Below are 140,617 nucleotides of genomic sequence, written 5' to 3'. Positions count from 1 at the left end.
TTTTGTATTTCAAAACTGAATCGCATTAAGTTCCTTTTGCCCCCCACTCCGAACTGTTTGGACCGTTGTCTCTTTCTCATGCCGGGACAGCTGCCATCTTTGTTTCTGTATCAAAACTGGCTCCTCTTAAGGATGACCAGCGGCGCCCTCTGCTGGACGGCGGCCGAACTACAACACTAAAAGAAGGTCTAGCATTGAGTTAATCGATTCGAACTAATCTAAATGTAATAAACCATTAATCAGTGACTAATTAATCAAAGATTAATGGTTTATTAACGATTTACATTTACTAGCTTGTTTGTATGTAAACAGTTACTTTCAAAGCATGTATCTATTGAATAAAGGTGCAGCTGGAGATGCTGCAGATGGACCTGGAGGACAACGAGTTGGCCATGACCTCTGTGGGCAGTCAGGCGGAGGAGCTGAAGGGAACCATAGCGTCACTGGAGGCCATGCTGGAGGAAAGCAAAGCCCAGGTTGGTTTACGTTTTGTTTTTATTACTCTTAAGCAGTTTTCTCGAGGTTAATAGTCCAGGTTCTGGAAGGACTGACTTCAGCTGCAGTCGACACCGTATGAAACGCCCTCAAACTCTTTTTTTCTTTGTTGTTTGATGCTTTTCTACCAGCTTCTTTAGCAATACCCTTTTTATAGACTATCATTGTCGATGACTGTCAAGTCAGCAGTCTGTGATTTGTGTCCCTTTAGGTTGTTTAATTTTTGAATTTTATGTTAAATTATATTTTGAGATTAACAACTGCAAGGCATAGAAGTTTAATAATCAGAAAACATGCTTAAATATATTCCTCTGAGTGTAAAGGATGCATATTGAAGATTATTTTAGAATTACTGAAGTAAATTAACTTTTCCATAATCATATGAATTATTTAGGGTTGAAATAATTAATCAAATTAATCATAATCAATTTGGACTTGATTAGTCATTAAGTGTCATGGACAAACTCCAATAGGGTCATTTTTTTTAAATATCCACATAGTCAGAGCAGAAATTAAGAAAAACTTTATGCATTTTGCATTTAAGGATAAATAAAAAAAGGTTTGGTAAATATGTTTCACCCAGAACTCCTGAAGAGGCAGTTTTAGCCTCACCTGGTTCAATTTATCATATTTATCTATCAAATTCATATTTGGTTAATCCAAAAAAAAAATCAGTCAATCAAATGTTGATGTTTGAAGTATTTTTAAGCTGCAGATGCATCTTTTCCTACAAATGGTCAACCGTACGCTAAAGAAATGCTCTGTTGTTGCATTTTAGGCAATAAAATGTTCGCTTTCTTATTCAAAAAAGAAATTTAATTGTGTATTTGTATCTTTTAATGTATTTCTAATATTGTATAAAAAAGGCTTAAAGGAAAAATCTGCACGATGTTGCTAATTTTTATCCAATTAACAGTCAGTCCTGATTTATTGAGATGTAACAGTATATTTAACTAATGCTTTCCCATGTTTACTCTCAGGTTTCTGTTTTGGAGACCCGTTTGGATGAGGTCCAGTACCAAAACTCTCTGCTGGAGACAAAATACGTGACGGCGAAGGACGAGCTGCTGGAGCGGAGCTGCGAGATAACCCGTCTGGAGGAGGACGCCGTCAGACGGCAGCAGCTGGAGGAGAACGTCTCTGCCTTGGAGGCCAAACTGAGTCAGATTACTGAGGAAAACTCAAAGGCAGAGACGGAGCTGAGGCAGATCATTCAGGAGAAAGAGAGCCATTTGGAGCAAGTAAACGAGGAGAAAAACAGCCTCCAGGCTACCTTAACGCAGTCAGTGGATGAGCAGAAACGAGCTGAATCTGAAATCACTCAGGTAAAAGCGGTGAAGGCGGAGCTGGAAGAGAGAATGAGCAACCTGTCGAAGGAGATTCAGCAACTCCGTGCTGATGTTAGAGAGTTATCTGAACAGAAACAGGAAGCGGAGGCAACGATTGACCAGATGGCTGCAGAAACACAACAGACAGAGTCCACTCTCCGTCGGATCTCAGAGGAGAAAGCCCAGCTGGACGTTGCTCTGAGTTCAGTCAGCGAGGAAAAAGTTGAGCTGCAGGAGAGGATTTCTACTTTAACCTCTGAGAACGGGGAGCTGGTCTGCAAAGTGAAGCAGGTGGAGGAGGAGAAACTCCAGCTGGAGTCTAAGTTTAGTCAAATCTCTGAGGAAAACGTCAAGCAGCAGTCGGACATGAACCGTCTGACTGCAGAGAAGCAGCAGCTGCAGAGCAGCGCAGAGAGGCTGCAGGAGGAGATGGCGTCTCTGCGGGAGGAGAGCGAGCGTGTCCAGAGCTCGCTGCTGTCCGCTGAGGAGGAGCGACAGACGCTGCAGGAGCAGCTCAACACGAGGGACGAGACCAACCACACGGAGAGCAGAGCGCGGTACGTCTGTTTCGTGTTTCTATGACTCAGAGACTGATCAGGTCTGACTACGGCTGGGCGATGCATCGATTTTATCGATAGATCAAACTTTTCAGTTTTGAAGATTTAATTGAATGAAAAACTGGGTTTTTGTCTTTCGGCATTGTGATCCTTTGCTCAAGTAATATCACTTTGCCCTTGGCTGCCATCTTGTTTGACAAGCGTGTTTTACAGCTTCTACTTGTTTGAAGTTTGAATTCAGGTCAACTCAGAGAAGAGATGATTGAAATAAAAGCTCGTTTTTGAAAATACAACTCTGGAAAAAATTAAGATTGAGAGCACTGCATTGAAAATCTCCTGGTTTTTCCACCAAATATTGATTTCTGAACTCTTCCTGAGTTAAAACTTTAGTATTGTTGCTTCTAAATGAAAATAAACTTGTTTTCTTTGCATTATTTGAGGTCTGAAAGCTCTGCATTTTGACAATTTCTCATTTTCTGCAAATAAATACTAAATTTTTTACTTGAATTTCATAGACATGTTGTCAGTTGTTTATAGAATAAAAACACAATGTTAATTTTACTCAAACATTTATCTATAAAGAGTAAAATCAGAGAAACTGATCATTTTAAGAGGTCTCTTAATTTTTTTCCAAAGCTGCATGTTCTGACATTTGTAAGTAAAATACTGAAAAAAATGGATTAAAATCAGAGATTGGGTTTGGTATATTGACCCGCCAATACCTATTTTTAGAAGTTGTTTAGTTATTTTTGTTTTACTTAAAAGACTCAGGCCATATGTACAGTATATATGCCTCTTTCCTTGTTTTTCATAGAGATTATAGTTTTGATTCCAACAGGAACTTATGAATATATAACCTGTTTATCAATGAGGAAATTGTTTGTGTGACAGGAACCAGCAGTTTGAGGCGGAGCAGACTGCACTTCATCAGCAGCTGTCCGTCCTCCAGACGGAGCTGGCTGTGCTGCAGCAGCAGTACGATCTGCTTCTGCAGCAAGTGGACCAGCAGCAACGCCTCATTCAGCAGCTCACAGAATCACAGAAATACCAGAATCCGACTGGAAACATCCCGCGCCTCGAACCCAAAGACGCTGAGGATGGCGGTGAGTGTGGACTGGTTGATTTAAATGTGAAATGTTGAAGTATTTATTCCTAACTACCTGCTGTGATTCGTCCAGCAGAGGCAGCTGAACAGACCAAACCAAACCCAGAACTTGGTGCGAACGTCGGTACCAGTGCAGAGTCAGATCCACTGAATGAACAGGAAGAGGCGTCTGAAAAGAGCCCTGATCAGGCTGTGAGGTACAGAGTTTCTAGCAAACATCACTGTGTAATGTTTTCTTTCCCTGTATTTACAAGAGAAAACGTCTCTTTTCTCCGACAGTGAGGCAGAGCTGATCGTTCGGGAGGACGCCTCTGATCAGGAGATGATCAATGAGGAGGAGGCTCATGAACATGATGCTCAGGAAATCCAACTTCACCAGCAGGTAGAAAACCAAATGCATAATAAATATTGCTTAACCTTTTTATAGCTGTGAGTCTTCAGGTTTTAATTCTATGTTTTTTTAAAGGTCTCTGATGAGAACTGCAGCAGTAGTGGAGATCTTGAAAATGAGAAGTATGATGCATCTTCCTCCCAACATGAGATAAGAGGCATGAAATTCTCTGGTGAGTGATTAGAGGTCATAACATTGTGTTTTCTAAATGTTCACCAGAATAGAATAGAAATGTCCTTTATTGTCCCAAAAATGTCTGTGCAACAGCAGCAAACGGACTCACACAAAGATAGATGCAAAAGATAAAAAGTGTAGAGGAAGGGCAAAGTAGTTATAAAAATACTCCAGATTAGAGGAATGTGCATGTCTCTTTGAGTACTATTTGGAAAAAAACCCCTAAAAATCTGAATACAAATATAGATGTTCTATAAAAGCTTCAGAGGTTTGGAGAAGATTAGTGAACAAAGAGCAGCATGAAGACGCAGAGTTTCACTCAGGAAACTTGCTCTGTCCAGTGGCGCCAGTAGAGACTAGATAATTATAATTAATATAATAATAATTATATTATTGGAAGGCATTGTTGACAATATTTAGACACAAATATGGTCTTAGAAAAGCAAACACACACAAGAAATAGTTAAAAATTCAGTTAAATCCTAATTAAGGAACCATCCAGTGGATCTTAACTCACAGTGTACTGTTGGTCATAGTCAGAGTTGGCCCAAAGCATAAGCAAACTAAGCAGCTACATGTATTGCTAACATTTTAACCCGACCATAGGTCTAAAAACATTTATTTACTGAGAATGACACTGTTTTAAAATCTGATTTAATGGTTTCAGCATAAATAAATTACAAGCCTTAAATTGTTTTACATTTAATTTTAAGATTTAAGAAGTTTATTTGGTAAAAGTGCAAAGAATAAATCTTTGTTTATTTGTGTTACCATAGCTACACTGCAAAAACACAAAATCTTACCATTTATTTTCAGTCCAGTTTTCACTACAAATATCTTAGTACACTTGAAATAAGACAAAACTAACTTACAAGTAACTTTTCAGAAAGAAATATGAGTTTAAGTCAATAATTCCTCAATACTGACAAAAAAATTACTTATTCCACTGGCAGATTATTTCACTGATTTCAAGACATTTTTCCCATGTTATGAGTGAAATAATCTGCCAAAGGAAGAAGTTCTTTTTCACGAATATTTAATTCAGATTATACTGAATCTGAATTAAAACGCTGATGTTCTTAACAGGAAGAAGAGGGCCCCTAAATCAAATTCTGCTTTTAAGGCCCCATAAAGTGTTGGTCACATATAAAAGTAAAATAAATTAAAAACAAAATTCTCTGACATGGACAATGATAACTGGGTTAGATTGGCCTAGTCAAAGACTTGAAAACCAATGTTAAACTGTCTGATTTCAGTCCAAATGAACTTTAGCTCTTAAAAACATCCACGTGTGTCCATCAGGAGACGAGTCTTGGCCGGTGAAAGACGTCGATACAGAAATGATCTCAGAGCAGCAGAGTGAACTGAAGACGCTGCGGTCAGAGTTTGACCTGCTGACCTCTGAGCTGCAGCTGAGAGCAGAGCTGACCTCAGAGCTGGAAGTCCAAGTTCAGAAGTTGGAGGAGAAAGTTCAGGCTGCAGAGGAGCAGCTGAGCACCGCTTTGGAGCAGAAGAAGAGTCTTTCTGATCAGGTAGGAGGAAGAAATGATCTAATTTAAACTGGATTGTGACTTTAGGGATGGAGGTAAAGATCATGTCTGGTCTGCTGTTCAGGTGACCCAGCTGCTGGAGGAGAGGGAGTCACTTAGTCTGCAGCTGGAAACGTCTAAATGTCAACTCACTGACTTCATGGAGATGTTGGAAGGACTTGAGATGGCCAAAGGTTTTTGTTTTGTCTTTCTAGCAATCTTTAAAAAATATTAAAAGGGAACCTATTATGCAAAATTCACATTTTTTTCACACCCGGCTGGTTTTTTTCAGCAGTAAGTTAATGGTTGTTGGTGTCTGGGAAATTAGCCATTTCAAAAGCCTCGTAATAAGTCACATTAGACAGGCACTGCGCTGTTACCTAGCAACCCCAACCAAGCCCAGTCCCGTTACCTAGCAACCCAAGCTGAGCTCCAGCACGTTTGGTCAGCTGGTTTTACCGCTGTATGTTCTGTACAATGGCTGCTGGGAAAGACAAGAGTTTCGTTGTCGACTTTACCATCCTGAAACCATTTGCTGAATTCCTGATGGCTGAGCAGAAGGCTCCACTTCTGCTTTTCAAAGATGTATGGTTGTATAATCATGTGTCTGTTTGCAGCCATTTTCATGGAGGAGTGTAAAACGTTGAGGTGGGGGCGTGGCCAGCAGTAACTTATTTGGATTTAAAGGGACAGAAGCCCTGAAACGGCTCATTCTGAAAATAATTGACCAGACTATAATTTCATTATCTAAGAATGATTATATGCAAAAAATGTAATGAAAATGTTTTGTAGGCCTGTCCTAACCTGTTCAAGGAAGCAGGTTAGACGATGCGTTCATGGCATTGAGGAGACGTTTGTTCTGGTTCTGCAGGCGGATTGGATGAGAAGTTCCTTCAGCAGGAGAGTGAGTTGAAGAGGGTCCGCTCTGAAAAAGCTAACCTGGAGCAGCACATCCTGGGAATGGAGTCTGAACTGGAGAGCATGCAAGCAGAAACCTCCAGGCTTACGGAGGAGCTGGAGATCCAGAGGAAGACTTGTTCAGGACGGGAACAACAGATAGAAACTCTCCTTACGGAGGTCAGCACCCTGATTTAAATAAATGCACCAGTCTGCATCAACAGATGTTTCAGTGGTCTGGTGTTTAGGTCCTTCCAGGACTGGACAACAACAGAGAAAAAATGTAATGAAAAATGTTTTTATCTCCAGATTTCTTTCTAATTTTATCATCCATTAGTCCATCGTTCATATTTTCTCTTTGTCCAACGTCTTCTCATTATCCATCCACTTTTCATTTCTCTGATCATCTTTTTTTTTCCATAATTTTTCTAGTTGTCCATTTATTCGCCATCCATTTTCTCCATGCTCTCATCCATCTATTTATAATTTTCATTTTAATCCATTTGTCAGCTGGAAACACCCATCGATCCCAGGAACATCACTGATGATGGAGCTTTGTGTTGCTAATTATTAGCAGTGCAGGTTGGCTGGTATCAATTTAGAGCTGCAAATAACAATTATTTTAGTAATTATTTATTCTGCCAAGCCATTAGCAGGACAAAAATGTGCAGATTCTTCAAAATTTTAATGTCTTTTTATATACAATATTAAAAGATACAAATAAGCAAATAATTAAATCCTTTTTTAAATAAGAAAAGAAACTTTTTACTGCTTGAAATGCAACAACATAGCATTCTTTTAGTGTATATTAATAATTTGTAGCAAATGAAGCATCTGCAGCTTGACTTAACAGATGCCTAACTTGGCTTACCATCAATACAGGGTGGGGGTAACCTGAAGGTTATTATTTTGATTAAGGGATTAATTAATGGAAAGCAAAATGTGTTTAATATGAGAGTTTGTTTTTACAGAATATAAACCAGGTGAAGCTATAAATGCCACTTGAGTTCTGGATAAATCACATTTACAAAAGAAGAGGTTTTTTTTCTTCAAAGTCTGTAATCCAGTTAACGATTAATCGATTATTAAATTAGTTGACTATTATTTCACCAATCGATTAATCACGTTTAGTCCAATTAATCGTTTCAGCCCTTCTTGAGTTGTGAGTGTCCTGGTCAGGTTTCCTGCGGTTAATCGTTCCCAGTGTTTGTTTTTCTCCAGACGACCCAGCTGAGAGCTGAACTCGTGTCGTGCTCTGAAGACCGAGATGAGTTGAGTCAGTCTTTAGGTCAGTGGAGAGACAAAGTTCACGGTTTGGAGAAGACAAACCTGGAAACCAGAAATTTAATCTCCATCCTGGAGGAAGACATCCGGGTCGGAAGGAAGGAGTACGAAGGTCTGCAAAGCGTCATGGAGAGAGTGAAGGCGGAGAGGGAGCAGGTAATGAACACATTTTAGGATCCAATTTCTCTAAAAATGCATGTTAAAATCGCGATTAAATAGAGATGTTTATTTAATTTTAAAAATGTAATGAACTGTTTGTATTTTTAGTTATTATATCTGATTTCTGTCTCTTTTTTGCCAAGTTTTTGCAGCAGGTTGTGGTTCTGGAAGAGGCCATTTCTAAACATAACAGGGAGAAGGAGGGGCTGCTCAACCACCTCCATGAGATGGAAGAAGATCACACGTCTACCAACCAAAACACCGAGTCCATGGCCGGCAAAATCCAGGTGAGGAGTTCAAAGCAAACCTTTCCGTCAGTGGGGAGAAAATCTGACATTCATGCTTTGCAGGTGTTTTCAAGGTGCGGAAAGTGTTTGATTTCTGTATAAAATCGTTGAAATGCTTGATATTCAAAATGCACATTATATTGAATAAAGTTCAATGCAAGTTCAAGTTTTAATGTTTGATTAAAATCTTAAACATGGAAAACGTTATTTACATTTGAAACCAGATATTTTCACATATCTAACAAAAAGACTATTTTTTTTCTCACTGTCTGGAGTTAAATCAGACTAACTTACCTTATTGTAGGTCAATTAGAATTACCAAAATTATTTCTATTTGACAAATGCAAAAAAAACCAAACAGTTTTTCTTGTAACTTTGCTTAATGCGTTTAAGCATTTTATTTGAGCATCAGATAATTTGTTGGAATGTTTCAATGTGATGAATATTTATTATTGCTTATGACTTATTGATCTGTGTAAATTAAAATAAATGTTAGCTTATATTTTATATGTTAACCATCATTAATGAAATTTGGGATTTTTTTGTGAGTTAGTGTTTTGTTCAGTCCGGTGTATAAGGCGTGTGAGAGAGACATTTCAAAACATAAAATTGTATATTTTAATTTACCTTATCCCTTCTGTTGAATCTATTAAGACATTAATAACAGTAATTAATAATATCACATAATAATCAATTGAAAATGTATTTTTGACATTTATTTGAGTAGTTTTTATCTCTAAAATGTGCTGGAAAATTTAAAAAACTTACCTTAAAAATGCTTGCTTGAACTTTACTGTGGGGAAAGTGTCCAAACTTACTGATTTGTTTGTTGTTTAGGCTTTAGAGGGAGAAGTGTGTCGCCTCTCCCAGTCTCTGGAGTCGTCGCTGCTGGAGAAAGGAGAAATCGCGTCTCGGCTGAACTCCACTCAGGATGAAGTCCGGCAGATGAGGACGGGCATCGAGAAGCTGCAGGTCCGCATCGAGTCAGACGAGAGGAAGAAGAAGAAGATGGGAGAGCTGCTCAAAGGTACCAATTAGTGTGTTTGCAAAAAAAAAAAAAGACCAGCTGCTGTTTTTATGTGCGAGTTTTTGGTCTAAATGTGTCTTTGTGTGTCTGCAGCTGCTCAGAGGAAGTCTGACTCGCTGCAGGATCGCATCGATGCGCTGGAGCGAGAGAAAGACGAATTTGAGCAAAATCTAGAGGAGGCCGTGTTGCAGGTGCATATGACGGCGAATATGTAGTGCCTTGAAAGCTATTTATGTTGAATATTTATTCATTTGTTTATGTTTTGTCATAAAAAAACACAAACTTCAATGTGTTTTATCTGGAATTTATCAGAGCTAAAAGAAAAGGATGAATAGTTTTAACTTTTTTTTTCTTTTTCATGTTCATTAGATTTAGTCAATATTTAAGTATCAACATGCATCTGATAAACTAATCACTAATCCACACTTTTCAGATTTTTATTTAACGTTACATTATTTTCCTTCCATGTGTTTATTTTTCACCCTTTTTGTGTTGGTTTGTCGCATCAAGTCATAATGAAGTCCATCTCAGTTTGAGGTTGAAACGTGACAGAATGTGGACGTTGTTAAAAAGCTGAACTTTATCGTCTCTCACAGGCTGAAGTAGCAAAAGCTGAGCTGGAAGAGGAGAGGACTAAGGTAACAAACACTCCAACGCGTTTGTTTTTTCCCTCTAATGTTGAATCACAGCTGCTGTTGTTTTTACCGTTTGCTGTTTGTTTACACAGAAACAGAAACGGTACATTTCATTATCTTAAAGGAGAAATCCATGGCACCAAGTTAGATTAAAAAAAAAGAAGCTAATTTTCACCTGGACAGGTTGATGTAATAAAGTTTGATTTAGGAAATTGTTAAATGAAGAAAGGCCAGGATAAGAATTAATTACATCCAAGTGTGATGATTTATTACTCAGATCTCATTAAAACCATTCAAACCAGCAGGCAGTTCATAAAACCATTTCTTAGACTTCATCATTACTGAGTACAAATAAACTTATTTTACAGCCTATTTTAACTGGAACATGTTATAATCTCATTTGTACTGCAAAAATACAAAATCAAAAGTGTTTTTTTTCCAGTTTCTAGTGCAAATATCTTAGCAAACTTGAAATAAGACAAAACTAAATTAAAAGTAACTTTTCATCGAGCTATAGACGCTTGTTTTAAGTAATTTCTTAGTTTTGATGAAAAAGTCCTTGTTCTATTGGTAGATAAATTATCTTTAAATTGACTGGGAAAATATCTTGTTATAAGTTAAATAATCTGCCAGTGGAACATGCACTTTTTCATCAATATTAAAAATTATTTACTTAAAGCAATTCTCCAGAGCTTACTAAGAAGTTACTTGCAAGTTAGTTTTGTCTTATTTCAGGTTTGCTAAGATATTTGTACTAAAAACTAAAATAATTTAGTAAGAGTTTGTATTTTTTCTGTGTAGTAAAATGTTCCAATGATTTGTTGTGACAAAGGAGAAGGCAGTTTTATTAAAACCAGTCCAACATTTTGGGACGCTTCACTCGCTTCTGGAGGTTCTGATCACAGAGACGAAACGTAAAGCTGCAGTACGCAACTTTTATGAAAATAAATGTTTGGTTTTTTTTACATATTTGTTAAAACTTTCACCACGTTGTAACAGTTTATGAGACAGATGATCTGTGAAAAAATCTATTGACCAGAAACAACCAATCAGAACCTGTCTTCTGGTCTTAGTGCTGTCAATCATCTCATGTATTTGGTGCTAAATTTGCTAATGGTGGAGAAACAACTGAAAGCTGTTTTAGAAATCGCCAACTACAATAACTCTTTGAAGAATTTGGATTATATGAGCTACATTTAATTTCCCTTTAGGATCAATAAAGTATTTTATGAATTAAACGCCATCATCGGTGACCATGCTAACTAGCATGAGCTTTCATGAAAAAGTACTTGTTCTATTGGCAGATAAATCAACTTGACAGGCTGTGGTAGCAGCGCCACATGGAGGGTGATTAACAGCGCTAAGACCCTCCTCCTGGCTCTGGTTGCTTTCAGATTTCACTGGGAGAAGACAGTGGAGCTCTTAATTTTTTTTTTTTCTCCACGGGTTATCTGTCTCATTCCATACTGTCATGACATGGTGACAGTTTCAACAAATATGTAAAAAAAGAAACTAAACAAATGTTTGCATAAAATATCTAATTTTCAAAGTTTAAAGAATTATATGACGGTGATGATACAGTCTGGATTTCTTGTAAAGAATATTTAAGACACGTTTATACAATGTGAACGTTTCTCCTGGTTGTTTTTCCACTCTGTTTATTATTTTAGGTGGAAGAAGAGAAGAAAGAGCTGAATGAGAAACTGACTGAGCTGTCCGCCGCTCTGGACACTCTGACATCTGAGAAAGCTCATTTAGAGAGAGAGCTGGACATGAAAAATATAGAGATAGAGGAGCTGAAGGCAGCTAAGGACAAACTGGAACAGGGTTTGGAGAAAGCAGAGGTGGACAGAAGAGAAGAAGAAAACGGACAGAGACGAAGACTAGAGGAGCTGGAGAAATGGACGAGAGAGGAAGCAGAGAGACAAAGTGTGCGAGTCGGAGACCTTCAGGGCCAGCTGACGGAGTCGGAAAGGGAAAACAACGACCTTAGGGCAACGTTTGAGTCTTTAGGAGAAGAAATAAAGGATCTTAAAACACTTGCTCAAGCTAAAGAGGAAGAAATCCTCGCTTTGGAGAAGGACAAAGAGAATAAGGCAGAATCCATCTCATTAATCGTAGCAGAGAAGAAACGATTAGAGGAAAGAAATGAACAGCTGGAAAAGGAGAGAGACGACCTTCAGTCTGCTCTGGTGTCTGTGAACCAAGAGAAAGCAAAGGCAGATCAGGAGAAAACAGAGTTAGATGAAGGGAGAGTAAAGCTTCAGTCCAAGATCTCGTTGGTAGAAACGGAGAAACAGAACCTCCAACAAACCGTCTCCTTGTTGGAGCAGGAAAAGCTGAGGTCAGAGGCTGAAACTGAGGAGTTGCAGTCTTCACTGTTGATGATGGAAGAGGAGAAGAACAACCTGTCTTCAGCTCTTTCTCTGCTGGAAGAAGAGAAGCAGCAGGCAACAGAGGAGAAAGAGAGGCTCACACAGGAACATGAGGTTCTCCAGAAAACAGTCGCCTCCATGGAAGAAGAACTGGAGACACACAAACGATCCATGACCCAGCTCAGTGAGCAGGTATGCTGGAACATCAGGCCGAAACAAGTGGCCTGTATTTATACATCTTTAAAGTCCTAAACTTGTCTAAAATGAATGCCTCAAAATATCTTACATTAATTTTTTTAAATTAAGTTGCCTTCGATACGTTAATCATAGGTCTTTTTGTTTTGACAGTTCTATTTAATCTCATATATTCTATGTATGTTTTTGTCTTGAGAAACTTTTCCATAAGGCAACATTTTGAGTTGCACTCGCACGAAGTTCTTTCATAGGTCTTAAATTCTGTTTATAAAGACTTTAAAAAGTCTTACATGCGAGTAGGTGAAACCTACAGAAACTCTGTTATAACATGCTAATAAAAACCTTGACATGGTGCTTCATAAGCAATATTCTCTTCTCTGTATCCCTCCATCCAGGTTTCTGAATTAACATCCAGTTTAGCTCGTCTGACAAAAGAGAGAGACTCTGCTCTGAGCAAAATGAACCTTTGGATGAAGACCTGCAAACAGCTGGAGCAGGAGAAGCAGAACATCCTAAACAACTCAGGTATGATCCACTGGCAGATTATTACAAATTGTAACTAGAATTTATTAAAGAATTATTGACTTAAAACAAATTCATATTTCTTACTTAAAAGTTTATTGCAAGTTAGTTTTGTCTTCTTTCAAGATATTTGTGCTAGAAACTGGACAAAAAAATACTTGGTAAGATTTAGTATTTTTCCAGTGAATCTAAAACTGAATGTTGTGTTTTAATTAGCTGTAACATCAAAATGAACTGAAATACACATTAAGCATCTCAATCTATACAAGTTTAACTTTTTGCATTAAATGAAACTTATTAAATGAAACCCTAATTTAATGAAAAGCAGCTAAAAATGAAGTTAATGTAAACTTGTCTCATGCATTGTGTGTAAATGTTGCCGTCTCTTGTTTCGGAGAAGGAAGAAGCAGTGAGGAGTTTCAGGCTGAAGCGGCCCAGCTCAGGGCGCAGGCAGAGGTCAGGAAGAAAGAAGTGCAAGAACTGAAAACCGCCCTGGAGAAAAAAACGACAGAGGCTGAGGAAAGACGAAAAGAATTGAAGCAAAAGGAGGAAGAGGTGAAGGAGCGAGCGGCTGCTCTGGAGGGAGTGAGAGCGGAGAAGGAAAGGGAGCTGGAGGAGATCAGGAAGGAACTGGATGAGGTTAACGTGCTTCTGGAGGAGAAAAGCACCGAGGCCGATGAGAGCATAGAGAAATACTGCAGCCTGCTGGTCAAAGTCCACAAGCTGGAGGAGAGCAATGACGCGCTGAAGACCCGACTGGAGCATCTCACTGCCAGCCAGCCTGTGAATGAAGCCAAGGTCCCTCCTGAAACCCGCCGGCGTTCAGCAAGGAAGTCTTCCTCCAAACACCAGGAAGAAAAAATGAGTGAAAACACAGAGAATCTGGTTCCCACGACAACACCGAGCTCTCCACAGGGAGGGTCTCCGGGGAAACGGGGTCATAAAGAAATCAGTGACAGAGACAGCGCCCAGGAGGCTCTGCACAACCTGACGAAGAAACTAAAAGCCAACACCGCGACGCCCAGAGGAAGAGGAGAACAGGATGACGAAGAGTTCAGACCAGAGGGCCTGCCTGACCTGGTGCAGAAAGGTCAGTGAGGGGGTCTGGTGGATTACTGGGAGAAAACCAGTAGATCATTACACAGGATGCAGCAAAGGTCCATCTTTTTATATTTTATTTCATTGTTTTAAACTTTTTCTCTCAGGGTTCGCTGATATCCCACTGGGGGAGGCCAGTCCGTACATCATCCGGAGGACCACCGGGAGGCGCTGCAGTCCTCGCCTGGCTGCAAGGCAGACTAAGCCTGACGTCAAGGTGAGCAGCTCCTCTTCCTCACCCACACAGCGCTGTTTTCCTCTCAGAGCCAATCAGATCGCAGTGTTTTAATCCGGTGAGAACTGATTCTCATAAATAATGTTTCTTCTTCAATAAAAAAGCAACTATTTTATTTATTTAGAAAACTTCTTTGTTTTTCATCCAACAAAGTAAAATGTAAACATAGTTTTATACTTTTCATGTTTATGACAAAATATATAAAAATCTAACTTTTGTTATTTTATGTATTAACAAACAAAAAATATCACGATGTCAGACATGAGGAAACTGAATTAAAAATTTTAAAAAAGGTCTTCGCTCAAAGAAAGAAAATCTTATTACACATGTTTTGTAAAATAGACAGTTTTGTAAATAAAGCATTCATTAATGTTTAACAACTCATTTAGATGTTAAATTTATCTACAAAATTAAATGTAATTAAAACAGGATGAAGTAACATTAGTTTGTGCTTTTGCATGTCAACCCTAGCTGTTAATCAAATATGAGAGGAAAACTTCGAAACTTTACACACAACTTGTCAAACCTCAGAGAAAATTCAACAGTTAAACTAAGTATTTCTTTTCTGACTCGTTTGTGGCCCGTAGGTCGGACTCTGCTGCTTTCAGTGCATGGCACCATACTGTTTGTGATTTGTAATAAAACCTGCAGAGTGTCTAAAACTGTTTTTTTATGGCCCAACTTGAAGTACATCCTTACTAGAGACAACTCTGAAAAAAACATTTAAAAACGTCTGTATTCCTCACAGTCACTGTACTTTAGCCAGTATGCAATAAAGAGGTTAAACTCCCTAAATCAGTGGTTCTCAAATGGGGGTACGTGTTCCCCTGGGGGTACGTGGAGGTACTGCAGGGGATACGTGAAGCTTTTCAAAATATCTTTAAAAAATCAGTGGCTCCTCATAATAAGTCTTGGGAAAAATTATTTTGTAAAAAGTTCGATAAAATATAAATGTGTGTTCATGCACTGAATTTTATATTCAGTATTTAGTTTCAATATCCTTTAAAATAAAACGGTTTGACTGGTTTTATACCTTCCTGGTGGTCACCGTCTTCTGTTTTTCTTTTTTGTTTAACCATGCAGTGTTTGCAATATGGATGTATTTGTCAGGTTCACTGATATAAGTTGTTTGGCTTTAATAAATCAGACAGTGATTTTACAGCACTGTACCTCTTTTTAATTCCAAAAATGTTTTGCCCGTGTCAGGGGGTACTTGACTAAAAATATATTTTTAAGGGGGTACATCACTGAAAAAAGTTTGAGAACCACTGCCCTAAATTATCATCAAAAGTAATGATTTTGCTCTAAAAGTGGACAGAAGAAAAAAAAATCTAATGTTCTTTTTCATTTTCTACATAACTGACCTTTGACCTTTCTGCCCCCCAGGTTTTGGGGCCCGTCCATCTGCAGAGTCCCTCTGGTTCATCATCGGACGGCTCCGACAGGACGCGCCAGCCTCTGAGTGGCGAACAGGAACCTTCGCTGAATGTCCATCAGGAAGCAGAGCAGAGACAGAAACAGGTTTTAGTGGAGCAAACAAAACAAGGAGAAAACTGTCATGTTCAGTAGATCATTTCACACACAGAGAAACTCACCAAGGCACAAATATTCGCTTGATCACGAGGTGGTTTAAAATTTCACCTAATGGTATATAGGGCCTAAAATGTTCACTTTTTTATTTGAGGAGAAAACACTTCTATATTTTTTTTCCCCTGGATTTAAACAGAAGCATTACCTGTTCTGTTTATTCTGTATATAGCTCAGCGTCATCAGAATGAAATAAATATATGTTTTTTTTTCTTCCTAGCATTGCTATTTGTTCAGTTGTTTAATTTTTTTACTATATTTTTTTTACTACATTTTTTAAAACACTTTTATGCGTCTTTAAATTAGCCAGACGAATTGCTGTAGTTTGTCATTTTTCTGCCTTTATTTTACTATCGCTCTCTTGCTGTAAGAAATACGTTTTAGCTCATTTTGTTTTCTGTAAATGACGGCAGCTGACTTTTCTTACATTTCCGTCTTTTTCTGCTTTATATTGATGTCTAGCGTTTTTTAATAAACCCATTTTAACAACTTGTATACTTGTTTAATTAAATATGCAATTTACCAGGTTTTGTCAGCTCTTTTTTTTGACAATTTGAGTAGCTACTTAAGTTGTGCTAAATTTAACTGACTTCAAAGGCAGATTAGAGACATTCAGGAGTTTCAATTACCGTACTAAAAGAAATTATGGATAATTTTCATCTGCATGAAAATGAATTCTGCATTTGGTAAATTATGATTAAAGATAATTTATGTATAGAGATTGAAGAGCAGTGATCCAAACATGGAGCTATGAGGAACTCCTTTTAGAGGAGCTTAGTAAATCACATTATGGAAAATTATGAACTTTGAGACGATAAATATTTAAAATGCTGACATTATTTGATCAGGGTAACCAATCTATCACCAACACAGCTTGCGGGGCCACTAGGTGTGGATGAAGAAGTGAATCTACCTCGGCCATCTTGGTGGTGGCAGCCATGTTGGCACTGGTTGGAAGGCCTTAGTTGTGGACGTTACATTGACACAAGAAATTCTCTACGTGTCAAATCTGTCAACAAACGCTTTAATTCAAAGGGATAATTGTTAATTCAAATTTTTATTCCTCAAAAAATAAGTCATAAAGTAATTATATATTGTGCTTAGGTCTTGATGTTTGATTGTTTTAGGTCTCAACAAAAGGCTAAAGAGTTAAGCAGTAGATAATAGTCTCTCCTATGGAGATCTAGAGAACTGCAGGGCTATTTGAGTTAATCAAATTTAATAAAAGAAACTGAAGGGTGTCAAATGACTTTTTACTCTTTACAGTTGCATACTTGTGTTTGAAATGCACTTTTAATTTCACTCTAGCTTGTATGAATCAGTGGACTAATCTTCCCTTTTACTGAAACGTGAAACTTCACGGCACAGCAAAAACTATAAAACACAAAAATGGCTTCATCTTTGGAAAAGAATAATACCAAAGAAGAAGAAATGGGAGTTTCTTAACTTAAAGCAAATGAAAACATAGTCTAAAAATAATACATAATTTTATACATTTTGAATTTTCTTATTACAATTATTTTATCATTCTTATTTTAATATCAGTATTTTAATCATAAAGCAACCAGACAGTTTTATTGATTTACGTATATTTTGGGCGTGTAGAGGACCCAAAACTTGTTCTCAAGTCATAGTAGCACCAATTCAACATATTCATAATATTTTTACTCGCATTAAAGTAAAAAGTACCCATCCAAGAAATTACTAAGTAAAAAAGTTTTTCTTAAAAAGTACTGAGTAACTGATCAAATTGTCAGTCATTTAATATTTAAAAGTTACATAATCAGACAGGACAAAATATAAAGTTAAGTGAAAATGTTGGTGTTTTAAGGACAAAAATGACAATAATTCATATAAGTAAGAAAAAATAAAATCAGGCAAAAGAAAATCTTTCCAAATTAGTTTATTTCCATTTTTGAAAAACGAAACTTTAACAAAAGCTGCAGGTGTGTGTCCGGTGAATTTTTGGTTAAAACATGTTTGTTTTGAATTCAGTGGGTAGAAAATCCAGAAATGTTACTAAAGTAAGAATAGAAATACTTCAGAATAATTATTAAATAATATTAAATATTTATTATGATGTGATACATGAGTCCAAGCTGTTCTATGGGAGTCTGTTCGGTTTTATTTAAATATCTGCCTTCTTCTGATCCACCTGATTTCGACAGGAAGAGTAAGAATCTTTGCATTTCTTGTTGAATATTAGCGTCTCTGAGGAGGCTGCTTTAAAAACTCACCTGTTGTAATTTTCTCCTGTGTGTGGGACAGTGGGGCACGGTGAGGTTATGGGAACAGACCAGGGGTGGACACAGTCCCACACACCTCTGGACGGACACAGTCATGCTCTGATGTCTCTGGCCGGAGCTGCTAGCGGAAGCTGCAGTGCCAGAACCAACTCTGGCCTGCGACACGGGAAATAAAGAGATGGGACTGCTGAGCTGTGTTTTCACTAGCACTCTGGCTCAAGAGTGTGTGTTTGTCTATCCATGTGTGTGTCCGTCCTTCTGTAGACCTGACAGACCGACTGACTGTCGATCCCCCTGCAGTATGCATGATTTATCCCATTCTTTACCCAGCAACACTGTGTAAGCAGCAGCTCACACAGTCACCAGGCAGGAAGTGCCCACTGATGGCCACGAAGAGGACCGAGGGAAAGAAAGATGGTGGAAACATTTAGTTAGCCTACTTTCTATCCACTTGATTCAAATCTCACGTACAGCACAGTCTGGGATTTCTCCCATCCACATGGATTCTATCAGTACATTTTCTACCAATCAGCGAACAGCAGGAGAAGCCGTGAAGGAGGATGTCGATTTTCTAGCCAATTTTTACAATTTACTTGTCTGTATTTTAGCAATGGCAGCGGAAGAAGTGAATGAAGCTGCTAAGTATCATTAACAGCCATCTTATTGAAATCTGCACTTCTCTCTTTGCAGTGGATGGTTTTATTTACAGCACAGGCAATTTCCCTTAAGCTTAAGCTTGTCTAATTGGCGCATAACATATGTCATGTCCAAACGTTGGCGATAGGGTAAGGTTTCAAACTTCAACAGAGTCCAGGCTTCCAGGAAGCAATTGTTTCTCAATAGACACTCTGTAGGAAGCTAAGCGTAGCGAAGGGGCTGGTTTTTAATCAGGCTAGTTAAGGTGAGGATTAGAGTAGTTTTTAAATATATATATAGCTTGTCATGTTTCAGGAGTGGTTTTTTAAGTTAACAGTTTTTTATGTGAAATTTAATTTTTCACTTTTTATGCTTCCATTTGGGTCTCAGCTGCTTCTAAACACAACCAAAGTGCTTATAAGAAACACAAAGAACTTTTTTGGTGTCTGGAAAATGAGCAGTTTCAAAAACTTCCTGATTGTTGAGTCACACTGCTTGTTACCTAGCAACCCTTCTCCCAATCCTAAAACCAAGAAGGCCTGGTAGGAGAGTTTCAACCTTTCCTACTGAATAAATTAACCACTATTTATTTTTAGCTGATTAGTGGAACATCATGACTTTAAAATATTTAACTTTTTCTCAATATTAGAATTGTCTGATTATGCTTTATTTTGGCTTTTCATTATCTCTAAGCCATCAAAATGACAACAAATAAAGGTTGCCTTGACAACCAGTGGTGTCTCTGAATTGAAGTTAATAGGGATGGAAAACCTTTTGATCTGTTTTTGAAGTAGAATGTCTTTTTAAAAGACTTAAATTCTTCAACTTTTCTTCTTGTCTGTGATGTCCAGAGATTTCTTTTCTGACTTTAGTTTGTGACATTTTAACATCGCTTCGTTAAAGTAATAATTTTTATTGATATTTTTTTAATTTCATTTATTAAATGGAAATGTACACAGTCCTACTGAGAGGTGGGGGAGTAGGGAGTTAAAAACCAGTGTGCATGCTTAAATTTACTCATTAAACTTTGGGAAAAGTTTAATTGGATTAACACACTCGGGTCTCTTGACCTTGCGTGGCCGCTTCAGTTCAGAAATATGTTCGTAATCCATCATACTGTATCTGCGTAGCTGTGTTTATTCTGTTCTGTACTTTCTGCTTTTATAACTTTTTGTCACGCATCATAAGACCTTTAGCTACAGTCCTGTCCCACCCATGGGACTGGTCCATCACCCAGGAAGTTTGAACATTAATGGTTTCTCAGTGGAACAGCGGCTGTGAACTCTGTGACACAGAAAGGTCAGACGCACCTCCATAAATTAGAATATCATTGAGAACTTATTTTATTTTAATAATTCAGTTCATTCAAGCTCTGCACACTTCCTCTAGGTTTCTCTGGGACCTTGATTTCAAAATGAAACTAAAGCTTTACCTTTTGTAAAGGGACCTCAGTTAGTTTAACAAAAGTTTTTGGTTCACTTTTAGGTCAGAATTCAGTTAATTCAATGCTTAATACAAAATTAAGCATATCAGAAACTGTCAATCAATAAATTAAGTTAATTTTAATAGCACATTACTGCAACAAGACAGTTCAAAGTGCTTTATATCATCAAAACAAAAATAAAAAGTCATAAAAACAACATATAGTCACCAATAAAGAAGCCAGTAACAAACATTACATTTTGTCAAGTGCCATCATCAAAATCATCAAAACACGTCCAATATCAATGTTTCATTTATCATTGATCAACAGCAACTCTGAACAGCTGAGTTTTTAGCCTAGATTTAAAGGAAGTCAGTGTTTCAGCTGTTTTGAGGTTTTCAGGAAGTTTGTTCCAGATTTATGGTGCATAGAAGCTGAAAGCTGCTTCTCCATGTTTGGTTCTGGTTCTGGGGATGCAGAGCAGACCAGAACCAGAAGACCTGAGAGGTCTGGAAGGTTGCTATGACAACAGCAGATCTTTAATGTATTGTGGTGCTAAGCAGTTCAGTGATTTATAAACTAACAACAGTATTTTAAAGTCTATTCTTTGAGCTACAGGGAGCCAGAGTAGGGACTTTAAAACTGGTGTTATGTGCTCTATCTTCCTGGTTTTAGTGAGAACGCGAGCAGCAGCATTCTGGATCAGCTGCAGCTGTTTGATTGATTTGTTGGACAGACCTGTGAAGACGCTGCTGCAATAATCAATGCGACTAAAGATAAACACATGGATGAGTTTCTCTAGATCTGGCTGAGACATTAGTCTTTTAATCCTGGAAATGTTCTTCAGGTGATAGAAGGCCGACTTTGTGACTGTCTTTATGTGGCTCTGAATGTTCAGGTCAGAGTCCATCACTATTATCATTTCTAGTCATTTCAGTTAACAAAAATGTTTTCTGAGTTCCAGTTTTTATTTCATTAGTTATAATTAACTTCAATTACCTTGATTCAGAGGTCTTAAAGGGGCAATATTATGTATTTTCTAGGTACATAGTGCTACTTTATAGCACAATCAAGTAACTATGTTTACTTCAATTGTAATAAAAATGTTATATATATATATCAAATATTACTTAAAATAAATTTTACTTTCTAATTTAACGCCTTGAAATTGGGTATCTGTCTCTTTAAAAACTCCTGCTCTGAAACTCTGCCTTCAGGAAGTCATTATAACATCACTCCTCTATTAACCCTTTAACAATATTTTTACTAGTGTTGAACTGAGAAGTAGTTTATATAATGAGCTCAGTGGATGCCCAGTTTCACCAGATGTTTGCTATTTGCTGCTGGCTAGTCTGAAGCAGCTGAGTGGGGGAATCACAGGGGTGGACAGCTCTGTGAAGAGAAAACCTTGGAAGCGGCGCCAAGTACACTTGGGCGTTTCTCACAGCTGAATGGTTGCCATGGGAGATTCAAGTATTTCTCAAACATGCATGAAAGAATCAAGGCCTGTCCACTGATGAGTGGAGGACGTTTGACACAACTGACAACATGGCAAGTTCAGCCTGTAAGATGCTAAACAAAAAGTGTCCAAAAACTCTTAAATGTTATCATGGGATCTACAGCAGGGTTTTGCTACTGCCGATGTAAAAACCTACACTTCTACAGGCAGAAAAAACAATATACAAATTTAACTTTCATGGTAGAAAACCTGTGCTAAAATAAAACAGAAAAGACTAAAGTTCGCCAGAGTGAATGTAGATCTGTAGATCTGTAATATCGTGTTTTAGACACGAGTCTAATACGGAAATATCTGGACAGCAGAACACCAAAGACAGCTTTCCAGGGGAAATAAACTCATACTAACTGTAAAGCAGCACAAAGGGAGAAGCATCATGGTTGGCTGAAACGTTGCCTCAGAATACACAACTTTAGTTCATCTCTATTGTCAGTGTCTGACCAGCTGCTGATTTGACAGACTTGCAGTCGGTAAAGTGTTTGTTGCTCTACGTCATGATAAAGTAACGGTGAGGATACAGATCAAACAATGACAACATACCATTCAGTCAATAAAAACAGTCAAATAAGAAAACAGATTTTAATTATCACAAAGGTTTTTTGTGGTAATAACAAACTATAACAACTCCAATGCAATATGCAGAAGAGAACATGTGCAGAATCAGAGCTGGCCATTAAAATGAGACATTTATAGGAGCTACTGTGTTATACATGCATATTGAATTATTAAAACATTTTGGTAAAAAAATTAAGATCAAGCAGTTCAGTTTTATATTTGATGTTGTGCAGGCCTGAAGTTGTAAGTCTTTTGCTTAAAACTGCAAATAGTATCAGGATCTCAATTCAAAGTTGTAAAACTGTGTATTTAACATAATTAATTGTTAGAATACTTGACAAAGATAGATTGTGTGTTGAGATATGAGCTTGTTTTGACTAAATCTACAGTCCTAAGAGTCATTTGAGGCGACGTGCAAAAAGCTAGTTCTTCAAGTTAAAGCTCACATGACGTTTTTGTTTTCTAAAAATACAAAGTAACGTGTTTCAGTCACAGAAAGGCACTGTGTGACAAATTCAAGTATTTCCAAATGTTAAACATTGACTGTAGGCCTCAACAGTGGATAATGGCTATCAGGTGAGGTTTGAAAAGTTACACGGTAAAGTAAACAGTAGTATTTGATTTATTTTGCCTGTCAGAGAAAAAAATAGATGATCATTTGTCCAAGTCAATATGTTATTCATACATTTATAAATGTCACAGTTCCAAACTAAATATTTAATTAATGAGCTTACAAACTAAAGATTTAGCTTTTGAATAAAAATTTAGCCAGGAAGCTAAATATTTGGTTTGGAAGCTAAGTATTTACTTTTGTAAACATTTAATTTCAAAACTAAATATTTAACTAAATAATTAACTTAGAGTCAACTCTAAATATTTAGTTAAACTATTAAAACTATCAAAATTTGAGATAAATGTTTAATTTGCAAGCTAAATACCAGCTTGTAATACTTAGCTTTAATTAGCAAGCTATTTAACTAACTTGCTGATTAAATATTTAATTTGGAACTATGGTATTTAAAAATGTATGAATCACATGGTGAAAATATTACTTTAATAAATAAACACCCATTTTTCTCTTTAATAGGCTAGATAAACCAAATATTGATATATCAATATTCATTATTATAAAATATGATACAACATAACATTTATAAATATGCCATATTTTTTAATATAAATAAATTTAATATTTGTATTATAAATATTATACATTTTATTTTTATTTTTTTCTTAGTAACTTTACAAACGGCACCTCATAAATGACTGAACCCAAATCAGCAGCTACCTTTTTTTTAACAGGAGAAAATAGAGATTTGTCTGAAGTGAAATGTTTACTACGAGCTCATCTTCTGTTTGTTCTCTCAGCTCTTTCTTTGACCAAGTTGCCAAAACTCTTAACCCTGGAAGAATCCTCTTCTACTTGAGGTGTTCGATAATCGAGACGTCTCCTCTCTCCAGGTCCAGCCCGTTCACCAGAGAGCCGTTTCTAGTCAGCGGCGTGGTCAGACCCTTTAGCCCGGCCTCCTTGTCGTTCCTCTCCCGTTCGTCGTTGAAATTGATTGACGTGGCCCGACGTGGAAGAGTGAGTTCAGGCGCCGAGCTGAATCCCAGCTCCGTGGACAGTTTGCGTTTGATGGATGCGGCTCGCTGGAACTTGTCGTAGATCTCGACGCTCACGCGGCGACGGGTTTCTTTGAACTCCGCAGAGACGTTGGCGGTCCACTCTGCAGCATGCGCTCGGATCTCTCCAACCTGCGTGGAGACGGACCGAGACAGGACAGTGAGATTCACAGGTTTCAACTCAACGAGATCTGTTTTTCAGGGGGGTTGTTGTTTTGTAAATATTTTTATTGATTTTATAGATTTCCAATATGAAAATATGTCCTCCCATTTACAACCTTTCTGTACTGTCTTATGAAAAAGGTCTTCTGTTTATCCATGCATTCACTCACTGCTGCCACATCATTTGCACAAATAAAAACCCCGTACACAACTCTGTGTTCACTCTGACTAAAGCAGGAGAGCAAACGCACATTTAGAAGCTACAGGAAATATGTTTCTCACAGCAGGACTTCAGCATGGAAGATCATTAGGAGCAGGAGTCAAGTATATTCATAAACAGGTTAGGATATACAAAATATATTCATTACTTTATTTGGACAAAATTATTCTTAGATAATGAGCTTTTATTCTGGTCAGTTCTGGCTATTGTGAGCTCCTTTCAGAATGAGTTGTGTTAAGAGTCATTCTGTCACTTTAAAACCAAATGAGCTGCTGCTGGCCTCGCCTCCCAACTCAATGTTTGGCTGCACACAGATCCACAATTATAGAACTGTACATCTTTGAAAAGCGCAAGTGGAGCCTCCTGCTCAACCAACAAGAATGCAGCCAGTGGTTTCTGGATGGTAAGTGCACTACAAAACACTTGTCTCTTCCAGCAGCCATTATACAGCGCATGCTGGAGCTCTGCTTGGGTTCCTAGGTGACAAGCTGTGCTTAGCTTGGGTTGCTAGGTTGACACCGCAGTGCCTGTGGATTGTGACTTAACAATTGGGAGGGTCTTTGAAACGGCTCATTCTCCAGACACCAAACGACATCAACTTATCGCCAAAAAAACGTCTGGGTCTTTTTGCAGCGCTTGGACTGATTTTAGAAGCAGTAGAGACCCAAATGGAAATATAAAAACATCCAAAATGTGAATTTTACTTAATGGGTCCCCTGTAGCTAACAGGAACGGTGGGTCGAGTCGCTGTGCTCGTCTGCCTTGACTCTTCAGAAGATGTTTGTCTGGTGAGGAGCAGGTGAAAGGCTTCCCTCAATCTTCATTTATGCTCAGGAGTGAAATCTAATTATTAAATGGGAACAGCTCCATGTTTCTCAAGAGGGACCTCAGGGTTTTGCTAATGAAGAGCTAAAACCTTCCAGATGTTTCTTCACGCATAAGTCAAATTGATTTCCATAAGATTTGCTATATTTAGCATTGAAGCAGTTCTATAATAGTTTCTTAAACAGGAACATTGCTAAATTACACCCAAATTGTGCATCTGTCCCTGTGGAGAGGATCTTTGTGTTCATGCATTTGGCTGGCAGACAGCAGATTAGATTTGAAAAGAGTCGCATCATTTAAACCAAATTAAGCAGAGGGCAAAAGTTGATGTGGGGATGTGGCACTGTAACACAGACACTTTTATAGTTCATCTGTCACTGCAGAGCAGGAGGTAAACAGACACAGTTACCCAAAAATTTATTAATACTCCCGAAACTTATTCATATTTTATCATGTTGCAACCTCACTGTAAGGTAAAACATTTGAGCCATTTTTAAGTGTGTCTACTGTCTTCTGCTCTTTAAGTCAAATAAATTTAGCAAGTTTCAGATTTTGAACCAAATGTGTGAGTTTGTGAAAGATAAACTTACAGCAGTAAGTTGTGTTAACTCTTACATTAAGAGTTGAATAAACTAGAGTTTTTAGGTTAGCACTTCAATAAACTGAAAGAAGAAAAAGACAGGAGTGGGAACTATTTCCCAGAATGCTTAGCGGCTTGTTTTTGTATCCTGAGATGGAAGTGCGTTACATTAAGACAGCTGTTTACTTTAAAGCTTGAGGATAATGTTGTGTTCACACTAAATGCTTTTGAGCAGAATTCATTGTGATGTTTAATAAAATTAATTATCAGATCTGAAATTTTGTTCATGCAAATCGAGACAAGAATTTCAGTTATTTTAAAGTAAAATAACTAGTTATTTTAACTTCATATTGTGAGTAAAATAATATAGAAATGTGGCTCTTTAACCAGGTGAGGACAGTTTTTTTCTCGCATATGGTTTAAATTGCACTTTAAATTGCATTAAATTCAAACTCACAATTCTATAGTAATGAACTTAAAAAACAATGTTTAGACAACTTGTTTGAGTCAAAACCAAAACAATTTTCTTGTTGACTTAAGTTACACTTTCAAGGCAGCAGGTGGACTTTCATTTCCAAGTTAAACCACCTTCAAATGTTTCAGAGTGCTCAGACACAGGCACACTGTTTACTAATCATGTAGCCTCCAAAGACCATCATTCGTATTGAATTTTGTTCAGTAAAATTAGAGAAAAGGAGGATATTTACATGTGCAGGCCACTTTTTAATTTGTAAAATATATTTTAAAAATATGCATCATTATGGTTCCACTGTGATGCCCTCCTTTGTGTTAGTCTGTCACCTAAAATAGTAATCAAATCCACTGAATATTGTGTCTGTAATGTCACAAAATGAGGAAATTAAGGTTTATGGGGTTTGAATGCTTTTGCAAGGGTATTTACATAAGAGTTGAATACCTCTTCTTTTGTCCTCCTGGAGATGGCTCGGAGCCAGTCTCCTATCATGCTGAGGATAGCAGCGAAGTAGGCGAGTCCCACCAGAATCCAGAACCAAACCAGCGGTTTGTAATAGTCCAGGTACTCTATGTCTGACCCACCTGGACACAAAGAGACACCGATCAAACCTGCTGTCATGACCCAGAGAAAAAAACAAACAAGTTTACAGAGAGTTTGTCTCATTCACCTGCCACAAAGTCTCCAAACCCGATGGTGGTCAAGGTGATGACCACAAAGTAGAGGGACTCCAGTGCAGACCAGCCCTCGATGTGTTTAAAGATGGCCGCCGGCAGCGCCACAAGCAGCAGGCAGCCGAACAGTACAAACAGCAGCGTGGATATGACTCGGATCTTGGTCTGGCTGATGGCCCAGTGCTGCAGGGAAAATGAACCACAGAGGCTTATTTAGCTTCTCATTATTTACAGGCTGAGATCTGTCACATCACCAGTCATAAGGAGGGAAGTTGTTAAAAAATACATCCTTGTTTGTTCGGTAAGGATATTTAGTTCTGCCCTTGTTTTGTCTCTGTGTTTGATTTTCCTTTGATGGTTAGTCAACCAAACTCGATCATTTTTGTTGGGTGTTTTCATACCCGATAATCTAGTCCGGTAGACTCGTTTTGATTAAGAACCAAAGTTGCAACATTTCTTATATTTTCAGCTAGTGCGGTTCGTTTTCACTCCATACTGTGTCAAATGATACAAACCTTTTGAAAAATCTGTTCACCTAGGAAGACATGAGTGCAACTTCCTTCTTTATCAAATGTAAACAAAATGGAGTAGCGTCAGATTTTAGCAGTTCCGCGTAGCGGATAGTGTGACCCATGTTTTTAGGCCTTGAGTCCTCGACGCGGCCGGTTCGACTCCTGGACCCGACGATATCTTCCCCCCCTTTCCTGTCAGCCTACTTTCAAATAAGGGACACTAGAGCCCACAAAAGACCCCCTGGAGGGGTAAAAAAAAAATTCACTTACAAGTAACTTTTTAGTTAGCTATAAGTACTTGTTTTAAGTCAATAATTCCTTCATATTGATTTAAAAAAAAGGACTAGTTCCACTGGTAAATTATCTCACTTATAAAATGGGTGGTGGTACTAGACCACAGACAGATTTCTTTTTTTACTCAATATTAAAACAATCTCATATCTTGCTAAAAAGTTACTTCAGAGTTAGTTTTATCTTATTTCAAGTGTTATAAGATATTTCTGAAATACTTGGTAAGATTTTGTGTTTTTGCAGTGTGATAACCTCTGGAGATTCAGGATCGGTTCTTTCAGTAAATCAAACTGAGCAACAGAATTTCTGTCTCTTCTTAGAAACAATTTTTACCCAGCAATTAACTCACAAATCAAATTAACAGCATCTGTAGTTAATGACCGTAGAGATACAAGATTAAAACGTACATTTCTTCACATTCAACCTAGATGCTAAATTTACTGCTGTCTCTTTAGAGAATTATAAACTATGTCGTGATCTACAACGAGGCTCAGTCTGCAGGGATTTCTGTCCTTTTAAACAATCATTAACTTCTAAGCCATCGATGCTTTTCCCATCAGTTATCCAGAGGCAGTGATAAAACCTTATTCATAGATTTATAGCACATTGTTTGAGTCAAATAAATAAATACAGTTTTGAACTTTTAACAATATGTTTTGGAAATATGATTTAAGATCTGTCCCCATCTGTTTGCAGACTCACCACAAACATTTTCTCCACCCTGGCGATTCCCTTCCCGAAGATGGTGCCAAGCTGATCACCCACACCTGCCAAGAGGAAACCAAACAACGGTATTCCCAGCAGAGCGTAGATGATACAGAATATTCTCCCTCCTTCGGTGTGGGGAGAGATGTTCCCAAATCCTGCAGAGAGCACAATCAGAAACTGTCCCAGTCTGGCATCACAGGTTCATTTTCAAACATCTTATATGCATAACCTGTGACTTAAATGCAAGATTCGACTGCATTGGGGCTTTTTATATGAAACTTTAGTCACTGGTGTCATAATCCTGCAGCTCCTTTAGAGTTTTAGCTTTTTAAAAAAAAAAAATCACACTTTTCTACAACATGAATCCTGATCTGTCTGCTGCGTTCCTTTGTCTTAATTGTTGTGTTTGTTCACGTATGGCCGACAACAAATCTCTAAGTTTGCTACATATCAGATGTGAAATAACGACACAGGTGGACTCCATTTGTTTTTATATGTCAGAATTTAGAGATTGAATGCAAATACACGCCACACTTTTCAGATTTCTGAATGTGTCATTAAATGCACTTTTACATTGGTAACTCACATAAACACACAATAAGATACTTTATTTGTGACTATGACCAATCTAGAAAATGTGGAAAAGTTAGGATCTATAAACTTCAAGGCGTCGTCGATGATCAATAAGTTTAATTTCCTACCGATGGTGGTGATGACAGTTCCAGCAAAGAAGAAAGCGGAGCTCAGGTCCCACAGGCTGTTGTGGTTGGTGTAAGTTCCTGCAGGATTCACCCCGGATCGGACAGCAGACACAACTTGCTGGGGAGGAAAGAGGCTTCATCAGACTCCAAAAATAAACTTTGCAACTTTTATTCTGGTGTAAATAATTAGATGTTCGTGTACAGAAGCTGTGGTTGTGTCTGTCTGTTCATAATCATAAAATATGGAAACACTGAGAATAAAGTTTGAGATGAGACAGAAACTGGGAGTGATCGTGAAAACAAATGGTTTGGGATCCACAGCCGAGGTAGAGATGATAACAGAGACGTTTTCTTTGACTCAGTTTTTGTTTCTCCATGTCTGAGTCTGGAGCTGTCCCTGGTCCTGAAAGCGCTTTAATTCTGCATGTCAAATCTTCAAAATATATGGATCAGTTCAACTAAAGTCTGCTTTTATACCCTGATTTAATGACCAACTTATGTTTAATCTAGAACAACATGTCACATTCTGATCATTTTTCATATTTCAGCTTAGTAATCTACTAAAATCTGCCCCTAAATTCATGAACACAGAAAATCACAACATGGTGAGTCCCAACATTAGGACCATTGTGATTATGATATACCATATATACCATAATTGTGTAGTGAGAGGAAAAAGGCATTTTCAAAAAGGCTCACAGCTGAAAATCTGAAAAGTGTGGCATGCATCTGGTTTATTCCCTAAATAATCAAAGCTTCTGGAGACTCCAAACAACTTGTTGCAGTATTTGTAGGAAAAAGTGTTTCTGCATGCATTTCTTTGATGAAAAGTTAGAATAATCTAGAGCTGGGTGATTCATTTATTTAACTGATTAATCACATTTTCTCTTTAGAGATTTAATTTTTGGTAAATCTGGATTTTCTTTTTCTACCAAAGCACTTCTTGGGTTTCCAGAGTGATGCTAACCCACCAAATAGCTGCCATCTTTATTTTAAATCAGTAAAGTATTTTTTAATTTGAATTTAATTGAATTGACACCCAGGTTTTATTCTTCTATTTATTTTGATTTTGAATTCAGGTCAACTCAGAATAAATTATGGAAGTAAAAGGCAACTTTTAAAAACATTTTCTGCCATTTGCAATTTTTTGAAGAAAAAAAATCTATTAAATTCAGAAGTCAAATTTAGCACTGAAAAATAAGTATTTTTTGCTCAGCCCATACAGAAGAATCATACTTATTTTTTGGTTTAACTTCATGCTTAGTCACTATTTTGCCTTGATCTAAAGCAAAAATCCTAATTTCTCCTTTTAAAAAATGAGGGGAAAGTTAACAGTTTGTGAATATTATTGCAAATCATATCACGTCCTTTAAATCAATTGTTCCTGTGGAAACATAATGTTGAGTTTTGGGTGCATCAGATTAAAAATATAAAAGTGTGAACAAATGCATTGGATTTATTAATACAATTTCTTCTAAAAGTGTCTCAGGAAGCCAGAGGAGTTTTATTTTTCATTCAGCTAAAAGCAGCTGAAGGTTTGACACTTGGTGGTGGATTGATAACAGCATCGGTTCATTCGATTATGTTGCTAGTCTGCCATGTGTGTGTCACTAATGTAATAAAATTGCTCGTTGAAGCAGGAGGATTATTATTCATGTCATAACTCCAGATGAGTCCGTCAGTGAAATCGATCCAAATCAAGGGAACACAATCAAACAGAGACTCCAGCCCAACTGAACACAAAATATCAACATTTGAGTCTGATTGTTGCGTGAATGAATGGATTCAGGAAGGAAAGTTGTAGATTGTAAACAGACAGGCTGGAGATCTAGAAAAGTCAGTAAATTCACTATTGAAGAAGTTAGAAAAACACAGAAATTAGCCGCAGTTGGAGGAAATGTTCCTACTTCATGGTAGTTAACTTTTTTGGATCTTCATGTGTCTTTTTTAAAGGCGACTTTTCATGCAAATTTCACATTTTTGTACTTCCATTTGGGTCTCTACTGCTTTTATAAACAGCCAAAGTGCTTAAGAAAAAAAAAACACCCAGCTGATTTAATGTGTTTCGGTGTCTGGAAAATTAGCCATTTCAAAACGTCACAAATCAGCAGGAACTGACCGTTACCTAGTAACCATGGAAGCCCAGCCCGTTACCTGGCAACCCACGCTAGCTTAAGCACATTTTTCCAGCTGGTTTTCAAGGATTCAAAGATTTCTGTCATACCGCCTTCTCTTGTTTGTCGGACAAAATTTGGACTCAGATTAAGAAATTTAATACACAAATTAAATAAATAAAATAATTTATATGCTATAGATATGTACTGTATATCAAAAAAAAAATCTGTGTGTGTAAATAATTTATGAGATGAAGCTGAATTAGGTGCTCTATTCGCTGTACAATGGCCGCTGAAAAAGACAAGTGTTTTGTGGTTGACTTACTATTCAGAAATCACTTGCTGCATTCTTGTTGGTTCTGCAGGAGGCTCAACTTCTGCTTTTCTAAGATAAACGGTTGTGTAATTTCACATCTGTTTGCAGCCATTTTCATATGTGAGTGAAAACGTTGAGTTGGGGGTGTGGCCAGCAGCAGCTTATATGGATTTAAAGTGACAGAGACCCTAAAACAGCTCAAAACAGGCAAAACTGATCAGACTAAAAATCTTATCTATGATTGATTTTGTGCAAAACATGTGATGAACATGTTTGTTTAACCTCTCCTAACCTGCTCAAAGAAGCATATCACCTTTAAACCAAATGAGTTTTTCTAATTCCAACAAAATAGCTCAGTGACCTTATAAAATGGTAAAATCAATTAAAAATCTGGAAAACATAAACAATTAAATTCTTTAATATCTTGGTATGAGGTCATAGTTATCATGAATCACTAAATCACGGTGTCATGACAGGATTTCAGGTGTGTGTTTGTGTGTTTTGGCTCAGTGACGACTCACCTGGACCAGCTCCTCCAGCTGGCTCTGGTTGACGCAGGAGTGCTGGGACAGGAAGTCCAGTTTCTGGGACAGGATGGCCAAACGCTGGGCACTGAAAGAGGGAGAGACGGAGTTTGTTCTTCCTGTTTTGGAAAGAAGACCCTGTTCTGTTGGAAAATTAATGAATAACTAAGTCTTTTCTAGATGGACCAAAGCCAGATTTAGCTCAAGAGAGAATCACAATTACAATGCAACACCTTGACGACTTTTAAAACATCATAAAACCATAAAGTTCAAACCATTTCATAGCCATGTGATGTGATTGAAGGACAAAAAGTAGTGAAGTGGAAACAAAATGACACAGGATTTAAATACTGCTATTATTTTATTATTATTATTATTACAAATCTGTAGATTTTCTTATCTTGAAATAATTTTGCTTATATAATTTATTTGTATGTTCTTTAGCACAGAATACTGAACATGCATGTGAATACCATAAAATTGCTTTAATTACAAATTTCTGAAAGTTATTGAGTTAATATGTAGTATATTTAATTAAATTGAGATAAGGTGCTGAATTAAATAAGTATTCACAGAACAGTAGTTGTAAATTATGTTGTTCTTGTTTATGTATCCATGTGTTTTATCTTATTCTACTGTTTTCTTGTTTTCTATTTGAAATAAATAACTAAATTTAAAAAAATGAAATGAAATATTTCACAATTAAAAATCTGAAAAGTGTGTCACACATTTGCCTTCATCTCCCGTCCCTCTGATACCACTAAATAAGAATAAATAAATAAATAAAAACAAGTCACTTTATGGCTAAGTAAAGTCCACCTGTGTGTTTTTTATTCTTATTGAAGCCAATTATCTGAGAAACAGCCAATCGGCATTTGGTCACTTTGGAGTTCAGGGAAACATGGTGCTGGCAGCATTATGCTGTGGGAATGCTTTCCTTCCATATAAAATGGAGGAAGCTAATAACCTGTTAGACGCTTCAAAATATTTGAGGTTGTGAAGAATTCCCTCCCTAGACTCCCAAAGCTAGTAGAACAAAACTAAATCATAGAAGTGGTGAGGGTTCTTGATTTGAAGCGGTCCTGAGTTTTTCAGGCTCAGAGATAAAATAATGAAGTAGTAGTGAAATGAAAACAGACGCCCACCTCTCATGGGGCTGCTCCAGCCATCTGAAGACGGCGGCTCCTATCACCAGGTACAGAACCACCAAAAGAAAGATGGCGGTCACCGTCTTCCACTTCATCACTGTGGCCACGACCTGCAACACTTCGGCTGGTCAGTCAGACCTCAGCAACTCGTTAAAATGACTTCAATCTGGATTGTTTTTGCTTTCTTTCGGTTGATTTCTCACCTCACTTTCCTCCCGAGGAGTCAGTGTGATTGGCTTGGTGGAGAAGGAGAGGCGGGGCTTCGTGTTGTGAGTGGCTGATTTTGGGTCCAATAAGTCTGGAGCTGCCACTGCGGAAAAAACTGGATTATTATTTAAATTCTTTACATGTTCCCCCTCATTTTGCACCATCCATTTCCTCTCTTACTCACAAATATTGGTTTATTTGCCTTGATAAAATTCATTTATAGATATCGACCATATTGAGTTGACATTGTCTAGTTGTTATGTGAATAAATGCGTCCAGGAAGGAAAGTTGTTGATTAAAAATATAAAGATTGGAGTTCAGGAAAAGTCAGTAGTTTCACTACACTGTAAAACAGTGTAGTTTCAAGTTAAACTGAATGTTTTAACTTGAAACTGAAAGTCCACCTTCTGCCATGACAATGTAACTAAAGTCAGCAAGAAAATTGTTTTGGTTTTAACTCAGAAATTAAAGTTCATGAAGTTGATTTAAAAGCAAGAGACAAGTTGTCTAAACATTGTTTTTTAAGTTCATTAATATTGAATTGTGAGTTTTAACTTAATGCTGCAATTTAAACCAAATTATTTCACAATATGCAAGAAAAAAACTGCCTTCACCTGGTTAGAGAGCCACATTTCTCTGTTATTTTACTCAATAAAATAACTACTTATTTTACTTTAGAATAATTTAAATTCTTGTTTCAAATTGCATGAACAAAATTTCTGATCTGATAATTAATTTTATTAAACACCAGAATGAATTCTGTTCAGAAACATTTAGTGTGAACAAGAACTTTAAAATAAACATTTATCTTAATAAAACACAAGAGTCAGATTTCAGGATACAAAAACAGCCGCTAAGCATTCTGGGAAATAGTTCCCACTCCTGTCTTTTTCTTCTCTCAGTTTTTTGAAGTGTTAACCTAAAAACTCTAATTTATTCAACTCTTAATATAAAGTTAACACAACTTACTGTTTATCTTTCACAAATTCACACATTCAGGTTCAAAATCTCAACAGTTTAAAAACACCCAGCTGTTTTTGTGGCAGTAAGTTAATGCTAAAAAATGTCCTGTTAACGTCCGCCAACATGAAGAGAGAGGATGCGATTTAGGAAAATCCAAAGTTGCTTATTTGAAGAAAAAAAAAAGACTGAAGCAAAACACTTTCATTTAAACATTATGCCTTTTATGTTATTACTCCCAGAGGTCAGTAGTAACTAGTTACATTTACTTGAGTAACTTTTTGGTAAAAATTTCATTTTAGGAGTATTTTTACTATGTTATGCTTGTTACTTTTGCTTCAGTAACTTTATCAAGAAGTATTTTTACTCTTACTTGAATAAAATCTCTGGATTTTCTGCCCACTGAATGAAGAACGTTTTGTTTTAACCAGAAACTCACCAGACACAGTCACACACTAGCAGGCTTTCTTAAAGTTTTATATGTTTCAGATTGAAAGAAATTAATTTGGAAAAATGTTTATTTTGCCTGCTTTTGTCATATTGCAGTCAAGTTATTTATAAGAATTATTTTCGTTTTGGTCTTTAAAATACCAAAATTTCCACACAACTTTACATTTTATCCGTCTGATGTTGTCATTTTAAATATTAAATAATTGATGTTTTAATCAGTTACTCAGAACTTGAATCACCTTTTTAATTTTTTGTACTCTTATTTGAGTAATTTATTTCTACTTTTACTTGAGTAAAAATAAATTGTAGTAGTGCGACTCTTACTGGAGTACAATTATTAGATACTCTACACACCTCTGATTACTTATGTACACATTTACCACCAGGTAATCTTTCTTGGTTATCACTAATAGAGAAATTAATAACAAAACTATCAAGTTTCTTGGCTATTTGACTTGTAGCCGATCACATGAAGCGTTTCCTGTTTTAGCCAAGCTAACAGAAGCTTCCTATTGGATAATTACTAAATGGGCGACAATCTTTCAGCTGCTAACAAGATATTTAACTGATGCAATGAGTCTCATTTCTAAAACAACCTTGCCGACAGTCTCGTCCTGTGGTCCTGGAAAAGATGTCAATCTGTTTAAGAAAGGTCAAAGGTGAAATCACTGGCATGTCACAGCAAATGCAAGCTGTAATCAAAGCTAAAGGCAGAGTATTACTTTCTACTTTGGGATTCTACAGGGATCCATGCTAGGACTACTTACTGTTCATTGGTAAATTTACAAACACTTTCCTGCGAGAGCACACCAACATGGTTGAGAAATATATATTCATTAAAAAATAATTTCTTTATGCTCTTAGGTCTGTCATGTTAGTACTATTTGTAGCAATGCTCCTATGATTGCATTGATTTAGAGTGTGTGAACTTGCACAGCTTATCATGGTTTAAACTGAACATATTTTTACTAAATATGAAAAAAATCCAGTTTTATTATCTTCAGTAGGAAAGGTTACACTCCAGAGATTTATCTTAGCATTTCACTGATTTAGGTGGAACTTCAGGAGTTTTTATTGTTAATGAGAATCTGAGCTGGAGAAAATAAATTTTTATTAGCAATAAATTTATATATATATATTTTACTATTATAAGTTGAGTATCATTCTCTTGTTACTAAAAACCTTCTTGTCTTAACTTTGTTTTATGAATTAGTTTAGTTTATCCTTGTTCACATTGTGATTTGGTTTGGACTTGCACTTTTCTTTCAGCTCTTCATAAACTTTTAGTTCTTCAGAAACACTTTCTGCATCTATTTCAAAGGTCAAGGTCGTTTCAAAATGAACTTATATGAGCAAAAGAAAGAAATAGTTCTTATACAACTCATAGTCTTTTAAAGCAGTTTCTCACAAGTAGAGAATAATTTTATGCTGTAGGTTGCAGGTTAAGAATTATTCATTTGAGGAATTTTACCAAACGATTATCTCTGAGCTGAAACTGCTTTTCAATAATTTTGGGGGGTTATTGATATATAAAACAATGTTTTCTAAACTTGGTGTAACATTGAGATACATTTCAGAACTTTGTCTTTATAACTGCCAGTTATTACGATGTATTTACTGTTTGAGCTGTCTACTTCATCACTTTAACCTATCAGCCATTTTTTGTCCTGTCGTGCATTTTAATATGCTAAAAAAACCTAAATGCACTGGATTAATCGTAACATTTAGTATGAACATGGTATAAAATATAACAGGTATTTGAGCTTCTTTAGAATAAAATTTAAAGACTCTTTTATATTCTGGGAAAACCCTTTAAAGTTTTTGCATTTGTGTTCACGTTAAAAATACATATATAACAAACTGATACCTTCCACATTAGATTGGTTAAAAAAAGATAAAATATTGTATTTGCTCCTCTTCTGCTCTTATCTGTGAGAAATGTATTGACTTTTTTATGCTAATAAACAAATCACATTTAAAAACTTACCTGACTTAGGAAATAAATGACTCAAATATATTTTTTCTATACTTAAATTGTTAAAGAAACCCGCAGCACTAAGTTATCCTCTAAAAATGTTTATGTAAAGTTTCAGGTGAGCGTTTTGAGGTGAAACAACGTTTCTAACTGAACGCACCACTTCACGTCAATATAAAATGTTTCCTGGAGCTCAAACCCTCAGTCAGGATAAAATAAAATCTCCCCTCACTTGTCGTGGTTGGCTATCCGATGCCCTCCGCTCTCCTCTTCTCCTCACCAGAAGCTTTCAATGCGTTGCGGGGAATCTTTCCTCCGCTGCGTGTCTCCTCTGCGCGGTGCTGAGGAGGGCGGACGGACCGGCGCTCCGTCTTCCCTCTGCTTCCCTTCGTGGCTGTCAGCGCTGATAGGACACTGGTCGGTGCTGGTTGGGGTATTTTTCAGTAGACAGTTTCTCGGGTCTCTCTGTCTCTTGTGGTTTCTGCCAGCTCTCCAGTTGGAGACGCGCTCCGTGTGCGCTCAGGGTTTTGAGCGCACCGGTGACTTGTTACCGAGAGGAGGAGGAAGAGGAGAGGAGGTCCGCGGTATGGAGAGGTGGTCCCCAAACGTGGACAGGCCCTCAACACCCATTAGTTTCCGACCGTGGAGCAAAAAGTGTGTATGAACTATAGGGGCGCCGCCTTAGAGGGGGCGCCAAAATAATTTCTGTTTGTGCCAGAGGGCTAGGACTAGGGTTGTAGTCAGAGGTGGGTAGAGTAACCAAATATTGTACTCAAGAGTAGCACTACTTCAACACATTTTTACTCAAGTAGCCATCCAAGAAATTACTCAAGTAAAAAAAGTACTTTATCTACACAAGTACTCAGTAACTGATCAAATTATCAATCATTTAATATTTATAAAATACATAATCAGACAGACCAAAATATAAAATTAAGTGGAAATGTCGGAATTTTAAGGATAAAAATTACAATAAGTTATATAAGTAACAAAAAATAAAATCAGCCAAAATAATTGTTTTCCAAATCAATTTCTTTCAATATAAAACTTTACCAAAAACTGCAGGTGTGTGTCTGAGTCTGGTAAAGTTTAGTTTATTTTAAACATCAGATATAATTTGTCAACATCAAAACAAGAGTGTATTTAATGTACATAGGGACAGCAGAGGTTAGAGTCTCTAATGTTTAACCAGAGCAGGTGCAGTAAACCAGCTGCTGGTGGAAGCACAGCTACGTTATTATCACACTCAACCTGACACATCCTATTTGCTTCAGGATATTTACTCATATCACTATGGTCACACAGTCAGTCCTGACTTTCTTTACAGACTTCTCATGAATGATGGGAGAAGAGAAACGAAAGAAATTCTTCAAGAGTTTACAGCACACTTTTGATTAATTGTCAATTAATTGCTTATTAAATCAAACTTAATTCCAGTAGATTAACATTCAACATCCGCTTAGATCTGCTTTCAGTGTTGTAGTTTGGCCGCCAACCAGCAGAGGGCGCCGCTGGTCATCCTGAAGCGGAGCCGTCCGGGGAAAACTATTTATTTATTTTTGATTTATTTTGGGAGATGTCGTGAGTTAAAGTGCTTCATAGAGCACATTTTTAATTAAACTCCTTCAAGAGCACAAACAGTACTACTGTACATCACCCCTCTGATCAAGTGTTTCACATATTTTATTCTTTCCATCTTTTATTTTTCTGTTCACCTAAGAGGTTCCTGTTGTATTTTACATGTCTTAAGTTTACCAATGTGAGAAAACCACACTTTTCTGTGTATTCAGTCAGTATTCAATACAGCTGGCACAAAATTTGTTAAAATTTAAATATATTTACTATATTCTGAAAAATGTAGCCCTTCACGTTATAGAAAAACAGTCCGTTTTCTTGGTACAAGATTCATGTCTTTAAGAAAATCGCAGCATCTGTCGATTGATAAGATCAGTCAACTTTAAATTAACTGTTTAATTGATAACTTGCATCCCTAACATGAGGAATGTGAGTGAAAAACTGTAAGGAATATGTTGATTGATCGTATTTTAATGGAAAACCTTCCTTGCTGCTCTGCATAAGTCTGCAGTCAAATCTGAAACGTTTCTTAGGTTGATTGCACAGGTTAGGCTTTACTTCACAAGCTAATTGAGACTGAAAAGGGCTGAAAACTGTGGATTAAATGTGCTGTTACTTAAAGTATTAAGTATTTTCTGGTGCTGTTTGTGGTTCATCCTTAAAACATCCATGTTCAAAATGTTCCTCAGCCTCCAAAGACTTAAACATTCATGCCTCTGGCTCCATTTGTTTTTCCATCTTTCTTCTTCTCTCACTCCTCCTCCTTCTTCTCCCAGATCCAAATGAGAAATTAATAGCTGCTTAATTGTTGGTGTTTCCACCTCAGAACCCTGACAATTAAAGGTTAATTATGTGCCCACTCCTTTTGCTAAACATAGAAGCTGCCTGTGTGACTTTAAATGTGTGGATTCCTGGCTCGCTCGCTCGCTGTAACATCCATTCTGACTTACAGATCTGAATGCAAGCTGTAAATAAACATGCAGTTTGTGGAATGAGCCTAATTCATGTTTCAGCTCAAATGTTAATTTGATCAATTTGTTGAATGTACATTAGCAAACACCAATTTGCAGTGGTAGTTTTTCCATTTAATATATATATACAGTATATAGAATCAAACTATCAAAGTTTGGGATGATGATTTAAAACCCAAACAAACTTTGAACTTAACTTTCCCCCTAAAGTGCCCATTTCTAGGTATTCATGAGATTTGTTCACTGAGGCCTTCAGAGGATCTGATCTATACCTAAATTAAATTACACTCTTTTTAGGTTCCTTCTAAAGTTAATTAATTCAAATCTCAAAAATACTTTATTGATCCCAAAGGAAAATTAAAGGTTGTAGCTCATTAATTCAAATTTTTCAGAGTTATTGAAGATGGTGATGGCTGTTGGCAGGAAAGATCTCCTGTAGCAGTCTGTATTACAGTGAATCTGAAGAAGCCTCTGACTGAAGACGCTCTGTTTTGGGTGAGTGTTTGTGTGAGTGTTTACATGTATGAATGCATTCATCCAGGTGTATATTTGTTCGACACAATGATTGAGACATTTCTCGAATGAATCAATAAAATGAATCAAATTATCAGGTTGAGTCTTTTTGGGTTCCTGGTTCTGGTTCTGATGCTGCTGCCCAACAGATAAGAGGAGAAGAGACGACACTCTCAACAACAGACTTATACTTATAAGTTCTTATATTTAACTGCATCATCTTACTGCAAACCTTGAAGGATCTTAGCTTACCCAGTCTGCTCCGTTCCTGCTTATAGACACAACCATTAAGAAACCGTTCCAGTTTTTGTGCTGTCTAAAAATTGGTGCGATGTGAAATGCAGTTTATGTGGATCATAATGGATGGAACATAAATGCCCACCACACTTTTCAGACGGTGTGAAAGCCTTTTATCATTTACTTTTGCTCACTACTTTTTCTTAGTCTATCACAGGAAGTCATCATAAAATACAGAGCGTAACATGACAGTTTTAAAAAACTGTATTTCTTAAAATGTCTCAAAACTTATAAATTCATAACAGAAAGTCCAGATTGATCTTACATAATCATTAGTTTGTGTTTCTGCCTCATAAATTCTCTGTCTGTGATGCGTTTCTGCCCCTGATCTCTCAGTCTGCTGAGCTTTGTTTAGTTCATTTATTAGCCTCCATGTTTACACAGGAAACACTCGTCACCCCCACCGTGCTTCTGCTGATCCATTTATTCCTTTATGGTTTTATTTATGATGTCCATTTCTTACCCTCCGTTTCTTTCTCTCTTTGTTTTGCTCTTCCATTGATTCAGCTCCACATCATTCGCACTTAATCTCTAACCAATCACATTTAAATTATTTCTTGGATTCATTAAAAACAATTTTGCGAGCTCTTTAACAAATGCACCATGGAAATGTTTCCAGTGTTTCTTTTTCTGAGAACTGTTGACCAGTCTGAAGAAATGTTATTGCAGTTGGGATTAACATGCCTGTGTGTCTGCATATCTGTGAGCTGCAGCACATCCTTTACAAACGGGCTGCTTAATGACCGCAGTTTGTCTGCAGAGCAATAATCAGTGATGCTGATTCTTAGTTATGGTCAATTTATGCTGCAGGTACTAAAGATAGAACTCTCATTTAACTTGTTTTTCTGCAATTTGTTATCAGTGATAGGTAGTCTGTCTGAAGGGTAAAAAAAATACACGGAGCAAATATTTTCCTGCTATTCAATGAAGTGCCTCCACTATAGAAGTGCTTCTGAATGTCTCCACTATATGGGGCGTTTGTTAGCTTAGCAATTTGTAAGTCACAGAATCTGAGCTAATAAAGGAACTTTTAATTATAATGTTAATAGAAAAACCAAAAGCAAACAATTTTTAATCATGTGCAGCTTTATTTATGTTCATTCATCAAACATTTTTGTCAAGTTTGTACCAAATTGAAGCTCTTTTTCCAGCTATTCTAAAATTAAACTGAAGCCAAATGTTCTACCAAATTAGCTTCCAGTAAGAGTTTTTTTTGGCATTGCTCTGGAAAATATTAATAGACCACTTAAGATTATCAGTTTCTCTGGTTTTAGTGTTTATATGTATATATTTGAATAAAATGAACATTATTCTTTTATTCTATGAAAAATTGACGACGTGTCTCTGAAATTAGAAGCAAAAATTTAGCATTTATTTGCAGAAATGAGAAATGGTCAGAATAACAAAATGATGCAGAGCTTTCAGACCTCAAATAGTGCAAATAAAACAAGTTGATATTCATTTAGAAACAATAATATTAATGTTTTAACTCAGGAAGAGAACAGAAATCAATATTTGGTGGAATAACCAGGAGATTCAGCGCAGTGGACTCTTCATTTTTTCCAAAGCTGTAAATGGATTTAAATATTTTCAGACTTTTAATGGTGAGTACAGAACATTTTGTTCTGCATTTTGTTTGCTGGTTTTATCACCCAAACTTCTCGCTTTATGCCTCCCCACAACATGTATGCTGGATTAAGGTCAAGACTTTGACTATTCCTTTCCAAAAGGTTAAGTTGATTCTTCTTTACTCATTTTGCGTTAGGATGCTTTGTGTTATCAGCTTGTTGTCTTGCTGCTTGACCCACTTTGTTTTGTGGTTCAGTTCACAGACAGATGTGCTGAGATTCTTCTTTAGTTCTCTGGAATAATTTACAGATCATTGTTCTGTCAGAGATGAACAACAATAAAAAAATATCCTTGTGTTCAGGAACAAACTGTGAGAATTTTAAAAAATCAATAATAAAAAATACATTACTGTGTTTTTTAGTATTTTTGGAATTATGAAAAAGTGAACAGAAATAAATATGCAGTAAGAGATTAAGAACATCACACATTTTGCATTTAATGTAAAATATGAAGAATATATGGGGTGCTAAATGTGCCAAAAATATGTGCACGTGTGCATACATGCATTCTATATACAAGTTAACATTTTTGGATGTAATTATCAATGACGATAAAAGTACCTTTGACTACTACACTCCCTACGAAAATTACTAACTTCATTAAATATTTACTATTTTCAGTTATATTTTCAAAGGTGCCAGATTCTTGCTGCTTCATCCTAATGTGCAGTTTGAAAACATGAAAATTGATGCAGAAACAGATGCACAGTTATACAACCACACATCTTTGAAAAGCAGAAGTAGAACCTCCTGCCCAACCAGCTAGAATAGTTTCTGGATGGAAAGTCAACATGACATTTGTCTCTTCCAGCAGCCATTGTACAGCGGAAACAGCAGTAAAACCAGCTGACCAAATGTGCTGGAGTTTTGCTGTGGTTGCCAAGTAACGGCCCAGTACCCGTTGATCGTGACTTTACTTTCTGGAGGTTTTTGAAACAGCTCATTTTCCAGATACCAAAAAAAAATTATTTATTGGCAAAAAACATCTGAGTAGTTTTTTAAAAAAATGTTTGGTTTGTTTTTAGAAGCAGTTCAGACCCAAATAGATAAATAAAAAGGTCCCCTTCAAGAACATAAAGACTTTCCTTTTAGAAATGCTCAAAGGTTTGGGAAAATTAACATTTTCTTTACAAGGCTAATTTTAGGCTCTTTTTGAATGTCATAGCACATACATTAAATGTGCCAAAATTATTTGCAAATGTCTAGACATGCACTATACATGGAAGCTGAGTCGTATTTCTTTGAAACTGTCAGAGTTTTACATTTAGGAGTCAAAATAAACTCATGGGGATCCAGACATACATTCGGGTTACATTCCTGCCAAAAAGCAGCTGTTATTTCCTAAAACAAATGGGATTTCCAAAACAAAAGATCATATGTGTTTTTTAAACTTTATCAATTCCAGGTAGGAAGAAATCTCTGACCTTTGTATATATATTTAATAACATGCATGAAAACCTTTTGACACTTTTGTAGCCCCATATAAGCTTGTAAGCCGCTAAATTACTTCCAGACTGTCTGAAGCATATTTTACAAGTGTTTCCATCTGACCATGTCGGTATTTTTGTGCAAATCTTTCTAGTTGACCTTTCCATACGTTTATGTATGGGAATGTGACTATGTTGCAGTTTACAGCTGCCCACTGACTTCATGGAAACAGAACTTTTTATCCAGTTCAAAACATTTAGTCCACAAGTCACTTACGCACATACAAGTCATGTTCATGTGTGGCTGCAATTAAGAAATCTTCCAGTTAATTTGCCCTGACTGAACCCTGCATGTCCTGAGAACATTTTCTGACACAAGTCTCCAATTAGGCGCTCATGACGTAAAACTGTCCTCTGTCTGTGTTTAGACCTGAGTGTGTTTAGACTATATGTACAGAAAAATATCCTCCTTGTGTGAATCTCACCAAGAATTGAGTACAATTTCTACATGTGACACGTAGGAAAGATTTCCTACAAAAGTAAAACACACCTTCGCGTTTTATAACAGGATTTTCACATAAGAAAACGTTTCACATGTGGAATGTTTTACACATTTTGCAAATTACTACACAACACAATAGTCAGCTATAAAATGCATGTTCATATTTTAAAGACAAAATAAAATATGCAAATGTCATCACATCATATTTTTCAAACTCATCATTTAATTTAATCTTCTTGCTGTTTCTGCACTGAAAAAATACAAAAATATTTTGGTCTAGTTTCTAGTGCAAATAACTTAGTACACTTGAAATCAGACAAAACTAACTCAGAAGTGACTTTGCAGCAAGATATAACAGCTTGTAAATTAAGTAAATAATTCCTTAATATGGATGAAAAAATACTAGATTATTGGTAGATTAATTTACCTTCCAATAGAGCAAGTACTTTTTCATCAAAATTAAGGAATTATTGACTAAAACAAGCTCCTGTATGTTGCTGAAAAGTTACTTCTAAGTTAGTTTTGTCTAATTTCAAATGTACTAAGTTATTTTCACTAGAAAATAGACAGAAATGCTTGGTGAGATTTTGCATTTTTGCAGTGCAGAAGCATCAAGGAAATTAAATTATTAACAATTTAACTGATGAGTTTGACAAATATGATATTAAATAGTGATGTTTGGATATTTTATTAGAAACTCAACCAATTTTGCATTTTTGCAGTTTGCATTTTGCCAACTGATCACCAAACCTGATCCTAAACCCATTTCACATAAATCTAAACTATTAAATTTTGTAAGAGGAATAATCACGAAGACCGTTTTCAGACAGCCAGAGCTTTGAGTTGCGTCCGTTCGAAGAGTTTGAGGCCCACACACTGAATGCAGATTGGGACGGCATGTACCAATTACTGCAGTGAGCATACACTGAAATGACACCGAGGTCGAGAGGTCAAAAATAGACTCACACAGTTTTCACTGTTAGGGGCCACCAAACAGAGGAGCCTAATCCCTGTTATGTAATGGAGGGATGTCCTCAGTTTGGGACATGTGTGAGCGTCACGGCTGTGTGAGCACGCTTAAGAAAACAAAGACGTGCAGTTGTGTGACACTGTGCAGAAAGGTCAGTGTCACTAAACAGTCCTTTGGGGAAAATTATTGTTTTTCTTTTCTTTTGTGTACTTTTGGTGATTGTTTAACTTCATATACTGTACAAGTCGTCAAACATATAAAACGCCTTTCAACCCCATTAAATCTCTTCGTTTCTTTATATAATCAACACAGAGTGAATTAATATAAGGCAGAAGACAAGCAAGAAATGATTTTCAAACATTTTTACAAATAAAAATCTGAAATGTGAAGCTGTATTTGTCACTTTGAGGCAATACTTTGACGAAACACCTTTTGTTTCATCAATCAAAAGTATGATGTACTTTTGGTGGATTACCAAAGTACATCATACTTTTACACCAAAACACATCACTTATGAAAAGTATGCATCATATTCACAATTTTGCAATGTGTTGTGTTGGTCAATCCCAATAAAATGCATTTAAAACTTGTCGTTGTAATATGATAATATGGAGGAAAATTTAAGGGACGTGAATACCTTTGCAAAGCTATCCAATTTGTGCAACTGTTCTGAAAATAGTAAATCTGATGTGCAGTAAAATATGAACAGCTAAAGAACAAATTTGTGAAATTTGAGTAATTAATTGTTCTGTTTTTTGTAATTTTCCCTCTCTATGCTGTGGATACAACTCCAGGCATAAAACATGGAGTTAATACTGTTGGAGGACGTAAAAGAATACAGATATCTTACTCTCGTACCCATACTTGACAGTAAATCATGTGAATAATTGCAGAGTAATCTCGTTTCCTGTTGGCGGCCGTCGGTGGGATGCTTGCGCACCGACCAGCTGTGAAATAACGAGTCAACATGGCGCTGCAGTCACGAACGCTTGACCTCCTGTGTAACGCTTTTCTTTTCATCCTACAACTGGAAGGTCTCACACATTCTTCCTTGACTTTTAATAATGTGTGTACAGCCACATTTAATATGAGGTAATATGATAATTACTGAAAACTTGGTCTCTCATTGTTAATTTCCTTAAAATGTGCATCCTTACATCATATAATGATTTTCTTTTATTACATCTGAAGTCAAAAACTCTGGAAATCTTATGCCAACCTGCACGGAAAAATACTTTTTGTGTATTAATTGCTGTACTATTGCGTGGGAGAAGAAGATTCTTCTGTAAATTTAAAGTAAAGATAGTTAGCCATCTGTCAGAAAACAAACTTTCTGAATCAACACAAGGTGGGCTCTAGTTATTTTTGGAAAGCTCTATTATATATTTTATGTAAGGTCAAGCAAGGAGGCCACACTTTAAATAGGTAAATTCTTCCTTCAGCTCAAATGTGTTCTGTCATGTTTAATTTGTCTTTTATTGAAACCTTAAGGACTCATTCGTTTGGATGTGGGAAGTGAGCTTGTGTTTGTTTTTGTTTGAGTAGTTTCATCTGTAATTATCTGGATGAGTAAAAAAACAAACATCCTCGTGTTTCTTTGGCGTAAGAACTCGCGTTGCTTTAAGTAAATAACTCTTTGTTGTTGCCTTTATACTCTGTACTGCGGCTGATAAGATGGCTGATTAAACTAGGCTGGCATTGAAGTCCGTCTCTGCTCCTTAACTTCATTATTAATAAGTTGGTAAAACAAAGTTCTTACTCAAGGTTGAGAAAACCAAATGGAAGTTATTTTTAGGTGGAAATCTTTTATAAACTTGTCACTGAATCTCATTGTACTTCCTAAGATGTGGCATTTAATGAAAATATGTTAAACATGTAAAGATTTGCATGTGGCCAATTCAACATTTCCCACAAAACTATATAAGCTAAATAAAATGCTACAGTGACATCTTGTGGTCAGATTGTAGAATTGCAGCTCTGCCCTTGAGTCATTTCGTAGTTACTTATTACTTTTACTTAAGTAAACGTGTGTTGAAGTAGTGCTACCCTTCAGTACAATTGTGGGTACTCTACCCACCTCTGTAGCAATTTGTTAATTTATTACATTTTGGCACTTTTGGTCCTCCATACAGGAGTGGCCGCTGCGCTTTCCTTTAAAGCTACAGTTGCTGGATTTAAGCTGCACGTAAATCACAACCCTAAATTTGCTGCAAAAACAAAACGCTGACAGCGTTTCACCCACACGAATGAGCTGCTGCTCCGCCCATGTAAACGAAGTGACCCAGGATTACATAAATAAATACCAGGTTTGTGTGTCCGCACCCTTAGAGGAATGTGACTGAGTGCGTGGACGTGGCGTGGCAGGAAAATCCCGGACAAAGACAGAGCGGGCTCATCCACGTGGAGCCTGCCACGGAGCAAAACCCGCAGCGGGGACCGGAGAGGGGGAGGACGCAGTGCTGCAGAGCCGGCGGGGCGGGGCGGGGCGGTGCGGGGCGGTGCGGGACGGGACAGAGGTGTTCTCCAGAAATGAACCTTTAACCTGCGGAAATCAACGCGTCTCTCCTGTCAACACTCCAGCTATGCATTCAGGTAGGCTCGGTGTGTAGATTGCACAGCTGCTGCACTGATTTCACCGACTATAAGGTTGTTTAAATATTTAGTTTTCAGGTTATTAAGGATCCTGGGATCTAACAAGACCTTAAATATTTATCCGAGATGGAGGTTTGATGTTAAAAACATCATTCAGGAACCAGTTTGTCTCGTCGGTGCATGCGGTGACAGACAATGCTGCAGTGAAAGGGAGCAAATTGCATCGACTGTATGAGGAAGCTGCAGGGATTTAATATGAAGTCTGATTTAAAAGGAAAACATTTTATACGGGAAACAAAAACAGATTATTTTTAAACTCGTCTGCACTAATTGAAGGTTCTCAGCCTTTAAAGTTCACGTCTGCTGATTTTAGCATTAGGTTTTTTTTTCTCTTTAAATTACCAACCTACAAAAATCAAATATTCTGCCTTGACTTTTAAAATTATGGTTAAAAAGGTCAACTTTCAGAAAAACAACAGCAGAAAAAGCGAATGTTCTGCATCCCATTGTCGTGATAATTATTAGGTTTTATCTGGTAAGTAAAACATGATCAAGTCATCAATACAAGATTCATTTATAAACTCTGTTCTCATTACAGAGGTGGAAATGGCTTCCATAAAAATAAAAATAATTGTCTTCACTGGAAAAAAAAATACAAATAATATTTCCAAAGTTATCATACAGAGCGGTTTCTACAAATTATAAATGTTATCTCAACATTTTTATTTTGGTTTTTGCATTACATTTAAACCTAAAAAGACTGTTTAAGTTAGAACCATTCAGATTTAACAAATACATTATTCTGATTTCTTATTTATAGTCACATCAAAGAGAAGCTATTAGCAGAAGAAAATGAGCTAATTTGCTGTGATGCATGAAAAAAACCTGCAGTTTTTATTCTCAGTTGAAGGGTAAGTGGGTCAAAATGAAAACTGCCCCTTTAAGATTAACTATTGTTATACTTTGTTCTTAGAAATTCAATGTTTTATGGTCTTTGCCATCCAAATTTTCTCTTTATTATTAAGCTTTATTATTTACTTTTCCAAACTAGGATCAACAACTAAAACACACATTTTGTGTCCTTTACTAAGGTTAGAGGGTTTATCAGTGTATTGTTCATATATTTTTATTGTTTAAATCTTGAAGTGTAGCAGTATCCAGTGTGGGGAAACTACACCGAATGTTTGATCCCATCATTGTGTATTTTCAGGTCTGCTCATGGGGTACCAGCTGGTCCGGCTGGTCCCACCTGCTCTGTCCCTGTGGTTCCTCATAAACCTGAGCCTGGCAGCACCAGGTCTGCCTGGGACTCAAAGGTGACCCAATTACTCCACTAGTGAGCCTCACTCATCACATTTATAATATTTGAAGCTAAACTTTAAGCTAAAACATGTACAGGTGACGGTAGATGTTTAGATTCATGTTGTCACTGTTTGACACTAAATCAAACTAAACTATCCCGGTTTTAGGTAAAAATAATTTATTTTTGGTAAATATTGGGTGATGTTCATGTTGCACACCTAAAAACATCCGTCTCTGAAATAAGGAACCCAGTTGTGTTTATACTAGCATGTAATCGTTCAGACAGTTGAACGCATTTCGTTCAGAGATCTGGAAACTGACCAAGGACTTTATGATATCTAGAATTCTATTTCTGATCTTGTAATTAAAAAATATATCTAATCAGTTTAGTGTTTAGTACATACAACTAATATTGATAATCCTATGGGAACATAAAACAAGAAAGAAAAATGTCTGATTTGACGTCAGACATTGAGAGAAAAAGTGTATCAACTGAATTTCTATTGTTTACTTTTGATCAATAGTTATTATAAAGGGGCAATGGCATTAAAATTTTCTGTGTTTTTTAATACTTCCATTCCAGTTACTACTGCTTCTAAAAACACCCAAAGCGCTTAAAAAAACACCAATGTTTTTTGCTGTAAAGAAATTAATATTATTAAGTCACATTCTACAGGCACTATGCCGTCACCTAGCAACCCCAACTGAGCCCAACCCGTCACCTAGCAACCCCAGTGGAGTTCCAGAATGTTTGGTCAGCTGGTTTTTGTTGTTGAATTGCCATCCAGAAACCACTTGCTGCATTCTTGTTGGTTAAGCAGGAGGCTCCACTTGTGCTTTTCAAAGATGTACGGTTGTATAATTGTGCATCTGTTTGCATCCATTTTCATGTACAAGTGTAAATGTTGAGTTGGGGGGGCGTGGCTAGCAGCAGCTTATTTGGATTTAAAGTGACAAGACGCCCCAAAGCATCTCATTCTGAAGAAGCTTAAAATAAGCAGAACTGAGCAAAATAAAATCTCATTATCGAAAAATGATTTTCTCCAAAAACGTTATGCACATGTTATAGTCTATACACTAATTCTAACCTATTCAAAGAAGCTTAATAGATCCCCTTTAAAATAAGAAAAAAAGCTCAAACAAAATTCTGATACAAAAATAAAAGAATACTGATATGCTGCCTCTTTAGTTGGATTTAAAATAAATAAATAACATTCAACACGTCAATAGATCTACTTTAGTGTGTTGTTTTTGTTATGTTGTTATTTGTTCGTCCTTTAGGGAAGAATCGGATCTCCGTCCCCCTCCAGGACTGATCAATCCCTTCGGCTCTGGAGAAGAGGAACGCAGGTGAGAGGCCTTCGAACGAGACCCAGCTGATGAACTGCGACCTCACTCCGAGTCAGAAATGGAGTGAGGTCGCTTCACTTTCTTAGAAATGGACTTGAAAGTCCATTTCAAGGTTATGCCCACATCACCACTCGTTTCCTCCAGCCACACTATTAAGGTTTTACATCATTGCTAGCAATCAAAACCTTGCATAAAATAAAATCGTCAGCCATTGTTTTCGTCAGATGGCTTTCTAATGTTGACACAACATAAAACTGAGACTTGAACGATTAATCAGATTAATCATCATGAATCAATTAATCGTCAACTAATTTAGTAATTGTTAACTGTAGTATACAGATTCCAAAAAAAAAGAGCTCAACATTTTCAATAATTTTTACTAAAAATTAATTACTAAAACTTTTCAATAACTGAAATAATTATTTGTTGCAGCCATATATAAACCCCACAGGCTCCGTGTTTAATTTTTTACAGTGGACTGAGCAGGTTCTGTCTCGTCACTCTGGACTTCGGCTTCTGCTGTGCTGCTGATGCGGCCAGAGCCAAACTCTGATAAAACTGCAGGAGGAGAAACACCAGACTTTGTTTTTATTGTTATTACAATGGTGGCGCCCTTTATGGCTGCAGCTGCTTCGGCTCCCGGTAATACCACCAATTTATTGCTTAAATCAGTATTTTCTGCTACAATAACTCAGAGAAAAAGCGTAAGACCAGTCTATGACCATCAGACTATGGTATTGAGCAAATTTAGTCATCTGGACTCCATAAATTTAGAGACACGGACCCTCTGCAAAGCCTTGGACTGCTACGTCAGTTGGATCAGTTGAATCAAGCTAAAGCCACAGCAGCTGAATTTTCCAACAGCTCAGGCCCATGGAGACACCGGAGAAGACGTGAGAAAAAACAAAAGCGAGGGTGTCACGGTGGACTTACAGCTAAGCTAAAAGCTCACCCTTTCTGTTTGCCACTTCCCTCCATCTTGCTTGCTAATGTACGATCCCTTGAAAGCAAATTGAACTACCTGAAGCTGGATTTAACCACCAAAACGGAAACAAGAAACTGCTGCATTCTCATTTTCTGTGAGACATGGCTGAACTCCTCTGTCCATCAGCCTGGAGGGGCTAACAACATTTAGAGCTGACAGAAGCCATGTTCTTACTGGTAAATCCAGGGGAGGTGATGTTTGTATTTACATTAACAGCAGTCGGTGTAACAATGCCACCCTGGCCTCCAGTCATTGCTCTGTGGACATTGAGTTCATGATTGTGAGATCAGTCCTTTCTACCTACCCCTGGAATTCACCACCATTATCATTTCTGCTGTCTACATCCCGCCCACTGCCAACACCAAGCAAGCACTGAGTACCTTTCACCATTCCATCAGTGACAATCCATATACCCGGAGGGTGTTTTTATTGTTGCTGGAGATTTTAACCAGGCTAACATGAAGACTGTTCTTCCTAATTTCCATCAATATGTGGATTTTCCGACCAGAGAGGAAAACATGCTGGATTTGGTCTACACCAATATCAAGAAAGCTTTCAGAGCAATTCCCTGGCCATCTCGGCTCTTCAGCTCATCTTTCGGTTATGCTCACCCCAGCATACCAACCCCTGCTCACCAGACACTCACGACTGTCGTCCCAGGTTTAACACAAACCACATCATGAAATATGCAGATGACACAACAATTGTGGGATTAATTCAGGACAACAATGAAGTGAACTACAGAAAAGAGGTACAACATCTTGTGGACTGGTGCATAATAAACAACCTGCTCCTGAACGTCGGCAAGACAAAAGAAATCATTGTCGACTTCAGAAGGAGCCACACACCACTCCTCATTAACGACAAACCAGTGGAGATCGTTAACAGCACGAAGTTTCTTAGATCAGTGGTTCTCAAATGGGGGTACGTGTTCCCCTGGGGGTACGTGGAGGTACTGCAGGGGGTACGTGAAGCTTTTCAAAATATATTTAAAAAAATCAGTAGGCTCCTCATAATAAGTCTTGGGAAAAATTATTTTGTAAAAAGTTCGATAAAATATAAATGTGTGTTCATGCACTGAATTTTATATTCAGTATTTAGTTTCAATATCCTTTAAAATAAAACGGTTTGACTGGTTTTATACCTTCCTGGTGGTCACCGTCTTCTGTTTTTCTTTTTGGTTTAACCATGCAGTGTTTGCAATATGGATGTATTTGTCAGGTTCACTGATATAAGTTGTTTGGCTTTAATAAATCAGACAGTGATTTTACAGCACTGTACCTCTTTTTAATTCCAAAAATGTTTTGCCCGTGTCAGGGAGTACTTGACTAAAAATATATTTTTAAGGGGGTACATCACTGAAAAAAGTTTGAGAACCACTGCATTAGAGCATTGACATTTCATTGCCAATTTTACTTATGTTTCTTTGAGCAATGACAATAAAATAAGTCTAATTATTTGAATATTCACAGTTCACATATTTATTTTAATAATGATTTCACCAGTTAATTTTTTCTATTTTTATCTTTTACTTTCTGTTATTTCCACCTGATGTTTTGTAAAACTGTGTAATCGCAGGTTGTTGCAGAGCTACATTCAGCAAAGTCTACGCAACAGTCAGGGAAGTCCTGACATCACTTCCTGGGAGCAAGGTAGACGACACCTACTGCAAACAACACGTAATATCCAAGATTCATACGCATACGAATCAGTAAATCACTGAATTATTGAAAGGGTAACATATTTTAATGATTTAACTTAAGAAGTAAAAGCAACATATCAAATTGCTCGGATCATGGACTTGATTGTTCCCCATTTTATCACTGATTGGACCTGAAGCAACTTGAACTTTTTTTTGCTTCTCCATCCTATGATGTCGTATTTGGGCCATAACAGACAGGACAAAAAGAGTAACTTTCTACAAAAAAAAAAAAAAAAAAACTCATAAATTTTGAGATTTATCTCAGAAATTTTCCAGAAAAAAAAGGAAATTTCTGAGTTTCAAAAGTCAAATCAAACCATCACCCTCCTGCCACCTCCTGTTGTCTTCTTTGCTGTTTTCAACAGTAGTAACGTCCAGCTGTTGATCACGTCTCGCATGATACGAAAAAGTGTTTCCACTGTAGTTTTGCAAAAGAAATTTAAATCAATACGGCCAAAAACCACCTCATCCTAGCTCAGGAACTTGTTAAACACGAGTTTTTTCTAGATACGTTTTCAAAGTGAAATTTAAATGAACTTTAGTTTATAACTCGTCTTCTCTGTTTTGCTTCAGAGGTGTTCTTCCTGTTTCGTCTCTACGATTATGATCGCAGCGGATTCTTGGATGGCTTGGAGATCATGAAGCTGCTCTCTGACTACATCTCCCATCATGCACTAGGACCAGAAGCCAGTGAGCAAGTAAGCTGAAGTGACTGAATCAGTGTGTTGTTGTTTTTTAATTTGTGTGTTGTTAAGGAAAAATGATTAATTTTAGTGTTTAATACAGCTAATCTACGACATGTGTAACAGTTATATTCAATACTCTTATTTGGAACAAGTTTCGTCTGAGATGCGGTAAGGAGCTGAATAAGCAGGCCTAAGCAGGGCCCTTTTCCTCCCCCGCTGACAGACACAGCAATAAAATTAGCATTCCAATGGCAGAAGAGACTTCAGAGGTGTCTGCGAAATCTCATCTTAGGACTTTTGGCGCCAGGGATCTGCCCGTATCAGACAGAGATGAGCACGAAGTGGTCCGCCCTTTTACTTAGACAAAAACCAGACACCTTTGCCATAATGAGGGGAGTTTCCAAGTTTTTCTGAGTCCCTACGGAGTTTCTAATAGGTCAAAGAACGGAACGCCTTGGCTGCATAAATTAAATAGGGAAACACCTATTTGGTATAAGATTACGTACACTTTAGCACGCAAAAAGAGAGAGAGAGAGAGAGCGGCCGCTATTTTTTGCCTTTTTTGTCTTTGTTTTATGTTTGTCTGTCTTCCCCTTGTGTGTCTTTATTTTTATGAGAAAAATGCATATCTCTGTTCCTCTGCAGCTTTGTTGTCGATTGCTTTGTATGAGATTAAACTCTGTGATCTGTGACGTCAACACGCTTTGTTGTTGTTTCGTTTTAGCAGCACGCCGCCGCTCGCCGAGGACTCGGAAGATTAAAAGAGGAAAAGAGCCAAACGTTTTGTCTAAAGCTAGCATTAAATTACCTCTTTTTTTTAACAGTGTATTTGTAAATGCCACCTTCAGGATTCTTTGGCTGCTTTTTTAAATGTGTCTTTTCTTTTCGTGCCTGCTGGGTTCAGGTGGTGTCCATGGTGGATTTCTTACTACAGACTCAGGATCTAAACCAGGATGGCCTGCTGGACCCTTCAGAGCTGCTGTCGCCTTCATTTATTAACACACAGGTACACCGACAACATAAACTGTGACTGTTGGCAAAAATTTACGTAACATGCACACATTGTTTCATCTGCAATATTGTTTTATTTAAAAATCTGAAAGTTGTTATATGAGATAATTGAGATATCTCCAATTGTCTTGAGAAGCTGCATTATTAGCTGAGTTGGGTAGTAATTAGTTACATGTATTCAGTTACATTTACTTGAGTAACTCTGTGGAAAAAAATTTACTTTTGACAAGGCTGTACGTTTTTACTTGAGTAATTTTAGAGTGAAGTATCACTACTCTTAATTGAGTAAAGTTTCTGGATAATCTGTCCAATGTGAGAAACTTCACTGAATGAAGAATAAACATATTTTAACCAAAAATTCACAAGACACAAACCTGCAGGTTTTATTAATTTCATATGTTTTATATATTGAAAGCAGTTGATTTGGAAAATGTTTCTTTTGCCTACCGTAATTTTGTTATTTTGTAATTATATTGTTCATGTGAATTATTTTCATTTTGGTCTTTAAAATGTCCAAATGTCCACATATATTTCATTCTGTCCGATTATGTAATTTTTTAATATTTAACTTTTAAATATTAAACATTTAAAAATATTGAATATTTGTGAATACTACAGTAAATACTATAATTATTATATAAGCTTTCAACATTGAATTCAACTTTAAAAGGAGGTTTAGCAGATATAAAAATTACAAATATTTCCATAATGATATGAATACAATACCAGTTTTTTAAATTGTACCTTTTACCATAGGTACTCAAGTACCTTTGTAAAGTACGGTGGCCCTGAGGTGCAAAGCACAACAACATTAATGCAGCACAATTACAAATTCAAAAACACAACGACATTAACGAAAACACAATGACATTAACGAAAACACAACGACATTAACGAAAACACAATGACATTAACGAAAACACAACGACATTAACGAAAACACAACGACATTAATGAAAACACAACGACATTAACGAAAACACAACGACATTAACGAAAACACAACGACATTAACGAAAACACAACGACATTAACGAAAACACAATGACATTAACGAAAACACAACGACATTAACGAAAACACAACGACATTAACGAAAACACAACGACATTAACGTAAACACAACGACATTAACGAAAACACAACGACATTAACGAAAACACAATGACATTAACGAAAACACAACGACATTAACGAAAACACAACGACATTAACGAAAACACAACGACATTAACGTAAACACAACGACATTAACGAAAACACAACGACATTAACGAAAACACAACGACATTAACGAAAACACAACGACATTAACGAAAACACAACGACATTAATGAAAACACAACGACATTAACGAAAACACAACGACATTAACGAAAACACAACGACATTAACGAAAACACAACGACATTAACGAAAACACAACGACATTAACGAAAACACAACGGAAAAGGTATGTCCCAGTGGGAGACCTAAGAAATCGCTGATTGGACTACAGCTCGTTTTACTTTTGAACCGGAAGTTACTCTGGTGTGCTTCGTTTTAATGAGAAGCGGGCATACGGTCACGTCGCAATGTTTTGCCCAAACTGCGGGAAAGAGCTGGTTGAGCCGTCACCAAACTTCTGCAGCAATTGTGGCAAGAGGCTTCAACTTCAGGAAATATTTATGGAAGATACTCCACAATGTTCAAGTAAGTTAATAAGCATAAAGAAATATTTATGTTTCTTATGGATGTAGCAACTTGCTAACGTTAGTGGTCTCCAGACCGTGTTCACTGTTATTTAGTTGTTCATTGTAAATGCAGTTAAAACTACACAAACTCGATATAATACAGCAGCATGGTATTAGCCATATATAGAAAAAGCCCATCTAGGGACAAGTGCTGCGAATTAGCTGTTGCTATTGCACTATGATGTAAACATGAGACTGCTGTTTTGTTCAGTTTGTCCATGTCGCTGTATGTCTGTCCCTACCAAATAAACCAATTAAATTAAATTAAAAATAGTAAGGTCCGTTACAGCCTTAAGTAATTTGTGTCGTTTGTAATACATATCGTCTGTTTGCATGAATGTGATGTGCAACATTTTTTCTTTACTTTACTTCTAGCACAACAGCCTGTTCCATCCTGCCCTGCACCAGCCCTCAGTACCTTCCTTGAGTACAGAAAAAAGAAAAATGAGGAGCGACAAAAGTATTCTCTTGGGAAAAAGGGGTTAAAGCAAAAGGAAAAAAAGAAAGTTAGGGTAGGTCCGGTTTTGTTCCGACCAAAAACAAGCAGCTTTTAAGTACCATAATAGACTTGCTTAAAGAAAGTTCCAGGTAGCAAAACTATACAGAATAATTGTTTAACAGTAACAGCAAACTGTCAATTAATGATAAGTCAAAACAGTAAATCATCTACTGATTAATTATTGCATAATAATTTTCCAATCATTGTTCTGTTTGCATCAGTTCAAAAGTAAAAGCTTGAAAATGACTGATAATAGTTAATGGATCTATTTGGATGTTTTTGTAACATAATACAGGAGGAATTAAAAACAAAAAGAAAACAACAGAGTATTCTCTAAAACAAAACATTGCTCGGTCTTCCGCATAATTTTTTTTTTGTTTTCAGATAAATATTGGCTTGATGACCATTCACAAGAATGGTCTAAAGCCACAGCGTGGAAAAACCATTTTGCTTGCAACAGATCCAGATGTCTCTGCCACACCTCTGCTCAGTCTTGCTGCTAAAAAAATGAAGGACTTCAACAAAGATATAACAGATGGACCTTTCCTCCTTCTGTACCCAGATGGGACAGAGGTTATTAATATCCCTGGGACACAAACACCGTTTACTCTTGCAGCTTATAAGGCTGAAATTGGCAAGTCATACCAAAGGATCTCTCTTTTCCTCTGCTTGAAAAGGGACTTTGAAGAAGGTAAGCTCAGCTGTTTGTGTGTATTGTTTGGCACATTGCACTAACTTCAATAAATGTACATTTTAAAACTGTGCAATTAAGCATTGGTGGCATGAACCAATCAAGTAAAAAGTATACATAGATTGGCTCCTAAATGTAAACTTACTTCCTGGAAACTTGATAGCTAGACACTCAGTTATTAGTTTTTACCAGTGCTGTGTTTATGATTCCAGATACAATGTAATATAGTTGACCGAACACGGTACTATCACTTAGTAGAAGTTAAATTGGCTTGTTTTGTCTTTTTTTCCTTGTTTATCAGTTGGAAAATTGTCAGACTCGTCCGATTCCGACCCAGAGATTGTTATTAGAAAAAACTCAGAGTTTGATCTTGCTGATACGCTGGTAAGTACAACTTAAAATGTATTTGGTCTTTTGTTTTTATTTGGTTGAGTGACCACAACAAGAGCATTTTACCTAAGCTTCATAGGACTATGCCGATGTTTTTATGTGAAATTGTGTTTCATTTTCTTCAGCCATGGGAACCTATGGATGAAAGCAGTCCTTTGCAAAAGGTGGCAGAAACAGAGTAAGTTATATTTTAGGTACATGCCATAGCATGGTGTGTGTATGTGTATCAAAAGTATTATAGCCTTCAGTGAATTTTCATACAGTATGTACTGGTGACATGTTGAATGTGGATATTTTTAAATTATGTGGTTATGGGAACATGTCCTGGGAAGTATTTGTATTTTTTTTCAAGATGTTTGTTTTTAAATGTTGAATATACTGGCGTGGAAATAATTATTACACTACCTTTGCTTTCTTCAATGTCTTATACATTTTACAAGTATACAGTTGTTAAGGTAAATATAACAAAAAGGTTCACAAGAGTTTCAGTAAATAACTTTTGTCAAATAGTTTTGCATGTTTTTTGCGATAATGAGTAAAATCACTTTGCTTCTATAAAGATGGCATTGTACTGCCAAAACTGCTTTTAGGCATTCCATGTTTTAAGTTATGTCTGTTTTAGTCAGATGACGGACAGAGGAGTTACAGTGCAATAAAATGATTGAGATATTGAAGAAAACTGGGTGATCCCATAATTTATACTTTGACAGCATATGCCCAAAATACCCATTAATATGTTTTTTTCATTGTCCTCTAAGGAATGGTGTTGGGGATCTCGTACTTGCAAATGAAGTACAACAGGTACAAACTTTTTATTATCTCACACAACAATCCACAGATTTTTATCTCAAACCTTTAAGTAAAAATATTTAAATATTAAAATAACTGCAGGTTAGTCAATCATTAAGTTTTACTCTGGTCTTTTCTCTGTTTTCAGGTTATGGACTTGGATAACAATGGCAACAATCCAGGCACCAGTCAATGTCTCACTGTCCAGAGCTCCTGTTACAGGTGTGTAGGGGCTTCTGTCATAAAAAAGAAGTGTGTTTGTAGTGTCATCATGACAAAGTAATACTGATACATCTATTGTAAATGTATGTACTTTGGATGTTGTATATGTAATTTTTGACATAAATTGAATGTTTTGTGAAGGAAAGTTGGAAGTACACCTTTATGCTTTTTTTTTTTTTTTACCTCATCTATATTGTGCATGTTTTTTCTCCACAGAGACTACACCACTCTCTTTGAGCCCATTGTTATTGATGATGATGATGAGATTGAATATTTTACAGAAGACAAAAAGCAGGACCTGCCCCCAGAAGAACAGAAGTTAGTAATTTTAATATTTTGTATTAAATTAATCTGCATCCTGGTCCTGAACGTAATTACATAATGCTAAGTGTGATCAATCAACTGTTTTAAAATAAGTTTATTTTTTTCTAGACAAACAAACGTGCAGCCACATGATATTATTGCAGAACTGGCCAAGAATATTGACCACAAGAAAGTCAGCCGGTTCAACATATGTCGTACTGATGTGTGGGATGGAGCTGTTCGGGGCTTTCAGAGGAGCACATACTCCGACAAGAACGACATGTTCATCAAATTTAACGATGATGCTGGCTGTTTGGAGGAAGGGTTGGACACAGGTGGCCCGAGGCGTGAGTTTCTCACGCTTCTTATGGCCATTCTGAGAAATCGTCCTATCTTTGATGGACCCCCAGAAGCTCGTTACGTTGGGTGCAATTCGAGAGGTGAGTCATTTTTGGGTTAGTGAACCTAACTAACCTTAGTTAGTGAAGTGGTAGTATAAAAATGTGCAGAAACATGTGCTTATGTGTCTGTCATAAGCAGATCTAAGATTTAATTACCCACAGTAATAATTTGCTCTGTACAACAGCTGCCAGGGAAGATGAGTATTTTTTAGCAGGAAAGATGATTGCTGTATCGATTGTACATGGGGGACCGGCACCACATTTCCTCTCAAAGAACCTGGTCAACTACATGATAGGGAATCCAAGTTTCAGCGCCACTGTTGAAGATGTTCAAGATGAGGAGATAGGGAAAGTTCTAAAGCAGGTAGGAAATGACCTAGGTTTAGGAAATAGATTTATTGTATGCCAACTGGAGATTATTTTCACGTTCAGATTAAGATTAGGAAATTATTATAACAAAATAGTAATTTCGTTTTCTCAAAGCTTGACAAATCTTTTTGTTTTGAAAGGCCTGATTTCAGCCTATCTCAAGAAATGTGAAATCACAAATGCACAAAATGTTTATGCTATTTTTGTATTCATAACGAAGAAGTTGTCAAATTGATAGTTCTGTACTTCTTCTTATAATAAACTGCTTGTTTTATAGGTCCTGGAAGCTGAATCAGATGAATCTCTGCTAAATATAATTTTTCAAAACAGCGGGATGTTCCAAACTGCTGGTTGCTTCAGAAGTGTGAAGATTTCTGAGAAGAAAACTTTTGTAGAGGAGTATCTCAGATGGTACATCCTTGACAGAAACCACAGTGCCATTCAACGGTAATTACTAAACAGTGAGCTATTAATATTATATTATGTTATAAAGATTTTAAAATTCGATGCTCAATACTCAAGATCAATGACATATTTCCAGTTGTTCACACCTGCCACTGATATCATGACGTTGTAATTTACTATGAAAAACTAATTGGGTATAAAAAATTGTGATCAAATTATAGATATGAAATTACTTGATCAGATATCAAATTTAACAAGCTTCTTTCCTTAATTGATTTTGTTTTTTATCTTTGGTTGGTAACATCTTTGTGTGTCCTTCTGAAAAATTATGTGAAATGTTGTAATATATTGAGTAATACTTTCCAAATTCTGAGTTTCACCACTTTTATCATCCATTCAGAATTTTATGTACAATAGGTATAATCTTCTTTTGTCATCATAAATATATATATATATATATTTTTAATCATTGTCAGATTAATCATAGGTATGGCACATGAATAATTTTTCAATGTGATTTCTAAAAATATACTGTTGCATGACACAATTTTGTTTTTTTTGCACAGTGAAAACATTTTTTTTCAAAGTTTGAAATGATAAATTTTTACTTTTAATGATGATTTTTGAGCACTGTGAAAGGTTAGCTTTACTTTGTATATTTAATTTTCTTTTCTTTTTAGACATATTGTACTACAATGTGGTTCACATTTACACAGGACTTAGAATACCTCATATCTATGCTATGAATAAAGTTCAGTGTGTATGTTTTTATCCTTAACAGATTCAAAGATGGACTGGCAAGTCTGGGGTTTTTCGCTGCACTGCAACAGCATTTCAGTGTCCTGTCCCCAGTCCTATGTTTCTCTGCCAAGGCCCTGACTGCTTCAGACTTGGAGACCATGTTCAAACCAGATCTCAGCCCAGTAGGAACCAATAGGCGGCAAAAGGAGGGCAAAACTATCGTCTTCTGGGCAGATTATTTGCTTGATTGCGAAGGTTAGTAAGGACGGATTGTGTTTTATTCTAAAATTGTTTTTTTTTCCTTTGTTTTATTAGGAGGAAAGCATACATAAAAATAAATCATTTGTGCAATGCATTATCTATTAACTACATTGTTTTTAATTTTTCAGAGAAAAACACTGCTGTATGTCTAGAGGAAGTCCTGATGTTTGCTACAGGTCTGACAGCGATTCCACCAGCAGGCATGATGCCATCCCCACATCTTGAGTTTTTGAGTGATTCACCCTTTCCTGTTGCAAACACCTGTGCAAATACACTGAAACTGCCACTTTTGGAATCTTACGCTGCTTTTAGGGCTAACATGGACTTTGGAATACAAAATGCTCCGGGATTCGGATGCTACTGAAACTGAAAGAAGAGATTTCTTGGCAGTCTTGTTCTAATGCTGTTGGCATTCAGCTAATTTTGTGATGGTTGCTCCATGGGTCCATGTTGTTCTCCATTTCTGGGTGGCAAAGCCTTGCCATAATTTCTGAAAAGATTAGATAATATGATGTCCTTTTCAAAGTGATAGCTTTGAAAGGGACATCAGCTTATGAAGTCAACAATCCGTTAGGGCAAATTCTGTATTTTTTTTTAGAGTGGTGTATGTCTGGTTTAGGCTCATGGTCCGGGCATTTCTAATATGTCCATAATATAGTTTTTTGTATCATCTTAAAAGGGGATACACTCGGCTTTCATTTAAGCCAAGTTTTGAATCTGACCAACTCAGGTCACCAGAGCTTGTTAAAACAAAATAACATGAATCCTTTTCGCCTAACCAAGAAACTTTGTTTGTAATCCAATGGTATCCAGGGACACAAGAGTTGACAACTGAAATACTCAGACTAAGAAATCCTGAAATGTACCAAATCTATACTACCATGCAGTCATGTTTTTATGTGGTTATTATGGATTACATAATGGTGGACTAATCTAAAAAACAGTATATGGTATACATTTCCAGATTTCTTAGTCTGAGTATTTCAGTTGTCAACTCTTGTGTCCCTGATGTCCCTGGATACCACTGGACTAAAAACAATGTTTCTTGGTAAGGCAAAAAGAGTTTGTGTTATTTCTGTTTAACAAGCTGTGGTGACCTCCGAGTTGGTCAGATTCGAAGCTTGGCTTAAATGAAAGCCGAGTGTATTCCCTTTTAAAATGATACAAAATTTTATATTGTAGAGCTTTGACAAATGCCCGTATCGTGAGCCTAAACCAGACATACACCAGTCTCAAATAACAGAATTTGCCCAAAGGGATTGTTGACTTCATGAGCTGATAACTATGAATAAACTGCCACTTTAGAAGGGCTATCCTTCTAAAGTGGCAGTTTATTCAGTTATCAGCATGATTTCATATGATTTTGCTATCATATGAAAATATCTAAAAATAGATAATATTTTATGTTATATGTTCTTACCATAACAATGAGTTTTCATTTGAGTAAAATGAACAGGACACAAAATATATTAAAAAAAAATTTATTCAGGTTGTTTGTGTCTACAGCCTTGCTATGTGTTTGAGGAATAAATACAGTTCCATAGTTGACTCCCAGTTTTGTGACTGCTGTTGTCCATGTTGTTGCATGACTTGCTGTAGGTATTCCTCGATGTCTTTATCACCACACAACTCTGTCACCTGACTTGCTTCTGGGAAAACATCCAGATCACTGTCCTCAACAGGAAATCCACAATCTCTTGAACCATATCTGCAAAGTCAGAATATAATTAGTAATAGAATTGTGACAAATATTTTATATATTTAGTACAAGTACTTGTAATTGTCTGTTTTTTGGGGGGAGGTTGCTGGCTATATGACACAGTATAAGTGAGCACTATCAGTGACAGCTTATACAGTGTATCACAAAGTGAGTACACCCCTCACATTTCTGCAGATATTTAAGTATATATTTTCATGGGATAACACTGACAAAATGACACTTTGACACAATGAAAAGTAGTCTGAGTGCAGCTTATATAAGAATGTAAATTTATTCTTCCCGCAAACTAACTATATACAGCCATTAATGTCTAAACTAATGGCAACTAATGTGAGTACACCCCTTAGTGAAGATTTCTATAGTGTCAATATTTTGTGTGGCCACCATTATTTACCAAAACTGCCTTAACTCTCCTGGGCTTGGAGGACATGTCAAAGATGTTCTATTGGGTTTAGGTCTGGAGACATGCTTGGCAAATCCATCACCTTCAACCTCAGCCTCTTCAGTAAAGCAGTGGTCGTCTTAGAGGTGTGTTTGGGGGCTTTATCATGCTGGAACGCTGCTCTGTGACCCAGTTTCCAGAGGGAAGGGATCATGCTCTGCTTCAGTATTTCACAGTGTTAAAAGTCCGTCGGTTAGTTTAGTTTACTACATTACCCAAGATGCATCTGTTCATTTTGTGATTCCGTTTCACGTAGTTGAGTGGCTTGTTTTTCTGTGCTACTGTGTGGCTCGGTGGCATGAAAGTGGCATCCGCTGACATCCACCATCAACCTATCTTGGGTCCTTTGTGTACGAAACCTGTGTGCGTTTTTATGATATAACCACACACACACACACACACACATACACACACTCTCATATACGAAACATCAATAAACTTTTGAGCTGCACCGTTGGAGTCGCCCTAGTCCTTCTGACCGAGGAAGAGTCGATTGACGAGAGATCTGGATTTAGCGCCTGTTTAGACGCAAACAGTCTTCTATACACAGTACATATTCGGGTTCATGAAATGTAACTCCCCAACACCTGCTACACTGCTGCAGCCTAAGACCATGGCATTCCCACCACCATGCTTGACTGTAGGCATCACACACTTCTCTTTGTACTCCTCACCTGACAGCTGCCACACATGCTGGAGACCATCTGAACCAAACAAATTAATTTTGGTCTCATCAGACCGTAAGACCTGGTTCCAATAATCCATGTCCTTTGTTGATATGTCTTCAGCAAACTGTTTGCGGGCTTTCTTGTGTACAGACTTAAGAAGAGGCTTCCTTCTGGGGTGACAGCCATGCAGACTAATTTGATGTAGTGTGCGGCGTTTGGTGAGTACTCTTAGGGACCTCTTAGGGGTGTACTCACTTTTGTTGCTGGTGGTTTAGACATCAATGCCTTTACATAGAGTTATTTTGTGGGAAGAATAAATTTACACTGTTATATAAGCTGTAATCAGATTACTTTTCATTGTGTCAAAGTGTCATATTGTTGGTGTCATCCCATATACTTGAATACCTGCAGAAATGTGAGGGGTGTACTTACTTTTGTGATACACTATACATTAACAGCTATAGGTTACTTGTACATAGATAATAGATATCCTAACTTGTGCTAACAGCACTTCTGCATTATTATGTAATGTCAAGCATTATTTCTATTTGTGAAGATGTCAATTACCTGTGAGGCAAGAGGTAGAGTTCGTTTGGAATCCCCCCAGGACATGATGCAAGTCTGTTTGGCCGGATCCTGTGGTTATTCCAGAGATTTTTGCATTCATCCAAGTCTTTCTGCAGAACTCTGGTGAAGCAGAATCTGAGCAAGCACTGGTGCTCAACGCTTCCGTTGAAGTTTCCGGAGTCTCTTAAATCTCCAAACAAGTCCATCCAAAACTGAGACCTGAGGATACATTGAATTAGAAACGGTTCTGTTCTTTTTCATATTAAAATGATTAAAAGATTGTCTGTCTTTCTCCATGTCCATAACATTGAAAGCATGCTCTAAATCTATGTCAAACGGAATATTGCATCCTAATTTTCCAAGTACAAACTAAAAATGTGTATAGCATCTGTAACCAAACAATGAAAAATTCTAATTTGGAAACAAAATATTTGCTAAAGCCTTATGAAAATAAATGTTTGAAACTAATTCAATATGGCATGTTAACTGGCAAAACGACAGCTATGTGACTGCCAACTCCATAGGCACTTCCTATGGAGTTGCCATGACAACAATAAACAAACCACAAGCTTAGAAGTAGCTTTCACCTCATCCTTTATTTATAAACAGTAAAAGTATGTAACGTCTATTACTCCATAACGATTTTTGAGTACTCTACCCACCTGTGTGTAATACTAAAATTAATATCACAAATATGTATTGTAGTACTTTCTGCAGAACCTGCAAAATTTGCTTAACTAACATAGAGCTTACGTGTACTGTATGTTACTAAAGTCACCAGAACCTTGTTTTTCACACGAAGAGTTTGGACCTACTTTACAAATCCTTTTTAAACTCAGACTGTATGCTTCCGCGGATTTCAGACCGTGATCAGCTTTCGCTGTACTTGACATCTGAAAAACACAGATATGTACCCACCTTCCTCTTCTGAAAAAAGACCACCATGACTCGATGCGTTGATTCCCTGTGGATGATCCGTAACTGTGGCTTGATGACCCAGCATAATAATCCGTATGCGCATGGCGGAGGGTACACTGTATTGCTGCCACAGTCCCGTTCTCTGTGCCGAGGTCTGTTCGTAGTCTCATTGGTATCACTCCAAGACTCTTGACACAGTTTATATAATGCTGGGCAATGACAGAAGGATTGTTGTTTGTTGCCCCACAAACAAGCCACATCATTCTTCTCGAAAATCCATCAATGCATCCTGAGATGGCCAAGCCGAATGGCTTCAGTTTGTCGTAGCCGTCTACATGCCATATGTAATTGGGCCCCATAGAGTGATAGGTGCGCCTTGTAAATCTCCTGCGAGTCCTCAGAGCGATGCCTTGAGGGTTCAGCTGCCTCAGCAGTCTCATTACAACATCACGTTTGACACACAGGTTGTGTTTTTGTTTGAGAACTTGCCACATGGTCCGATAGCCAAATAATTGCCCTGGTCCTCTCAGCTCGGCCGTAATGGCACGCCTCACTTCCCGAAGTGGAGAGTAGTTGCCTCTTCTATGTAGCCCCGCTTCTTTTAAATAAGTCTTTAGTGAACGCATACTAACTGACACTTTGTGGTTGGTCCGAAGCATGTCCAGTATCACCTCATATGTATGTCCTGAGTCAAAAGACTCTCGAATAGCAGTAGTAAGGTTTGGATCACCGAGAACATTCATGTTATTAAAAAACACGTTGTAGCCAGAATAACTTCCGGTTCAAAAGTAAAACGAGCTGTAGTCCAATCAGCGATTTCTTAGGTCTCCCACTGGGACATACCTTTTCCGTTGTGTTTTCGTTAATGTTGTGTTTTCGTTAATGTGTTTTCGTTAATGTCGTTGTGTTTTTGTTAATGTTGTGTTTTTGTTAATGTCATTGTGTTTTCGTTAATGTCATTGTGTTTTCGTTAATGTCGTTGTGTTTTCGTTAATGTCGTTGTGTTTTCGTTAATGTTGTTGTGTTTTTGAATTTGTAATTGTGCTTCGTTAATGTTGTTGTGCTTTGCACCTCAGGGCCACCGTAGTAAAGATACTTGAGTATGATAGTTGGTAAAGTAAGTAAAAATGTAAAACGGTACTTGAGTATCCTTTTTACCAAATTCTTTGTACTCTTACTTGAAATAAGATTTTTATGTTTTGAAGTGTGACCAGTAAAGACTACTAGCATGTTTAGCTTTAGTATTAGCACTATGTAGCTAAGCTAGCTAGAGCTAGTTACCATAACAAATGAAAATCAATCATTCAGCGTTACCTTTAACAACTAATATAAATGATAAAAATACTAATAATTGTAACAGCTGTTAATGTCCTCGAGATTTCCTCCAATGATTTACTGTTAGATCCTGATTGTTTTTTTTTACTTTTATTTTTTTTAAGTGACGTTGACGTTGTTTACCTACATCTATTTTAAAGGGCTCAAGCAACAACAAAGCACCTCATCAAGAGCAGGAGTTGACGGAAGAGAACAAGCAATCAAACACAATTACTGCGGAGTCGAATGCAGGAGCGGTGGAGCAGAAAGACGAGCAGCGACTGGACGTAATGATGCTTCAGGACGAATCCATAAAGCAAACAGAGGAGCACCAGGCTCAAGAACGTCCTAATCCGTTAGCAGAAACCCACCATGACCCTGTGCATCAAGGACAACCAGAAATATAAATATTAACCACTTTACCATTTAGCCTGCTTTAGAAAAAAACTTTTAAAGATAAAAGAAGAATTAGAAATTTCTCACTGTAAATTGTGTTTTTTTTATATATATGAATCTCTAAGCGTATTTTAACAAACGGCTGTTAAAATGCTGGGCCTCTTCAACGGCTTTCTGTCACATTCTTTCTACGAATAAAGTGATTTCCACAGCTTTTACAAAGGTAGGGGTTTTAAATTAAACTTATAATGCTTTCCATAAATTAAAATGTTATGATTGGCAGAAATATTTCACCAAAGTAGTCTGTTCTGACATGCTAGAATACTATATATATAGAGAGAGATATATTGTGTATATTCTTTCACATCCTAAAATGTTGACAAATATCCTATTTCAGATGAAGTGGTGGTTGAATGAATGAATCCTGGATTAGTTTGTTTTCAGTCTTTCCTCTGCATACAACCAAAAATGCATACACTCAAAGATTTTATATCTTTATTTTAGACAACTTAACCAAACTGACAAGAGATCATTTCTGACCACGCAAACAGGAAAATAAAAAACAAAAAGCCTTTTTGTCATGGTCAATGAGTCACATTCCCTACATTAAAACCCACATCTGATGGTATTTGTCATTGTTTGAACTATTATCTATTTGGTATTTAACTATTATGTTCAAGGAGTGCAATTAGACTGTTATTTATTTACACTGCTTTGATATGTAGTTAGCTTAGTAAACCCAGTGTGTTTAGATACACTGGTGATGTGCCATAAAATAAATCAGCACAAATTTTCAGAAAATGCTCATCTTTGTTATTACTTTCAGAACGACCAGTTGAAATAACAGTAATTCTATTTTAGCAGTTGATTCAAAAATGTTTGTAAATTGTAAATCAACTGAATTTATTAATTATTTACTTACTTTTTGAATCTAGTTTGAAGGCTTTTGGTTTAAAAATAAAGAAAATGTTTCCTTGATTTCTTTGTGTCCTATTTGTCCAATTAGGTTAGTATTGTTGTTATTGTTAGAAGTTATAAGTATTAATATATAAAACTGCACGACTATTTTTAAAATAAAAGTTCAAGCAGCTTATACGTTCTCTTTTTAAAAATATATATTATTGCTTAAAACGTTTTTCATATTTCATTTTATTTATTTTTTGTTTTGCTACCTCACAAACCGAATAAACGGGTAACGTTCGGTTGCTAGGCAACGGGAAAACAAGCTGAAAGATGGCGGAGGACAAAGAAAGTGCAGGTTCGTACGACTCAATGGAGTCAGTTTACAGATTTAGAAGTACCGCAGTACCTGCTTAATTTGTTAGAGGTGTATTAACAACAGCTTTCGTTATTCGGCTCTGTGTTTCAGAAAACGAAAACATTTTGGCTATTCACAGGAAAATAACGGCCGCCTTTGAGCCGTTTGACTACGAGTCCAAAAACACGGTGGACGTTCGGTAAACAATACCACAATTATTAAAAAGTACAAAATAACTAATAGTAATAAAATGGCATTTCAGTTATTCAATTTAAAAATTGAAGCTCATATTCATTAGACACAGAGACACATTGTAAGATTTAATTTCCATTTGTTTTGACGATTATGAGTGAAATGATGGCATTTTGTCATCATTAAGAACAAATCTGTCTAAATTAAGTGTTTGGAAAACTTTCTGGACTGAAAGGTTAGTAGGTGTGCCTTTTTAAACCTTGTTGGTAACTATTTTTTAAAAAAGCTTGAAACCAAACTACAGTAGGTCAGCAAACAGTGCAGTTTCTGCATCAAGCTAAGCAGATATAACGCTTCCTTCTAACTCTCTTTATGTGCCTGTTTTCCAGGGAGATTGGCACCATCATGTATTCTCTGGACTGCTTCCCCACTCAAGCAGACATACGTGAATTTATAGCTGAGGTCAGAGCAGTCTTTATGTTTATTCTTTTCATACACAAATGAACTAGTTACAAAACAGGCTTATTTAAAATGTCCACTATCAGGCTTCCTTGAACGAGCCACAGGTTAGGTCTCTATACAAAACATGTTAATTACATGTAATAATACACAAAATCATTCCGAAATTTTGAGATTTCACCAGATCATTTCTGACCGTTTTGAGCTCATTAAGGAATGCTACGTCACGATTATGTATTGGAGCGGCTGCTGGCCACGCCCTTCAGGCAGAGGCACAGCAGTACAACTTTACATCTTTGTTAAAAAAGCACAATCATTCAGCACGAAAAACGATTTTTCCCCCCTCAAATGCGACCTTTTTCTAAAATTTGCGAGGACAGAGGAGACGCACTTCTCTCAACATGTAAAAAAAATAAAATAAATCAGACAATGTCAGTAATGTCCGACATGTTTTTACAAACACTGTATCTTCTTAATATAAACTATCATTTCAAGTTTACTAGAATTCTGCCAGTAAATGCGCAGATATTGTAGCGTAACGTGAGACACAGTCAGGACCAGCAAAGGGTCGTTTAGCCCTGCGTTAGCTTATGCTAACTGACAACTCGTGTCTGTGCTGAACAAAAATATACAAAACATCATTTTGTACTTGCATCACCATCTTCTGCAGGTTTGTGACGAACAGGAACAGAACTTTCCTTCAGTCCAAGTATTTTTGGTAAATCCTGTCCTGTAATGTTGTCAGAGGACTTCTTCCTAAAATGATTTGCGCAAACGACAACTTTCTATGGCAACATCGCAGGGACATTGCAGGCAAAAATAAAATGAAGCCACGCAGCTCTGTTCTCCGTGAATGAGAGAAAATGCATGGAGTGCACAAAAACATTTTTCTTTTCCAGAAGCCTTAGCAGCTGTAGCTTAGCTCTGGCTAAGTGGGTGGAGCTCCACTTGGGTTGCCAGGTGAGGGGCTGGACTTGGCTTGGGGTTGCTAGGTAACAGATTGTGACACAACTTAGAGGTTTTTGAAACAGGGGGCTCTTTTGCAGACACCAACAGAACATTTACTTATTCCCAAAAAAAACAAATGGGTGTTTGTTGTTGTTGTTGTTGTTTAGCTTTGGACTGTTTTTAGTTGCAGGAAATACTCAAATGGAAGTACAGAAACATGCAAAAATGAATTTAGCATAATAGTGGACCTTTAATGTGCAAACGTTCTGGTGTAAAGTTTAAAGAGTAAAAGCGAGGTATCTTGTTCTGTCCACCCAGGTGGAAGAAAATTCCTCTGGAACTGTACATCTGGATAGGTTCATGCCAGCTATGACCAAAGTCCTGTTGGAGAACAAGTAAGATAATTCATGTTGGCTCCATGACACCAGCATCCACATTTTGATGCAGATTTTTTGGTTTGTTTGTATTCTATGAAACTCCTTACTAAATAATTCGTTTAAAGTTATTTTTAATCACCATCACCAGCCAACACACAAAAATCTATTTTCTTATGAACGGACAGTGATTAGGTTCATCAGGGGAAATGCTCTTCTTCCACAAATGTGTTTTTCAATTAGGATTTTTCATGTTAAAGATGTTGAATTTTGCACCATCGATAATTGTGATTATTGTTATCAAGTGTTTATATTGATTATTCACAAACTCCTAAAAGTATACATGTCGAGCCTCCAATCTCAGGTAACAGAAAAACAGCTGACTTTTGATTTAAATGTTTGTCTTTCTTGGCTTGATCTTTAAACAGACAATAGATGCATATTTTTTCACAAAACAGTGATTTTCCTCTTGTCCAGTTGTCTTACATAAAATTAGATACAAGGTTATTCTCATGAACTAATCACCTGTGAACATTAATATTTGAAGCTTTGTCTGAAACTTTAGATTTTTTATTCCGTAAAGAGAATAAAAACTAAACTTAGATCTGTAATACGGCGGTCCAAAGACTTTAGATTTGTGGAACTGTTTTCACACTGAACAACTCTTAAAAACGGTCATCCATCTATTCATGTTTTGCCTTTTTGTTAAAATGTGCAACATTTATTCACAAAATAACGTAGAACAAAATAAACACAAAGTACATAAGATGAAAGAAAGCCTAAAAGGTGAGAGGAGTCCTCATTTTCAAGCAATTCTTTATATGAAGAGAATATTTTAAATCCACAATGATGCTGATGATGTAAGAAGACTATAAAGTGTACTGGCTGTAAGTTATTTTAAAATTTTCATTTTAAAACAGAATGACTCCTGTGTAGTCTCTGAATTAATAATCGTGTTTGCAGAAAAATAACCGGTGCTTTGTTGTGTCTGTTAGGTTTCCTCCCATCCCCAGGAGCAAAATATTTCAGGCATTTAAGGTGAAATTGGCTGTTTCTTCCTCATCCAGTCGTTTGTTTCTCTGAAGCAGCTCTTGCCGAAACTTTCTCAAGAATTCACATTTTCACATGAGCAACAATATTAACCCATGAACTGTTTCCAGGTTCTCGACAAAGAGCAGAGAGGTTTCGTCGAACCCGAAGAGCTGACAAAGTTTATGATGGAGGAAGGTAAAGCAATAACGTCAAGAGGAAACAGAAGCTCATAATACTCACGATAAGTGGATTCAGACTTTGTTTATTTTTTTCACTGAAAAACATTTTGCACGTTTTTGTGTTGTTTTTTTTAACCAGGTGAACCTTTCACTCAAGAGGAGATGGACGAGATGCTAACAGCACACACCAATCGAAAGGAGAACGTCATTTATTATGACAAGTTGATCAACAAACTCACTGCTGACGCGCCCAAGTAGAAAGAGTCAGTGTGTTAGAAAAACTTAAGAAATAACTATTTATCGCACTATTTCATTAAATAATATTGTGCCTATAAAGGGTGTAATGGACTTGATGGTATGGAAATAATCCAGGTTGTGTTCAGGTTCTGAGTTGGTCAGAGCTGCACTTTGAGGGAGGCTGTGGGTTTAAAATAGATGCTGGGTGACAGACTGGGTCTTAAAATAGCAAGACAACCTCTGCAGTACATTTCACAGTGAGCTTGTTTTACAGCATATAGAGTATAAAGGCAACGCTGAAACAGCAAAAGCCTCATCCACCTCATCTTCAGTCTTGAGTGGGTTAGGCTCCATTATTGCTTTCTTACAACTAAAAGTTATTTTAATGAATGTCAGATAAAATGCTGCAGCGTCCTTAAACTAAAATCTCATTCCTTTATGAGGGCGTGGCAGAGAAATATAACCAGATTATCTTTTATTACCACCATCTACTGGTGTGTTTGTCCCTTCAAACTGTCATTGCCACGAGTTAATGAGCATCTTGGCTTTTAAGAATCTGTCAAGACTAAGAGTCGTTTAGTGAGTCCTAAGCTTTAACTCTTTTCCTGGATACATTTTAAAAAATGTTTATCCTTTTTTAGCGTGTATATTTCATATCAAAATCAAAAACATGTAATTGACGTAATAATTAATTTTATATTATAGCAGATGTAAAGCTACTTTAAACTTAAATTAAAGCTTCAGTATGTTATTTATTTTAAATAAATGTATTCACATATTTGTTAAAACTGTCCTTATGTTGTGACAACTAATCTGAAAAGATCAACCTCCTCCTGGAGCTACTGTTACCGTCTGAAGAGATGCACCGCTCCCGACCAAAAACAACCAATCAGAACCAGGAGGAAGTTATTAGTGCAGTCAATCACCCTCTTGTACTTGCTGCTCAGTGTGCTAATAGCAGAGAAACAACTTACCGTCACAGGAAAACCGTTCATCCTCCATCATCGGTGGCCATGCTAACTAGTTTAGTGTTCACAACAGGTTCTGCTGTCAGGAAGAAGCCGAGTAGTGGAGAGAAAGAAGCGTCACACAGAGGGTGATTAACAGCACTAAGACCCGCCTTCTGGCTCTGATTGGTTGTTTATACTTAGCCCTGGGAGAAGGCAGAAGAGCTCGACTTTATCCGTCTCATACAGTCACAGTGACAGTTTCAACAAATTAACATCTGACTGTTTTAAAGTAATTAGATTACAGATTTACATTTAATATGTTGTGTAAATACAGTGAAACCGTGGTCAAGATGATCATACGGTCAGCATCTTGTACTGGACTATCGTTAATCCAAAGGTTAAAGGTGATGTGAGTTGGTAAAGCAAGTCGATGGTGAAAACGTTAAAAGTCGGCATGAAATGATTTAGCTACATGAGGATGAGAAGATAAAAAATGTCACCGTGCTGCTCTATGATAAAGAAGCTGTGATTAAATAATTAATAACAAAACAAAGCAATGATTGCTGATCAGCATTTTATCAGATGATTCTGCAATGACTCAACATGCATGAAACAGTTACACAGCTGCAGAACACACATGAATGATCCCACTTATCCAACGCGTAGATAAGTGCCCAGACAAACAAACGGTTCCCTCACTGAGCATGCTGCAGTGTTTCCATCCACTGCCAAATTAGCATTTTTATCACAGTTTAAGACAAATACATACACTTCAAACAGAAATCCACAGAAACAGGCTGTAAAAAACATCCTGATTTTATGAAACACCAACAGTAAAAACAGAATAAGGCTCATTTACCCTCAGATTCACCAATTACAAGCAAAACAAATACACAAGATTTAAAGAGATATCCACATTTTCCTGAATTTCTGACCTCATACTATGTAACAAAAATCATGTGTTGCACATATAAAGTGGTTTTTGCAAAAAAAAAAAAAAGAATTAATTTTTACCAAGAAAAGAAACTTTATGTTAAGACATGGGGATGAAACACATTTCAATCTGAGAGGAGAACAAACAGCAGCAGCAGGAATGTTTGATTTCTACATAGTGAGAAAATAGTAGAGTTGGCTTCATGTCAATTACAGTTCAGTTGCATTAGTAAATAAAAACAAAATAAATGTAATGTAATTTTCCCAAACAAAAAGAGGAAGAAGTTGAGAACATCCAATGCCAGATGGAAACTAAACATATAAATATATATTTTATGAATGGTCCACTGATGTCATTTATACATATTATAATGTCCCATTAAACCTCAAACATAACTATGATGAGCTGCTTAATCCAGAACTGCAAGGAGAGATTTGGTCCATAAATAAAGTGATGGAGGGTTAAAACTAAAAGAGCATGGAGCTACACAGAAAGTCACTACATCCAGAAACCAAACGTGACTCCACAATTATTTTTGCATTATTTCACTGCAACTGAACTACAGAGAAATTACAGTCCAAACACAAACATACCAAAACCACAATTTTCATATATGCAGGGAGCAATGGGAGCGTTTTACCTCAGAGACTGAGGAAGCAGAGAGAAGAGGAATCAACGGTTTGAATCCAGCAGGTTTTCACTCAAAACTCGCCGTTTCTACAGAATAAATTATTTGCTAAAAGGCAAGTGAGGCATTTGTAATTTACATCCTGCAAAGAAACAGAAGATTTAATTATTTCAGATTCTTAACTGCATAGCTGCGCTCAAGGTCGAAATACAAATACAACTGATCCTACAAAAGATGCATGTGCAAATCTTGGTCAAAAATCATAACAAAAGCTGAATGGTGCAACACAAACATCTGATCACATCTAAACCTCTTTGTCTCATCCAGAACAAGTGTCAAGTTTTTTTAAGGCCTCAGAGAAATGAAAGGACAAATCATTAAAATCACCAGAGTCGGATGATGAAACAGATTTATCAGAGTGTTTTAGAAATGTTTTATTGTTAAAAATTATCTAAACCGAAAAATTTTAGCTACTAAGTTTCAGTGAGAGTGAATCAATGAGACTGTCCTGAAACTAAAGAAAATCCAGTTGGATTAGAAAGAAAACTACAATTTAACATTTAATGATTTTCTATTGCATGTCTTTTGAAAGTTAGAACAGAGTCAACACTATGAAATATGCATGATCCGACTCTGAAGTAATAACAATGACTTTATGATTTTCAGTTTGGGCCCAGAGCTGCAAATTTAATGATAGTGTTAGCAGTGCAGCCATGTCAGTACCTGAAGGATCGGGTGCAACACACCGAGACTCAAGAGTAAAAAGGACGATCTGGTGTCCCTCTTTAAATCTGCAGTACCAAGCCGGCAGCAGAGACGTTGTCCCCTCCACCCGCAGTCTGATAAACGTCGGTGCACACCAGCACCGGCGCCACGCAGATCTGGTAGTCGTCCTCATCCCAGCAGCTGACCGGCCGGCTCTCCAGCAGCGGGATGCGCTGGCTGCCCTCGCGGTGGCTGACGGAGAACGAGTCGTCCATAATGAGCCTGGCTTTGCTCAGGTCGATGTCGTTTGAGCCGCAGACGTGACGGTTCGCCGTGAGCGAGGCTTTGGCGGTGGCGGACATGGTGTTCTTCCACTGAGAGCCGCGTGTCACAATCATGGCCTGGAAGGCCAGAGTGTGGACATGGAGGCGAGTCAGAGGCTTACCCTTCGATTTACCGCCGCTGGTGGCGCCGCCTGAGCTAGCAGCCTGGTAGCGCTGGTTGAGGATGCGGTAAACCTCCCTCATCTGGTCGAGGACGGTCGCTACGCGAGGGTTTGGGTCCGACAGCACCGTGATGTTGGAGCCTTTGAGTAGGCTGAGAAGATTGGGGAGTTCTTGTTCATTCATGCCTAAAGAGTCTGCCTGGAAAAGAAGAATTGAGATCAAAGCTTAAAGGGGAATACTGATTTCCTCAATGGAAATGTTTATAAACTGTAGCTGATTTTTGTTTGGGTTTAAAACAACAAAAGAGAATGTAGGACGCCAGAAACTGTTTAAAATGTTAACTCTGTAATGTTTTTTTACAATAGTGAAATCCTGTTTACCTGCAGAGCTGTGTAACACTGAGTGTACTGTCTCCTGTCCTCTCTGCTCCTACTATAAATATGAATGATCATAGAAACTACAACGCTCCTCAGAACGACATGAGAAACGGCATCAACAGATGGAGAAGCATTGTTGAAACGAGGAAGAGTCAAATTTCTTTTAACTTGTTTTTGGTACAAACAGCATTTTTATACCAGAAGGTAACATAGTTACTTGAATATTTAGTAAAATGTCACAAAGTACCTAGAAAATACATAATACTGCCCTTTAATGTTTGTTTAATTAAAAAAAATAAAAAAATTTTGTGATGGTAAAATTTTCAGCTCAGAGAATAGAAAAAGAATCTGTTGTTATTTAATATTTTAAATAACAAGACAAATATAAATAAAAAAAATTAAAAAATGGCCAGAAAACCTTTGAATTCTCTAAAAAATTATATTTAAAATTTAATGCTATGATAATTTTTTGTATGATTATTGTTGGATAAAAATAATAAAAAAGCATTAAATGTTTGTTGTAAAAGTTCATATTTTCACATTCCATGTTGTTCTTTCCAGTCTGCATTTGAGAAAAGTATTCAGACCATTTTGCTTGCAGATTTAAATCAGGAAATTTAAATAAACAAATCTAACGTCCACCTCGGTGTTTTCTACACACTGGCCCTTCTGATTTCCGTGTTTGGATAATGTATTTGAAAATGCCAACATGGACACATTCATTTAAATATTCAGTCATACATACATGAGGGATGACATGGTGAAGAAGGTCGTCTACTATATTCTCGTCCACAAAACTTGCCATCTCAAAATGGATGCCGATCTGAGGCGACGAGGAGGTCAGCAGGTCAGCCAGCCGGGAGAGGACCGCCTCTCGCTCACCTGGAAGGAAAACAGGAACAAAAACAACATGGAGGACTCAAAGGCACTTCAAGCAACAAGCTGTCATGACAAATACAGTTCTGTAAAAAATTAAGAGTCCACTTAAAATGATCACTTCTCTGATTTTACTCTTTATAGGTTTATGTTTGAGTAAAATGAACATCGTTCTTCTATTCTATGAACTACTGACAACATGTCTCTGAAATTCAAAGCAAAAATTTAGTATTTATTTGCAGAAAATGAGAAATGGTGAAAATACCGAAAAAGATGCAGAGCTTTCAGACCTCAAATAATGCAAAGAAAACAAGTTCATGTTCATTTAGAAACAACAATATTAATGTTTTAACTCAGGAAGACATTAGAAATCAGTATTTGGTGGAAAAACCAGGAGGTTTTCAATGGGGCTCAGTGCAGTGGGCTCTCAGTTTTTCCAGAGCTGTAATTCCCCAGTAACTCTACTGCTAGCCTGAAACCCAAATTTGGCAAAAACAAATCTGAATCAAGTCTTCTTAGTAAATCAAAGCAGTTGATTATCTGAACAGCTATCATCAAACTAAGTCATGTTTTCCTACCTGTATTAAAGGGGAAGTTGTCCATCATCTGAAGCCCTCCCACCACCACCAGATCAGGTTTGAAGTCTTCCAGTTTCTCAGCAAACTCTTCCAAAGAGTCCAAGTAGGGGTTATGAGCATCACTGTGAATGATATATCTACAAACAAAACATGCAACGTTTACTTACAAAGCACATTTAAAAACAATCCAGTTTGACCCAAATAGTTCGAGGTCAACTTAAAACACAAAGATGCAATGAAATGGATTTAATAACAATAAAATATAAGTGTCAAAGTCTCTGCTGTTCACAGCAGAAAACCTGGTGTTTACTAACAGATGTATAATTATAGCATGCATCTCAATTCAAACCTGCACATGATCTGATTTTAAGAAAAACAGAGAAAATAAAAGCTTAGAGATGCACCAGAAAAATCAACCAGACATTTTTCTTAATTTTCCAGTACTTTGCTATTGTTACTAACAACTCTCTTTAGTGCGCAAGTTGCTATTGAGAGAAGTCATCTCAAAGTTACATATTTTCAGTATCACTGAGGTGATTAGATATAAAGTTAAAGGTTGTGGGGAATTATTTAGGCACATATTAGGAACAACAGCTTTACGTTATTATTGCAACCCTTTGGTACGTCTTGCTTTTCCAGTTTTGGTAATTTGGTGAGGAATTTTTTGGTCGTTGCATTTTTGAATGAGCAAATTGAACTGGAGCTGACATGAGGCCATGAAGACGGTGAGCAAAGTTAACTGAGATAATCGCCAATATAAAGATGCTAAAGACTTTTTAGTTTTAGTTTAAAATGTTAAATATACCTGTTTGCTCTACGTGAGGTGTACGTCCCCCAGCTGGAACCAGATGAATATTCAAGGATCAGATGAATGTCTGGCTCTTCTATCACTTTACCAGCCACTGGCAAGAAAAACAAACATGGAGTTAAAAGACAATTAAGCATAAAAGAGAGGTCATGTTTAATCTAGATTACCTGTAATGTGCTGGGACAAAACTTCAGTGAAATCGGTGCTGAAACTTCCCCCTAACAACACGTCGCATCCCTCTGTTGCCATGCGACCAGCCATCACAGGAGCATTGCCACCTATGGACCACCTGTTTCCAGGTAAGTCACGGGCGCCGTCCACCAGCTCACTGAAGAGGGTTTCATTAATCATAAAACGCCTGTAGGAGCAGGAAAAGACAGTAAAAAGACAATAATAGACCATAAAGACTTAAAAGAGTTTGTATCATTATTTTTTTTGGTTGTTTTATATTACAGGAACAAAGTTTCCCCCAGACAACTTGCTAAGTCTGGTGCTTGTGGTGCTGGCAAAGTCGTTCATCCAGCAGCCTGTTGTATGTTTGAGTTAAAAAATGTTTAAAATATCACTTGATAATTATGTGTTATTGAAAGCTTGGAAGATCAACACCTGAACACCAACTATAAAGCCTTAAAAAATGCAAACATTAAAAAAATCTTTAAAATAAATAAGCAATGTTTAGCCTGGTGGGGGCACAAGTAAAGCCTGGTGGCCCGTCAGGCTTATAATACACTCGGGAGAACACTGCAGGAATGCAACATCCCTGACTTTTAGTGTTGTAACTAATTACTATGTTAGTTATTAATTATGCAAATAAAATTTGTGTAGATTTTTCATTTAAGCCTTTTTAATACAATATTGGGACTGAATTAAAAGATGCAAATAAACAAATTATTCAAATTCATTCTGTATAAGGAAATAAACATTTTCTTCCCCAAAGTGTAATAACAGAATTTCTTTAGTGATCATTTGTAGCAAATAATGCAGCTAAAAATACGTCTAATATCAACATGTGAAAAGTTCAGCTCTTCGTGCTTGACTTGTAGAGCTGACCTGGTGATTAATATATTGTTGTTTTTTTTTTTGATTAACCAATTAATGATTGGATAGCAAAAGGTGCTTAGTTAAAGTTTTTTTTTTTTTTAGATAATTTGAACCAGGTGAAGCTAAACCTGCTACTGGATTAGTTCTGGTTTGAACATATTAACAGAAAAAGAAGATTTTTTTTTTTTATCTTAAATGCGAAATGTGTATATTTGTATATAGTTTTGGATTAATTACTGCTCTTAGTGTTGCTCTTTCAGGAAATTGATATTTATTTAGACTCTGTATATTCCACTTAATGATTAATCAATTACTAATTTAGTTGACAATTATTTCAGTAATTGATTCATCGTTTCAGTCGTTCTGATGTTAAGCCTTTCTCCTCGTATACTGTTAAAAGCTCACAACTTTTACTGTAAACATGCTGCTCTCCATCCAACATTACTTACTCTGCAGCAGCTCCTGGCGCAAAGAAGTAGGCAAAGCTCTGAGCCAGTTGTTCAGCATTTTCCAGGTAGTCATAATGCAATGGCTGGTCTGTGTGAGAGAGGCCTATCTTATTTAGGAACGACACGCCGTCTACTATAAGGTCGACGCAGCCACCAAAACCTGAGGAGGGAGGAGACACAGAAGCAGAAATACAATTACACACCAACGTTTCTCCCTGCTGCAGCCACACAGGTCCATATCGGAGTCCAAAAGAGAAGAAGAGAAAAACACTGAAGGAAACTGAGGAGAAGAAGAACAAAAGCAAAGTCGTGCAAATTGTAGGTTTTACAGAAAAGCTGCTGAGTGAATGAAAAAACCTAAATGTCAGATCATCTTTCAATTAGATTAAAATATCAATTCTAAAGTCATTCTGCTTCGTCACATCTAAGTTTTCTACTGCTTTCTGCTAAAACATGACAGTTTGTTATGCATAAAAAAAAATCACAGTAACTAATTTATATTTTTTGCCCTTATTATGCTGCAAGATTATTTTAGTTATTGATTAATCAATTATTTTGACAATTAATCAGATTTTAAAAAATGGGAAAATTCTGCATAGTTTTCATTTAAGCCTTTTTATACAATATTAGAAATACATTTTAAAAAAATGCTAATTAGTAATTCAATTCCTTTTTGAAGTAAGAAACTAAACATTTTATTGCCTAAAATGCAAAAGCATAAAATTATGTTAGTGTACATTTGGTCTCTTGTAGCAAATGACAACAACAGCAAAAAATAAACTTTTTCTAACATCCAAATGTGAAAAGTTCAGCCCTTTAACATGAATACAATGTAAGGCTGATATATTGGCTATTTTTTCGATTAACCTTTTAATAATTAGATAGCAAAAGGTTATTAATAGAAGCCTCCTTATACATAATTTGCACTGTCAAAACTATGCCACTAGAGTTTTGAGTAGAACATATTCACAAATCTTTTTTATTTGATCTTATTTACAGTTTTGGCTTAATTACTGCTCTGGATAGTTTTTTCTTTCAGCAAATTGCCTTTGTTGACTTTCTATACTCCAGTTAACAATTAATCAATTCATCACGATTAATCGTTTCAGTCCTAAATAAGGCCAAAGTTGTTGTTTAATCTGAAATTAGTTTACCCTCCATGAGATTAGGAAGCAATACGTGTCACCTAAAGTCAGTGTGAAATGATAACTGGCTGAGTCTGCTGTCAAACAGGGTTAAAGTTTGATCAGATACAGATTATAAAGCGAGTTTGATCAAAGTCTAAAAAACTGGATTTTTGGGACTAGGTCACAACATCCAGGCTGACATTTTTCAACATATTTACAGGAAACTAAACTAAGTTTCAAACTAATGTGCTAGAAGTCTCGGTTCTTCTTTTTAAAGTAACTTTTTCAACGATTTATGTGTTTTAAGTGCATGGGATTTATAAAGGATTGATAGTATACACACAACGAGACCCCATGAATTTTACCCCATTTAACTCCTCAAGTTAAGTGAGGATTTAAAACAAATTCAAAATTTAATACAATTTGAAAGGAAATATAAGGAGGTCATTTTCACAAGGTATACAAATATGGGTGAGAGATAGAACTAATGTGTATGTAAATTGAGGCTGATGCATATGAGTGTGTGGGTATGGATGATTATATTTAGACATGTAAACCCTGATAAAATGGAAAATGAATGAATCTATGTTTATTTATTTAACAATGAGGGTCCATGTGAAAATATATGAGTTTATGGGGTAGGAGTTCATAAGTTTCTTACGTCCTACTCCTTTCAGAGCATGTTATGATTACTGTAGTACAAAAATGTGTGTCCTTGGCATTCCTTGTTCATGCGTGTGATTTTATACTTCTATCATGTTCAAACTAAAATAAAAAAATAAATAAATGTAAATAAAGGGCAATATTGACGTAAAGACACGAGGCTTGAGGACAGCCACAGAAAGTTTCTGTCCATATGATTTGAGGAGGGGAGAACAAACTGTCCCAGCTGCTGATCCAGTCTGGGATCTGGTGACTGAACATTTGTGATCATCTGTCTTCTCCCTTCGCATGTACTTCGCTACCACAGAGCCTTGGAGTATACATTCACACCCACTGAGGTTTTATTTTTTGCATTTTGTCATGCTGAAACCACAAGTTTTTATGAATTTCAGTGAGGTTTTCTGTAATAGATCAATGCAAAGCATATTTCTAAAGTGGCATGAACTTAAAAATGGTTTTATAGCATTAACCTGAGAAGCAGCCAAGCGGCTAATGGTAACTAGAGGAGCTGTAGAAGATTAACTGCTCAGGTAATCTGCCAGCATCACAACCGTCTGTTGTGGATACCATAAATCTCATAAGTCTGGTTTTTTTGTTCTTAATGGAAGAGTGGCATTTTCATTCAACCTTATTTAGGTCGCACATTTAAGAAAACACCAGTTTGACAAAGTACTGCATAGAAATATTTACACAGGCAGCCAAACATTGAGGATACAATGATAAACAGCAGAGACAGTAAAACTGGAACATCAGTGGCCCACAAGCTGCACTTTAGACACACCTGGATTAAATCAAAGCATATTAATGGATCAGAATGGCCCAGTTAAAGTCCAGACCTCAATCCAGTTGATATAATCTAATTCTGCTTGAGCTATTCTGCTAACAACAATAAGCGAAAACGTCAGTATTCACACTTGAAGCTGTTTTGCATAAGAAGTAAATTTATGCCACAATTTCACTATTTAAATTTTTATTTTTTTTAAAGAAAATGTTCATATAAATCGTTTTTATAAGGCACTGCATGTCAAACTTCACTCCACCACAATATGGTAATCCTCAACATCTAACTTTAGGTCATCGTCAGTATTTCACTGGTCAAAACTTCAAGAATTCTCGCTTGATTTATATTTTTTTATTAAATAAATATCGCACAACTAGAGTAAATTTTAGACAGGTTACAATAATACAGTTACTAGTACTTTAACTCAATTTCCTGTTTGGGGTTTAACAGAAACTGTAAGTAAAACTTGTGTCAGTTATTTCAAACAAACTGACTGTGACGTCAGGTATTTTCTATGTTTAAAACTGAGCGTTAATTAATGACCAGTGTCCACTCCAACCCCCAGCAGCCTAGCTAGTGCCGCTAGCGCTCCGCACCTACCAACTGCCACTCTGGGTCTGGCGTCATTAACCCCGACTTTCCTCTCAGCCCGGAGCAGAGACGAAAGCACCGTGTCCAGCCGGTCGTCAAGCACCGTGTTCTGCGGTGAACGGAACCAGATGGCTAACAGAACCACGAAAAGGGACAGAACAGATCCATACTTCATCAACGGAAGCCTGCTTCCCCCCTCCATCATCGCCCGCTCCTGCTGCCTGCGGCGGCTCTGGCTGGCTGACTGAACAAACACACCCCGCCCTCCGGAAGAGCAGACAGCCCAATGTCGCTTGTGCGTTTGTTTTTAAACTGGGAGTGTCCCGGGCGTGGCTTCGCTATGCGGAGATTAGCACAAGCTTCCGGGGTGTAAGATTATGAAAATAGAAAAATACTTTTGTATTAACTTTTAGAATGATTTCATTTCCAGCGTCACTTCCTAAGTCATACATACACTCGTTTACATTTTATTTAGGTAGCACCGCCGTCCTGGCAGTAAATCTGACTGATCACGGTGAACAAAACGATAAAGGCTTATTTTAATTGGACAATTTATCTTCTTGTTTACCAAACAAGAGACAAAAGTCATGGCAATAAATAAATAAAATTTAAAAACAAATTTAGAAGTGTATGTTCTCATTGTACATACTATACTTAAAAATGTACATTTACTGAATATTGTTAAATGTTTGTGGGTAGTAACAACTTACATTTACTTGAGTAACTTTTTAAAAAAAGTTTTGTTTTTTTCTTCAGTAACTCTACTCTTGAGTAACATTTCTGGATTCTCGACCCACTGAGCTTCACTTGAACAAACACGTTTTAGCCAATTAGGCACCAAACATGGAAATAAACCTACATTATTAAAGTGAAACTTCTTGTTTGTACACAATCTTTGGTGTTTTAATGTTATCTTCTAACTACAGAGCCTGCTGTAACATTTGGAGATCAACCAGATAGAACAAACATATATTAAAAAGAAGTTCAGGGATATTTTCCCTCAAGTACAGGCATAATTTCTCCCTCCTTGGACATCAAATCAATTTTGGTGCCAATTTGTACACATGATCTCTGTTTCAAACAACTCAACGCTTTAATGAAATCCATTGTTTTAGTCAAGTTCATTATGAAAGAGCTATAATGAGCCAAATATGCAATAAATAAAGACTAACTTAATGTCTAATGCATATCACTTTAAATGTTCTTGTTGATTAGTGAAAGACATACACGTCTCTAAAGAGTACATTTCTTTCTAGTAAACAGTTTTACAAGGGTTTAAAAGATTTTTCTGAGAGAGCGAGACAAAATGAGAACCACAATACTGGCAACCAAAGATTCATTTAATAAATTCAAATGAACAATTCCCAGCATCTGATTATATTGGCAGTAAAAATCTCACTCCATCTCCTTGTAAGCTACTTTTAAAATGCTTAAAAATAACAGGCTCCCATTACAGGCAGTACATTATGACATTCGGTAGTACAGAGTATAATTTGTTATCTAAAAAAGAAAAGAAAAGAAAAAGTATCAAGGGTCATTGCATGATGAAATATGTTCTGAGGAACGTCTCTGCTCATTGGAGTGTTTTTAAAAACGCCATTCAGTTTGATGCTGCATGGATCCAAAAATGGTCCTCAATTTTCATCGGTGCAACACAAGAATTGTTTCATCTTTATAACGAGACATCTTCTTTCCAAGCAATTAAAAGAAAGAGAAAAAAAAATGAAGGGAAATATGGGAGTGTCTTAAAACAGACCAACATAGAAAAAAAAAAATTAATTGTGTGCAACAACAGTTTGTCTCCAATCTGAAATTCACTTAAAAACTACGGGAGTTTGAATTCCCCTCCTCAAATGCCATGCTGTGCAGAAGTATACTTTGTTCAATGACAGTGGAGTGTGGCGCCCTCTGGCGGTGATGCAGCATAAAACCTGGAAGTAGAAACAAACTTCATGAAGTCATATTTAAAGTAACATTTCCTTTTTAAATAGGCAGTCATTACTGACCTTACCTTGGGTTTTACTTGGGAATTCCAGCCACGATCTCAGACTCAATGCCACAGTGATCTGATCCACGGAGGATTTTAAAGTATCCTGAAAATTAAAGCGATAAAGTGAACTTAGTATATTTAATGTTCAGTATAAAACAAGAAATTAATGGAGGCTCTTGACTGAGTGAAAGCATACATAGGTCACAGCTTTGTGTGGGCGATATGAGGGTTAATTAGAATAGACACACATCTATAAGCATGCCTACATCTATAAAACTGGATCTATAACTAGATCTATAAAACTGGTGTCCAGATTAGGTTTGGTGTGTTTTCAGTTTGACACATTATCGAAATGTGCCAACACTGGAGCCCAGTGCAATTTAGTTAATGCTAGTAAATTCCTGCTCACCATTATCACCCCAGTCAGTGTTCCAGGAGTTTGCACAGAGCCAGTAAGGAACACCATTTTCCTCTCCCCAGCCCAGGATCTTAATGGCATGGCCTCCCACATAACTTCCTGACACATGCTGATACACACCTGATGAGGACAGAAGAAATACAGTAAGCAAATCAGGAGCAGTTATCATTTCACCCGTCCGTGGTCTGCTGAGATTATATTTGTAAGAGTATTTTATGCTGCTCTTCTTACCAGACTTGTAGGAAGGGAAATCTGAGTAGACTTTAAACGCTCCCTCTACAGGTCCATTCTTGTAGATCTCTGATTTGATCTGATCTTCTTCTGGTGGTACATTGTAAGCCGTTTTACCTGCAACAAACTTCAGGTTAAAATCCTGTATGTGTCCGATAGTGATGATTCTTAAAGGTCACCTACTATGCTTCCTTGAACAGGTCTGAAAAGTTCGATGGGCTATATAATACATTACATTTTTGCACATATTCTTAGATAATCAGATTTTATTGAGGTTAGTTCTGCCTACTTTGATTGCTTTCAAAATTAGCTGTTTTAGGGCCTCCTGTCTCTTTAAATCTGAATAAGCTGCTGCTGGCCACTCACACGTGAAAATGGTTGCAAACTGATGGGCAATTACACTACTGTATGTCTTTGAAAAGCGGAAGTGGAGCCTCCTGCATAACCAACAACAATAGATCAAATGGTTTCTGGATGGCAAGTCAACAACAAAACACTTGTCTTTTCCAGCAGCCATTGTACAACTCGTACAGTAGTAATAAGAACCGACCAAACATGCAGGCGGTCAGCTTCGGTTGCTAGGTAACGAGGCTGAGCTCAGGTTGCTAGGTAAGTGCTTGTCTAATGTGACTTAACAGTTGGGAGGTTTTTGAAAGATTGCATTTTCCAGATGTTAAAGAACATTAACGTTTTTGTCGAAAAAGAAAACAGCCGAGTGTTTTAAGCACTTGGGTTGTTTTTAGAAACAGTTAAGACCCAAATAAAAATATAAAAACAAGTAAAAAGAGAATTTTGCATAATATGTTCCCTTCAAATACTTCTTTCAAACAAGCCATTTTTAAACTGCAGCAGAATTAAATCTTCACATCTTATCGTCATTAAATGTGTCTTGAATGACTGATTTTGTTATTTCTACAAGACTATGTTTGTATTTTGATTTTTGCTAAACAATGAGCAGCAAGTATGTAAACATACAGCTCAGTTACGCTCATCTGAACTGCTCGGCAGCATTCTTACCATAGTATTTGTCCTTTTCATAGCTTGGTGTGTATCCAGTCTCACACTGTTTAACACAGTCTGGCGTGTTGCCGCCCTCCCCAGTGCAGGGAGGTCTGCTGCCGTTGGTGTGGTGCTCACAGGGTTCGATGGTGTACGGCCTGCAACCTGCAAGACACACAATGACTCAAGTGTTACCACGGACTAATCAGTCATTTTAGCACCCCAAAACTGAAAGCTGAGAAACACTGAATAGAGATTTTAATTAGACAAATATTTTACACCGATTGCACACCAAAGTATAATTTAGTTGGAAAAACAATGCAGGGCATAAAATAGACCTATACATACCTTGTGAAAAGGTGAGAGCCTGTTTATAAATTCTGAAACTTAAATTCCTTCATAAATAAAGAATCTGCTATTATTTTGAAAACTTTAAAAGAAAAAAAATACTTTTTAGAAGAAGATTTCATCAAGAAAGTGTGAACCATCTGCATCCTTCGGTATTTATTTGGTAAATCTTAGTGTTGACACAAACTGAATAAAATTTGACTAGACCATGTATTTTTAGGAAGTTCTTTTTTTCCCCCTTCAAGATGGAATTTCTGTACCACTGACACCAATTCAAAATATATATTTAAAATAAAAAACAATGGACTTTGATGCATTTATGCCATTCTCAGCCAAAAACAAGATAGTTTGCATATAGCCATTCAAAATCATAATAATTTGAATCATTACGCCAGCATTCAACACTGCGTTGTGAGATATTGTTATATTCTCATCTTGACTTATTTTCACTTTTAAGATGAACACTTGTGTAAATGAACTTACCAATATGGGAGTTATAGAGCCCTCCAGTCACCAGTCCATCTGTGGTCCAGAAGTCCCAAGCTTGAGGAGGATAGCCACCACCACATCTTAAGAAACAAAATATAAATGAATCACCATCTCTGTAGACACACTGTAGATGTGATGCAATTATCCTGCATCACATTCAAAAACTGCAACTCATTTTGGAGTCATATAAACTTTAAACACAAGTTACTTTGACAAAAAATGTTTTTAAAGGATTATTTATACTATCCACTTAAGGTTAGCTGTGTAGCAAATACTTTGTACAAGCACAACGCTAACCAAGTATTAAATCACGAGTTTAGTCACTGACCAAGCTAATAAAAGTCAGAATTATGTCCAAAGGAAGACAAACTTTGAAGGACCTACCCCATTCCACACTCGTCGCAGCAGGTAAGCAGATCCTGAGGGGAGATCTCCACACTGACCTTCCCGTTGGTGTGAATGCAGATACGGTCAGAGATAGCCTCTGCTGCACCAAACGCCTACAGGCAGAACAACCACAATGGCATGAGAATTACTAAAATAAAAGTGTTCAAAGTTTTATTTAAAAAAAAGCTGAAAGCTGAATTTGCATTTATAATTTAGCGATGAGTTTCCCTCACCCAGCAGGATCCACAGGAGCCCTGGTCTCTGATCTCCCTCAGGGTGGGACAGTTGGGCCACTGCTCTCTGGAATCAAATTCTGCTGGCAGCTTCATGCTTTCTGCATACTGAACCCTGAAGAGACAGTGTTACCCCATGAAACTATTTACTTTACACATTTTTAAATCAGCAGAAGCTGCAACATATTATTTTGAGAAACTGGAGCCATTAATATCGAGAAATGTTCACCTATTTTTTGGCAAAATGGCTCAAGGCACTTCAGACAGGATGGAGAGCATCTGAATTTAAATTTAAGTCTCACCACAGACTCTGAACTGAACGTAGCTTAAATGGTCGGTTTCAATATTTAAATATGCTTTTATTATAACTACTGCATTGTTTCTACAGTTGTTTGTTCTTCTACAAGGTGAGCCTAAGCCTCGGACTTAAAGGTGAATTATTATGCTTCCTTGAAAAGGCTAGGACAGGTTTACGAAAGACATGTTCCATCTATTTTTTTTTTGGACAAAATCATTCTTAGATAATGAGATGTTAGTCTGCTCAGTTCTGCCTGTTTTGAGCTTCTAGAGATTTTTTAGGACTCAGGTCTCCAACTCCAGTCCTCGAGGGCCGGTGTCCTGCAGTTTTTAGATGTGCCACAGGTACAAAACACTGGAATGAAATGGCTTAATTACCTCCTTCTTGTGTAGATCAGTTCTCCAGAGCCTTAATAATGACTTAATTATTATATTCAGGTGATGCAGCAGAGGCACATCTAAAAGTTGCAGGACAGCGGCCCCTGAGGACTGGAGTTTGACACCCCTGTTTTAGGGCCTCCTGTCACTTTAAATCCAAATAAGCTGCAGCTCAACGTTTACACTCTTGGGAAAATGACTGCAAACAGATGCGTAATTACACAACTGCACATCTTTGAAAAGCAGACGTAGAGCCTCCTGCACAACCTGCAGGAATGTGGCAAGTGGATTCTGGTTGGTTAGTCAACAACAAAACACTTGTCTTTTCCAGCAGCCATCGTACAGATCATACAGCAGTAAAACCAGCTGACCAAACATGCTGGAGCTCAGCTTGTGTTGCTAGGGAACGACGGACTGCCCGTTGAATGTGACTTAACATTCAAATTAATTTTTGAATTAAATGGAATTTTGAAACGGCTTGTTTTCCAGACAACAAAAACATTAATTTATTGCCAAAAATGGCTTGGTGCTTTTTCTAAATGCTTAAGTTGTTTTCAGAGGCAGTCGAGACCAAAATGGAAGAGTAAAAAAATTTGAATTTTGCACAATAAGCTCACCAGTGTTCCTATCACTGATGGACAAAAGCATCCCCACAACATGACAGTTTTGATATAAACAGTGTTTTGAGTCTACATCAAAAACGGTTGAGGTTTGGTCCCTTGTATTCAAGCTCAGTTTAAACATAGATTACATATAGCTGTACCTCTAAACACAACTGGTTTAACTGGATTTTATTTGGGGGTATCCAAGAAGATTTTTTTCTTAAGCCATAAATCATTTTCCTTCCAATTCTCAAGGATGAACTGGCTTGTTTTGGCTCATAAAAAGCTTCTACCTTCAAACATATTGAAGGTAGAAGTTGAAAATGCATCTAGAAATATTACATTTCTATTGATCTTGTGAGGCTTACATGATAGGCAGCTTAGGTCCCTTAAGCAAAGTGCCGCAGAGGTTTTTGACATAGCCGAAGTCAACATCACGGAAGTTGTGGCCAGCCTGCAGAGTGGAAATATGAATTAGTAAAACATTCACAGGATTCTGGAGGAAAAACAAGAATAAACTCACCTTCCAGGTTGTATTGAGCTTATTGATGTAGTTGACCATTTCACTGGACAGAGGATGGATGTTGGGTCTGGCCAGGCTCACAGTCAAGCTGGCAGCCAGCGCCAATAGAGTTACACACAACATTCTGCCCAACACACACAAGAAAAAAAATTAATTAAAAAGGGGAAAAAATAAATTTTCCAAGTTTTTTGCTCCATGACTAAAGTGTTTGCATTTTTTGGTGAAATTCCCATGAAAATGTTGCACCTGAATGAACAATGTTTCCCTCTTGGATACACTCCTAAAGCTGCTAGACCAGCAAAATGTTACAGCAGATTAGACATTTCCACGCCTGGTGGAGATACAAGTTCAAAGATAAAGTAGCAACTGTTCTCAGTCAAGTCTCCTACAATGTTAACAAACCGCATCACTAAACATAATCGAAACCTAATGCAAGACATGGAAAATACAAACCAGAACACTTGGAGGAGTAAATTCAAGTCTAGGGGCTGGGTGATATGGACTTAATATTTTATTATGATATTTTGTGGTAATAATGTGATTAAAAAAAACAAAAAAACAGTCACAAATATTGCGCTTGAGGACGCCACCTACTTAAAGGAATGTGATTTATATTGAACTGTATTCAATCATATTTCCTGATACGTTTTGATGCCCTCGTAAAACGAACAGTGGAGAAAACGGTACAAATAATATTTCCAATAATACTGTCAGTTTCTGATTTATCATCATTAACTGAAATTTATCGAGACAAAAGTATTACAAGAAAATATCAATGATAAACAGTACTATAAATGCCCATCCCAACTCAAGTCTGTAGATACTGTTCATATTACGCAAATACAAATGTTTTGAGAAATGGATCATAGCTATTGTTTATTAAAGGCAACTAGAAGATGAAGGAAGTCCAGCTAAAAAACAAAAGTATAGTAAATGATGGTACAAAATAAAAGCAGACTCCTTTTATTTTGGTTTTTAAACTTTGTTCCTTTTGGAAAGTCTCTTCCTCTCACCACAAACACCTGTTTGGGCATGAATCCTCCCTGTAAGTTTTAAACCTAGAAATTCTTGAGAAATTAGTAATGAATCACATGACAGATGATCATGGGTTACCGTCAGCAAAACAGAAGCAGGAAAAATAGTTTCCCCTTTCTAAAAGGGTGTTAGCACTAAGTTGATGTTTTAAAAACTGCTAGTCATCATAAAAAACAGAGCCTAGCATATTAGTAAGGAATAGGCAAAGAATACTATAAATCTTATTTAGTTATTTGTTTTAAACACATTTTGTATACAGGTGTACTTGCTTGCCTTTGACTCCTAATGAGGAATCTTCTGATTTATTTGAAGAAATGGTTTAATTAAAAACACGTTTCCAGTGTGACTTGGGGAAGTGAAACACCAGCTCCGCCCATCTGCATTTCTCACTTCTTCACAGCAATTAAAACTTCACAGCTTGCTTTCAAAGCTCCAGACAGTACGACTGAGAAAAAGCTGCTGAGTCACTGGACAATGCACAAACAACCTCCATTCAGTCACAAGCTGGAAGCGAACTCTTAGAAGAGGGCTGAGTTTGTTTGTTTTTTCCATTAAGGGGTTTAAGATGACATCATAACTTAATGAGTCAGCAGCAGATCAGGCGCCAGAAATGACTGATGACCTTTCCGTAAATCTTTCCAGATAACCTCAAACAGGGTCTCTCAAGCCCTCGATACTCAGTAAGGTTTTTCAGTTAGATGCTGACTAAACGGAAAATCTAGCTAACTGATCTCAGTTTAGAGCAGGGCTTCAAAACCTTTCATGATATGCCTTTCATAGCAGTCAATAGATAGTTATTGATTAGTTCTTTGTTTTAATCTTCTGAAATGCTGTCAAACTAGTGGTGTGACCTTTCCTCTTATCCACCGTGACCTTTCCTCTTAGCCACCATTTTTACTCCAAGCAGTTGTTCACGAGACACAGTGGCAAACCTTAAACTGCTGCTGTGCCAGTTACTCTGAAGGTTGTTGCTAGGTTACCAAAGAGTGATTTAGTTAAGGTAGATGATTCAACTTTTCTCAGCTGGCTGTGAGAAGCCTTTCCTTTGCCTACATCCCCCAGAATGCTGTGCGGTTCTGGATCAGAGTTCAATTAATATTTTATCAGTTGTTCTATCTATTGAAATTCGTCGCACGTCTATCGGAGCACATCGATACTGATTTATTGTCCAGCCCTGGCCTTATGTGAGGTCATCAGAGGCTTATGCATGTCAAACTTTATATTTGTGTGTGTGCGTCAATTTTAGCACAGTAAAACAACCAAACTGGAAAATCAAAAAACAGACCATGGCATGTTGTTCTAAAGGGGATAAACTACGGTAAGTCTAGTACGAGTTTGTTTTTACAGTAAAGTTCAGCTGGTTCCTTTAACTGGGTCATTTAGGGCTGTACCAGCTTTTATGGTGATGAATAGGTGGAGTAAATTAACGTTTTACAACATTCCCTCTCTGTGAGAGCAAACGAGGTGACAGAGAGATTGACAAAAACACCGCAGGCTCTGATTAGAAACTCACCGACAATAAAACCTGATAACAGGGAAAACAGCCGTTGCATAATCAACCGAGCAAGTCTTTCCTCGTTTCAAACTTAAAGATTTATTTTCCTGCTACAGTAAAGGTTTTTATTTTAAACTGGTGGTTATTTAGCTGAAGTCTCTCGGGTGTTTTGATCCCCTTTTGTAACATTTAGATTTGACATGAGCCAAAAAACGGTTTCAGTTTCCATTTCCTGTCTAACTGACTTCAGTGTCATATTTCATAACCGTATTGCTGCTGGACTCCTTTTGTGTGTGAAGGGATCGCCGTTTTTCGGCACCACTTTTCTTTCGTTTTTTGTTTGTTTTTTAAAAATCCATATCATTACATCTGTATACATCAGGGCCCATGTTTGAACTAATTTGCACCACCTGCTTCATGTTTACCCCGAAGACTGCAGCCATCAAGGAACTGCGGCTAAAAACGTGCAAATCAAGACAAAAAATAAATAAATCCAAAGAAAGAACAGTCTGTCTTTATCGTGTCTTTTCACTCGATCTTTAATTTTAAAAACAAGAAGAGTAACTAAGTTAGCTGTGTAGTTTAGCAACTATTTTTGTGAAATGTGGTTTATCTAACCACTTATTTCCTTAGAAGCTTCAATGTAAGAAAACAACAACCTACCTGTCGCTTATTGATGGGTTTTTAGTGTCACCTTACTCTGCGGGTCGGCCCAGTTCGACCCTCCAGTCTCTGCCTGCTGTTTTACGGCTGGTCTGGTCTTATTTATTGCTGTGAACACGTGAATCGGTCACATGAACGGAGCTCATGTGATCCTGCTGACTAACTGTGGCTTTCCGCTCCTTCCGCTTTAAAATGAAATGAGGTTCCCTTCATTGTTCTTGTCATCCTCGCTGATTTAATGGACATTAAACAATAACGTGAATCTTTATCTTGGTAATGAAATAGAAATATGTAAAATTGACCAAAGTCGTCTTTTCTCAATCTATCTGAACAACTTGGATTTAACCACCAGAGGGCGCCAAAAATCAACCATTAGTAGTTTTTATGTCTGGTTATGAAAACCAGGCATAAACCTTCATAAACGTACAATTCTTTGCAAATGTTTTCACTATTCAATTTTTTTTAATACATTGTTATAACCCCCTACTATAAGCAACATAATGTAGCATGTAGCTGTGAAAAATAGGGGGAAATCATGGTGCCAAAATGTTTGATGTGTTCACTTCACTGCTCTATTAGCATTTTTCCCAGTTGATTTTTAAGAACATTTTGTAATTTTTTTTTTTAAAGTCCCTACTCAGTTGCACATTTCTTTTAATTGGAGTATTGTCTTTGTAATAACAATATAGTGTTATTTTTCTTGTGACGTAAATTCTCTTATTCTTCTTTTCTGTCTCTATATTTCTTACCTTAGTTTGAATATGCATGCTTGTATTTACTTTTGAATTTACCCACGATGTGGCAATTAAAGGATATTTATATTCCTTTTACAAAATAAAAATGTGAAAGGTGTGGTGTGCGTTTGCATTCACCTTTTCCCCCCTAAAGCCACTGAATAAAAAAAAACTGTGCAACCAGCTGGAATTAAGAACTATTTGATGCCAGGAATATTTTTAGATACATGGAAATTCACAGCTCAGAATCTCAAGACATCGTTAGTCATTCACTACATAAAGAAGTAGGAAGAAGAAAGTCAAATAAGTCGCTTGCAAGCTGTAAGGGACAGTGAACATGTGGAAGAAAGTCATCCGGTCAGGTGAGACTAAATTTAAACCTAATTGGTCAATAAGCAGAACTGCAGTCTCTGCTTGATTTAGCTTGATTTCCTGACATGTGTCTCAAAGCCTTGTGCAATAAAAAACAAACAAAATTTACACGCGAGAACAAAATTGTTGATGCCCCTCTTTTAATGACCCACAACGGTTACTGAAGTAATTTTAAATTAATGAAAGTAATAATAATAATAATACAGAATTAATGAAGATGAACCAATGAAAAGCAGACATCGCTTTTGAAATATGGTTCAACAGAATAATTAAAAATAAATTAATGAAACGGGCCAGTCAAAAACGACATACCTTGATTGGAAGTTAAATACATTTTTTAAAAAAAGTGTTAAATGCAATTTAAAGAACAACAATTTGAATTGTGCAAAGCTGATGTAGCCACAAATACAGCAGTTTTCGGTTCATTTCTTTGGTCATTTCGTTGCATTTTTTTTATCATTGGTTAATAGGCAGATGGTTACAAAGTTAATTTTTTTCTTTCATTTTATCTAAGCTCACATGGTTATGACTTTTATTCAATAGTTATTTTGCAGTAATAATCACTGCAAACCACAGAGAACATGCTGACTGCTTGTACACTTTCTCTTCCTTTTTATGGCTCTGTCACCTGACTATCAGGCTTATGAAACTGACAAAAAAACACAATGAACTCAGTGATTTTTGTCAGAAGAGCAGGTGCTTAGGAGCAAGAGAGACAGTTTTTATTCCACACCTGTGAAAACATGCAACTCAGAAACCATGAGACTGATTGCTGAAATGCCAGTAAAAACTTTTCCATTGATTTTTGAGAAGGGTGTGAATATTTATTTTTCTTCATGCCATTTTTGGAATGAAAGTAAATTAAAAAGTTCAATAGTTTTCTGTCCAAAATTGTCTTTAGTTTCCATCTTCTTGGTTGAATGTAAAATAATGACATACATATCTAAATCTGCCAGACTTATTTTTGGTCTCAAAATGAGAACCGGTTAGAATCGCAGCGCATTTCTAGCACTGCTCAGAAAACTGGACAAGATAAATAGACAACATTAACAAAACTTTAACATTAAAAATACCTGAAATGAAAAAACACTAGAGTATTTGTACTAAATAATAAGTAAATAAAACAATACATTCGTTACTATGGTACTTTCCCAGAACAAATTCAGTTTTAAAATGTCTTAAAACTAAATTCTTCAGTTTTATATATATATATATATCATAATTTTTTACAAATTATGACATAATTGTACAAAATTATGTATATATATATTTAGGATATACAGTATATATATATATATATATATATATATATATATATACATATTTAAACATGTTAGTGACGCTGAGATTCTTATTAAGGGTTTCAGAGGGCGGGGAGTTTCTGGCCCTATATTACCTTGGGCCGGCCCTGCATGAACAGCCACTGCTTTGTTCATCTCTGGAATCTACCTGGAATCTACCTGGAATCTACCTGGAACTCAGACTGCCTGTAGTGAACCGGGCCTTTAGCAGAATAATTAAGTTAAAGTCAGAAGTTTCTCTGCAGCCGAAGCATTTCTGTGTTTAGGGGCGAGGCGGATTTTTTCTCCACTACTGCAAGGACAAAATAGAAACAGTTTTTCTAACGTCAACATCAGACCTACGTTTTTATTCACAAACCAGTGTATGAAAAAATATTCTTGCCCATAATTTGATAGTTAGATGGCACAGATCCGCCCTCCTCCTCCGCATGGACCCGGTTCTGAACAACATGGAGGCAGAGAAACTGAGAGTCATTAGACTGAAGGCAGCCAGACTAGTTTATTTAGCTAAATTATTATATTTAGCTAAATATTATTGCTGAGGGACACAAGCAGACCTTCTGACATACAGATTAAAAAGGACACTAGAGGCATCAAGGATGAAGGGGCAGGAGTTCAAGCCCCTTTTGCCCCCTCTGCACGTGCAACACCTTGTTGACACAATAATTACTGAGATTATTATTTTTGTCGGGTCATTAATTTGAACACGTTTTGTTGATTTTTGTTGTTGTTGTCGTTGTTCTTTAATAAAGTTATGAACGTTTCGTTAAGCGGGTCAGAGGTGGACGTGCTGCTCTCAGCATCCTGGCGGTGTCCATTTCGTCACCTAATGCCGAGACCGACTCTAAACCTTCCCGGATCGACGTATTGAGCATTCCTGCTCTAAAGAACAAAGCTCGAGCAGTTCAGAAACAATGTGAAATTGGGGAAAAAGGCTGTTTATCAACTGATTAAGTCGTGTTTTGGATTGTTCTCGAAAAACTATCAGTCACAGCTGATAAGTGGGTGCACAGTGCACCCATTGATTTTTTACAGCAGACAGCCACTCCCCTCTCTGGCTGGCATCTTTTAGGCCCTAAAAGCCTTCACTCCTGCGTATTTCCCCCGGAAATGTTTTGTCTGCTCACACCTGCTGTTACGGAAAGTGACAGACGTGCAAGGAACAGTGAACTTCCATATTTCAGTTCTTTAAAACTGTTTGATGCAAATGGAGTTAAAACAATTATTCATTTAAATAGTTAAAAGTTAAAGATTTTCTCATGGCCTTTCTTTTATGAGAGAGGGAATGCCACGATGAGGTCTGCTGGCTTGGTGGAAGACATAACTTGGTTTACAGCATCTTAAAAATGTTGGTGAATGAAAGATGACAGAGAAGCAAAATGTGCCAGAAGTATGTGTAATTTATCTGTGTGTGTGTGTGTGTGAGTGTGTTTTGTGCATGCTTAGCTAAGAGAAGTGTGAAAATGCAGAGTAAAAGTGGTTAGTGCCCCCTGCTGGTGGGTAAAAGCTCACTGCTGTTTATTTCCTGAAAAATATGTTGTGCTTGTGCCCAGATGTTTAGTTTGGTGCGGTTCCCTTACATTGTTTTTCATATTTTTGTCTATATTTTGCAATTATTTGCTCACACCATAAAGGTTTAGTCTGTCTAGCAAAAGGTACATCGGAAGTAATTTAGAAAATATTCACGTGTTGAATTTCTGCACCTGGTCTACAGTGTTTAGTTCCGCGTGTAGTTTAAAATGGAGCAGCTTAGCCCAAACTGTTTCATTATTTTAGGCATTTTAACCACATGTGGCATCGGTACATACACGTACATGTATGTACATACACGTGTATGTACATGTACATACACGTGTATGTACATGTACATACACGTGTATGTACATGTACATACACGTGTATGTACATGTACATACACGTACATGTATGTACATGTACATACACGTGTATGTACATGTACATACACGTGTATGTACATGTACATACACGTACATGTATGTACATACACGTGTATGTACCGATTCAGCTTTGACCCAAGATTACGTGATGAAGATAATCAAAAGAAACAACCATTTATCAAAGCACATTTCTATCGCTGCTTTGTGACAGACAAATTGTGTGGCTGTTGGTTCATCGTTTACGGCCATACCACCCTGAACACGTCTGATCTCGGAAACTGACCAGGGTCGGACCTGGTTAGTACTTGGATGGGAGACAGCATTTGGGGATGGTCCATTTCCCCCCCCAAACAAAATCCAGTATCCACAAAAACCAGATCAGAACAAATAGAGAAAATAGACACAAATAATCTGAGTGTTGTCAAGTAATTTGAGAACAAGCTGTGAACAGAAGAAAGGCCCTTGGACATATCTGAAGCTCAAAAATACCTTAAATCTGAAAAGTAGTTTTGAATATTTTCTTAGTTTCAAATGTTATTTTTTAATTTCAAACGTTTTTCCCAGTTTCATTTTTTTTTCTTCTGAAGAACCTTTGCGGCCCCAATTTAGCTCCATACCTATGCAGATATTTTGGGTGAAAGGAGCTGGTGACAATAAAAAAAAGTGAGAACTTTGAAGAAAAAATTGTTATGATTCTGCAGTTCTTTAGACTAGAAGTTCAACCCAAATGGAAAAAAGTTCTTCAGCTGTGAAGGAGAAAACTGCATGAAATCCCTCAACTGTGAAGGGAATGAAAACTCCTGCATCACAGTATCAGGAAAGAGAATATCATGTTTTTACATAATGAGTATTTATCCTGCTAAGACCAGAAACAAACATGTTACTGACAACATAACTTTATTTTCATCTTCACAGTGAATGCAGCAGGAGATGGATCTATTAGATGCAGAACAGTTTAGCTGTTGCCAGGGCGACTACTGCAACAGGACCAGCAGTGCCAGTACGCCCCCTGCTGGTCCTGTTGCTGTCACTGTTATTTTCTGTTTCATGTTCGTAGCTTATAGAAACAACAACATTGCTGCCATGTTTTCTTTTTCATTTAATAAGTCTGCTCTTTTTCTTTGAGCTCATTCTCTATAAATTTAGTAAACAAAAACCAAAATATATATAAAAAATCTGATTCTAAATGTTTATTAGCAAAAATATATTTTGTGAAAGATAACATTGAAGCAACATGTGTCAGAGGTATGAATAAACGCAGAAGTTTTTGATCTGTGCCGAATTTATAAAGTGTGAAAATGTGGAGTTAAAGAGTTGTTAGTGCCCCCTGGTGGTGGCTACATCTTACCGCACCTGGTATTACTATATCAGGTGCTTTTGCCACCACCAGGGGGCACTAAAGACTTTTGCATTTTCACACTGTTTAACTCACCACTGACCACTTCTACATGTATTCTTACCTCTGCTGTGATACATTTTTGCTTTAGTATCATCTTTCACATTTTAGCGAAAGAGCCAGTAAAAGCTTCCAGCACCTGGTATTCCCAGGCAGTCTCCCATTCAAGTATTAACAGGCCCGACCCAGACGAGATCGGCGGAGATGGGAAGGAGGCGCATGATGAGGTGATTGACTGAGCAGATGAAAAGAAAAGCATCTTCCAGTTTGAATTTACACCAAGGTTCATCACAGTGCATTTTATGCTTTATGCTTTAATTTTAAAGACTGATGATTACAGCTCACAGATTTTTAAATGAACATGATTCATTGTTGGTCCTTTAGTCTTGCAGAAGAGGAAATCTTGTGTCCAGTGAAACCAGTTTCCAGCACTTTGCTGCAGTTAGAGAATAAAGCAGAGGTGTGAGCCAAGAGCCATTTCAAGCCATTTGTGACTTTAAGCACAAATAATCTGTTTGATCCCCAAAATAACAAAACGATCTGATTTTACAGGAAAAACTGATATAGTTTGAATATTTATTAGCACAGTTCCATGATTACATCTTGCCATGTAGTCTGGTTGTTTATAACAAACTACTAACCTTAGTTAGTAGTTTGAACCTTGAATTAACCAAAACGTATAGAAACAGCAAGTTATTCAATATTCTGTTTATTAAAGAGATCAAACAGAAAATGATAATAGTTTTTACACATTTTAACATAAAATGCTTCACAAATTAAATAAATGTGCATCATCAGAAGCTTTGGACCAATAAGCTGAGGACAAAGCCAGATAGTGTGGATCAACTTGCCTGGAGAATGTTGGCCTCCATCACAGGCAGGAGAAACGTTGGTGTAAAACTTGGCCAGACGTGTTTATATAATAAGTGCAATAAACAAGTTTGCATTTAATTAGATTATGTCTGGCACAAATAGAGGACTTATGCACTAATGACAGGATTAGTGTCCAAAGATCCTCTGAACATTTGGATAAAACATGTTTGATAAATTAATCTATTTAAATTGAGTAAATGTAAAACATTATGTATTTGAAAGTGGTGAGAGTTTTAGATTGTAAAAGGTTAAAGCTGGACGATATTCCCCAAATATTGTCCTGTTGGTATGAAACTCCTACCTTTATTTCATAGAACAGGTGATTATGTAGAAAAAGCTATTTCACTCATAACTCTTTATTTCTTCATGTTTGAGGAGGGATGCAGTTTTTTGACAAAGCAAATTATTCATGTGGCAACAGCCATTCAGTTATCTTAAAAAAATCCTTCACTCACACCTAATTTTATTCCCTCTCTCCTTTTACCCCCAGCCTTTCAGTTCATGTTTTTAAATCATTTCAGTCAATCTTCCTCAGTTGCATCAGTTTCAAAAATAAACATTTAGAATCAGAAAAGTACACAGAATTATTTTTTAATGCATTTATTCAGCAGGATTTGTTTTTAGAGAACAACAGCAGTGAAGTATTGAGGATGTTTACAGAATGTTGCTTGGTTTTATCTTAGTGAATTTATAGAGAATCAATGAAAAGAAAAAAAACAGATTAAATGAATTATGCATAAAAAGAAAACCTGGTAGCAATGCAATTATTTCTATCAGCTAAGAAAGTAAGACAGCTACTTTCTCTCTGAGTCTCTCCAGGTTGAATTTTACATTCATGTTGGTTAGTTTTCCATTCAAACTCTACAATCTTGGGCTCTGAAAGCTTTTAACTTTTCTTTGATTAAAACAAGTTTTAATATTAAATCAAAGAAAATCAAACATGTTTATTCCACATCTGTAACTTCAAATCATTTTGTTTTTTCAAAACTAAACATTTAGAATCAGATCGGTACTGGACCCAGAATTAAAAAAAATTGTGTTTATTGAGGAAGATTATTTTAGTATAGAACAACAAAGTATAGAGGATGTTGTTGATTATAACATGTTGCTTAGCTAACCAAGCTATAGAATCAAATAAAAAGAACAGGTTTAGAAAATGAATTGTGATTAAAAAGAAAACATGGCAGCAATTCAGTAGCTTCTGTGAGCTAAGAAAATAAGATAGAAAACAACAGAGGCACCAACAGGAGCAGCAGGGTGGGACTGGTGCTGCTGGCGCTGCTTTTGCTTCCTGGGCTGATGGTGCTGCTGGCGCCGTTGCAGTAGTTGCCCCGGCAGCAGCTAATCTTTGCTACAGGGGGCCGTGTAGTAAATTGACTCATCACTAAAGAAAAATGATCTGAGCACACCAACTTAGAGGCACATCCCTTCATTATGAAACGTTCTCCTTGTGTATATCCTGTGAAAATGAAAATAAAGTTATGATACAAGTAACACATTTGTATCTGGTCTTAATGTTCTTGTGATGATAAATATGAAGCATGCAAACATGTTGGCCTTTTACCTGTTACATTAACGCAGTAGTTTTCATCCCCTGCACATTTAACGGTTTTCATGCAGTTTTCTTCATCACAGTTGTAGCACTTTTTTCTATTTGGAGTGGAGACTAAAATACAGAGATAGTTATTCAGTTTAAAAGAAATTAAGAATTATTATAATTTTTTCTTAAAAGCTTTAATTTTTTGTCACCAACTTGTTTCTCCTAAAACATGTATATGAAGCTGGAATTACAAAACTAAGTGTATTCTGTTTTTTAATCCATATCTATAGTTAGTTAAAAAACGTTTGTGAGCACTGTAAATTCAAATTGTGCAAAGTATTGAAAAACATAATCAATGAATTAATTACCAAGTTTTGTGTAGTTAATCTGGGCGTTGCAGAGATCTTCACTGCAGCACTTGCTGTTTTGTACAATTCTGTAATCTCCATAGCTGATAGAGTAATTAAGACACAGATCAAACATAAAGCAATCTTTGGAGTTCCGCTCAGACTTTGAACCACCTGTAATTAAAGAACACAAATTTTAAACTGATGAGTTCCCAAACTAAGAATCATCAACAGGAAACCTCACAAATACGTACCTAAATAAAAGACTTGTGTTCTTACTGAACAACGATCGTCCTCTGAGGGACATTCAGTTGTTTCCTTAGCGCAAGTTCCATATTGGTCAGGTTCACATTTACATTTCAGGTTGTCAGCTAATTAAAACAAAGAGAAAATGAACATTTATTGTCAACAAAAGTATGAAGGAAACTATTATATAGAATTATTTCTAAATGCCAAAATCCTCTTCTTAACCAAGACAAAATGGCTGAATCACATCAGCACAAAATACAGAGAGGGAAAAAAACTTTTGAAAGGTTTAACAAGAAAAGTAGAAAAGAGATTATTATTGTAAGTTTTAATGGGAGAAAATCTAAATATAATGAAATCACACTAAATAATGCAATGTTAGAATAATATTAATCGTAATCAAAAACTTGCCTTCCGGTAGAAACAGCACCACCAGCACCAAAGTGAAGAGGAACATTTTGCTGATGGATTACAGGATTTCCTTGGAGGGGATCTACTCCCAGTTTTATACCTCCTCTAAATAAGCAGATCCTCCTGTTTGTGACTGGCAGATTTGTAGTGGATACAAAAAGAAGCACAATGAAAAACAGGCCATTTTTTTTTTTATCCAATCACAGCGCTCTAATTGAATACAAGGAAAATGCTGTATGATATGAGCTCTTCTGAAAAAATAATTATCTGGTAAAATCCTTGATGTTTGTCTAGATTGTTTTTATAAGTCTGAGTATTTAATTATTGCAGCAAAAAATATTAAAAGTGTCCAAGCCCGCCTTAACGCGTTAGCTTAGCCAACACAAATGCTAGTTGCTCCGTTAATTAAAACAAAGTAGCTATAAAAGCAGCCCGCCTTTACGCGGTAGCTGCTTCAAACGCCTGTTTAACTGAAGAAATGTTTCTTTCCAAGCACTTACCGAGCACAGCGCAGGCCTGTCCTGGTACTGCGGTCAGCGGCGTCTTCCTAGGATCGGTTAAGCGGAGCCAAGCTAGCCTGAATGTGCTGAGGGAGCTTAGCTGTAGTTCTTCACACGGGAAGAAAGCGATAATGAGTTGAGATGTTTTCTCAAGAACAGCCTGCAGACGTTGAACACAAAAACCACATGTGCAGCTCACAGATAAAGAGCTGTTTAGGTGCTAAAAGTCATATTTTATGTATATGTGAGCTTGATGGCTTTCTATAAACTTGGATGCTTTGAACACGTTCATTCTGGACTTCAACGTTAGGAAACTGTGAACTTTATTAGTTTTTGAAGACAGTTTGTTCATATTTAACTGCAGTTAAAACAATCACCGGTTGAAATCCTGAAAACTCCAAGTGAACAACGGTTCTTTGTGTGATTATGTGCATGTGTACATACAATGATTGCTTTTGAGTATAATAGTATAATTCAAAGCAATTATATGTAGATTTTTGCATACAGGAGGTCAGAAGATGTGGAGGGTTTGCATAGCGATAGGAACTTGAATTTAAACCCAAAATTCAACTTCCTATTTTTCATATCAAGGAGCTAAGTGAAGCATATTACGCTTATCATAAGCACTGCAGTTTCCGCTTCCTGGTTTTTTTTTTTTTTTTTGCTGTAATGCGACCTGTAGCTGATAGTCTGAATACAGGTCGCATTTTTTCGAAAGCGACCCAGGCAACTTGTGTATTTGATTCGTATCCGATCTTTTCAAATGTGACCTGAATCTTAAAGGCCGTGTTCATCAGACGTTAACGTCACTGATACTCAACAAATCTCACTAGTCTTCGTAAGCTTCAAAATCATAAGCTTTGCTCCACTGTTAGCATCCATGTGATTCTAATTTGAAGTTAAATTGGGGCCATAAAGTTTGTTCAATAGGAGAAAAAGATTTGAACCTGACAGAAATACTCCAAACTACTTTTCAGATTTAAAGTTTTTTTTTGATTCCAGAGATTTTTTTTTTTTTTTTACAGATTCAAACACAATGACTGCAGTTGTCCAGCTGTCAGTCATGAGTCCATGTCCTTGTCATCTGAGGTCCAGCCACCCAGGCCAAAACAGGGCCAGAAGTTTGAATCTGAAAAAAATGGACATATCTGAAGCTCAAAAATACCTTAAATCTGAAAAGTAGTTTTGAATATTTTCTTAGTTTCAAATGTTATTTTTTAATTTCAAACGTTTTTCCCAGTTTCAATTTTTTTTCTTCTGAAGAACCTTTGTGGTCCCAATTTAGCTCCATACCTATGCAGATATTTTGGGTGAAACAAGCTGGTGACAATAAAAAAAAGTGAGAGCTTTGAAGAAAAAATTGTTATGATTCTGCAGTTCTTTAGACTAGAAGTTCAACCCAAATGGAAAAAAGTTCTTCAGCTGTGAAGGAGAAAACTGCATGAAATCCCTCAACTGTGAAGGGAATGAAAACTCCTGCATCACAGTATCAGGAAAGAGAATATCATGTTTTTACATAATGAGTATTTATCCTGCTAAGACCAGAAACAAACATGTTACTGACAACATAACTTTATTTTCATCTTCACAGTGAATGCAGCAGGAGATGGATCTATTAGATCAGGGGTGTCAAACTCAATTTCACCAAGGGCCACTTCAGCATATTGGCCACCCTCAACGGGCGACATTGACGGTATAAATCAGGAATGCCCAAGTGCAGTCCTCCAGACTGCAACTTTTAGATGCGTCCCTGCTAAAACATTCGCCGGACAAAAAGTTGACTTCCCTCATTAGCAGCAACTCAGTTCTGTAGAGGCCTATGAATGAGTCAATGATCCAGGTGTGTTAGAGAAAGAACGCATCTAAAGTTGCAGAGTGATAGGTCTGGAAAACTAGACTTGGGCAACCCTAGCATAAATGTATGAAAATACAATGTTAAAAATAAATTAAACAACACCTCATATTGTTAAATAACTGATTTTATGTATTCAAGTTTTAAATATTACATTTGAGTTTGCATGGATGTAAAATTACTGCTTAGTTTAAAAATTACAATATTTTTAAACTGAGCACTTTAAAAATATGCTCAGTATTTTTAATCTGCTCAGCTAAACTTCGCTCTTTAGCTTGTTAGCTTGTCGATGTTTCAGTTTTATTCGCTGGGAAAATTAATCTTTGTCTGCTTTAAAGATAAGCAGACAAAGACTAAAAACAAGTTTTGATATTAACTCTCAACTTCATTCACAAAACCTTTTCGTTATTTATTACATAACGAACATGTATTTCACATAAGAACAAAACAATTAGGTGATGTTGCCTGTCCTTGAACACAAAGCTGATCCCTCTTCACCCTGTCACCAACTCACACACATCCTCATTGTGTTGTGTTCTGTAAATAAATACAAAACACAAGCAAAATCAATAAACTATTAAACATATTCCAGTAGTGATGTTACGTGATGTGCCGAGGCTTCGAGGCGTGTGTCGAGTAATGGAGGGGGCGTTTCCGTAAAGCGCGTATCGAAGCGTGCTTCATTTAGGGGAGGAGCCGAAAACGATGACGTCCGAAGCCTCGCTGCCTGGCTGTACCACGTGACTGCTTCGGGAAGTGGCTCAGAGTTTGGCGCGGGGTTTGACAGCTTTAGAAACCCCACAGGCTCCATTCAAAATGTGGGTTGTTGTAGGCGAGTTGCGGTCAGTTGAGAGAGTAGATAGAGTTTTGATAGTTTGGATAGCAGAGTTTGGATAGTGGTTATTTAGTTTGAGACAGTTAGTTTGGTGTTTGGAGAGTTTAGGAGAAAGATAGACAGATAGGAGATTTAGGAGCCCGAGGACAGGATAGGAGTAGGATGGAGCCGGCGAGAAAGAGGAGGATTTCCCCTATGTGGGAACATTTTGATTTGATAAGCCCTAACAAGGTAAGGTGAACTGAACATTTGCAGATGCATTAGGTTTGCTTATGAGGAACTGTATTTTTCACTGTTTCTTATTTTCTGTAAAGGTGAGGTGTTTATTGTGCTCCAAGGAGTTGGGGTACAATAATAACACCTCATCCATGTAGTGTCAAAAAAGAGAAATCGTTTGAAACCAAAAACTGTGGAGAAATTGTTGTTTCTTAATAAAAATGCATGAAATCATCCAAGTTACACAAGCATTAGCCTATTCACTACCCCCTCCCTAGTTCCACAAGCACTTTCACTGTCCTCTGCCTGATTAAGCCCAGGCCATTTTTCTAGAGTCACAGAAAAACATTATTACACAACATGCCATATCACATGACACATGACTATTTTGGGAATAATTACACACAGAGAATACATTCAAACAATATTTTATTATACACATATGTGTATACATAATTTATGTAGACAAATGATTTCGTCCTACACCTTTTGTGAAGTTATTCTCAAGAGCCATAATAGACAAAAATACAATGCATCACACGTGTTAAGATACAGCTGGCTGTGATTATACACCTGGCCAGTAGGTGGTTTTGTGTGCACATGAAGCCTCAAGAAATGAACCCTTTCTCGAACCAGTTGGCTCAAGTGGTTCAATGCCTCATGAGGCTTCATCTCACCATCACTATATTCCAGTATACTGAGTTTTGGTTTTACATTAATTCTATTTAAATTTAGTTTGTTCGTGCTTACCAATGTTTTCTGGCCGGATGTCTGGCACCGTTTTCCCCTGGTCAGTTGTCATGTCTGGTTTTAGTTCTTGTGTTGTGGCGATCCGCAAAACGGCATGTAGGTTTTCGTCAGTAATGCGCGATCTGGTCTTGGTCTTGATTAAATTCATTATTGAAAACATCTGTTCGCACAGATAGGTGCTTCCAAACATGGACAAAACACGAGCTGCATGGAGTCGAAGCTGTGGCATCAAATCAGGGGACAGGAGACGGTAAAAGTCCTCGATTGAAACATCACGGAACTTCGCTCTTCAGCTTGTTAGCTTGTCGATGTTTTATTCACTGGGAAAATTAATAATCAGCTTGAGGTGACTCTGCTGCACTCTAAAGGCGAGAAGCCGTAATGTTGGCTGGTAACCATCGGAAGGCATTATGGGAGATGTAGTTTGTAGTCAATTCTAGCTCAAAACCTATTTTAAGTCAATCAATGGGGTTGTAAAACGGTGGTGGGGGGGAGAGGGCCACATAAAATGACGTAGCGGGCCACATGTGGCCCGCGGGCCTTGAGTTTGACACATGTGAATCTAATAATTAGATGCAGAACAGTTTAGCTGTTGCCAGGGCGACTACTGCAACACGACCAGCAGTGCCAGTACGCCCCCTGCTGGTCCTATTGCTGTCACTGTTATTTTCTGTCTCATGTTCGTAGCTTATAGAAACAACAACATTGCTGCCATGTTTTCTTTTTCATTTAATAAGTCTGCTCTTTTTCTTTGAGCTCATTCTCTATAAATTTAGTAAACAAACACCAAAATATATATATAAAAAATCTGATTCTAAATGTTTATTTAGTTGGCCTTCAACAATTACTAAGGGTCTGCTCCCAATATGGATGTGATTTTGATGTCAAATATAACGCTAAGAAAAGCAATGTCATGATTGTTAGAAGTAGAGCAGATAAGCATCTGATAACCCCTGACTTCTCTTTATCTGGCATTGTCCTCAATATATGCAATGAAATTAAATATCTGGGACATTACATAACTGATGACCTATCTGATGATCGTGACATTTGTAGGCAGTATTGCATGATGTATGCACAGGCTAATATTTTGATCAGAAAGTTTGGTATGTGTTCATCCTCTGTGAAGGTAGCTCTTTTTAAAGTTTTTTGTACTTCATTTTACACAGCCCATCTATGGCGAAGATATAAAAAAAAGTAGCCTGCACAAACTTTATGTGGCATACAATGATGGCCTGAGGCTCCTACTCAAAGTGCCTAGATGGAGCAGTGCCAGCCACATGTTTGCACATAACGCTGTTCCCACATGTGCAGCTGCGCTCAGGAATCTCATGTAGGCTATAAATGTATGTGTAGATTACCCGTGTCATACAATAATATAATAGCAATTTTAGTAAACCCTGTTTTTAGTACAGCGAGATTTTTCTCAAGATTGTGGAAACATTGGCGTCATCATTTATTTGTGGCTCAGTGACTGTCATGTTTCTTTTTGTTTGTTTTTTTTCTTTTCTTTTCTTTTTGTTTTACTATGGACCTCTTTTGTGTCTGAAATAAAGATTGATTGATTGATTGATTTATTAGCAAAAATATATTTTGTGAAAGATAACATTGAAGCAACATGTGTCAGAGGTATGAATAAACGCAGAAGTTTTTGATCTGTGCCGAATTTATAAAGTGTGAAAATGTGGAGTTAAAGAGTTGTTAGTGCCCCCTGGTGGTGGCTACATCTTACCGCACCTGGTATTACTATATCAGGTGCTTTTGTCACCACCAGGGGGCACTAAAGACTTTTGCATTTTCACACTGTTTAACTCACCACTGACCACTTCTACATGTATTCTTACCTCTGCTGTGATACATTTTTGCTTTAGTATCATCTTTCACATTTTAGCGAAAGAGCCAGTAAAAGCTTCCAGCACCTGGTATTCCCAGGCAGTCTCCCATTCAAGTATTAACAGGCCCGACCCAGACGAGATCGGCGGAGATGGGAAGGAGGCGCATGATGAGGTGATTGACTGAGCAGATGAAAAGAAAAGCATCTTCCAGTTTGAATTTACACCAAGGTTCATCACAGTGCATTTTATGCTTTATGCTTTAATTTTAAAGACTGATGATTACAGCTCACAGATTTTTAAATGAACATGATTCATTGTTGGTCCTTTAGTCTTGCAGAAGAGGAAATCTTGTGTCCAGTGAAACCAGTTTCCAGCACTTTGCTGCAGTTAGAGAATAAAGCAGAGGTGTGAGCCAAGAGCCATTTCAAGACATTTGTGACTTTAAGCACAAATAATCTGTTTGATCCCCAAAATAACAAAACGATCTGATTTTACAGGAAAAACTGATATAGTTTGAATATTTATTAGCACAGTTCCATGATTACATCTTGCCATGTAGTCTGGTTGTTTATAACAAACTACTAACCTTAGTTAGTAGTTTGAACCTTGAACTAACCAAAACGTATAGAAACAGCAAGTTATTCAATATTCTGTTTAATTAAAGAGATCAAACAGAAAATGATAATAGTTTTTACACATTTTAACATAAAATGCTTCACAAATTAAATAAATGTGCATCATCAGAAGCTTTGGACCAATAAGCTGAGGACAAAGCCAGATAGTGTGGATCAACTTGCCTGGAGAATGTTGGCCTCCATCACAGGCAGGAGAAACGTTGGTGTAAAACTTGGCCAGACGTGTTTATATAATAAGTGCAATAAACAAGTTTGCATTTAATTAGATTATGTCTGGCACAAATAGAGGACTTATGCACTAATGACAGGATTAGTGTCCAAAGATCCTCTGAACATTTGGATAAAACATGTTTGATAAATTAATCTATTTAAATTGAGTAAATGTAAAACATTATGTATTTGAAAGTGGTGAGAGTTTTAGATTGTAAAAGGTTAAAGCTGGACGATATTCCCCAAATATTGTCCTGTTGGTATGAAACTCCTACCTTTATTTCATAGAACAGGTGATTATGTAGAAAAAGCTATTTCACTCATAACTCTTTATTTCTTCATGTTTGAGGAGGGATGCATTTTTTGACAAAGCAAATTATTCATGTGGCAACAGCCATTCAGTTATCTTAAAAAAATCCTTCACTCACACCTAATTTTATTCCCTCTCTCCTTTTACCCCCAGCCTTTCAGTTCATGTTTTTAAATCATTTCAGTCAATCTTCCTCAGTTGCATCAGTTTCAAAAATAAACATTTAGAATCAGAAAAGTACACAGAATTATTTTTTAATGCATTTATTCAACAGGATTTGTTTTTAGAGAACAACAGCAGTGAAGTATTGAGGATGTTTACAGAATGTTGCTTGGTTTTATCTTAGTGAATTTATAGAGACCGCGGCTCGGGCGGTTGCTGAGGCAAAAACTCGGGTGTGGGAGGAGTTTGGAGAGGCCATGGAGAAAGACTTCCGCACGGCTTCGAGGCGATTCTGGTCCACCATCCGGCGTCTCGGGGGGGGAAGCGGTGCAGCACCAACACTGTTTATAGTGGGGATGGTGTGCTGCTGACCTCTACTCGGGACGTTGTGGGCCGGTGGGCAGAGTACTTCGAAGACCTCCTCAATCCCACCAACATGCCTTCCACTGAGGAAGCGGAGCCTGGGGACTCTGGGTTGGGCTCTCCAATCTCTGGGGGCGAGGTCGCCGAGGTGGTTAAAAAGCTCCTCGGTGGCAAGGCCCCGGGGGTGGATGAGATCCGCCCGGAGTTCCTTAAGGCTCTGGATGTTGTAGGGTTGTGTTGGTTGACGCGACTCTGCAATATCGCATGGACATCGGGGGCAGTTCCCCTGGACTGGCAGACTGGGGTGGTGGTCCCCCTGTTCAAAAAGGGGGACCGGAGGGTGTGCTCCAATTATAGAGGGGTCACACTCTTAAGCCTCCCTGGCAAGGTCTATTCAGGGGTCCTGGAGAGGAGGGTCCGTCGGATAGTCGAACCTCGGATTCAGGAAGAGCAGTGTGGTTTTCATCCTGGTCGTGGAACACTGGACCAGCTCTACACCCTCAGCAGGGTCCTGGAGGGTGCATGGGAGTTCGCCCAACCAGTCTACATGTGTTTTGTGGACTTGGAGAAGGCGTTCGACCGTGTCCCTCGGGGAGCCCTGTGGGGGGTTCTCCGGGAGTATGGGGTACCGGGCCCTTTGATACGGGCTGTCAGGTCCCTGTATGACCGGTGTCAGAGTCTGGTCCGCATTGCCGGCAGTAAGTCGGGCTCGTTTCCGGTGAGAGTTGGACTCCGCCAGGGCTGCCCTTTGTCACCGATTCTGTTCATCACTTTCATGGACAGAATTTCTAGGCGCAGCCAAGGTGTTGAGGGGATCCGATTTGGTGGCCTCAGGATCTCATCTCTGCTTTTCGCAGACGATGTGGTCCTTTTGGCTTCATCAGATCGTGATCTGCAGCTCTCGCTGGATCGGTTCGCAGCCGAGTGTGAAGCGGCCGGGATGGGGATCAGTGCCTCCAAATCCAAGGCCATGGTCTTGAGCCGGAAAAGGGTAGAGTGCCTTCTCCGGGTCAGGGGGGGTGTCCTGCCCCAAGTGGAGGAGTTTAAGTATCTCGGGATCTTGTTCACGAATGGGGGAAGAAGGGAGCGGGAGATCGACAGGCGGATTGGCGCAGCGTCTGCTGTCAAGCGGGCGCTGTACCGGTCCGTCGTGGTGAAGAGAGAGCTGAGCCAAAAAGCGAAGCTCTCGATTTACCGGTCGATCTACGTTCCCACCCTCATCTATGGTCATGAGCTTTGGGTCATGACCGAAAGAACGAGATCGCGGATACAAGCGGCCGAAATGGGTTTTCTCCGTAGGGTGGCTGGGCTCTCCCTTAGAGATAGGGTGAGAAGCTCAGTCATCCGGGAGGGACTCAGAGTAGAGCCGCTGCTCCTTCACATCGAGAGGAGCCAGTTGAGGTGGCTTGGGCATCTGGTCAGGATGCCTCCTGGACGCCTCCCTGGTGAGGTGTTCCGGGCACGTCCCACCGGGAGGAGGCCCCGGGGAAGACCCAGGACACGCTGGAGGGACTATGTCTCTCGGCTGGCCTGGGAACGCCTCGGGATTCCCCCGGAGGAGCTGGAAGAAGTGGCTGGGGAGAGGGAAGTCTGGGCCTCCCTTCTGAAGCTGCTACCCCCGCGACCCGACCTCGGATAAGCGGAAGAAGATGGATGGATGGATGGATGGAATTTATAGAGAATCAATGAAAAGAAAAAACAGATTTATTAAATGAATTATGCATAAAAAGAAAACCTGGTAGCAATGCAATTATTTCTATCAGCTAAGAAAGTAAGACAGCTACTTTCTCTCTGAGTCTCTCCAGGTTGAATTTTACATTCATGTTGGTTAGTTTTCCATTCAAACTCTACAATCTTGGGCTCTGAAAGCTTTTAACTTTTCTTTGATTAAAACAAGTTTTAATGTTAAATCAAAGAAAATCAAACATGTTTATTCCACATCTATAACATCAAGTCATTTTGTTTTTTCAAAACTAAACATTTAGAATCAGATCGGTACTGGACCCAGAATTAAAAAAAATTGTGTTTATTGAGGAAGATTATTTTAGTATAGAACAACAAAGTATAGAGGATGTTGTTGATTATAACATGTTGCTTAGCTAACCAAGCTATAGAATCAAATAAAAAGAACAGGTTTAGAAAATGAATTGTGATTAAAAAGAAAACATGGCAGCAATTCAGTAGCTTCTGTGAGCTAAGAAAAAAAGTTAGAAAACAACAGAGGCACCAACAGGAGCAGCAGGGTGGGACTGGTGCTGCTGGCGCTGCTTTTGCTTCCTGGGCTGATGGTGCTGCTGGCGCCGTTGCAGTAGTTGCCCCGGCAGCAGCTAATCTTTGCTCCAGGGGGCCGTGAAGTAAACTGACTCATCACTGAAGAAAAATGACCTGAGCACACCAACTTAGAGGCACAACCCTTCATTATGAAACGTTCTCCTTGTGTATATCCTGTGAAAATGAAAATAAAGTTATGATACAAGTAACACATTTGTATCTGGTCTTAATGTTCTTGTGATGATAAATATGAAGCATGCAAACATGTTGGCCTTTTACCTGTTACATTAATGCAGTAGTTTTCATCCCCTGCACATTTAACGGTTTTCATGCAGTTTTCTTCATCACAGTTGTAGCACTTTTTTCTATTTGGAGTGGAGACTAAAATACAGAGATAGTTATTCAGTTTAAAAGAAATTAAGAATTATTATAATTTTTTCTTAAAAGCTTTAATTTTTTGTCACCAACTTGTTTCTCCTAAAACATGTATATGAAGCTGGAATTACAAAACTAAGTGTATTCTGTTTTTTAATCCAAATCTATAGTTAGTTAAAAAACGTTTGTGAGCACTGTAAATTCAAATTGTGCAAAGTATTGAAAAACATAATCAATGAATTAATTACTAGGTTTTGTGTAGTTAATCTGGGCGTTGCAGAGATCTTCACTGCAGCACTTGGTGTTTTGTACAATTCTGTAAGCTCCATAGCTGATAGAGTAATTAAGACACAGATCAGACCTAATGCAACCTTTGGAGTTGTACTCAGACTTTGCACCACCTGTAATTAAAGAACACAAATTTTAAAATGATGAGTTCCCAAACTAAGAATCATCAACAGGAAACCTCACAAATACGTACCTAAATAATAGACTTGTGTTCTTACTGAACAACGATCGTCCTCTGAGGGACATTCAGTTGTTTCCTTAGCGCAAGTTCCGTAGCGGCTAGGTTCACATTTACATTTCAGGTTGTCAGCTAATTAAAACAAAGAGAAAATGAACATTTATTGTCAATAAAGTATGAAGGAAACTATTATATAAAATTATTTCTAAATGCCAAAATCCTCTTCTTAACCAAGACAAAATGGCTGAATCACATCAGCACAAAATAGAGAGGGAAGAAAACTTTTGAAAGGTTTAACAAGAAAAGTAGAAAAGAGATTATTATTGTAAGTTTTAATGGGAGAAAATCTAAATATAATGAAATCACACTAAATAATGCAATGTTAGAATAATATTAATCGTAATCAAAAACTTGCCTTCCGGTAGAAACAGCACCACCAGCACCAAAGTGAAGAGGAACATTTTGCTGATGGATTACAGGATTTCCTTGGAGGGGATCTACTCCCAGTTTTATACCTCCTCTAAATAAGCAGATCCTCCTGTTTGTGACTGGCAGATTTGTAGTGGATGCAAAAAGAAGCACAATGAAAAACAGGCCATTTTTTTTTATCCAATCACAGCGCTCTAATTGAATACAAGGAAAATGCTGTATGATATGAGCTCTTCTGAAAAAATAATTATCTGGTAAAATCCTTGATGTTTGTCTAGATTGTTTTTATAAGTCTGAGTATTTAATTATTGCAGCAAAAAATATTAAAAGTGTCCAAGCCCGCCTTAACGCGTTAGCTTAGCCAACACAAATGCTAGTTGCTCCGTTAATTAAAACAAAGTAGCTATAAAAGCAGCCCGCCTTTACGCGGTAGCTGCTTCAAACGCCTGTTTAACTGAAGAAATGTTTCTTTCCAAGCACTTACCGAGCACAGCGCAGGCCTGTCCTGGTACTGCGGTCAGCGGCGTCTTCCTAGGATCGGTTAAGCGGAGCCAAGCTAGCCTGAATGTGCTGAGGGAGCTTAGCTGTAGTTCTTCACACGGGAAGAAAGCGATAATGAGTTGAGATGTTTTCTCAAGAACAGCCTGCAGACGTTGAACACAAAAACCACATGTGCAGCTCACAGATAAAGAGCTGTTTAGGTGCTAAAAGTCATATTTTATGTATATGTGAGCTTGATGGCTTTCTATAAACTTGGATGCTTTGAACACGTTCATTCTGGACTTCAACGTTAGGAAACTGTGAACTTTATTGAGTTTTTGAAGACAGTTTGTTCATATTTAACTGCAGTTAAAACAATCACCGGTTGAAATCCTGAAAACTCCAAGTGAACAACGGTTCTTTGTGTGATTATGTGCATGTGTACATACAATGATTGCTTTTGAGTATAATAGTATAATTCAAAGCAATTATATGTAGATTTTTGCATACAGGAGGTCAGAAGATGTGGAGGGTTTGCATAGCGATAGGAACTTGAATTTAAACCCAAAATTCAACTTCCTATTTTTCATATCAAGGAGCTAAGTGAAGCATATTGCGCTTATCATAAGCACTGCAGTTTCCACTTCCTGTTTTTTTTTTTTTTTTTGCTGTAATGCGACCTGTAGCTGATAGTCTGAATACAGGTCGCATTTTTTCGAAAGCGACCCAGGCAACTTGTGTATTTGATTCGTATCCGATCTTTTCAAATGTGACCTGAATCTTAAAGGCCGTGTTCATCAGACGTTAACGTCACTGATACTCAACAAATCTCACTAGTCTTCGTAAGCTTCAAAATCATAAGCTTTGCTCCACTGTTAGCATCCATGTGATTCTAATTTGAAGTTAAATTGGGGCCATAAAGTTTGTTCAATAGGAGAAAAAGATTTGAACCTGACAGAAATACTCCAAACTACTTTTCAGATTTAAAGGTTTTTTTGATTCCAGAGATTTATTATTATTATTTTTTACAGATTCAAACACAATGACTGCAGTTGTCCAGCTGTCAGTCATGAGTCCATGTCCTTGTCATCTGAGGTCCAGCCACCCAGGCCAAAACAGGGCCAGAAGTTTGAATCTGAAAAAAATGGACATATCTGAAGCTCAAAAATACCTTAAATCTGAAAAGTAGTTTTGAATATTTTCTTAGTTTCAAATGTTATTTTTTAATTTCAAACGTTTTTCCCAGTTTCATTTTTTTTCTTCTGAAGAACCTTTGTGGCCCCAATTTAGCTCCATACCTATGCAGATATTTTGGGTGAAAGGAGCTGGTGACAATAAAAAAAAGTGAGAACTTTGAAGAAAAAATTGTTATGATTCTGCAGTTCTTTAGACTAGAAGTTCAACCCAAATGGAAAAAAGTTCTTCAGCCTTGAAGGAGAAAACTGCATGAAATCCCTCAACTGTGAAGGGAATGAAAACTCCTGCATCACAGTATCAGGAAAGAGAATATCATGTTTTTACATAATGAGTATTTATCCTGCTAAGACCAGAAACAAACATGTTACTGACAACATAACTTTATTTTCATCTTCACAGTGAATGTAGCAGGAGATGGATCTATTAGATGCAGAACAGTTTCGCTGTTGCCAGGACGACTACTGCAACAGGACCAGCAGTGCCAGTACGCCCCCTGCTGGTCCTGTTGCTGTCACTGTTATTTTCTGTCTCATGTTCGTAGCTTATAGAAACAACAACATTGCTGCCATGTTTTCTTTTTAAGCATGTTTCATTTAATAAGTCTGCTCTTTTTCTTTGAGCTGATTCTCTATAAATTTAGTAAACAAACACCAAAATATATATAAAAAAATCTGATTCTAAATGTTTATTAGCAAAAATATATTTTGTGAAAGATAACATTGAAGGAACATGTGTCAGAGGTATGAAAGTTAAAGAGTTGTTAGTGCCCCCTGGTGGTGGCTACATTTTACCGCACCTGGTATTACTATATCAGGTGCTTTTGTCACCACCAGGGGGCACTAAAGACTTTTGCATTTTCACACTGTTTAACTCACCACTGACCACTTCTACATGTATTCTTACCTCTGCTGTGATACATTTTTGCTTTAGTATCATCTTTCACATTTTAGCGAAAGAGCCAGTAAAAGCTTCCAGCACCTGGTATTCCCAGGCAGTCTCCCATTCAAGTATTAACAGGCCCGACCCAGATGAGATCGGCGGAGATGGGAAGGAGGCGCATGATGAGGTGATTGACTGAGCAGATGAAAAGAAAAGCATCTTCCAGTTTGAATTTACACCAAGGTTCATCACAGTGCATTTTATGCTTTATGCTTTAATTTTAAAGACTGATGATTACAGCTCACAGATTTTTAAATGAACATGATTCATTGTTGGTCCTTTAGTCTTGCAGAAGAGGAAATCTTGTGTCCAGTGAAACCAGTTTCCAGCACTTTGCTGCAGTTAGAGAATAAAGCAGAGGTGTGAGCCAAGAGCCATTTCAAGACATTTGTGACTTTAAGCACAAATAATCTGTTTGATCCCCAAAATAACAAAACGATCTGATTTTACAGGAAAAACTGATATAGTTTGAATATTTATTAGCACAGTTCCATGATTACATCTTGCCATGTAGTCTGGTTGTTTATAACAAACTACTAACCTTAGTTAGTAGTTTGAACCTTGAATTAACCAAAACGTATAGAAACAGCAAGTTATTCAATATTCTGTTTATTAAAGAGATCAAACAGAAAATGATAATAGTTTTTACACATTTTAACATAAAATGCTTCACAAATTAAATAAATGTGCATCATCAGAAGCTTTGGACCAATAAGCTGAGGACAAAGCCAGATAGTGTGGATCAACTTGCCTGGAGAATGTTGGCCTCCATCACAGGCAGGAGAAACGTTGGTGTAAAACTTGGCCAGACGTGTTTATATAATAAGTGCAATAAACAAGTTTGCATTTAATTAGATTATGTCTGGCACAAATAGAGGACTTATGCACTAATGACAGGATTAGTGTCCAAAGATCCTCTGAACATTTGGATAAAACATGTTTGATAAATTAATCTATTTAAATTGAGTAAATGTAAAACATTATGTATTTGAAAGTGGTGAGAGTTTTAGATTGTAAAAGGTTAAAGCTGGACGATATTCCCCAAATATTGTCCTGTTGGTATGAAACTCCTACCTTTATTTCATAGAACAGGTGATTATGTAGAAAAAGCTATTTCACTCATAACTCTTTATTTCTTCATGTTTGAGGAGGGATGCAGTTTTTTGACAAAGCAAATTATTCATGTGGCAACAGCCATTCAGTTATCTTAAAAAAATCCTTCACTCACACCTAATTTTATTCCCTCTCTCCTCTTACCCCCAGCCTTTCAGTTCATGTTTTTAAATCATTTCAGTCAATCTTCCTCAGTTGCATCAGTTTCAAAAATAAACATTTAGAATCAGAAAAGTACACAGATTTATTTTTAATGCATTTATTCAGCAGGATTTGTTTTTAGAGAACAACAGCAGTGAAGTATTGAGGATGTTTACAGAATGTTGCTTGGTTTTATCTTAGTGAATTTATAGAGAATCAATGAAAAGAAAAAAAACAGATTTATTAAATGAATTATGCATAAAAAGAAAACCTGGTAGCAATGCAATTATTTCTATCAGCTAAGAAAGTAAGACAGCTACTTTCTCTCTGAGTCTCTCCAGGTTGAATTTTACATTCATGTTGGTTAGTTTTCCATTCAAACTCTACAATCTTGGGCTCTGAAAGCTTTTAACTTTTCTTTGATTAAAACAAGTTTTAATATTAAATCAAAGAAAATCAAACATGTTTATTCCACATCTGTAACTTCAAATCATTTTATTTTTTCAAAACTAAACATTTAGAATCAGATCGGTACTGGACCCAGAATTAAAAAAAATTGTGTTTATTGAGGAAGATTATTTTAGTATAGAACAACAAAGTATAGAGGATGTTGTTGATTATAACATGTTGCTTAGCTAACCAAGCTATAGAATCAAATAAAAAGAACAGGTTTAGAAAATGAATTGTGATTAAAAAGAAAACATGGCAGCAATTCAGTAGCTTCTGTGAGCTAAGAAAATAAGATAGAAAACAACAGAGGCACCAACAGGAGCAGCAGGGTGGGACTGGTGCTGCTGGCGCTGCTTTTGCTTCCTGGGCTGATGGTGCTGCTGGCGCCGTTGCAGTAGTTGCCCCGGCAGCAGCTAATCTTTGTTCCAGGGGGCCGTGAACCTGACGGATTCAACACTGAAAAATAATGACCTGAGCACACGAACTTAGAGGCACATCCCTTCGACACCAAAGTTACTCCTACTGCATGTCCTGCGAAAATGAAAATAGTTATGATACAAGTAACACATTTGTATCTGGTCTTAATGTTCTTGTGATGATAAATATGAAGCATGCAAACATGTTGGCCTTTTACCTTTTATATCAATGCAGTAGTTTTCATCCCCTGCACATTTAAGGGTTTTCATGCAGTTTTCTTCATCACAGCTGTAGCACTTTTTTCTATTTGGAGTGAAGACTAAAATACAGAGATAGTTATTCAGTTTAAAAGAAATTAAGAATTATTATAATTTTTTCTTAAAAGCTTTAATTTTTTGTCACCAACTTGTTTCTTCTAAAACATGTATATGAAGCTGGAATTACAAAACTAAGTGTATTCTGTTTTTTAATCCAAATCTATAGTTAGTTAAAAAAAGTTTGTGAGCACTGCAAATTCAAATTGTGCAAAGTATTGAAAAACATAATCAATGAATTAATTACCAGGTTTTGTGTAGTTAATCTGGGCGTTGCAGAGATCTTCACTGCAGCACTTGGTGTTTTGTACAATTCTGTAAGCTCCATAGCTGACAGAGAAGCTAATACACAGTTCAGACGTAATGCAACCTTTGGAGTTGTGCTCAGACTTTGCACCACCTGTAATTAAAGAACACAAATTTTAAACTGATGAGTTCCCAAACTAAGAATCATCAACAGGAAACCTCACAAATACGTACCTAAATAATAGACTTGTGTTCTTACTGAACAACGATCGTCCTCTGAGGGACATTCAGTTGTTTCCTTAGCGCAAGTTCCATCGGAGTCAGATTCACATTTACATTTCAGGTTGTCAGCTAATTAAAACAAAGAGAAAATGAACATTTATTGTCAATAAAGTATGAAGGAAACTATTATATAAAATTATTTCTAAATGCCAAAATCCTCTTCTTAACCAAGACAAAATGGCTGAATCACATCAGCACAAAATACAGAGAGGGAAAAAAACTTTTGAAAGGTTTAACAAGAAAAGTAGAAAAGAGATTATTATTGTAATTTTTAATGGGAGAAAATCTAAATATAATGAAATCACACTAAATAATGCAATGTTAGAATAATATTAATCGTAATCAAAAACTTGCCTTCCGGTAGAAACAGCACCACCAGCACCAAAGTGAAGAGGAACATTTTGCTGATGGATTACAGGATTTCCTTGGAGGGGATCTACTCCCAGTTTTATACCTCCTCTAAATAAGCAGATCCTCCTGTTTGTGACTGGCAGATTTGTAGTGGATACAAAAAGAAGCACAATGAAAAACAGGCCATTTTTTTTTTTATCCAATCACAGCGCTCTAATTGAATACAAGGAAATTGCTGTATGATATGAGCTCTTCTGAAAAAATAATTATCTGGTAAAATCCTTGATGTTTGTCTAGATTGTTTTTTATAAGTCTGAGTATTTAATTATTGCAGCAAAAAATATTAAAAGTGTCCAAGCCCGCCTTAACGCGTTAGCTTAGCCAACACAAATGCTAGTTGCTCCGTTAATTAAAACAAAGTAGCTATAAAAGCAGCCCGCCTTTACGCGGTAGCTGCTTCAAACGCCTGTTTAACTGAAGAAATGTTTCTTTCCAAGCACTTACCGAGCACAGCGCAGGCCTGTCCTGGTACTGCGGTCAGCGGCGTCTTCCTAGGATCGGTTAAGCGGAGCCAAGCTAGCCTGAATGTGCTGAGGGAGCTTAGCTGTAGTTCTTCACACGGGAAGAAAGCGATAATGAGTTGAGATGTTTTCTCAAGAACAGCCTGCAGACGTTGAACACAAAAACCACATGTGCAGCTCACAGATAAAGAGCTGTTTAGGTGCTAAAAGTCATATTTTATGTATATGTGAGCTTGATGGCTTTCTATAAACTTGGATGCTTTGAACACGTTCATTCTGGACCAGTGGCGGAGCTAGACTTTTATTTCTGGGGGGGCGAATGGGGGGCCAGGGCTATCTGTAAGGGGTCCACTGACTATGACAATGACAATACAGTAAAAGTACTTTCATTCACATACTATATATAAATAAAGACTCATGAAATGAGATTTGCTCATGTAATTTGCAGTTTATTATCAATGCATGCCACACAAAGCATAAGTGGACATTAACCTCTAAATGACACCATTGTAACAAGACAAGACTTACAATGAGAATGCAGTGTCACACAGTTCACAATTACAATATCTCAAAAAAGAAGGTTGTATGTTATGGAAACTGTTATTTAATAGATGCTACATGTGCATTTTATTTTCGAACTTAATGCAGCTATGACCAAATGTACTGACTCCTAAACTATCATTGGTACAAGTACCAGTCGGTGAAGACCCAAATCATGACGAGAAACACAAGACTTCTTCATGCACTCATAAAAGTAAAATCCTTCGGTTGTTGTGAGATGAAGCAAAATATGTTACAAAGTCATCCATGTTGAGGCCCCGTGCCCTCCTTGACTCTATGCTAAGTGTTCCAATGTGACTTAGCCTGGCATCAGCCATTGTTGTCCTTAGGTAACTTTTAATTAATTTTAAAGCAGAAAAGCTTCTCTCACAAGAAGCAGTACTAACTGGACTAACTACTGCAATCTTGCAAAGTCTGAATAATTCATGTAAAACCTCTTTATAAGGTTCAAGAAACAGAATAAAATCAAGCAAAGTAGAAGGTGTGCCTAAATCACTCTTTATTCTCTGATCAAGCAAACGCCTTATTTGGTGCACTTCATGTTTCAGGTCATCTAAATCTGACTCAAAGATATGTCCAAAAGCAATCAGAGGCTCCTCATTCAAGAAAGTTGCACTTTTGGGGTTTAGGGACTGCACTCCTTGCATGATCTCACAATTTTTCTTTGAAAAACGCCTCTTTAACTCCGCTATGAGACAGTCAAGCACCTGATTAAAGAGTGGTCTGGGGAAGCCCTCGTCATCACATTTTCTCTGTCCTATAGTGCTCATTACAAGTGAGTCAAGAAATTTTGAACTTAATCTTGGATTTCTTCTGTCAATTTTTACACTGATTTTGCTCTTCTCAGCAAGTTCCTCAACCTCTTTCCATAGTTCATCAAAGTACTTTTCATTTCTGTAGTCCTGGAAAGTGTCTATAAGAGCACCTACTAGATCTACAGCTCTTGCTAGGTCAAGAGTGCTGGACTGAAGCATGTCGGAAAGACATTTGGCATCACCAAGCACTTTACAAAAGGTAACCAAAAGACCTAAAAATTGGATATCTATTTGAAGAAGCAGGCCCCTTGCCTCCACTGTTCTTTCGCCATTTCTTTCAAGTGCAATATCCTGCAACAATCTCAGAACTGCTGGAAGTCTGTCTCTCATGGTACGGCATGCCGTATACCTGCAGGCCCACCTCGTATCTGAAAGTGCCTGGAGCTCCCTGGGTTGTTCTGCTGGATACAACTCTTTCTGCACGTCAAGCCACCTCAGATGAACATAAGAGCCAGACACAAAGTTATGAAGCTGCTGTAGAAGTGCAAAAAAGTCAACGACCTCAGGGACTGCTTTGGTAGCATCAACAAGGACTAAATTCAAGCAATGTGCGTTACAATGAACATAAAATGCAAATCTGGCATTGCTCTGAATTCTGGCAGATACACCAGAATGCTTCCCACTCATGACGGATGCACCGTCATAACCCTGTCCCACTAGGTTATTCCTGTAGTCCAGACCATGTTTCTCAAGACAGCTAATGATCATTGCACTAAGACCTGCTGCATTAAGGCTTTCAGCTGCCTGGAAACATAGGAAGCTTTCGTGGATGACACCATTGTAATAATATCGTACAACCAAAGACATTTGTTCCTTTTTTTGCAAGTCTTTTGTTTCATCTGCAATAACACTGAACACTTCACATTCCTTCACTTCTTTTATGATTTCAGTCTGTACCATCTCTGCTAAGCCCTGAAGAATTTCATTTTGGATTTGATGACTTGTGTATTTTGCATTGGCACATCCTCTAAGCTTTTTTTCAATTAACTGATCATGCTTTGCTATTTCATCCAATATAGCCAAAAAGTTTCCCTTATTTCTAGAGTCCCCAGACTCTCGATGACCCCTTTGAGCAATATTTTGTGTTGCAGTCAAAAGAAGAACATCGGCTATTGTTTTAATATAATAACGGTTTTCTTCCACCACTTTTTTCCGGTTTGTGTTTATAGAATTTAGCATGGTTGTATTTCCCTCATTAGCCCTTTTATATTGACTCCATGCATACATTGCATTTACATGGTGCTCTAACTTTGAGTGAAGCTTAAATCCAGACTCCTTGGACAATGCCTTTTTCCAATTACTGAAGCCGGAATGCGAAGCAAAGACACTATCTGGTGCATTAGGCAAAGAAAAATGCCTACAGGCAAAGCAGTAGGAGGAGTCTTTAATAACAGAATATTCTAACCAAGAATAGTCTTTGTACCAGGAGCTGTGAAAAGTTCTCTTTCTTGTTCCATGCTGAGTTCTGGGGAAGTTTGTCAAACTTGGCTGAACAGGGCCCTGTTCTTTTGACTTTGAAATATCTGGAATACAAACACAATGGTTATGTACACATAATTTACATGATCATTATGTCATGTAAATTGTGCAGCTACTAAGCAGGTCTTAGTGTAAGTAAAATTACCACTGGGTCCTTTTGGAAAAGCAAAAGGAGTGCTGGACACTGCTGAGAAGAGATCAGTGGTATCTCCTGCAATTGCCCCTTCTGGCTCATCATCATCCTGGTCAGGCGCAGAGCTTTCTGTGTTTTCAGACTCCTCCTTTGATGGAACTACGTTGTAAAAACAGTACATTAACATAATTGAACCAACAATTAAAGAAACACATTAGCAGAAGCCAGCAAGTAAAAATAACCTAAAACGGGGCAGGAATTTGACTGTTTCTGTAGATACTCTGACCTGGTGATGGTGGATTGGTGTTTGCCAGACTTTCTTTCTCGTGACTGTTCTCAGGACATAAGCTACCAGGACTGCTGATGTCAGAGCTGAACCCTGTTTGATCTGTGCCTGATTTGCTTCTTTTTATAAAGAAGCTGTCTATCCTGCCTCCCTGTCTTTTCATTCTCAACTGACCCTAGGAAAAAAAACAAGCCAGTCATGTTATGCCAAGTATCACTTCCTATTACTTAGTGTTAATAGATCCCCACTTCCAGTGTGTAGGTCAGGGGAAACAGACTGTGGCTGTATGTTCAGCATTCAAACTTCTCAGCTACTGGACCGACTAACCTGTTTTTGTTCATGATCATTATCGACTTTATTTATAAAGCACTTTAACAGCAGCCAGAGCTGAAATAAAGTGCTAAACATCAGCGATAAGATAAAAGAAAACATAAAAGAAAATGACAAAGCTAAACACATAAGAATTTAAATAAATTAAACATTTCATGGAAAACATAATAAAGCAAAAAGAGTAACAGATTAAATTGTCACAAGTTCATGCCCTTTCCTAGGGGAAACGGAACCTCTAACAAAGTGTTGCCGTTTCATAGAAAATGTTTAGAAAAGAATTAGTAAAAATAGCAAATGTCAGTGGGGAACTTGTGTGGAGTTTTTTCACTCATTTTATAGTACAAGCTGGCTCCATTAGCATTACCTTTCACAGGTAAGAAAGAAAGAACACAATTTTATGAACAGAATTTCTTGACTTTGTGGCCAAACGACAGCTTCTGAGCCAATAAATATTTCCCATGTAATTATATTGGCCAGAAGTAACTACTCTGATTTTTATTTTCTTAGTATAGCTAACATTTTTCATTCTGTATAGTTTTATTTAATGCGAGAGCTAATAAGAAATCGCTGTTAGAAAGAAAGAGCATTACAGACCAGAGGATTTTGGCAGGTCATATAATCAGGAATGTCGTGATCCATTCTGTCTGATAACACATGCACCACGTTGGATACTTTTTTTTTTACTTCCCGTATTTATCCTCCCGACATTGTTCAGGCAGACGTGAGTGGTAAACACACTGAAACACGTCAGCGTCTTTACAATACTTTTTGCTTCTGCGTGCATTACGAGTCTGACTGGCAGACGTGACGTATCATAGGAACTGGCCGACTCGCTCACTAAGTCGGCGTCTACGTATGTCTATAGCTGTAGCATTGATAGCTTGATGCTCGCAACTTATAGTAGTAACTCAACTACCAGAAACTATTTCCTGGCTGAGCACAAAATGTTTTTAACGGGGTTTTTTTATTGGTAGTAGTAAACCATTGTAAAACTTACCTTTGAAGTCAGATTATCCGTCTTGGAGTAAAATCGACTGTATTCCTCTTAGCTGTACAATATTTCTCTATCGTCTCTTCGCGGTTCTCCTTCTCTTCTTCTGTTGGGTCAACTCTGTTGTGTCCAAATGGTGTATCACAATAAACGTAAATGGTGCATATCGCCCCCTGCTGCTTTTGAGCAGTCACAACAGTCACAAGTGTCACAACCCATTGTGGTACATAGTGCTACCTACTGTGAAGGAATGACTGGGTGTCGTGACATGTCGATCATTTGGGGGGGCCGCTGGGGGGGCCAATCAGATGGCTGGGGGGGCACTGGCCCCCCCGGCCCCCCCTCTAGCTCCGCCTCTGTTCTGGACTTCAACGTTAGGAAACTGTGAACTTTATTGAGTTTTTGAAGACAGTTTGTTCATATTTAACTGCAGTTAAAACAATCACCGGTTGAAATCCTGAAAACTCCAAGTGAACAACGGTTCTTTGTGTGATTATGTGCATGTGTACATACAATGATTGCTTTTGAGTATAATAGTATAATTCAAAGCAATTATATGTAGATTTTTGCATACAGGAGGTCAGAAGATGTGGAGGGTTTGCATAGCGATAGGAACTTGAATTTAAACCCAAAATTCAACTTCCTATTTTTCATATCAAGGAGCTAAGTGAAGCATATTGCGCTTATCATAAGCACTGCAGTTTCCACTTCCTGTTTTTTTTTTTTTTTTTTGCTGTAATGCGACCTGTAGCTGATAGTCTGAATACAGGTCGCATTTTTTCGAAAGCGACCCGGGCAACTTGTGTATTTGATTCGTATCCGATCTTTTCAAATGTGACCTGAATCTTAAAGGCCGTGTTCATCAGACGTTAACGTCACTGATACTCAACAAATCTCACTAGTGTAACCCTTCTTGACTGAGCGGTCAGCCACAAACACCAACTGGCGCAGCTCCCACTCATAGGGTCATATTTTTCCAGCCCAACCACAAGAAAACTTTATAAATTATATTTGTAATTGTTAAATGATCTTACAGTATTTCGTTAATTGTTGAACTAGAAAAATATGGCCCCAAGTAAAAACAATAGCGAACAGCTGCCTCTCTCGCACCAACCTCCACCAGCGTTCCTCAGAATTCTGGTGGGAGAAGCCGCGAGAGCGTCTGAAGGACCCGTTGCATGCAGCCACTCATCACACCACCAGGTGGCTCCAAACACATGGATACAACAATCTCATTACAAACACATACACACTATTATTATTATTTTGGGCAAAATTCACATACACATTCATACACACTTTTCTCTCTGTTACACCCACCCCTGCTGAATTTTGACCGAAATGATTAAAGTGCTGAATTATCACCATAACGGAAAATAAATAAATGAAGTGCAACTAGTGAAGTGTGTGGACAAACACTCTGTGTGTCAACTGAAGCATTTGAGGGATTATTGTCACAGTCCATCTCACTAGGGGGCAACAGAGATTCCCCGTCTGCCTGTGCTGCAGAGACAACATCTCCATCAGAGTCATTCACAGGGGCAACATCAAGGGGCTCATCAGATAGGGAGCTGACCCAGTCTTGTGTTCTGATTCTTGAATCGTTTCCTGCATGACTGATCCCAGAACATCTGAAATAGAGTTAATGTCAGAGCTTTCAGTTGTGAGGGCAGCAGAGTCAACAGGCTGACTGGATGTATCAACAGGAAGGAAGTTCACTAGCATCAAGAGGTTACGATGCACAACTCGAACTTGACCGGTGGTGGGGTGTTTTATTTGATATGTGTGAGTTGTAGGGTTCACGCCCACAATGGTGTACACAGTAGACTCCCAGCGGTCAGCAGTTTTGCGTTTGCCTCTTTCACGCTTGTTTGATACTAAAACACGGTCGCCAACCCCAATAGATTTCCCTTTAGTTTGGCGATTGTAGAGAACAGCCTGTCGATCTTGTTCCTTGTTTGCATGATTTTGAGCTATGGCCATAGCATCTTGAAGATCTTTAGTCAGGGACAGTACATACTTATCATATCCACCAATTTCAGGATCTTGGAGAATGTTCTTAAAAAGCACGTCAACAGGGAGGCATGGCACTCTCCCATACATCAGATAAAAAGGGGCATAGCCTGTGGTTTCATTGACTGCAGTTGTACATGAAGGTCAATGTCTGAAGTTTTTGTGGCCAATTCTGTTTTGCATCTGGTGCAAGTGCTCTTATCATGTTTCCCAGTGTTCTGTTGAAGCGTTCCACACTGCCGTTACCCACTGGATGATAGGGGGTCGTATGGGATTTTCTCACACCAGCAACTTTCAACAGTTCGCTTATGAGCTGACTTTCAAAGGATGGGCCTTGGTCAGAATGGATTCTCTCAGGAAAACCATAGATGCAAAAGTACTTGTCCCAAAGCTGCCTCGCCACTTGTTTTGCAGATTGGTCACGGCAAGGAAAGGCCTGAGCAAGCCGCGTAAAATGATCAGTTACAACCAGCACATCAATAGACTTGTTGTTAGAATCCTCCGTTGTCCAAAAGTCTATACACACAATCTCCAGTGGTGCAGATGTTTTTATACTCTCAAGAGGTGCTCGACCATCTGGATCGGGGGACTTTGCGATGACACATCTGGGACACTGGCGAACATACTCTTTGACATCACGGTCAATATGGGGCCAGAAGAACCTCTGACGAGCAATAGCCAAACTTCTGAACTGCCCTTGATGACCAGCATTGTCGTGTATCCCTTTGAGAACATCAGCCTTGAGAGAATAAGGGACCACGAACTGGTGGCGTCTCTTACGGGTAATTTGGTCTTTAGACAGTCTGTAGAGGATGTCATTGGACACAGCAAACTTCTCCCAGTGTTTGAGGTATTTAATGACCATTGTTTGTTCATTCGACCTTTCTCTTCTTGACGGACGACGGCCACGATTAACATAGTATAACACTCTTGATAACACAGGGTCATTATGCTGTTTTTCTCTCAATACAGTTTCTGAAAACACAGGTTGATCATCTTGAGATGGGAGGATCAGTTGGGGCAGATGTTCAAGGGTGTCAACAGCTCGTACTCTAGCAGCAGACTCCCATGCACTGTGTGTCTCAAGAAGAGCATGAACATCATCTTTTGTGAAGGACTGAAACTTTGTGCTGTCAGGTAAGTGCAACACGTTGGAGTCCTGGTCTTTGGCACTTGACTGTCTGAAAGCCTCTTGTACTGAACCAGATGAAACAGGGAGGGCCTCATTAAGTAGCTGGCTGTGTGGGCTCTGCAACAGCCTCCTTCCCACAGCAGATTTGACAAAGGGATGGCGACTTAAGGCATCTGCCACCACATTTTTAGAGCCAGGGATATATTTAATATCAAAGACGTAAGAAGCCAGCTTTGCCACCCATCTCTGTTCACAGGCATCCAGACGTGGCTTTGTGAGAATGTGGGTGAGTGGGTTGTTGTCTGTCCACACTGTAAATACATGTCCTTTCAGCCAGTGGCTAAATTTGTCACACACCGACCGTTTCAGTGCTAAAAACTCGAGACGGTGGGCTGGATATTTCTTTTGAGCGCGTGTGAGAGACTTGCTAGCGAATGCTATTGGACGAGCCACACTTTCGCCCTCTTGGACTTGTGAGAGGACTGCACCCAAACCGTCTAGTGATGCATCGGTAGACAGGAGAAATGGGCGGTTAAAGTCTGGGTGGGCCAGAATTACTGAGTTAACCAAAGCTGCTTTAAGCTCCATGAATGCAGAGAGATGCTCGTCTGTCCAATCAGCTGGAGTCAGTTTGCGGAACTGGAGTTTTCGCTTGGTGGGTATTGTAAAAAAGAGGTAATTTAACGCTAGTTTTAGACAAAAAGTTTTGGCTCTTTCCTCTTTTCTCTCCCGAGTCCTTGGCGAGTGGCGGCGCGCTGCTAAAACAAAACAACAACAAAGCGTGTTGACGTCACAGATCACAGAGTTTAATCTCATACAAAGCAATCAACAACAAAGCTGCAGAGGAACAGAGATATGCATTTTTCTCATAAAAATAAAGACACACAAGGGGAGACAAACAGACACGAAACAAAGACAAACAAAAAGCAAAGACGTCTTTGGAGAGAGAGCCAATGCAAAAAGCAAAAAAATGGCAACTTTCTGCAAATTTAGTGGTGACATTCAATTTTATACTGAGTGGGTGTTTTTCTATTTAATTTATGCATTCTAGGCGTTCCTCTTTTTAACCAACTGGAAGCTCCCAGAGAAACTTGTAACTCCCCTCAATCTACGACAAAGATCAAAGGACCATCTGCCTTCTACCGAGACAAAAGAGCGGATAGCTGGCCCTGACCCCCTGTGGCTCCCACGGTCATTCTGAGTACAGAACGATCCTGAGATAAGACCTCACAGATACCTGAGAAATCTAAAGTCTCTGTCTCCCAAGGAAAATGCTAATTTTATGGCTTCGCCTGTGGCCTGGCCTCACAGTGGGGGTCCCATTGAGAGATCTCCCTTAATCTGCATTTGGTTCCTGCATCTCTGAATGCTTACCCATCTGGTTTAGTTTCAAATGCTTAACACAAACCTGTTTAAAATAAGAGTGTTCCATATATCTTCTAAGATTAACTGTATTAAGCATTATATATAATCATATTTCCTTAACAGTATCTTTGGTTTGCGTTTCTGTTTTGCACCAGCCAGTAGGTCAAACAGTGGTCTGGCAATTGCAGAATAGTTTGGGATGAAATGTTGGTAGTAGTTGACCATGCCGAGAAATGATCGGATGCATGAATGGGATGGAGTGATACCATCTGGCTCCATGAGATCTGTAATGAGCATGTTGCTGATGGACTCAACTTTAGAAGGATCTGTAGAAACACCAGATTTGTCAATTATGTGACCAAGAAACTTCACAGATCTTCTCAGCAGCCAACATTTCTTTGGAGCCAGTTTGAGGTTATGGTAACGGAGACGACCGAACACCATCTCTAACCTCTCGAGAGCCACCTCCTCAGATGGTCCAAACACCAGCAAATCATCGAAGTAACATAGCAGGCTGAGAAAGTTCTGGTCACCGAATATTGAGGTCATCATCCTCATAAAGTTGGCTGGGCTGTTGCACAGGCCTTGGGGAAGTCTGTTGTATTCATACAACCCCATGGGTGTTGTAAAGGCGGAGTATTTACGGTCATCTTCATGGAGTGGCATGTTGTAAAAGCCAGACGTGAGGTCCATTGTGCTAAAGAACATGTTTCCTCCCAAGGCAGCCAAGCAATCAGCCTGATGTGGTAGGGGATGAGCATCCTTCAGGGTCCGTCTGTTGAGCCATCTGAAGTCTGTGCAGATCCTTAAATCACCGTTCTTTTCCCAAACGAGGACAAGAGGTGAGGCAAATTCACTCGTTGATTTTTATTTTTATATAATTTCTTTCTCCTCCATCTCATTCAGGACTTGACGGAGTTTCTGGTACTCAGCAGGAGGCACGCGGCGATAGGGCAGCCGAAAGGGTCTCTCATCTGTGAGCCGGATCCTGTGTACAAATTCTTTTGCCTCTCCACAGTCTAAGTGATGGCGGGAGAAGACATCCTCATAACTGATCACTAGATCTGCTAGTTTTCTCCGCCAATCATCTGACACATCACAAGACTGTAGGTCCAGATCCCCCAGACCAGCACTTCTCAGTCTTTCCTGTATATTGTCATTGTTTTCTATTGCAGAATCAACTTCAGTGCGTTTGACAGAGGTAGCCTGATATGAGCATGTTACATCTTGTATATCTAGGTCCTCCATAGCAAGACAGGTGTATATATCGGCCAGTCTAGCATTCTTATGTATGGTGACAGGACCACTGGAAGCATTTAAAATCTTGAGAGGGACTAACCTGTCTCCCCAGAGTGGTATCACAGCTCTCGCCACCAAAATGCCACGGGGAGCGGAATGTGATGACGTGGGCTCAGACATCACAGTCAAACCAGGTGATAACTTTGTGCCCTTGGGAAGTTTGCCCCATACAAGATACTCAGTGCCAGCCTCCAGAGTAACAGCTGTGTTACATCTCACTGTGCCAACTTTGTCTGGGACATTCTCACCAGACCAACGGTCCAGGCCAGCAAGAAGAGAGAGGAACTCCTCGAGTTCTGGGAGACCTATGTGAGGTGTGGAAACTGCTGCCCAGTAGGAGGAGTCTTTCTTTAACAGGTGCAATAGTCGCCTGATGACATTGGAGCCCAGAAGCAGATCAGTCTGTTGGTTTTTCACTACAAAGGTGGGGACCGACAACTGGCATCCATAGATCTCCATATTCAGATCCACTATTGAGGTCGGTCTTACTCTAGAACCACCACATCCCACAAATACAATGTTGGTAGCCTCCTGGTGAGAGATTACAACACCAGCATTAATCATTGACTGTAAGGCTACATCGCTCAAAGAGCATGCCATCGAGCCGCTATCTAGCATGGCACCAAGAATTAATTTGTCATTAAGTTTGACATTTGTGTAAAATAAACTGTCACTTTTTTTGACTTTTTGTGTGTCTTGCATAATAATATTCTCAGACTCATTTATTCTTTGAATATTTTGGTACAGTTCAGCAGCATCAAGTATGTGGGAGGAATCACTTTGACCCATGCGGCCTCCCTCCAGGCACAGGTCACTTAGTTTCCCTGCACATTTTCTGTTGGGACAGCTCTGTTTGGACAAGAGCGCCTCATGTGGTCAGGGCTGAAGCATGTGAAACAAAGGCGGTCTGAACGGCAGTGGGCTTCAGTGGTGTGCTTGTCATCATTGCATATGCGACAGTTTATAACAGGTCTGGCTCGACCCCATGTGCGCTTGTGGCGAGCAGATGATACCTGGCCACCAACCTGAACTTTATCAAGTACCTGCCTGAGCATAGACATCATCTCTCCAAGCATGGCACCTTCTTGTGGCAGACTGAGCGGCTGACTTTGTGGGACTGGAGCGAAAGGTTGGCACTGCACTTGTGAGAACTGGCTGTTCTGCTTTGCAGATTGCAGGGCAGGAATGTAAGACTGTGAAGAAGGGGAATCTAATGTAGTGGCCAGCTGCTGGTTCTGTACCATCACAGGAGAACATGAATTTGGTGGAGCCTCAGAGGCAGGCTGTACATTGTAAGAGGACAAAACATTATTTGATCTTTGTGCACCACCAGAGACTTGGGATTCAACGTGTGTGTCATAGCAGAACAGTGGGGCTGCAGATGGTTTGTGGATTGGTGTTGTGATCCTGGACACACGCTCTCTCTGGTGCTCATCTAGCCTCTCCTGAATGTCTTTTGAGGTCCATTCATGTATTTGCTTGTACTTAAATACTGAAGCCAGTTCTGCATCAGGGCAGTGCTTTACAAACATTTTAGCAATTTCACTGCTCATATCGTCAGTTTGTTTCCCCTGACGCTTTAAACCTTCTTCAGCCATATCTGCAGCTTTGTTGAGGCGAATCCAGTAGTCAAAGGCGTCCTCTTTTTGAAATGGCAGTGTGGAGTAGAAGTCTTGCAGCGGCAGACAGGAGGATGTGTGACTGAAGTATTGAATCAGCATGTTATAAATTACATCTGGGGAGCATGTAGCATTTAAAAAAGGGTCACTTTTAAGACCAATCTTAACCACATCTCTGGCTCTGCCCATTAGCCTCCCCATAATCTCCTCTGTTTGTATAGAACTATTATAGTTCTGCCTTCTAAAGTAACCTCTCATCATTTCAACCCACTCAGTAACAGTATGTTTGTCAGTATTCTCACCTCTAAAAATTGGTGGTGGTGTTTCTGATTTTACAATGATATTGAATTTTTGACTATCAAAGACAGAAGTGTCTCCAATATGTGCACCATCTTGTTTCAAACAGGTGGCATTTTGGGTTTCTTTTTCCTCAACAACACCAGAAGACAACAATCTATTTGCAATGGACTCTCCAATCTGTGAACCTAACTGATAAATCATGTCATTTAATATTTGTAAGTCATGGCCAGCATTAAATGTAGAGTGGCTCGGGTCCCCCAACGACATCTGTCCCATAGGTGTCTCAGCTGGATAGAAAGCTAATCCCTGAGGCCTATTACTTGCAGGTAACATGGGTGAGGCACAAAAATCCGACCCAACTGCCACTCCTGACTCTAAAGTGAGACCCATTACACCTCTACCTCTCCCAAAGGAGGGTTGACTGTTCACATTTTCAACGTTTGGTTGGAATATTTCTGCCATTACAAAATGGAATAATGAAAATAAAACACACTCGAGTAAAAATCAGTCACTTATTGGCAATAAATATTCTCCTCTCAGTCCTTTAACCTTGTAACACAGGTGTGTTGACACGACTTGAAGTGAAGAGGCAGCTTGTAGGTAGATGACACAGCAACCCGGGCGAACAGCATCAAGCCGATCAGGGATCACGGAGTCACGGCACCAGTGTAACCCTTCTTGCTTTTCACAACGCCAGTATAGTCTTGGTTGGTTGTTGTCACCTAGTGTGATATGAAATGAAATTCTCACAATGTGATTGACTGCATGCAAGTGGTCCAACAGCTCCACCAGCGTTCCTCAGAATTCTTTATTTTTCTTCTTTTTTTTTTTTTTTTTTTAGATGTGATCGTATAGTTTAACAATTCTTCAAAAACAAAACAAAACATTCTTATTCCAAAAATCAAACCGTAAAATAACAGACAACTGCTACAGCAGTTAACAGTTAACATTTAACAGTTACATTCACAAAACAATTTTTTTTTCTCTAAATATATATATACATTCATAAATTTACACTTTGAACCCACCTAGTGTGAAATAAAATGAAATTCTCACAATGTGATTGACTGCATGCAAGTGGTCCAACAGCTGAAAAATAAAAGACACAGTTAACGTCGTGACTGAGCGGTCAGCCACAAACACCAACTGGCGCAGCTCCCACTCATAGGGTCATATTTTTCCAGCCCAACCACAAGAAAACTTTATAAATTATATTTGTAATTGTTAAATGATCTTACAGTATTTCGTTAATTGTTGAACTAGAAAAATATGGCCCCAAGTAAAAACAATAGCGAACAGCTGCCTCTCTCGCACCAACCTCCACCAGCGTTCCTCAGAATTCTGGTGGGAGAAGCCGCGAGAGCGTCTGAAGGACCCGTTGCATGCAGCCACTCATCACACCACTAGGTGGCTCCAAACACATGGATACAACAATCTCATTACAAACACATACACACTATTATTATTATTTTGGGCAAAATTCACATACACATTCATACACACTTTTCTCTCTGTTACACCAGTCTTCGTAAGCTTCAAAATCATAAGCTATGCTCCACTGTTAGCATCCATGTGATTCTAATTTGAAGTGAAATAACATTTTGCTTAGCTAACCAAGCTGTAGAATCAAATAAAAAGAACAGGTGCTAGAAAAATTATCTAAGTTCATTTACTTGTGAGTTTACTTGAAAGGTTATGTTTTCATATTATTATTTTGTTTGATGTTTACTTGACTCTTTTTCTTCTGTGAAATACTATTAACCATTTTTAGGATGTTTGCCTGGAGGCTAGAGACTTTGCACATTCCTCTGTTATCAGTTCCATATGTAACTGATTAGTTGTGGTCAGCCATGCTTATAAGTGCATGCCCACAGAAGGTTCCAGAGCACCCGGTAGAAAAAGGTCATTGGTCAAATTCTTGAATGCAGCAGGAGATGGATCTATTAGATGCAGAAGAGTTTCGCTGTTGCCAGGACGACTACTGCAACAGGACCAGCAGTGCCAGTACGCCCCCTGCTGGTCCTGTTGCTGTCACTGTTATTTTCTGTCTCATGTTCGTAGCTTATAGAAACAACAACATTGCTGCCATGATTTCTTTTTAAGCATATTTCATTTAATAAGTCTGCTCTTTTTCTTTGAGCTGATTCTCTATAAATTTAGTAAACAAACACCAAAATATATATAAAAAATCTGATTCTAAATGTTTATTAGCAAAAATATATTTTGTGAAAGATAACATTGAAGCAACATGTGTCAGAGGTATGAATAAACGCAGAAGTTTTTGATCTGTGCCGAATTTATAAAGTGTGAAAATGTGGAGTTAAAGAGTTGTTAGTGCCCCCTGGTGGTGGCTACATCTTACCGCACCTGGTATTACTATATCAGGTGCTTTTGTCACCACCAGGGGGCACTAAAGACTTTTGCATTTTTACACTCTAACTCACCACTGACCACTTCTACATGTATTCTTACCTCTGCTGTGATACATTTTTGCTTTAGTATCATCTTTCACATTTTAGCAAAAGAGCCAGTAAAAGCTTCCAGCACCTGGTATTCCCAGGCAGTCTCCCATTCAAGTATTAACCAGGCCCGACCCAGACGAAATCAGCGGAGATGGGAAGGAGGCGCATGATGAGGTGATTGACTGAGCAGATGAAAAGAAAAGCATCTTCCAGTTTGAATTTACACCAAGGTTCATCACAGTGCATTTTATGCTTTATGCTTTAATTTTAAAGACTGATGATTACAGCTCACAGATTTTTAAATGAACATGATTCATTGTTGGTCCTTTAGTCTTGCAGAAGAGGAAATCTTGTGTCCAGTGAAACCAGTTTCCAGCACTTTGCTGCAGTTAGAGAATAAAGCAGAGGTGTGAGCCAAGAGCCATTTCAAGACAGTTGTGACTTTAAACACAAATAATCTGTTTGATACCCAAAATAACAAAACGATCTGATTTTACAGGAAAAACTGATATAGTTTTGAATATTTATTAGCACAGTCCCATGATTACATCTTGTCATGTAGTCTGGTTGTTTATAACAAACTACTAACCTTAGTTAGTAGTTTGAACCTTGAACTAACCAAAACGTATAGAAACAGCAAGTTATTCAATATTCTGTTTAATTAAAGAGATCAAGCAGAAAATGATAATAGTTTTTACACATTTTAACATAAAATGCTTCACAAATTAAATAAATGTGCATCATCAGAAGCTTTGGACCAATAAGCTGAGGACAAAGCCAGATAGTGTGGATCAACTTGCCTGGAGAATGTTGGCCTCCATCACAGGCAGGAGAAACGTTGGTGTAAAACTTGGCCAGACGTGTTTATATAATAAGTGCAATAAACAAGTTTGCATTGAATTAGATTATGTCTGGCACAAATAGAGGACTTATGCACTAATGACAGGATTAGTGTCCAAAGATCCTCTGAACTTTTGGATAAAACATGTTTGATAAATTAATCTATTTAAATTGAGTAAATGCAAAACATTATGTATTTGAAAGTGGTGAGAGTTTTAGATTGTAAAAGGTTAAAGCTGGACGATATTCCCCAAATATTGTCCTTTTCTCTGAAACTCATACCTTTATGTCAGGTCTAAATACCTATTAAACAAACACAGGAAAGACAAGAGAGTTAGATTCTTTGTTTCTCGCGAGGAGAGCAGACAGAGATGTGCTTTCAGTAACAAATCTCCAACCTGCTCTGAAACACATCTGTCTGTTCCTCTCTTTTATTGCTCTTTCAGAGTCCCTTTCACAGAGAGCACTGTAACTCTAAGGGGTGGGTCAAAGCATTTTAGTTGCATTGCTACAAGACAATCACTAAACTAAACACATGTTATCTACAATCTAAATCCTTCTTGCTCCAGGCACGGCGTCGAATAGGACACGTTGTATAGCTTCAAAGCAACGGCTTTGTAGCACAGAGCAGAGTTTATTGCAGGCTTGTAAAACTCTGCTGGGAGCAACTAACACCTCTGTCTTGTAGGAAGTCCTGCAGGGCAACAGCTGCTGAGAGTAGCTGTCACCCCTATTTCCCAGGGAAGTCTCAGGATAGAATCAAAGTTATTTAACACACAGAAACATTATCTAAATGTAACTACAAGGCTACATGATACAACAAATATTTGATAATACTAATAATACAATTTACCCAACATTTCCCTCCTGTTTATCAGATATTTGGTGCACTTCTCATATCCCTCCAAAAACAGTCACTTCAAATGATTTTCAGCTGGGAGATCATGTTTTGGAAAGCAAACATGTTTACACTCAGGGGTCACACCCAGTCCAAAAGCCAGGATCTGGATACCTGTCAGAAGAATCCTCATCAGAGTATCCTTTGTCAACGTCAGATTTTTTCTCTAATAAAGGATACATCTGTGCCATCACCTATCACAAGTTGTTAAAACAGACATTACATCATCGACAGGAGTTTCATTAGCATCATAAACATAAGCACAACATTCTCTAGTGTCATCGTCATCATCAGTGTCAGCATAATCAAACAATGGCTTAACTTAAAGAAAGTAAATTTGCTTTGTCATTTTCCATCAAGGGAATTACTTTAATCCTTTTTATCAAAGAAGCAGACCTTGAATGAGACCACATCCGCAGGGCACCAGGAAAACAGCTGCAAAACTGTAATGACAAAACAGAGATCAGATTCTCCAAAAGCATCAATTCATTTGTGTACTCAACACAAATATCTTCAATTCACTGTGTCCGAGTGAATTCTCCAACGCTCGTGGCTCTGTGGCTGCTATCGTCAAAACAAGTGTGCAACTGCTTCTCCAAGCAGAGGCACTCTGCCTCAGAGACAACAGCTTGTGTTGCAGAGTTCAGAGTCAGGCTTGGAGCTCAGAACTCCAAGCCAGTCTGTATGTAGTTAGCCATGAGCAACTCATCACGTGAAGCCTTATCTCCTACTTTGTCCAGTTCTGCTCATTAAATGGTGGATGTGATCTATTCAATCTATGCTTCAATTATATATATATCACAACTCCAACTGATGGAAAATACCAAAACCCTGTAATCACCAGCTTCAAAAGACATGTTTCCAAAGTAATGTTTTGCCAGAATGTTAAACATATGCAGATCTTCCTCTTAAACCAATCTTATAAAATAGAACTAAACAAACAAAACAAAACAATAAACAAAAGCTTAAAATTTGCTGCAGTTGTACAGTTTACATTTATCATCAAAACAATGAATATCAATGTGAATTAGACAGTCCAGTTTAAATTACTTTTATAGTACAAACTGGATCTTACTGGTTATTTGTCTAAAACATTCAACATGCTTTCCTTAAACAAAATTCAAAAGTGTTAAACTTGGAGAAATTATAATGTCAACTTAACAAATCTAGACATTTTCAAAATATACCAATTTTACCTAGGTCTTTTACTTGTCGTTGAATTTAAAGTTTTATTCAAAATCGTTTTAAATGGATGTAAATCAAAACAAAAATCAAGTTTAGAAAAATCATTATAATCCCACCTGAGTACTTTTACTGATTAGTGATAACTTTAATCAATAACAGATTCTTCAAAACATTTCTTAAAACATTCTTGCTCCATTAAATTAATGCTCTGAAAATGGCTAACACAATAATATTTTTAATTTCTATAATTGTTTTCCCAAGTTAATTTACCAAAATATGCTTCATTAATCGCTATAAATTTGTTATCTATCGTTTCAAAATACTTTAGCCCATTGTCAGAACATCTTTCAATGGAGAACGACTCAAATCCATTCAAAAGAAACATATTTCACCAGACCATATCTTTCCTTTCACTTTTTTATGTGTAACACAGATCAAACATGTTCTTCAAATAAAAAATTTTTATTTAAGTAATATAAAAGATAAACCTATAACATATTCTCCCCCCTGATGATGCATTACCTGCTAATGCATCACATTTCTACTACTTTAAATAACAATGTTTATGAAACAGGTTTATGACGTTCCCTGAGAAATTCTACCAAATTCAATGCTGCCTTTTTCCCAAAAGGTAAACTCGTCAAAACAAACAAAACAATTTATTTTAGCATGCTTTAAATCTTCAAGATTACTATTTTCCCAAAACACTTCATGTTACAGTTTTAAAGCTCCTTATCTCATTTTACTCTTATGATTGTCAGATAATTCATTTTACAAACTCCTCAAAAATTTTCACCAGTGTTTGACAAGGCGTGTTTACCAATTAAGACTCTGTGAAGGTTTTGCATTAACCAGCCAGAGAGACGTTGAAGAAAATTCAAAATATAGTCTACAAAGAAAATCCAAAAATGATAAATTGGGCCCAAACTGAAATCAACATAACAAAGTACAATTCAGTTGGTAACGGAACAAACTCAAGCACAAACTGACCTAACAAACAAGACATGAGGGGAACTTAAATAGTGGCTGATCAGACCATTAACACACACTAGCAGTAATTAAACACACAAAAACCTAACAAATACTGGTCAGAATATTACTAAATCTACAAATGAAAGAAATTAAACTAAAGACCAAATTTCCCCCTCCCTGGGTGAACAAATGGAATGGCCCGCTAAGGAAGTTTGACACCCATATATGGACACCAATCAGCTGGAGCTCATCTGTATGATTTTCAGCAACAGGTCCAGAGGAAACTGGTAACTCAAAAGAAAGAAATTAATTTGTTATATTTAACAAAATATACAAAGAACTGACACATAAAGTTAACTAAATGGGTGCACAACAAATAGCCAACTAAATAGTCAGACTAATGAAAACAAATTTAAAGATAAAAATCTAAACTACTCACTAATCAATATATAAAGTAATATGAAAGGAAAACAGTAAATCATTACCAAAAGTATCTGTGTGTGACAGTCAGGACAGCTGTCACAGACTCAGTGTTTGGATGCAAAAAACTTATATTTAACATTTTCCACATTATTTCAATGCTCACTATGTATTTGCTTGCTTAAACTATCTACACTAATCTGAGCAACCTCTATTGTCAGATCACAAAACAAACCCTTAAGCCTACCATAAACCCCTCACTTCTCAGAGGGACCGACTTTATGGCAGGAAAGAGAATTAATAAGGATTTTAGGAGGAACTCTTAATTCTTCTACTGCTTTATTAGGCTTTGGCACTCGAATCATCAGATATGTTTTAGTTTCTTCTAATTTTAAAATTTGAACTTAAAAACCTTTTGTCGTTCCACTACTAAAATTGTAACTTATATTCTGATATTTTGTCAGGAGGTACTTTTAGATGATGGGAGAGAAAGTGATTTACATCACACCTTCTCGTTCTGTCTTGCGGAGCTACTGCAAGTGGGGGTTACTTCGCACTTAAAAAATAGTGGTTTGCAAAGAGGCTTCACATGTTAATTAGTTGAATCTAGTGGGGTAGCAGTTACAGCCCAACTCTGTGGCCCCCCTGCGGAGCTGCTGCAAGGGGGGGGCTGCAAGTCCCCTGATCTACATTATTCTCTACAAAAGTTCCACCAGATCCTCTTTGATTAACCCATAAGTTATTTCTAACTTAATATTATCCTTCAACAACAAATTTGTACAGTGTAGCAAACTTTTTCTATATTCAATCAATTTCTAGTCAACAAGTGAGTTACTTCTATTTTATTCTGTCTTAATCATCCATAATTCCTGTAGATTTAATAATATTTTATCTATCCTAAAGTTTTGGTCAGTTTAAAAAGACTGATTGTGAAACTATCTAGAATCGGTTGCATACTGCAGTTTGTTGTTATCTGAGCAATGCCTCTCACAGTTAGAGCCTGTTTCTATTCATTTATTCACTTTATTTCCTTATTTCATTTGCAGCCCTCTCTTCTTTCTGTAGGCATTTTTTGAAATGAAATGACCTTTTGTAAGGCATTAAAAGTTCCTAAAAAAGAAATAAATCCATAAATAGAGTAATGTTAATGTATCTATCCTACCATCCCCCCGTTGAGACATGCGAAAACGCCATGGCTCAATATTGCAGCCCACTTATACAAGTTGTTTTTTGGCAAGATAGGCATATTTGCAGGTCACTTGTAGATTTGATCTTCTATTTAGTACTCCATTATTAATCCAAAGATCTTTTTCTTTTTTTAGGACTTAATTGTTGCATGTCTTTTAGGATCTATTTCATACATTAGTTTGCGTAAAGGAACCACTATTACTGCATAATTAGGCACCCAGTTTCGACAATAGTTAGTTAACCCCAGAAAAGACATCATCTGTGTTTTGGTTTTTTTTTTTCTTTGTTTTTTTTTTTAGTTTATGTAAACAGAGATACATGCGGGGAGGTCCACGTTCTGTCCAAAAATTTTAAATCATCAGGAAGAGCGACAGCTGCAACGGCTGTGTGTTTCGTATCTGTATACAGATAGGTCACTGCGATTTTAGCTGGAGTGACCTTGTTGAGCCTGTCTTCATTCTTATCAGGCCCAGCCGCATTTTTGAACCAAAGAATTATGTGTAAGTTGTCTGGAGGCATTTGATACTGGGGGGCAGAGATGGCTCCCTCAGTCAGGAGTGCCTGAGTAAAGTTAGGTGGGGGTCTGTCGGGCACATCTAATGTATAACAATAGTGTGGATTTCCATTGCCCTTAACAACAAAGAAATCTCCCTTTTTTTAATTTTTTTATTTCTGACTGCCTTTTAACTGCTATGTGCCCATCAGTGGTCGGAATCAAAGCTAATCCTAGCTACATAAGGCCATCTCTGCATGAAAAGTGTTATTTCTGGTC

The 140,617-nt window shown here is 37.6% G+C and overlaps 11 protein-coding genes across 24 annotated transcripts in view; 4 read left to right on the top strand and 7 right to left on the bottom strand.

Moving 5' to 3' along the window:
* Positions 1 to 16,373, top strand: part of cenpf (centromere protein F) — a 31,075-nt gene extending 14,702 nt beyond the window's left edge. Inside the window, exons 20-39 of one of the 4 annotated variants that reach the window (XM_028015494.1) lie at positions 345 to 476; positions 1,476 to 1,736; positions 1,821 to 2,380; positions 3,272 to 3,483; positions 3,559 to 3,682; positions 3,765 to 3,867; positions 3,952 to 4,048; positions 5,353 to 5,582; positions 5,665 to 5,773; positions 6,451 to 6,656; positions 7,698 to 7,916; positions 8,063 to 8,206; positions 9,044 to 9,233; positions 9,327 to 9,424; positions 9,830 to 9,871; positions 11,539 to 12,435; positions 12,834 to 12,963; positions 13,358 to 14,050; positions 14,166 to 14,275; positions 15,680 to 16,373. In XM_028015494.1, the coding sequence (XP_027871295.1) occupies positions 345 to 476; positions 1,476 to 1,736; positions 1,821 to 2,380; positions 3,272 to 3,483; positions 3,559 to 3,682; positions 3,765 to 3,867; positions 3,952 to 4,048; positions 5,353 to 5,582; positions 5,665 to 5,773; positions 6,451 to 6,656; positions 7,698 to 7,916; positions 8,063 to 8,206; positions 9,044 to 9,233; positions 9,327 to 9,424; positions 9,830 to 9,871; positions 11,539 to 12,435; positions 12,834 to 12,963; positions 13,358 to 14,050; positions 14,166 to 14,275; positions 15,680 to 15,862 (4,740 nt within the window). In that variant the 3' untranslated portion in view covers positions 15,863 to 16,373. Of the gene's footprint in view, positions 1 to 344; positions 477 to 1,475; positions 2,381 to 3,271; positions 3,484 to 3,558; positions 3,683 to 3,764; positions 3,868 to 3,951; positions 4,049 to 5,352; positions 5,583 to 5,664; positions 5,774 to 6,450; positions 6,657 to 7,697; positions 7,917 to 8,062; positions 8,207 to 9,043; positions 9,234 to 9,326; positions 9,425 to 9,829; positions 9,872 to 11,538; positions 12,436 to 12,833; positions 12,964 to 13,357; positions 14,051 to 14,165; positions 14,276 to 15,679 lie in introns of all 4 variants that reach the window. The other 3 variants (XM_028015493.1, XM_028015492.1, XM_028015491.1) reach the window with 3 other exon arrangements.
* A 7,125-nt stretch (positions 16,374 to 23,498) lies between these two features.
* On the bottom strand, positions 23,499 to 37,348 carry LOC114142707 (potassium channel subfamily K member 2-like). The gene is made up of 10 exons (XM_028014107.1): positions 37,270 to 37,348; positions 36,999 to 37,142; positions 33,330 to 33,436; positions 33,124 to 33,236; positions 31,976 to 32,066; positions 29,025 to 29,142; positions 28,318 to 28,478; positions 26,809 to 26,995; positions 26,583 to 26,722; positions 23,499 to 24,011 (listed from the first exon to the last, which is right to left on the bottom strand). The coding sequence occupies exons 1-10, from the start codon at positions 37,346 to 37,348 to the stop codon at positions 23,676 to 23,678; spliced, it is 1,476 nt and encodes a 491-aa protein (XP_027869908.1). The 3' UTR covers positions 23,499 to 23,675.
* A 9,460-nt stretch (positions 37,349 to 46,808) lies between these two features.
* cgref1 (cell growth regulator with EF-hand domain 1) lies at positions 46,809 to 67,337 on the top strand. 2 transcript variants are annotated; one of them, XM_028015583.1, is made up of 8 exons: positions 46,809 to 47,193; positions 48,404 to 48,509; positions 49,777 to 49,845; positions 52,409 to 52,482; positions 53,106 to 53,230; positions 54,123 to 54,224; positions 59,619 to 59,621; positions 66,824 to 67,337. In XM_028015583.1, exons 1-8 carry the CDS (start codon positions 47,184 to 47,186, stop codon positions 67,067 to 67,069), a joined length of 735 nt encoding a protein of 244 aa, XP_027871384.1. In that variant the 5' UTR covers positions 46,809 to 47,183; the 3' UTR covers positions 67,070 to 67,337. The 2 variants fall into 2 exon arrangements, with proteins under 2 accessions (XP_027871384.1, XP_027871385.1); XM_028015584.1 differs by lacking the exon at positions 59,619 to 59,621 and having other exon boundaries at positions 46,815 to 47,193.
* On the top strand, positions 59,628 to 62,486 carry LOC114143513 (G2/M phase-specific E3 ubiquitin-protein ligase-like). The gene is made up of 3 exons (XM_028015608.1): positions 59,628 to 60,073; positions 60,813 to 61,027; positions 61,162 to 62,486. Exons 1-3 carry the CDS (start codon positions 59,961 to 59,963, stop codon positions 61,395 to 61,397), a joined length of 564 nt encoding a protein of 187 aa, XP_027871409.1. The 5' UTR covers positions 59,628 to 59,960; the 3' UTR covers positions 61,398 to 62,486.
* Positions 64,266 to 66,216, bottom strand: LOC114143462 (uncharacterized). The gene is made up of 2 exons (XM_028015534.1): positions 65,349 to 66,216; positions 64,266 to 64,649 (listed from the first exon to the last, which is right to left on the bottom strand). The coding sequence occupies exons 1-2, from the start codon at positions 66,089 to 66,091 to the stop codon at positions 64,427 to 64,429; spliced, it is 966 nt and encodes a 321-aa protein (XP_027871335.1). The 5' UTR covers positions 66,092 to 66,216; the 3' UTR covers positions 64,266 to 64,426.
* An 858-nt stretch (positions 67,338 to 68,195) lies between the features above and the next one.
* Positions 68,196 to 71,836, top strand: drc8 (dynein regulatory complex subunit 8). The gene is made up of 7 exons (XM_028015609.1): positions 68,196 to 68,316; positions 68,428 to 68,515; positions 68,898 to 68,970; positions 70,234 to 70,310; positions 71,285 to 71,327; positions 71,450 to 71,516; positions 71,640 to 71,836. Exons 1-7 carry the CDS (start codon positions 68,292 to 68,294, stop codon positions 71,756 to 71,758), a joined length of 492 nt encoding a protein of 163 aa, XP_027871410.1. The 5' UTR covers positions 68,196 to 68,291; the 3' UTR covers positions 71,759 to 71,836.
* A 1,408-nt stretch (positions 71,837 to 73,244) lies between these two features.
* adpgk2 (ADP-dependent glucokinase 2) lies at positions 73,245 to 82,956 on the bottom strand. 2 transcript variants are annotated; one of them, XR_003595254.1, is made up of 8 exons: positions 82,701 to 82,956; positions 79,530 to 79,689; positions 78,207 to 78,397; positions 78,037 to 78,133; positions 77,232 to 77,368; positions 76,523 to 76,659; positions 74,973 to 75,598; positions 73,245 to 74,391 (listed from the first exon to the last, which is right to left on the bottom strand). XR_003595254.1 is itself a non-coding variant. In XM_028015521.1 (7 exons), the coding sequence occupies exons 1-7, from the start codon at positions 82,894 to 82,896 to the stop codon at positions 75,035 to 75,037; spliced, it is 1,482 nt and encodes a 493-aa protein (XP_027871322.1). In that variant the 5' UTR covers positions 82,897 to 82,956; the 3' UTR covers positions 73,245 to 75,034. The 2 variants fall into 2 exon arrangements, 1 of the variants encoding a protein (XP_027871322.1); XM_028015521.1 differs by having other exon boundaries at positions 73,245 to 75,598.
* A 1,054-nt stretch (positions 82,957 to 84,010) lies between these two features.
* Positions 84,011 to 92,936, bottom strand: ctsba (cathepsin Ba). The gene is made up of 11 exons (XM_028015533.1): positions 92,780 to 92,936; positions 89,587 to 89,710; positions 89,432 to 89,517; positions 87,787 to 87,901; positions 87,551 to 87,666; positions 87,161 to 87,246; positions 86,348 to 86,494; positions 85,331 to 85,447; positions 85,091 to 85,219; positions 84,703 to 84,784; positions 84,011 to 84,622 (listed from the first exon to the last, which is right to left on the bottom strand). Exons 2-10 carry the CDS (start codon positions 89,707 to 89,709, stop codon positions 84,711 to 84,713), a joined length of 993 nt encoding a protein of 330 aa, XP_027871334.1. The 5' UTR covers position 89,710; positions 92,780 to 92,936; the 3' UTR covers positions 84,011 to 84,622; positions 84,703 to 84,710.
* Positions 92,937 to 99,937: 7,001 nt separating this feature from the next.
* On the bottom strand, positions 99,938 to 102,689 carry LOC114143506 (phospholipase A2 inhibitor and Ly6/PLAUR domain-containing protein-like). 2 transcript variants are annotated; one of them, XM_028015595.1, is made up of 6 exons: positions 102,398 to 102,689; positions 101,898 to 102,002; positions 101,495 to 101,611; positions 101,262 to 101,414; positions 100,918 to 101,019; positions 99,938 to 100,812 (listed from the first exon to the last, which is right to left on the bottom strand). In XM_028015595.1, the coding sequence occupies exons 2-6, from the start codon at positions 101,941 to 101,943 to the stop codon at positions 100,562 to 100,564; spliced, it is 669 nt and encodes a 222-aa protein (XP_027871396.1). In that variant the 5' UTR covers positions 101,944 to 102,002; positions 102,398 to 102,689; the 3' UTR covers positions 99,938 to 100,561. The 2 variants fall into 2 exon arrangements, with proteins under 2 accessions (XP_027871396.1, XP_027871395.1); XM_028015594.1 differs by having other exon boundaries at positions 101,898 to 102,030; positions 102,398 to 102,687.
* Positions 102,690 to 111,577: 8,888 nt separating this feature from the next.
* Positions 111,578 to 119,813, bottom strand: LOC114143505 (phospholipase A2 inhibitor and Ly6/PLAUR domain-containing protein-like). Of its 4 annotated transcripts, none has more exons than XM_028015592.1 (6): positions 119,541 to 119,813; positions 119,040 to 119,144; positions 118,638 to 118,754; positions 118,405 to 118,557; positions 112,116 to 112,217; positions 111,578 to 112,010 (listed from the first exon to the last, which is right to left on the bottom strand). In XM_028015592.1, exons 2-6 carry the CDS (start codon positions 119,083 to 119,085, stop codon positions 111,760 to 111,762), a joined length of 669 nt encoding a protein of 222 aa, XP_027871393.1. In that variant the 5' UTR covers positions 119,086 to 119,144; positions 119,541 to 119,813; the 3' UTR covers positions 111,578 to 111,759. The 4 variants fall into 4 exon arrangements, with proteins under 4 accessions (XP_027871393.1, XP_027871390.1, XP_027871394.1 ...); XM_028015589.1 differs by having other exon boundaries at positions 119,040 to 119,172; positions 119,541 to 119,811; XM_028015593.1 differs by lacking the exons at positions 118,405 to 118,557; positions 118,638 to 118,754; positions 119,040 to 119,144; positions 119,541 to 119,813 and adding exons at positions 112,460 to 112,612; positions 112,693 to 112,809; positions 113,093 to 113,197; positions 113,591 to 113,996.
* A 172-nt stretch (positions 119,814 to 119,985) lies between these two features.
* LOC114143447 (zinc finger MYM-type protein 1-like) lies at positions 119,986 to 124,500 on the bottom strand. Of its 5 annotated transcripts, none has more exons than XM_028015506.1 (4): positions 122,832 to 124,152; positions 122,558 to 122,704; positions 121,410 to 122,456; positions 119,986 to 121,066 (listed from the first exon to the last, which is right to left on the bottom strand). In XM_028015506.1, exons 1-4 carry the CDS (start codon positions 122,992 to 122,994, stop codon positions 121,053 to 121,055), a joined length of 1,371 nt encoding a protein of 456 aa, XP_027871307.1. In that variant the 5' UTR covers positions 122,995 to 124,152; the 3' UTR covers positions 119,986 to 121,052. The 5 variants fall into 5 exon arrangements, with proteins under 5 accessions (XP_027871307.1, XP_027871308.1, XP_027871304.1 ...); XM_028015507.1 differs by having other exon boundaries at positions 119,986 to 120,252; positions 122,124 to 122,456; XM_028015503.1 differs by lacking the exon at positions 122,832 to 124,152 and adding an exon at positions 124,159 to 124,500 and having other exon boundaries at positions 119,986 to 122,456.
* Positions 124,501 to 140,617: the final 16,117 nt, after the last annotated feature.

Source organism: Xiphophorus couchianus, chromosome 4 (assembly GCF_001444195.1).
Source record: "Xiphophorus couchianus chromosome 4, X_couchianus-1.0, whole genome shotgun sequence".
In the NCBI taxonomy this organism is placed as follows: Eukaryota; Metazoa; Chordata; class Actinopteri; order Cyprinodontiformes; family Poeciliidae; genus Xiphophorus; species Xiphophorus couchianus.
The sequence above is the reverse complement of the archived record's forward strand: the minus strand, read 5'-3'. Positions and strand labels throughout refer to the sequence as shown.

Excerpts from the sequence above, each read along its gene's own strand:
- LOC114143447 (XM_028015502.1), bottom strand. The coding sequence starts at position 122,994 with ATGAAAAGACAGGGAGGCAGGATAGACAGCTTCTTTATAAAAAGAAGC. Across the intron at positions 122,705-122,831 it reads CACCAATCCACCATCACCAG|TTCCATCAAAGGAGGAGTCT; the intron begins GTCAGAGTATCT and ends TTTACAACGTAG. Across the intron at positions 122,457-122,557 it reads TTTTCCAAAAGGACCCAGTG|ATATTTCAAAGTCAAAAGAA; the intron begins GTAATTTTACTT and ends TTTGTATTCCAG.
- cgref1 (XM_028015583.1), top strand. Across the intron at positions 49,846-52,408 it reads TCTGGAGAAGAGGAACGCAG|GTTGTTGCAGAGCTACATTC; the intron begins GTGAGAGGCCTT and ends GTGTAATCGCAG. Across the intron at positions 52,483-53,105 it reads CATCACTTCCTGGGAGCAAG|AGGTGTTCTTCCTGTTTCGT; the intron begins GTAGACGACACC and ends GTTTTGCTTCAG.
- LOC114143513 (XM_028015608.1), top strand. The coding sequence starts at position 59,961 with ATGTTCCAAACTGCTGGTTGCTTCAGAAGTGTGAAGATTTCTGAGAAG. Across the intron at positions 60,074-60,812 it reads AACCACAGTGCCATTCAACG|ATTCAAAGATGGACTGGCAA; the intron begins GTAATTACTAAA and ends TATCCTTAACAG. Across the intron at positions 61,028-61,161 it reads TTATTTGCTTGATTGCGAAG|AGAAAAACACTGCTGTATGT; the intron begins GTTAGTAAGGAC and ends TTAATTTTTCAG.
- LOC114143462 (XM_028015534.1), bottom strand. The coding sequence starts at position 66,091 with ATGAATGTTCTCGGTGATCCAAACCTTACTACTGCTATTCGAGAGTCT. Across the intron at positions 64,650-65,348 it reads TCTTTTTTCAGAAGAGGAAG|GTCTCAGTTTTGGATGGACT; the intron begins GTGGGTACATAT and ends ATGTATCCTCAG.
- drc8 (XM_028015609.1), top strand. The coding sequence starts at position 68,292 with ATGGCGGAGGACAAAGAAAGTGCAG. Across the intron at positions 68,516-68,897 it reads AAAAACACGGTGGACGTTCG|GGAGATTGGCACCATCATGT; the intron begins GTAAACAATACC and ends CCTGTTTTCCAG. Across the intron at positions 71,517-71,639 it reads AAAGTTTATGATGGAGGAAG|GTGAACCTTTCACTCAAGAG; the intron begins GTAAAGCAATAA and ends TTTTTTAACCAG.
- ctsba (XM_028015533.1), bottom strand. The coding sequence starts at position 89,709 with ATGTTGTGTGTAACTCTATTGGCGCTGGCTGCCAGCTTGACTGTGAGC. Across the intron at positions 87,247-87,550 it reads TGCGACGAGTGTGGAATGGG|ATGTGGTGGTGGCTATCCTC; the intron begins GTAGGTCCTTCA and ends TTGTTTCTTAAG. Across the intron at positions 85,220-85,330 it reads TTTCCCTTCCTACAAGTCTG|GTGTGTATCAGCATGTGTCA; the intron begins GTAAGAAGAGCA and ends TGTCCTCATCAG.
- LOC114143505 (XM_028015592.1), bottom strand. The coding sequence starts at position 119,085 with ATGTTCCTCTTCACTTTGGTGCTGGTGGTGCTGTTTCTACCGGAAG. Across the intron at positions 118,755-119,039 it reads GGTGCTGTTTCTACCGGAAG|CTGACAACCTGAAATGTAAA; the intron begins GCAAGTTTTTGA and ends TGTTTTAATTAG. Across the intron at positions 118,558-118,637 it reads AACACAAGTCTATTATTTAG|GTGGTGCAAAGTCTGAGCAC; the intron begins GTACGTATTTGT and ends CTTTAATTACAG.
- adpgk2 (XM_028015521.1), bottom strand. The coding sequence starts at position 82,896 with ATGATGGAGGGGGGAAGCAGGCTTCCGTTGATGAAGTATGGATCTGTT. Across the intron at positions 79,690-82,700 it reads CAGACCCAGAGTGGCAGTTG|GTTTTGGTGGCTGCGTCGAC; the intron begins GTAGGTGCGGAG and ends CTCCCTCCTCAG. Across the intron at positions 78,398-79,529 it reads GCGCCAGGAGCTGCTGCAGA|GCGTTTTATGATTAATGAAA; the intron begins GTAAGTAATGTT and ends CTGCTCCTACAG.
- LOC114142707 (XM_028014107.1), bottom strand. The coding sequence starts at position 37,348 with ATGGGTGTTGAGGGCCTGTCCACGTTTGGGGACCACCTCTCCATACCG. Across the intron at positions 33,237-33,329 it reads CTCCTCGGGAGGAAAGTGAG|GTCGTGGCCACAGTGATGAA; the intron begins GTGAGAAATCAA and ends GAAGTGTTGCAG. Across the intron at positions 26,723-26,808 it reads GTTTGGAGACTTTGTGGCAG|GTGGGTCAGACATAGAGTAC; the intron begins GTGAATGAGACA and ends CTTTGTGTCCAG.
- LOC114143506 (XM_028015595.1), bottom strand. The coding sequence starts at position 101,943 with ATGTTCCTCTTCACTTTGGTGCTGGTGGTGCTGTTTCTACCGGAAG. Across the intron at positions 101,020-101,261 it reads GATTAACTACACAAAACTTG|TCTCCACTCCAAATAGAAAA; the intron begins GTAATTAATTCA and ends TCTGTATTTTAG. Across the intron at positions 100,813-100,917 it reads CTACTGCGTTAATGTAACAG|GATATACACAAGGAGAACGT; the intron begins GTAAAAGGCCAA and ends TCATTTTCACAG.